The sequence below is a fragment of the Phragmites australis genome, chromosome 23 (genome assembly GCF_958298935.1).
Source record: "Phragmites australis chromosome 23, lpPhrAust1.1, whole genome shotgun sequence".
Lineage (NCBI taxonomy): Eukaryota > Viridiplantae > Streptophyta > Magnoliopsida > Poales > Poaceae > Phragmites > Phragmites australis.
Window position 1 is genome coordinate 5,065,622 of NC_084943.1, and position 144,179 is coordinate 5,209,800.

At 41.9% G+C, this 144,179-nt stretch overlaps 7 protein-coding genes and 1 non-coding gene across 10 annotated transcripts; 6 read left to right on the forward strand and 2 right to left on the reverse strand.

The window, feature by feature from the left end:
- Positions 1-27,061: 27,061 nt before the first annotated feature.
- On the forward strand, positions 27,062-31,494 carry LOC133906424 (disease resistance protein RGA5-like). The gene is made up of 2 exons (XM_062348320.1): positions 27,062-27,924; positions 29,028-31,494. The coding sequence occupies exons 1-2, from the start codon at positions 27,062-27,064 to the stop codon at positions 31,057-31,059; spliced, it is 2,895 nt and encodes a 964-aa protein (XP_062204304.1). The 3' UTR covers positions 31,060-31,494.
- A 4,276-nt stretch (positions 31,495-35,770) lies between these two features.
- On the forward strand, positions 35,771-36,811 carry LOC133905698 (uncharacterized). The gene is made up of 2 exons (XM_062347459.1): positions 35,771-36,349; positions 36,497-36,811. Exons 1-2 carry the CDS (start codon positions 35,771-35,773, stop codon positions 36,809-36,811), a joined length of 894 nt encoding a protein of 297 aa, XP_062203443.1.
- Positions 36,812-36,974: 163 nt separating this feature from the next.
- LOC133905699 (uncharacterized) lies at positions 36,975-38,497 on the forward strand. The gene is made up of 3 exons (XM_062347460.1): positions 36,975-37,311; positions 37,427-37,821; positions 37,919-38,497. The coding sequence occupies exons 1-3, from the start codon at positions 36,975-36,977 to the stop codon at positions 38,495-38,497; spliced, it is 1,311 nt and encodes a 436-aa protein (XP_062203444.1).
- A 21,218-nt stretch (positions 38,498-59,715) lies between these two features.
- On the forward strand, positions 59,716-66,637 carry LOC133906303 (uncharacterized). 3 transcript variants are annotated; one of them, XM_062348166.1, is made up of 9 exons: positions 59,716-60,050; positions 61,145-61,998; positions 62,509-63,275; positions 63,496-63,775; positions 63,860-64,081; positions 64,605-64,778; positions 64,893-65,081; positions 65,212-65,325; positions 65,836-66,637. In XM_062348166.1, exons 2-9 carry the CDS (start codon positions 61,297-61,299, stop codon positions 66,133-66,135), a joined length of 2,748 nt encoding a protein of 915 aa, XP_062204150.1. In that variant the 5' UTR covers positions 59,716-60,050; positions 61,145-61,296; the 3' UTR covers positions 66,136-66,637. The 3 variants fall into 3 exon arrangements, with proteins under 3 accessions (XP_062204150.1, XP_062204151.1, XP_062204152.1); XM_062348167.1 differs by having other exon boundaries at positions 59,716-59,942; XM_062348168.1 differs by lacking the exon at positions 59,716-60,050 and adding an exon at positions 60,062-60,137.
- Positions 66,638-68,062: 1,425 nt separating this feature from the next.
- Positions 68,063-68,143, forward strand: TRNAL-CAG (transfer RNA leucine (anticodon CAG)). Its single transcript has one exon. It is a non-coding gene; the product is annotated as a tRNA-Leu (tRNA).
- A 9,800-nt stretch (positions 68,144-77,943) lies between these two features.
- Positions 77,944-84,175, reverse strand: LOC133905760 (receptor protein kinase-like protein ZAR1). Its single transcript, XM_062347522.1, has 2 exons — positions 82,530-84,175; positions 77,944-79,006 (listed from the first exon to the last, which is right to left on the reverse strand). Exons 1-2 carry the CDS (start codon positions 84,085-84,087, stop codon positions 78,270-78,272), a joined length of 2,295 nt encoding a protein of 764 aa, XP_062203506.1. The 5' UTR covers positions 84,088-84,175; the 3' UTR covers positions 77,944-78,269.
- Positions 84,176-102,428: 18,253 nt separating this feature from the next.
- Positions 102,429-107,757, forward strand: LOC133906135 (bZIP transcription factor 1-B-like). The gene is made up of 13 exons (XM_062347928.1): positions 102,429-102,663; positions 103,877-104,003; positions 104,090-104,158; positions 104,580-104,666; positions 105,122-105,205; positions 105,295-105,354; positions 105,426-105,595; positions 105,683-105,737; positions 106,057-106,096; positions 106,184-106,410; positions 106,961-107,038; positions 107,123-107,248; positions 107,326-107,757. The coding sequence occupies exons 2-13, from the start codon at positions 103,947-103,949 to the stop codon at positions 107,407-107,409; spliced, it is 1,137 nt and encodes a 378-aa protein (XP_062203912.1). The 5' UTR covers positions 102,429-102,663; positions 103,877-103,946; the 3' UTR covers positions 107,410-107,757.
- A 776-nt stretch (positions 107,758-108,533) lies between these two features.
- Positions 108,534-109,250, reverse strand: LOC133906136 (FAS1 domain-containing protein SELMODRAFT_448915-like). Its single transcript, XM_062347929.1, has one exon. The coding sequence runs from the start codon at positions 109,248-109,250 to the stop codon at positions 108,534-108,536; it is 717 nt and encodes a 238-aa protein (XP_062203913.1).
- Between the last annotated feature and the right edge of the window lie 34,929 nt (positions 109,251-144,179).

A 144,179-nucleotide genomic window follows, 5' to 3' on the forward strand; every position in this document is an offset into this window, starting at 1 on the left:
CTTCCTACTTCTTGGTCTCTCTTCACTCGGATTCCCCCTCTCCTCCTTATATCCATCGTACTAGCAACATCAAAGGCACCATGGCCATCACCTCACCTCACCTGATTCATTAACAAGGCAACTGTAGTATCGAGGCTGATGAGGGAGAACGGTCACCGCATCAAAGGTAGAGAGAGTAAGGGAAGAGAGTGGACAAGCGCGTTCACTTATCGTGGCAACGATGGCCATGGTGACATAGCATCTAATTCAATAGAACATTCCAGCACATGAAAAGTGAATAGCCTAAAGAAAAAAAAAACAAAGTCTACCAGTTATTTAACAACAGTTCTTATTGCCCCTTTGAATTTTTGGCCTATTGTTGTAACCGATTTAACAATTGATACATATTTATTCTCCTCTTAAAAAAACTTGAGGCCAAAATTTTGCCTAGGCAAGATATGCCTTATTTGCAAGTTAGAACGCCTGTTGTCTTCAATCCCTTAGAAGTACCCTCATAATGAATGCGGGACAAATATTTGAAACCTCGCTCGGATTAACAGGGATTTGCTAAATAAACATTAGCGTTAGTTCTTTTTTCTTACCACAGATGACGGGGAAGATAAAAGCCAAAGGGCTTTTTACCATTGCAAACTTGTGGGCAACTATTTGTATGGGAACCAAACTCGGTGTGAATTGGTTATCTAATTGTGAAAAAAAATTCAATAGATTAGTTCATTATATGAAAAATAAACAAAAGAGACCACATAGTCACTTAAGAATCTTTAGTGATGGATTTTGCTACGACACATCACTTATGTAGCCTTAGATCAAAACCGAACCATGACCCATCACTTATAATAGGTTATCAGTGACGATGACATTAGTGATAGGTCAAGTTGTGATCCGTCACTAATGACCAACTCATCATTGATTGGTTATTTTAGGTCAGTCATCAGTGACGGATCTCCCTAGGCTGATCATAAGTGACGGCTCATGTTATGACCTGTCACTGATGACTCAGCTCTATCATTAGAGCTGGCCAACTACTGCTCAAAAGTGAGAACTACTCTTCTTACTTAATTTGCCCAAGTGAAATTCATATGGTTGGGAAGAAAAATTCAGAAATTCATATGTAAATTCTAACTTGTCATTGAGACATTCATAAAATTTTATATGTAAATTCTAGCTTGTCATTGAGATATTCATAAAATTTTATATGTACAACTTATCATTAATGACGGGTAATAATGACCTTCGGTAAAAAAGTTAAAAGATAAAATATCCAACTTCCTTCAGAATGCATGTGAAGGTGAGGTGGTAAGAGGGTTGCATGCGCGAGAGGAGGTCATGGATTCGATTCCCACGGAACTCAAAGTATAAAAATAATATAAAAAATAGCAAGTAACTCGTGATGAGTGGTGATGCCACCCTACGTTGGGTGACTCAGGTGAAAAAATATTGTTTAAATTTTTTTATTCAAAAATACGAAAAATGTTCATCAGTCATTAGTGAGAAATCAAGATTTTAACCCATCACTGATAACAAGTCATAAGTGACGGGTCACGGTTATAATCCATTACCGATGATCTTCATAAGTGACATGTTACTACTATGACCTGTCACCTCTGCAATCATCGGTGACAGATCGTAACACATCACTAATGACTAAGTTATCAATGACGTGTTCAAGATGACGAATACAAAACCCATCACCTATAACGATTATTACCTGTCACTGAAGATTTTTTTTCATCTAGTGGTTGGACTACAGGTACGTAAGGATGTGAATTTGGTTTTGCTAGTAGGTGGCCACCATATTGAACACGAATGACCCGGCTACCAACCGTGGCAGTGGCAATATTTCCTGGAGTCCATTAGAATTTGCGTTTAAGCTTCAATAGTAACAAGAGAAATTTTAAGACAACTCGTCCACGGATAGTTTGTGTGTCCAAACATGATATACTGCCATGTATTCCCAGACAAAGTGTGGTGAGAGCCTCACTTATCAGAGGAGGCTCAAGCTTAGAGATGATCAATGGCCTTGAGGAGAGAAAGAGAGAGTGAGTCTACATCGTATGAAGGGGAAAAATCTGCTCTCTTAGCCCTTGGATTTATTTTAGAAAGAGAGAGTAAGAAAAATTACCACCTATCTTTAAAATATTATGCTATAATCATGCATATAGGAAGATATTTAGGGTTTTTCATCCCAATACATATGACGTGGTAATTAAGATACTAAATTGCTACAGTGATACCACATGACATTATCTAAATATCTCAGGTTAGAACGTTTCCAACAATATCCTATTCTAACAAAATATTGTTTTATATTGTATTCTATTTGTAAACATGACATTGAAAAGTTGCTCTCAATATCTAACCAAATTCCACATATAAAGCTTACCAACCAAATAGCTGTTGTCACCAACCCTAGGTTTGGTGGCCACCTAATGGGCCTTCATTTTCCATGCATTTGCTGGCAAAGCCACCAACACCAAACATTTCGTCCGGTCTCCACAAGAAACAATTGTATGGCGCGCCTTGCACTCTTGCTCTTTCTGATTGTTGTGTCCTGCAGAAATCGTATTTCTCTCAAAGTGTCCGTTGACTCATTTAGAATTTTCTTCCTGTGATTTGTGACCCGTAGCATTACAGTAACACTGGGTGTTCTTGTAGGTACTAAACTACGCAAAGTAGGGATCTGATGCTTATTCATTACGGCACTTAAGAGACAAATGTACTCGAAGGTCTCAAATAGAAAAATCATCCCACCACTTGGGACGGGGTTTTTGTATGAAATAATATCCGGAATTACAGTATTTCTTGTAAAATCCTTGTGTTTAAAACATGCCCTTACGAATTGTTTGCAAATCAGATTCAATAATAATGTTTGGTTGGGCCATAAGGTGTTATTATCTTTTTCTCACAGTTCCTAGAGAATTTGAGCTATCATAAGCCGAATTGTTTGATTCAACACAAAATCCAATTGTCATTTAGCGTTTCGTGATTAGCCTCAAAATGTTCTTCTGTTAAAAATAATGTTCAAAATGTGTGATTGCCATTTATTTGGTAGAGAATAATGTCATATAGAATCTGGTCTCTGAAAAGTGTTACATGAACACCTATATCCATTTTTTTCATATCGGACACTTGAATCCGAATCAAGTTTTAATTTGACACGTGTTCGATTCCAAGTATTATTTTATATATCTATTTCTTTTTTTATTAAATTAGACATCCGAATCCATGTTCTATTATGACACAAAGTGTCCATATCCAGTACACACTAGTCTCTGGTTGCTTACTATGCTGGACTTTTTGCTGCGGGCACACAACGTGCCATCGGCACCCGGGAGCATGGTATGAGGCTTGCTTAGCATAGGAGAGGCAATCCCGGTGAGGCAGGCTTTTTGATAACTTTGTGTTGATAAATTTTTATTTGGTTCTTTCAAAGGATTAGAAGATGGGTAAATTCACGGTTCCTTCAGATCTGCACAAAACGTAGCAATTTGTTGGAGGCTCCAATCGACATGATCGCAATGTGAGATTTGTGGCCCTAGCTACCATTTTAGGAACATGTTTCTCACCAGCATGACTGCCAACTCCTCGGTGTTGGCACTATTACGTGCATATATAATTTATTAACTTAAAGTGCACAGGTCGGTGTAGCAATTTTCATAAGTATTCTAAAGTTTATCAATCTAAGGAACAAGTGGATCTCAGGCACAAATGAAACATAGATCAACTTACCAGCATCAATGATGTGGGGATGCTCAATCTTTCGTAGGTAATATGATAAGTTGATTTGGTGAAGCTTCGATGTTGATGATCCAAAGACTCTGATCAGAACAGATCAAGAATCCTCGCAACCACTACACCACTACTTCATGGTTATCAATCGTACCAAGACGCGGTTGATCTCGTTAAGAAGGCTTTTCCTGCCAGCGAATCGAGAACACAAGCAAGAACAGATAGATGCAATCTGAATATTACTGATTATCAATGAAGTACTCGAGTTAGGGTTCAACAAATTGATAAACGATGAAACTATCTAAAATAGAATAATCTAAGCTAAACTCGAGCCTAAACTACAGCAGCTATTGTATATTATAGGGGGATATGAGGGGATCGACCTAGGGTTGTACAGCCATGGAAAGAGACGTACACAAACTGGATTCTGAATTGGCACGATTACAAGACCCAACTAGGTCCAAAACGATGACACATCACCTTATTTCTTTAACTCTGACTAAACTATAAGTAATATTTGGTCGACCTCATATTCATTGAAAAGAGCTCATCGTGAGCTTTCCAGAATATACAAGATCGCCTAAAACGGATTTTGTATGAGAGAGTTATGCCCATTTTACTGATGTGTTATCCTGAGACTCGATCACGACCACGACTATAGCTCAACGTTGAGTCTGAGTAGACTTGGCCTTCGAGGGGTGACATTCGGGTAAGATTGTGGTGCTTCTCCCACATTTTTAAGCAATAAAACATCACAAGAATTTAGTAGTAATCCATCCAAAAAAGCATGAACAGTGATAAACGAGTTTACCTAGTGGTCTAATTGTTGTGCACGTGCTCTTGTAATTGGACTTTGTATGATTTGAGGATTATTGACGATATTGATCGTATCCGATGGAGTCATGAGCTCATCATACTCCTTCTCTTGAATTGGAGTCATCCTCGACTCAAGCTCTTCTTCGTCTTCTTCCAAGTAGACTTCAAATCTTTGCGGTGGAATGTACCGACCTCTGTTTGACCGTCGGGCTGGGGATGATATGTAGTAGAAAATAGCAGCTTTATCTATAATTTATTCTAAAGTGATATCTAAAAGTGACTAAAAAACTTTGCGTCATGATCCGAGACGATAGTATTAGGCACTCCATGTAGTAGAACGATTTCCTAAAAAATAAATCAGCTATGTTTGTAGCATCATCGCTCTTATGACAATGTATAAAATATGTCATTTTAGAAAATCTATCTACAACTACAAATATACTATCCCTCCCCCTCATTGTCCTAGGTAGTCATAAAATAAAATTCATAGAAATATCCTCTCATGGTGCACTAGGAACAGGAAGAGGCATTTAAAGATCATGTGGATTTAGATGAGACTTAACTTTGTTGCAAGTGGTACAATGTAATAGCGCTCGATGTCACGTCTCATGTTTGGCCAAAATAAGTGGGCGAACAACACATCTTCAATCTTCTTTGCTCCAAAATATGTCATCAATCCTCCTCCATACACCTCATGTAACAACAAAAGACAAATGAAGCTAGTTGGACTGCATAGCTTGTTAGCACGATAGATCAATCCTTCGTTTGGCACATATTTATTCCATATTTTTCCTTCTTTACAATGTTCAAGCACTTCTTTAAAGTCTAAATCAGCAACATATAAGTCCTTAATAGTCTCTAAACCAAAAATCTTATGATCAAGTTGAGATAACATAGTATAACGCCTAGAAAGCACATCAGCAATCATATTGTCCTTTTCTTTTTTATGCTTTATGATATATGAAAAAGACTCAATAAATTGGACCTATTTAGCATGTCTTTTACTCAATTTAGCTTGACTCCTAATATGTTTTAGCGATTCATGATCAGAATGTATAAAAATATCTTTGGACCATAGATAATGTTACCAAGTTTCAAACACACGAACTAAAGCATACAATTCTTTATCATAGGTAGAATAATTCAGACTTGGCCCACTTAATTTCTCGCTGAAATAAGCAATATATTTACTTTCTTGAATTAACACACCTCCAATTCCAATCCCGCTAGCATCACACTAGCTAAAAGGTCTTACCAAAATCAGAGAGTTGGGGTAAAAGAGTATGGGTAAGTTTCTCTTTTAATAACTTGAATGTTTTTTCTTATGTAGGTCCCCATTTTAAAATCATTCTTTTCTTCGTCAATTCATTTAATGGGGCAGCAATGGTGCTGAAATCCCGCACAAAGCGCTGATAGAAACCCGTAAGACCATGAAAGCTTCTCACTTGAGTAACAGTCTCAGGGGTTGGCCAACTTTTTATATCTTTAATTTTTTCTTCATCCATTTGTATTCTCTATGGGGTAACAACATAGCAAAAAAAGACTCGATCCGTGCAAAAGATGTACTTTTCAAGGTTACCAAACAAACATGTATCTCTCAAAGCATTAAAAACAGCATATAGATGATCAAAGTGTGACTCATGTGATTTGCTATAAATTAAGATATCATCAAAGTATACCACTATAAATCTTTCAATGAAAGCACGTAAAACTTCGTTCATCAATCACATGAAAGTACTAAGTGCATTAGTTAACTCAAAAGGCATTACTAACCTCACATACAAGCCAAACTTAGTTTTAAACGCAGTTTTCCATTCATCTCCAAGTTTTATTCTAATCTGGTGGTAACCACTTCGCAAGTCAATTTTAGTGAAAATTATAGAACCACTCAACTCATCAAGTATGTCATCTAGTCTAGGAATATGATAACAATGTCTTATAGTAATATTGTTGATGGTTCTATAATTAACACACATATGCCAACTGCCGTCTTTCTTAGAAAATAAAAAGAACAGGAACAACACAAGGACTAAGGCTTTCTCGTACATACCCGCGATCTAAAAGGTCTTGGACTTGTCATTGAATTTACTTAGTCTCTTTCGGGTTGGTCCTATATGCAGCACAGCTTGGCAAAGTTGCTCCTGGAATGAAATCAATTTGATATTATATTTATCGAATTGGTGATAATCCTAGGGGTACTTCAGCTAAAAGAACATCCACAAACTCCTGCAAAATGTTAGAAACAACAGGAGGCAAAGAGCTAGATATATCATCGAGTGAAACTAAAGCATCTTTGCATATCAAATCATAGCGTTGCAGTTCATTGTTATACATTTCAACAAGGTTAAATTTTGTAGCAAGCATAACACACACTTTCAATTTAATTGTATCAGACTTAGAAGTTGTTGTCACCTTCTCCTTTTTGGGTGGAACAATTTGTTTCGCTACTTGTTGATTTTCAGATTCATGCTTATGCTCTTTTATCTTATTTTCAGCTATCTCATTTTCACATTTCACAATTTCAAAAGGGGTTAAAGGTAGAAAGGTTATTTTCTTTCCTTTATACATAAGGGTGTACTTATTACTTCTATCATGATGTGTTGCATCTGTATCAAACTCCCACAGTTGACCTAGCAAAAGAGAGCATGCTTGCATGGGTACTACATCAAAATCAGCACAATCATGGTATGAACCAATAGAAAAATACACCATAACTGTTTGCATTACCTTCACCTTACCGCTGTTGTTGAACCATTGAATATGGTAAGGGTGAAGATGGGTTCTTGTCGGCAAGGCAAGTTTCGCGATCAAATTTGAACTTACAAAATTGTTGCAGCTCCCTCCATCAATAGTGACGCGAACACGGTAATCCTGGACTACGAGGAACATCTAAAATAGGTTGTGGCATTGTAGCTATTCTACTTGCTCCATTTGAGTGCTTAACACTCGTTGCACAATGAGGTTCCTATAATTCTCTGTGGCAGCAACACCAAATTCTTCCTCGTGGTCGATATCCGTCTCGTGATCGTCCTCTTCACCTGCAAGGTTAGCTGCCAGAGCATATTCATCCTCAACATCACTAGCACTTACATATCCACCATCCTCTATTTCAATGTACGCTCGCTAACTTGCGCAATCCTTCATGACATGTCCTATTCCCTTATATCGGTGGCAACTAATCCTAGTCATGTGACCAGTCAAAGCAACCAAAGAAGCATTCTTCGCTAGAGCCTACACACTAGCAGATTTGCTTACCTCGGGAGTGTGTAATGATGTTGAGGGTACTACTGAATATGCCCTACTCGAGAAGTGGGCAGCAGACCGTGAAGCTAAATGTGGGGCTATTTTGTCTTGACCCGACGTTGATTTTTTGAGCTTCTAAAATTGTTTCTTGGTCTATGTTGTTGTTCCTGCAATTCTTTTTTCTACCAAACATGCAAGTTGGAACAATCTAGGAATACTATTGTATTCTTTGTAATTGACTATGTCCTGAATTTCACGTCTTAACCCTCCATAAAGCATGCAATTACAGTCTCTTCATCCTCAATAATATCGCAGCGTAACATGCTAATTTGTAGCTCTTGATAATACTCTTCTATAGACCTATCACCTTAGTTTAAGCGCTACAGTTTCTTAAGCAAATCACATTTAAAAGAAGGTGGAACAAATCTGTTATGTATAGTAACTTTTAAAGCATTCCATGTAGTAGATGCTAATCTGTCAATGCATACCTTATTTCACTAGATGATTGCAAAATTTTTAAATTCACTAGTGGTTTGCCTAACTCTATGCACTTCAGGAACTAAATGAGCATTAAACTTCTGTTTTACTGTCATCTCCCAATCTAAATACCTTTCATCATCATAAGCACTCTTAAAAGATGGTATAGTAAACTTAACCTGAGCAAATGGATTATCGTTAATACTTGGGTTATGTTGCTAAAATTTATTACCTCTTATACCTTGACGGTTGAAGTTCAATCGGTTCCTTTGTCGTTCATCAAAGGTGTCACGTTCTTGCCTCAAAATTCATCATCCATGATGGACTTATCTTGTTCATGAGCTGCACCATGAGGATCCACTCGACCATTGTTCGGTAGCAGATTAACTAATTGATCAAAGCGTGTATTGAGCATTGCAGTGCTTTCGTTGAGTTGCTGCAATGTGGTATTGGTTCCCGCAAGCTTCTTGTCAATGTCGTTATTAATATTTTGTCGATGATCATCCAACAATATTTTAAGTTCTTCCCTCAAAACACACTCTTTTACATCCAATATTTCACCTGCCATGGTTAGTAGCAGACAGAAGATAACAAAAGATATTATCCATATTGACTATTAGGTGGTGGAAAGTGAAGTGGAGTCACACACTCTCAAGCGTCTTACCACGCTCTTGCAAGTGTTTTTACTAATCACTGCAGTTGGCACAATCGGTAGCTGGTTCATGATACCTTATCAGGTGCGAGTGAGGTAGTTACAAGGGAAGAAAACGTTATGATCAAGAGAAGGTGTAGCTTGGACATACAATATTTAGTAGTAAGAAATAGCAATAACTGAAATCAGAATAGCAAAGATGAATAAGAGTCCACAATACTCATCATAGTTGCTGGCCCTAACACGTTCCTAGAACTAGCTCAAGTAAGTCGGAAACTATAATAGACACAAGCACAATAGAATAATATTCGCAATGCGGACAAACTCTTTGCTTCTTGATTTTTTCTCTCCCTTTGCTTTGGCTACCTCTGTTTCGACTATGATGGTCGGATCTGAGAAGGTGGGTGACTCCAACTTAGTGGTCGCACCCTGAGTGGGTGGTCAAAGTGACTGGTCTGTAGCGAAAATGGCCCTATTAGGCCATGATTGTGATTTTGGTGATTAATAACAATATAGTCATTGGAACTAACATGTTTGTAAAGAATATAAGTTAGTAGGTCTCATAGATGCAATACATGAAGAAGCCACCGAAGCCGGGACAAAGTTTGGTTGAATTGGAAAAAGTCGTAGAAGAAATGACTACACTGGATGGTCCGGTGTTGAATGTGTTACACACACCGGACAATGCACAGTGCATACAAATAGAGGTAGATTTGCCTCACCATATACGGTCTATAAGCACTAATCACTCTCTAATGGTATGCTTAATCGCCTTGGATGATCACTTTAAGTACTTTGGTGGCTTGGATGTCTTCTCAGGTGTATATAAACTTCTCTAGACTCCAGCAAACGCAAAAGACTGAGTGAAGGGGTGTTTATAGTCTCAAACTCGCGCACTAGCTGTTAACCCAACGGCTCTAAAAAACTGTTAACACCGGATGATCCGGTGAGAACAGTAATACTAACACCGGATCATCCGTGAGTATACTCACAAACTAGCCGTTGGAACCCCACTCAAATCTCTGTGAACACCATATACTCTGGTGTATACTGCAACATCATCACCGAACATTCCAGTGAATATACCTTAACCATTTGAGCCAACTTCTTCTCTGTGTAAATTGCTCCGGTGTATTCCCGGTGCACATCACTTCATCACCGGACCATCCGGTGAGTTATTCTCAGCTAGCCGAGCCAATGCAACCATCTCTGAAACATATGCTCCGGTGTACACATCTTTAGAGCACCGAACCTTCCGGTGAGGTCACTGCATTCTCCCCTTTGTCAACAATGCTCCGGTGCTTTCCTCCGATGTGTTCAAATTAATCACCGGACTATCCGGTGGGGTCTTCTGTTTCTTCTTAATCTTTACACTGTTCATTGGTCGGTGTGTGCACTTCATTCACACCGGACTATCCGATGCCTTGAACTCTGGGCTTCCACGCCTGCAACCTCTCTGGTAGAATTACTCCGGTGTGCACAACACTGATCACTGGACTATCTGGTGAGGCAAACCTGTCTCTATCTGTATGCACTGTGCATTGTCCAGTGTGTGTAACACATTCAACACCGGACCATCCGGTGAGGCAAAACTCCCTAGGACTTGTCCAATTCAACCAAACTTTGTCCCGCCTTCAGTGACTTCTTCATGTATTGCATCCATTAGACCTACTAACATATATTCTTGATAAACATGTTAGTCCTATTGACTATGGTGTCATTAATCACTAAAATCACAATCATGGCCTAATATGGCTATTTTCGCTACAACGCTGTTCTGCTGAAATTTGCCTGATCGGATAATCCGGTGCTCACATCAAAATTAGTCCAGTGCTACACCGAATAATCCGGTGAGAACAATGAAAAACAGTCTGGTGTTCATAGAAAGTTTGAAGCGGAGTCCTTTGCCTCCAAAATAAACACACCGGACTATTATTTCCAGAGAGCTCCAAAATGAACATATACACATAGGATAATTTGGTGCATTTGTCCGATGTTCAATGAGTCATCACAGGATAATCTAGTGTTCACAAAGGTTTGAGTGGGGTTCCAATGGCTAGTTTGTGAGAGTGTAGTCACCGGATGATCCGGTGTTAGTACTACCGTTCTCACCGGATCATCCGGTGTTAACAACCTTTTAAAGCCATTGGGTTAACGGCCAGTGCACGAGTTTGAGGCCATAAATACCCCTCCACTCAGCCATTTAAGCGTGCTAGAGTCCAGAGAAGTTCATGTACACCTGAGAAGACATCCAAGCCACTAAAGTGCTTAAAGTGATCATCCAAGGTGGTTAAGCATAAGATTAGTGAGTGATTAGTTCTTATAGGCCTAGAGAGTGAGTTGCTAGGTGATTGCTGCCTAGAGAGTGAATCAAGGAGTAATTCAACAATGTACCTCTTGGTACACCGGCACCTTGGAGTCTTGGTGACTCGCCGGCAAGCTTGTTGACCTCCGACTTGGTATGGAGCGGCGGTAAGGCGATTGTGCGGGGACGCGGATACCCTTATCTTTGTGGCTCAAGCTGCGAAGTGATCATGACGACGAGGAACCAGAAGAGAGGCTAGTGGTGAGACCTTGACTTGGTGGCTCATCCGGGTGGAGGCCTTGTCTTTGTGACTTGGTGGCTCAAAGGTCGTGACCGGGTGGTATTAATGCTATCCATACCACGGGAAAAATCCTTATGCAGAGTTTTCTCTCTCTCTACTTTATTTACGTTTCCGCATTTATTTACTTGCAATTTACCTTCTTAGATAGGTTGCAAGCCCTTTGATTGGTAGAGTAGACACACTAGATAAATCTATAGCACATTTAGATAGAAATTGATATAGGTTTATCTTGTGTTGTTTTTGTAGCTGAAATAGTTCTAAGTGTCCTAATATCATGTACTTGTTACTAAGCTTAATGGCATCAAGCAACTACCCCATGAAAGTGCTAATGACATGTACTCACGTTTGAATATTCTTGTCAATGAGATCAATGGGTCAGGTTTGATGCCAATTGAAGATGATCAAGTGGTGGGAAGAATACTTCAAGCTCTTTTTCCAAAGTACAAGTTGATTGTATTCATCATCTACGATAACAATGACATCAAGAAGATGACTCTAAGTTAAGTGTTTGGCAAGATCATCGCCCATGAGATGACAATGAACAAGAGGGTGGAAGCTTCTTCCTCATCTGACACCAAAAACCTTGCTCTCATAAGCAAGCAAACTAAATGTCAATACATTAAGGCAAGGATGAGAAGACAAGAGCAAGAATCAAGCTCAAGTGAAGATGATGAAGATGAAGATGAAGAGAGCTATGAAGAAGATGAGCAAAACACCTCAAGCGATGAAGAGATAGATCCCGAAGTCGCCAAGCGCATCTCACAAGTGGAGAATAATATCAAGAAGATCAATAGCAAGATTGATCAACCAATCTCCATGAAGGACTTGGTCAAACAATTGATCATATTAAGGAGAAAAAAAAGACCAAGAAAAATAGAGAGATAAGGGGAAGGGCCAAAACATTCACAAGCATAGGAAGATGGTTAAGTGATGATGAAGATTCAAGCTCAAATGACGAGAGTATCACCATCCACTCCTCCAAGAGAAGCTCTTGCTTAAGATCATCATCACACAAGTCGTCTCGCAAGCTATCTCACAAGTGCCTTATGGACAAAGGTATGAATAGAGATGTAAGTGATGATAAATTCGATGAGGATTCTCCCTCCTATGATGAACTACTTCATTTGATCAATGAGCAACAAAGGGTCTTTAAGAAACAATCAAAAGAGCTTAAGAAATTCAATGCACTTAACGACATTCATGCTACCTTTGTTTCTAATTTTGAACAACTATTGTGCAAATTCAATTTGCTAAATAAGGAGCATGAAGAGCTTAAGGATACATCTAAGTGCATTGAATCTCAAACTAAGGTCCCTTTGAAGCAATCCACCTCTCATTTTAGTTACAATTCTAAGGTAGATGCTTCCACTTCTTGTGATGATTTATATGCTTTATCTAGCTCACCCCTTTACAATGAGATTTATGTTGAGAATGTTGTTGTAGAACAATCTAATGAACTCATTGCACAAGAGAATAATGAGCTCAAGCAAGAAGTGGAGAAGCTTAAGGAGGATTTGGCGAGATTGAAAGGCAAATGACATGTCCAACCTCCTCAAGATAATCGTGCTTTTATGGTGAAGAAGCTTGAGAAGGAGTCAATTGTGACATGCTACAAATGCCATCAAGAAGCCCACAAGTCCTTCCAATGCAAGCAAGTGAACAAAGCAAAAGAAAAAGATAACAAACCTCTACAACAAGACCTCCAACCTCTACACCAAGACCAACTACAAGAACATGATAAAGAGCAACAACTACAAGCTCAAGAAAAAGGAAAATAGCAAGGTGGTTGCACACATGGTTGGAAAGAATGATCGGAGGTGGAATCAACCCATTTGGGTGTCTAAGGAAGTCATCACCAAAATGAAGGGACCCCAATCGATTTGTGTTCTAAAGAAGACTTGAAGCCCGAGGCAACTATAGGGATTTAGAGGCTTGGCTTACAAGATGAAGTGAAGATTCAAGCAAAGGATCCAAGTGTACAAGATGTGCGTATTGATGAAGATTATGATCATCACATACCCAAATCCTCATCCAAAGGTAAAAGAGGTAAGTATAGCTAGATTCTTGTTCATGCATTTTGTTTTGCTTCTAGCTTATTTGCCTTGCTTAGGATTGCATATGCTTATTTCAATTTATTGCAATGCCTAGTGTAAGTCTCATATGGTAGGTTGCTTGTATTTCTCTATTATCCATGTGCAACATACATAGTTTATTAGTTGTAGGTCCCCTACATGGCACTAGTTTTTCAATTGATATCTTTTATGTGCCACGATCCAATCTATAAGATAAGTCCCCATTGTTATCAATAACAAGTGCATATATCTCATAAGTATCCAAGACTTGTATGCACATATTTAGGGGGAGTATATCCTATAGGTTGTGATTTTAAGACTAACATGTGTTTCAAGTTGCATCTTTTGTAGTCTCATAGAGCAATCAATATGTTCCGGAGGTTTGCAATGCTCATATGCTTCAATTGGTATCATTGCCAAATCTTTGTTCATTTAAGCTACCCCCATACAAAATATAGCTTAAACTTCCTATCTTGACATATTGTCTAGTTGTGCATATGTTTCCTTCTCATCATATGTATAGGGAGAGTTTAGACTATTATGTGAGTTTCATGAATTATGATCCATGTATTTTTATCCCTTTCAATTGGTATCATTCTTTTGTAGTGAGATTCATATAATTGGTATCATTACAATTGGTATCATTTTTAATTGGATCATGATGTGTGAAGCTCTCTTCCATGTACTCTAATATTTTTCCTTTAAGTTCAATATGTGTGTATAGTCCTTTTTAGGAGATTGTTAACAAAGGGGGAGAAGTTTGACAACCAAAACAAGAAATTCAAGATGAACAATGTGGGGGAGATCGTAGCAAGTGCATGATACATGAAGGTTAAAAAAGGGGAGAAGCTCTTGTTTAAGTCAAATCAAGGGAGATAGTGACAATAAAGAAAGAGGGAGCCAAAAAAAAAAAAGAACTAAGTGGTAAGAACATGTATACAAGCAATAATTAAAAGATTATTTAGTTCATCACTTCAAGTTGTTGCCGATGATTAATTCTGTTGACGTGGCAGCTCAATGAGCTGATTTTGCGCCGTTGGAATCCGCTCTAAATGGAATTATTTGGTTGGCTGCTTTTCCAAGGCAGGCTCTATGTAGCCGATGGTCTAGTCTAATATCTCACACGCAGGGGTTGGACTTGGACGTCTTTGCCCAACCCCCCTACCAAAAACTGGAAAAACCAGTGCAGTTTGGTGTCCAGTATCTGACTGGATGTGGCTTGGACCTAAACATCCGGTTCATGGTGGCTCAATTTTGCTGACAGGTTATAAGAAAGCTCAAGTTGATTGGCTAAGAGTATATAACTTTCTCCTTGTTCGCTGCTGGTGACTCTGCAAAGCGCCCAACTATCATGATTTGGAAGACAAGCAGGGTTCGGCCCAACAGGTAGTCGACTCAATGAATGATGACCTTTCGGAATTGCTCAAAGCAGGAATTTTCGATAATGGCGCAGGCGGCTAAACCAGGATTGTTTCTTTCTCTTTAGCACCAAGAACCATATCTACAAACTAACTCTGAGCTCAGGCCCATAGTTTTTGAGGATCTTTACTGTGCATTATAGCACTGGGAAGGGGAGAGTAGTATGGATCAAATCGGGCCATTGGGTGGTTAGGGTAGTTTTGTAATTGGTCAATTAGTTGCAAACACAGTGTGCCACCAAGGGGTAGTTTGGTCTTCTGGACCGCCACCACCACCCACGCCATCGACGACCTAGACCACATGCGTGGCCCTGACGCCTTGCGCCCCTCCCACTGACCTTGAGGAAGGCGAAGGCGCCCCTCCCTCCTGGCTCACGCAGCGCCCACTTCCATCACGTTACTGACGGGGGTGCGGTAGATGGCGTGCTCCAGGTCGTCGCAGAGGGATGCCTCAACCATCTACATCGTGGGGGGATCAGCAGCCATCTACACCGTGGGGGGGGGGGGCGACGACTATGGGAGGTGGCTTCGACGGGATGGACACCTGGGTGTGGTGGTGGTGGCCACGGCTTTGTCGTGTTAAATAGAAGAACACAGATGGAATGAAATGAATTAATCTCAAAATAAAAAAAACATATGTTAATATGTGAAACGAAATTACTTACATGCCATTACTTTTTCTACCGATAATACCCTTAAACTGCTAATACTAGTCATGAATACTAGTATACTGCTCGTGGGAGTTTTTACTAGTATTGTTGAATATCTAACTATAGGGTATATGCGCATAAGAAGTATATCACACACAGACAGGATATGTGCAACACATATTAGGAAGCTTCAGATACCACGGAACCGAATCAGCGGTACCTGATACACCCGGAATCAAGGAGGTACATATCAGAAAGGTTTAGATTGGTTACCCAATCAGATACGATCAGTATTCAAAAATGATTTATCTACTTGGACGTTAAGGAAGACAACTCCCTATCGACTACGGCTGGATAGGAGTCGATACCTCACCCCTATATAAGGCGAAAAGGCTGGGGGAGAGAAGGGAGAACTCGAGGCAAGCATCAAGACCTTAGCAGAGAAGATATTCGACAACTTTAGCTTAAGGTTAGATTAGATCCGATCTACTCTCTATAATAGTTTTAGCCACATTACTTGTACTCGAGATCATCAATATACGGCAGCAACACCCCCACAGGACGTACCGTATTACTCCAATCAGAGGCCCGGACCTGTATACATCGATTGTCTCGTCTCGTGATTAATCCCTGCACTCGAAGGTAACTAGTCAATTTACAGACATATTGTCAGGAATTAATCTTCGACAGTTGGCGCGCCAGGCAGGGGCCTTCTTCTATTTTGCAGGATTAATCATGTCTGGGGCTCACGTTTACGTTGGATTCTCCGACAACGGCTTCTATGACCATTTCGAGTCGACGGCAGACAGCTTCAAGTCACCTCTCGTCGACTCAGAAATTATCTTCGGAACTATGGTTTTCCATTGGGATGGTCAAGGTGGACTAATCCACACCGGTACCCTCGAATCCAAACCAGTGGATATGTACCGCGAGGTGCGACATCTCGAGTGGGATCCCACGGGGCCTAATGTTCTCCACTGCATGGACACCGACAACGATGAGGATGGCAACGGTGGTTCTAACGCTAGCCAGAGTAGCCGAACAGATCAATTCGTGTATATGGCTAGAAGCAATGACACCACATCGGCTGACCTAATGGCGATAGATCCAAATGCCATGGTTGACAACAGTGCGGAAATTCCCAAATATCCGGCGACAGCTATCTCTACCAACGGTACCGGTGCTGAGTTACCACTAGAAACATCCGCAGCTGGAGCCTTACATGCACCTGACACGACCCTCCACCAGCGAACCACGGGAAGGCAGATGCCTCCTGGCCTCTCCCGATGACTTCCGGTGTGTACGCCTCTGCCCATGACGACCCATGGCTCAAGGGAGAAGCTCCCTCCAAACAATCACCATGGAGCTTCATTGGCTCGACCGCCACCGAGCCTCCGTAGCAACGTATTCAGTACTCCAGACGCTAACGTACAAGGAGCTCATCTGATTCTCAGATCTCTTCCAGAGTTGGATCTAGCGAATCCACTAACTCCTATGGTCAATCAAGTGAAGATCCTACTCGATGCAGCCCAGATCCAAGTTGCTCGAGCAAACAATCCCAGTAATTCCAGCCCCCCCCCAGTCAGTACGGTTTGACTCGAGGAGCCACGAGCGGGAGCGCTCTCAAGTAGAGGAATCTTAGACGGGAAGCTCAGGAGGTCGAGCCAGAACACGATACTATGGGCCAAACTGTAGCTGCCCTATCCATAGGCGCAGAAATCAGGAAGACCTGAGGAATCTTATTCCTCACAATCGGCATGATCTACGGACGATGATCAAAAACCACCGTGAAGAACGTTGTAAAAATGATCGCCGCCACTATGACCGTAGATCTACAGGATGAGATGGTCGACTTGACTCCCCTGCTCGAAGAGCCAGGCGTGATAGTCCCGCACCACCTTTACGGCGCCAAAGATTCCAGGCTCGTAAGTCTTACTGGCACTTCTGAGTCCGACAACACCAAAGGCAAGAACAACGACGGCGTCAACAACAAGAAGACCGATGGTTGTGTCAAGACAGTGCCCCTCAACCCGTCTGAACCATCCAAGATGGTTAAGATTAGGGCCAATCTTGACCCCAAATAGGAACTGGAGCTCATCACCTTCCTCCAGGCAAACCAAGACGTGTTCGCATGGCAACCGTCCGATATGCCCTGGGGTCCCTAGGGAGGTGATCGAGCATCAACTAGCTGTTAAACCCGACGCCAAGCCTGTGGTGCAGAAGCAATGAAGATTTACGGAAGATAGGAAGTGGGCCATCCAGGAGGAGGTAGATAAGCTCCTAAAGGTGGGTTTCATCCGAGAAGTGCGTCATCCTACGTGGCTCGTGAATCCCGTCCTCGTTAAGAAGGCTAATGGTAGATGGAAAATGTGCGTCGACTTCACCGACCTCAACAAGGCTTGCCCCAAGGATCCATTTCCTCTCTCGCGCATCGACCAAATCGTTGACTCTATGGTAGGCTACGAATTGCTATGTTTTCTAGATGCCTACTTAGGGTATCACCAAATTAGCATGGAATTAGAGGATGAGGAGAAAACGGATGTTACTACTCCCTTCGGTGTATTTTGCTATGTAAAGATGACTTTTGGTTTAAAAAATATTGGTGCTATGTATCAAAGGTGTATTCAAAATTGTCTACAACCCTAAATTGGGCGCAATGTAGAAGCATACGTCAATGATGTTGTAGTCAAATCGGAAACCAAAAATGCATTGGTTGACGATCTCATGGAAATGTTCGACAACCTCAGGAAGTATCGCATGATGCTCAACCCCAAAAGGTGCAAGTTTGGTGTGTCGTCCGATAAGCTTCTCGACTTCCTGGTGTCAAGTCGCGGCATTGAGGCCAACCTGCGTAAAATTGAGGCTCTCGACCAGATGCAGTCACCTCAAACACTGAAGGAGGTTCAGAAACTGACAGGTTGCATTGCTGCTCTTAGTTGATTCATTTCCAGGATGGGTGAGCGAGGAATGCTTTTCTTCAAATTGTTGAAGAAACAAGACCGATTTGAGTGGATAGAAGAAGCGGAGCGCGCCTTCCAGGACTTAAAAATGTACTTATCTTGTCCATTAATTCTTACACTGCCTAACGAGAAAGAGGAGCTCTTTTTGTATAATGCAGCTACCCCACAAATTGTAAGCACGGTACTGGTGGTCAAACGAGAATGTCCCGAGAAAAAGGCCAATGTCCAGAAACCTGTTTATTACGTGAGCGAGGTTCTACATGATGTTAAGCTATGATACCCGCAAGTACAGAAGCTGATATATGCAGTATTGATGTCTTCTTGGAAATTAGGGCACTACTTTCAAGCGCACAGGATCACTGTCATAACGACGTATCCACTGAAGGATGTAATACACAATCGAGAAGCTACTAGAAGAATTGCGCTATAAGCGGTAGAACTAAATAAGTTCGACGTAAGCTACGCACCATGCACAAGCATGAAATCCGGAGTGTTAGCAGATTTCATCGCTGAATGGACAAGCGTTGAAGAAATAAGACCAAACATGGTCGAAGATCATTGGACGCTCTTCTTTGACGGATCGCTCACGCTTCAGAGCTCGGGGGGTGGCATTGTACTCAAATCTCCAACGGGCGACAAACTCAAGTACATTGTTCAGTTAGACTTTAAAGCTTCTAATAATGTTGCAGAATATGAAGGACTAGTAAACGGGCTCCGCATAACTATATCGCTTGGGATTAAACAACTTCTTGTGAAAGGGGACTCACAGTTAGTCATAAACCAAGTTCAAAAGAGTACTAGTGCTTGGATGACAATATGACAGCTTACTTACTCGAGGTACGAAAGCTCGAGCAAAAGTTTGAAGGGCTAAAAGTGACGCATATCAGAAGGAGTGATAACTCTAGTGCGGATGAACTTGCTAGACTCGCTTCTTCTCGGGCACCGATACCCATAGGGGTCTTCGTTGAGAAACTCCTTAAACCATCTGTTCCGATAGTTCGGCGGATGGATGCTGCCCAACGCGACCAACAGTCTGGCCAGGTCAGCAAGGCAGAACCCGCAGACATGGATGCTGCACTACTCGAACGCAACCCGACTTGAATGACTCTGTACCAAGCCTATATCGAGGGTTGAGACATCCCTGATGATGATGCGACTGCAGAGAAAATTGCTCGTAAATCCAAGCTCTACCTTTTGGTAAATGGAAAGCTCTACTGAAAAGAAAGTAATGGAATCTTGATGAAGTGCATCACTCAGGAAGAGGGCAATAAAATATTGCTTGATATCCATGGAGGCACTTGTGGTAATCATGCGTCTTCTCGCACCTTGGTCGGAAAAATTTTCCGCTAGGGATTCTATTGGCCGATTGCCCTTGAGGATGCTTCCGAGCTGGTAAAAAAGTGCGAGAGCTGCCAATTTTTTGGAAGGCAGACCACTCGACCAGCCTAAGCTCTGCAAACAATTCCTCTTTCTTGGCATTTCTCCATCTGGGGCTTGGATATCCTGGGACCGTTCCCAAGGGTCCAAGGTGGTTATAAGTTCCTATTCGTGGCAACACGTTCACCAAGTGGATAGAGGCTGAACCTGAAGGAAAAATAACCACAGAAGCGGCCAAGAAGTTCATGAGGTGCTTAATTACTTGATTCGGCATTCTAAATCGGATAATTACGTATAACAGTAGCTAGTTCAGAAGCAAAACCTTTATTGCGTTTTGCGAAGAATTCGACATCAAAACTTGTTTCGCCTCAGTAGCTCACCCACAGAGTAATGGTCAAGTTGAGCGTGCTAATGGTATACTCTTATCGGGTATCAAAACTCGAGGTCTTCGATAGGCTAAAAGCCTACTCGAAACGCTAGGTAGAAGAGCTTCGCTCGATACTATGGGCTATTTGTACATTGACTAATAGGGCCACCTATGGAACTCCATTCTTCTTGGTTTATGGAGCGGAAGCGGTGCTCCCGACAGAGTTGCAGTTCGGATTACCTCAAGTGGAAAGTTACTCGGAAGAAGGGAAGGAGCACTTATGAGTGGATGACATAAATTTACTCGAGGAGTATCGAGATCGAGCATCTATTCGAGCTACTAAGTATCAACAGGCGTTACGTAGATATCAAAGCCAGAGAATTCAGCCCAGGCAACTCGCTGCTGGGGACCTCGTCCTGCGAAAGGTACAGAAATAGGCCCAGTGTCACAAGTTATCACCTAAGTAGGAAGGACCTTACATAGTAGTCGAAGTCACTCGACCTGGGTCAGTACGGTTATCTACTCCGAATGGTGAGATACTCGAGAACTCATGGAACATCGAACAACTTCGGAAGTTTTATTCATAGAAAAGGTAGGTTAAAGAAAGGATCCGTCTAGCTCTTGCAAATAATGAAGATCCATAACCTCCAAAAGTTTGGAAGTGTATGGACCCTCATCCGCCCTTGGACGAGTCAAGGAGCCTTTTATACTCCTCCTTCGGGCGGCAGCTGATCACTTTAGGAATCGGCTGCCGACCAGCATAAGGGCCAGAAAAAGTAGCCAAGGCGAAGGCCCTGCTGGAGCTGCTGACCGGTGCTGGTGATGCCGAGTGGTCTTCTGCCTGGCGGAAAGGCGATCTGGCAGTTGTCGACGCCTTCACTGGTGATGACTCGGGGGCTCCACCACCAAAGACCTCGATGGCAGCTTGGTCGATGATCCGGTCGAGATCACCACCATCCTCCTTCCTCTTCGGTGTGGAATGTTGCGCTGTCTGGCTTGAAGCATAGGTCTTGATGTAACGGTGAACGTGCTGAATGAGGGGATGGAGATTATCTGCAGTGGGTGCTTCTTCCCTCTCCTTCTTTGGCCTGCCACTCGAGTCCTCTTCATCGAAGGAAATGATGATAATCTCAGGAGGGACCATGGCGAGAGGCCTAGGGGAGAGGACTTCTGGGATTAGCTCACGAGGTGGATATGGAGTGAAGGCCATGGCTTCAAGTTCTACAAGTCCTAGAAGGCGATGACCAAAGGAAACAATGGAGGCGATGTAAAGGACAGATAGCTTTGAGTCCCCTCTATTTATAGCGGGGGGAACAGGTTGTAATGTGTAAATGTAGCCATCAAGATCCAAAACGATGGCGTCACCTTGGCCGCGTAACACGTTCGGCAGAAGTCGAGACGTCATGATGGCATTATGGCTGTCTCATCTCTGCAAAGAGGGATGGGCGGGTCATTACGACGCGTCAAATCAAGATTGCGGTGAAAACAAGCACAAATGAGAGTGGGTTTTTAATGCCCCCTACCCGGCGGTTCGAGCTCACTCGATATCCACATTGCAGTTAAAACGATAATGCTCGGGGGCTTGCTCTCTCGAGTATTCAGTCGAGAATGGTGCATTGATGCTGATGCTCTACTACTTGTATTGAGTTGGGAGCTACATCATGCATTTTTTGATGCTTACGCTCTACTCTCCACTTGATTATTACATCGAGCATAGAGTCAGGGACTACATCATGTTTATCCGATGCTTTTGCTTCGCTCTTCGTTGGTTATAATATAGTTGAATAACCGAGATCTACGTCGTACGATGTTAGTGTTTATGTTCCACTTTGCACTCGAATTCAGTCATTGTGCGAAAAGACAGGGGCCATACCAAGTATATATTGATGCATATGCTCTACTCTCCGTCTTGATTATCACATCAAATAGAGAGTCGGGGGCTACATCGCATACTTTCGATGCTAGAGTTTTTCCTTGTTGCTACAGGAGGACTCAAGGCTTGGAAAAAGTAATCCGGAAAGTAATTTTTGTTAGTCACCTAATAATCGAATACGCTTGTGATACAAATGTATAACTCCCCAGGAATTCCAATTGCGCAACAGGGACAGACTTATATTCAATTTTCTCCCTCTTGGCTTCGAGCTTTTTGTGGTGGTTGGCCTCGATGGCAGCTACTGGGGCACCTGTGATTTGGAGAAGAACCTTTATCGCTGCCCATGGGTCATTGGTTGGAATCGATATTGAGGTTTCTTTTCCCTTGAGCTGCAGGTCTTCTTTGGGCGTGCTCGAGGCAGGATCTTTAATCTGAGGAGTTGGATCCGAGGCCAAGTCAACCGGAGGAGTTAACCCCGAATGACTGATTGAGACACTTGTAGCCTTGGTTTGCGCCTCGGTCGATAGTCTGCAATCAACAAAATAAGGGAAGAGAGAAAAAAAAGACTGCCAGTCGACCAATCGAGATCACAGTCCAGAACATACCTCTTTGAAATTGGAAAGTGCGAGATGATGCTTGACTTTGGCCTTTTTGTGGTCATCTTCTTCGTTCTTGGTTTGGCAAGCAGAGCCGGTGGAGGAGTTACACATGGACCAGGCAAAGCCAAGACATCAGTAACCTGCAAAGAACCAGAAGATAAAAATTTATTATTGAGTGAAAGTATGACCAACTAAAGAGTGATAATTTGACCAAAATTACCTCTCTAGTCAAGTCATCAGGCACGACGATCCCTCAAGTTGGCGATTGCGAGGATGCGCCAGACGTCCCCTAAAAAGCCACCCACGCAAATTCGTCATCAATAGAATGACTGAAAGAAAATCGATAACTCGAGAAAGAGTTACGTTTTCGGCCAGGTCATCTAGAGTGGCGGTTGCTCGAGGAGGCGATTGGGTGGATACGCTCGCCGTTCTCTAACAAAAGACCACTCATCACAATCGAATGCATTCAAGTATCCGCTTAGGAAATAAGAAGATAATAAGGACTTCTATTTCAATACCCCAGGACTCCTTTGCTTGCGCTTGAGAGGGATCAGATCAGGCAGCAGTTGAGAAGACGGGGACGATCTCTTCGATTGAAGAGACCCTTTGGCCTCCTCATTGGCTGATCCCTTCCCCTTATCGACAGCATCAGCGGAAGAAGTGCCGTCGAGATCAAAGACCTCGCTCAAAAGGATATGTTCTTGGCGGAAGATTGGAGCCTACGGTCATACAAACAAGTCATATCAAATGAACAATAACTGGTCCTACTTTTTCGTTAAGAAAATCCTTACATCTGGTTGAGGATTCTCAAGGGAGTAAGGCAAAATGCAACATTTTGGTGCACCGGAAGAGAAAAGCTTGTTCAACCGGGCAGTGACATCCTGAGTAGGCAAAGCTGAGAAAGAGAAGAAAGGTTTACTCGACAAAGCTCTAAGTTCATAGCAAAACGAAAAGGGCAAAGTGCTAACTAAGCCTTACAACTGGATGCATCCCTGGAAGCATCCTCATCCCCATTGTATTGCCAAGCCAGGCGTGTTCGCACCTTCAAGGGACTTAATATCTTATTAATAAAGTCTCTAGCCACATGCCACCCGGTTAGGCCAAATTGCCTCAGCATGCCAATCCTGTTGGCGAAATAGGTGGTGTGGTCGGACTCTCGGTGCTCTTGTGTCCAAGAAGGATTTTGGACGGGAAAAAGACCTCTATACGCTAAAGGAAAACTAATCGGGTTAGGATTGGAGACGTAAAACCAAAGTTTTTTCTAGCCTTTCAACCAAGAAGAGGTTAGGGGAACCAAGATGTAGGAGTTTTTCATTCCACTCCTCAATTGGAAACCACACCCCCAACACATTTATTCTCAGTAATCCTTTTCAGTTTATAAAAGTACTGAAAAAGATTCAAACTTGGCTCAATGCCAAGGAAAGCCTCACATAGATGGACAAAAACACTAAGCATGGTGACAGAGTTGGGATTTAGGTGGTGAAGCTCAATTTGATACCAATCAAGCACATTGAGAAAAAACTTAGAAGGAGGAATGTTAAAACCGCAACGGAAGAAGGACTCAAAAACTACAAACTCGTGCTCGATCTTGCAGGAAGGGAATCTCTCACCGGGTACCGTCCTCCATTCAACCAGGCTGCACGGCGGCACCACTCCTTCCACTTCAAGTTCCGCCAGCCGAGATTCTTACATTGTCGAGGGTGTCCAGGCCTCGATCATAAACCTCGCCTCATTGTACTGATCGGGCGAGGTGCCGATAGCTGTTGCATCTGACTGCTTCTCCGGCGAGGAGGAATTAGGATCTCTAAGGAAGAGTTGGGATCCATGGATCTAAAGTTCTTTCTAGTGGTGGTGAGTGCTGGAGCGGAGAAAGCTGAAAGGCTTGTGCAGAAAGACTGGTGGCAATGACGAGGAATGGCTACTACAAGTCCGGGTCATACGGGTAAATAATAAAAAATTTACCGTCTCTTCATCCACTTCCACCTTTACAACACTTCGACTGGCATGAAAAGAGGAACGATGACGACGTGCGAATCTTTGCACGCCCTTTTGCCCATATTAAATGCGCCTACACCCGTCGTTTCAAATTTTGAAAGGTTTTTTTTTTAACTCTACTCGGAATCGGGTATCGATCAGTTGAGTTCTTTAAATCTTTTTTCTACGAGTCTCGAGTGCGGTTAGTCAGAGGACGCTTGACCCAACTAAGCTTCCACTCGATACTCGAGAAAGGATTCGTCCATACTCGATTCTTTCGACCATGAGCCTGATCTACTTTACTCAACCAAGCTTAAACTTGGCAGTACTCGAGTAGGTGCTTATGGAAACCTCTCGTCCGGAGTAGAGTTAGGGGGCTACTATCGAATATCTAACTATGGGGTATATGGGTATAAGGAGTATATCACACACAGACAAAGTATGTGCAATACATATTAGAAAGCTTCAGATATCACGGAATCGAATCTGTGGTACTTGATACACCCGGAATCAAGGGGGTACATATCAGAAAGGTTTAGATTGGTTACCCAACCTGGTACGATCAATATTCAAAACGGATTTATCTACTTGGACATCAAGGAAGACAACTCACTATCGACTATGGCTGGATAGGAGTCAGTACCTCACCCCTATATAAGGCGAAAATGCTGAGGGAGAGAAGGGAGAACTCGAGGCAAGCATCAAGACTCTAGCAGAGAAGACATTCGACGACTTTAGCCTTAGATTAGATTAGATCCGATCTACTCCCTGTAATAATTTTAGCCACATTGCTTGTACTCGAGATCATCAATATATGGTAGCAACATCCCCATAGGACATAGGATATTACTCCAATCGGAGGCCCGTACCTGTATACATCGATTGTCTCGTCTCGTGATTAATCCCTACACTCGAAGATATCAAGTCAATTTACGAATATATTATCAGAAACTAATCTTTGATAAGTATAAAATATATGTCAACCATTGGAACGAAGGAAATGGACTGACTCACGTTCATTTGAGGCCACCATAAAGGTTCTCTTATGTTTCTCTATTTTATCGTCATATATTTTTTTTCTTAAGTATTCAATGAAAAAGCAGCTCTCATGCTCCGTCAGCAAGGAAAATATACACGCATGATTGTGATAGTTGTCCAGAGCGATAAGCAGCTACATGTGTTAGGGGGTGATCATATCCAACTAATATTATCACAAACGTTTATCTTAAGTAATCGCCTGTAATAATAGATTTTTATAAGCGATTTCTTTTACGTATGTGAAATCGTCTATTTTCGTAGGTCTTCTTTCGTCTTTTGCGTCTGTGAAAATTGACTAAACATCTGTAAAAATGGGTTATAATTCATCTCTAAAAATAATTTGTATAGTAGTGTGTACATAATCTATCTTTCTGACTCAGGTATCAATTAAATCCCAAAAGGACCGACTGGGCATGATAAGTAAAAATGTTACTCATTCATGCATGACTAACTTTCCACGGTCGGTGTATTGCTTTAGTTGCCAGGACTGGCTGTCTAATATCGGCAAATTGATATTTGGGTTGTAGTTCTCAAGGGGCTACTGATTTTAGCTTATTATGAATGTAACTTTGGCTGAGAATTAAGTTCATATACATGGCTAACATCATCCTTGAAAATTGATGCAACAAGTTGCCAAACTGTTTTCCATTGGACATCATGCACAAGACGCAGACAAATTTGATTGCTCAAGCCATCAAGGGAGGAAGATGCGATGGGTTCAAATTGGTGAGCATTTGATAATTAAAATACCCCTCACCAAACGTTGTTGGTGGCCGGCCTAGCTAGAGCGGGTGAAGCAGGTAAAAAATCCATCATTAAGTGGAAAAAATGTTCGGTTGTAAACTACCTACGCTCCAAAAAATATTTTTTTTGAAAAAAAGAGATTTATTAATTCATATTGTTACATCAAACTGATACAACTACACATAAATTTAACTCCGATCTCTACCTAGCTATGCTAAAAAAATATATGTGTTGGTTGGTAATCCCTTTGTAGCTGCGACCTGCGAGGAATGTGCTACCACCTTCCTACAATGTTCCTCTTCGGTGACTAGTTGTACTTTTTTATTTCTTGTTGAATGATGATTTCGATGTATGTCCTTATATAACTATATGAATAGGGAAGGTCAATCTATTCAGAAAAAAAACCGGGTCCAATTGTCCTTTCACATATCTCTTGTGCTTCAGAGAAAGAGAGAGAGAAAGAGAGATGGATCAGGCTAGAGTGATTGAAACCGCTGCTGGGGGAAGTTTGGGTGCTCTCATTAGAAAGCTTGCCTCCTTGACACTCGATCAGGTGTCCCAGTTGAGGGGGATCTCCGTCAATATCGAGTGGTTGAAAGAGGAGCTGCAGATTCTCCATGCCGTCCTCCTCGATCTGTCGAACGAGGAGGATCCTACTCACCAACAGAAGCTGTGGAAGAATAAGATCAGAGAGCTTGCCTACGACATTGAGGATGCCATCGACAAATTCGTTCTCACATCAAAAAATGAGCATGCACGCAGTCTCCAGGAAGCCCAGGACTCAAACTACGCTGATCGCATCATTGCAACCATTCGAAGCTGCACCGACCGCATCAAAAGCTTGCCATCTGATTACCAAATTGCAACAGAGATCCAGGGCCTAAAGTATCGCATTGCTGCAGCAGAAGACCGGCACAAGAGTTTGAAGACAGTAGATAATAGTGATGGCTCCAGCTATGATTCCATTGCTATCCGGGACATTGCTCCATACATGGATGCGACTGGCCTAGTGGGCATTGAAGCACCAAGTGGACACATTATCCACATGCTTACGGAAGGGGATAACTCCTCAGCACATCGACGCAAGGTGGTGTCTATTGTTGGATTTGGAGGCCTAGGAAAGACAACTCTTGCCAAACAGGTTTTTGACAGGATTCCTGGTGAATTTGATTGCAAGGCGTTCGTGCCTGTTTCACGAAAACCCGATATCAACAAGGTTCTAAGAGATATACTGTTAGACTTCGGATCAGGTGACAAGTTAGACGAGCTGAGACAATTTGATCGGCGACAACTCATGGACAAGCTCAGGGGATACATCAGAAAAAAGAGGTATCATCACGCGTTATGGTTTTCGGTATTTCAGTTATTTACATTGTGTTACTGCTTATTGGTCATTTTGTTAATTCATGAGCTTGGAGTCCAATGGATAGGTACTACCTGGGTGGGTTTTTAATTTCTTCTATCACATTCTATAGTGTGTTCTATTCTCCTCTCTACCATGCATTACATTTATACATTGGGTTTTCCGAAGGTAGTTTCTAACAAAGCACCGGGATATAATTAGTTATGCTCGAAAAGGAGTATTACCATACATCTAAGAAATGGGGATATGTACCTAAATATCCCTATATCCAAAATTTCTATGGACTTGACGAAAGAGCGGTCTTTTCACCCAATAGACATAGCCTAGAAATAGGGCTGCCGAACCAACCGGTTCTTGGATGCAGCTCTCGGGGGAGTGATCTGGGTTTGAGCCCCAGCGCTTCACCGGAGGCGCTCGTGTAGCTCCTGTGTAGCTGGGTGAGTGTGAGCCTCCTCTTGAAAAAAAATACAACAAACAACTTATATGTGGTAGCCAAGCAGTAGATGTTAGGGATGGAGTCTTCCAAACCCCACTGCGTCCCTAACACTGCAATTAACAATTAATATAGGATCCCTATGGGGCCTTGTTGTTCATAATATACAAATAACAAACATAGTGGGGATATGTCCACTGTAAAAAAAAGTATTCACTTTCAGGATGATTTTTATCATCTATTCTTAGAATATCTGTTTGGAGGAAAATTCACATGAAACAATCGTAGTAGAATGTGTATTTAATTGCTTGCATATAATTTTTCAGGATGATTTTTTATTCAAAATAAAAATGAAATATAAACAAAATTCCATATTTGCTACGTACGTTTATTTCAATTATTTTGGTTTTTCATATATGACTGTCAGTATTTGTAGTGTAATCCTTGCTATGAAATCAAACGTCATACAGAAGCTTATTTGACTTTTCGCATGTGGATTAAATATGTTGAAATTAGGATCCGTTTAAAAATCATTTCACCACTGGATAGTACGTTTTGTTTGCTTAGTTTTTCTGCTGTTGCATAATATCTGATTAATCTTTATTAATATAAGAATGTCGTAAAATTGCACTGCAGGTACTTGGTCGTTGTTGATGATATATGGGACAAAGATGCATGGAGAATTCTCAAAGGTGCATTATTTGATAATAATTTTGGCAGTAGAATAATTGTCACAACACGCAAGAATGATGTCGCTGAAGAATGTTGTTCTTGTACCAGCGACCATGTCTACAGAATAAAGCCTCTTAATAATGATAATTCTGAACGGTTATTTATAGATAAGGTCTTTGGCCGCAAAAGATGCCCACCTTATCTGAAAGATGCATGTGATAGAATCTTGAAAAAATGTGCTGGTTCTCCATTAGCAATCCTGACGATGTCTGGTTTGTTGGCTAATAAGGTGACCGTCTCGCAATGGGAAGAGGTGCTACGTTCTCTAAGTTATGCAGTTCCAGATAACTCTGATGTTGAAGCAATGAGAAGGATATTGTCTTTTAGCTACTTTGATCTTCCTCAGCATCTAAGAACATGCCTATTATACTTGAGCATATTTCCTGAAGATAGAGTGATCAAAAGGAAGCGCTTAGTAAATAGATGGATTGCTGAAGGGTTCATTCAAATTGAAGATGGGAAAAGTAAAACTAAAATTGGAGAGCGTTATTTTAATGAGCTCATCAGTAGAAGCTTGATCCAACCGTTGGACATCAAGTATGACGGCCAGGCACGGGCTTGTCGAGTTCATGACACCATTTTGGATTTTATTGTATCCAAATCCCTTGAAGAGAACTTCATTACATTTCTCGGTGCTCAAGAGGGGAGATCACACAACACGGTTCGTCGCATATCTATCCATAATATTCAAGATGTCACAGGAGAACTGGCAGAACATGATGTAACTCGTGTCCGATCACTTACTATCTTTGGAAACATTAATCAAATGCCACGTTCTCTTTTGAGATTTTCTAGTTTGCGAGTTTTAGATTTGAAAGACTATCTTCCACCCAAAATGCTTCAGGATAAGTGGATTTTCAAGGATCAAGAGCATGCTATTGCTATAGATGTAGCGGGGCTTTTTCACCTGAAGTACTTGGATCTAAGTGGACCTTTTAGAGGCATGATGTCAATAAAGATTCACACAGATAGGCTTCTAGCAGGGATTGGAAACCTGCAATATCTAGAAACACTTGATCTAAGAAACACCCCGCTAAGTGAATTACCGAATGATATTTACAAACTTCAACAGTTAGTGCGTCTATACATCGGTAAATCTTTAAGACTGCCTGCTCGAATTGGACAAATGAAGCAGTTGGAAGAGCTGAAAGTAATCAGTATTGATGGACGTTCTTCACTGGAATTCTTGCAGGAACTAGGTCAGCTATCAAATATGGGGTCAATTGTCATTCATATAAAGAAAAGTCAAACCAACCTTGAACAGGAATCAATCTTAATATCTTCGCTTTATAAAATAGGCATGTGCAGTCTTCATTCTCTTACTATTGATTTGAGTGATGACAACTTTGATGATCCTTTTTCTCTAGAGGACTCGGATGGTCATTCTTGGCAAGCAGCTCTACAAAGTCTGAGGAAATTCAACATTAAGTGGGGCTACATCACTAAGGTACCGGAATGGATGGGGTCACTAAGAAACCTTGAGAAATTACAGTTGGGGATTAATGAAATGGAACAGGAAGATCTGGATATCCTTGGAGACTTGCACAGCCTACTCTACCTCTTCCTGGAAGTAGTACACAAACCTAAAGAAAGGTTTACCTTCAGGGGCAGCAAAGGATTTCCTTGTCTAAAGTATTTGCACACAGAATGTACTAGTGGTATGATGCTGAGGTTTGAAGCTGGATCGATGCCGAGTCTTGAACACCTGCAATTTGACATACGTACATATAACAATACCACATCTGATGGTTATAATTTTGGCATTGAGCACCTCTACTCACTGACAACAGTTGATGTCACAATTCGCTACATGAAGCGACATGAGGATGGCCTGGCAAAGGCTGCTGAGACCACCATCAGGAATGCAGTCGATAAGCTTCCTAACAACCCTACACTCAGAATTGAGATTAAACCACTTCTGCTGCGACATCGATGATTAATAATTATGAGTGTAGGTCATGCTTTTCTCTAGGTAATAATACTTCCATTCCCAAAACAAAATGAACAAAATATGTGCATGTACCATGTTGTGATCGTGACCTCTGAGTTCCATTTCACAGCAATATCTCTATCTTATATACCAGCATAAATAATTTACCTTACACACTCGAAATTTACATATAGGGCATGTTTGGTTGCTCCCTTGGCCGGAGCTGCCTGGCCAGGCAGCAGCTCCAGATGTTCGATTTCAGACGCCTATGGCTGGATGCACTGCCTGGCGCTGGAGCTGCCTGCTAGGGCCCAACCAAACACGGCCATAGTGTGTGCAGTATCATTTTTATTGCCAAACTAGAATTGTCATATTTAGTTGTAATAATTCCCGCTAATGCAATCTTGACGTCTTTATGATGCATGCAAAATAAATTTTATTTGTCCATCGAAGAATTAAACATACCCAAATGATTGCCTTCAAGCTCCTCTTTCAAGTAATAGTAATGAATTTGCAATTTCGGAAGCGTAAAGTATTTAAGTAAGTCAAATCTTATATGGAGATGTCAGTGGATATTAATATTATTCTCTTTTGTGAAGTGTTATGAAACGTCAAAAGCACCTCTTAAATTAGAAATAACACGAGGGGGGATTGCACTTTTATACATATTTTGTTTTTCCTACGCTATACTGAAGAGATCGCGCGGTCTACCAGGCACGGATGTACTCCCTTTTTTTACACTACTCATTCGTTATTCAGGCACTGGAAGTCTAGATGTGTATGTGTGTAGATGTAATTGGACGTATAGAAGATACAATGTGGTGTAATTGTCCATCCAAGAGCTAAATTGAACGTATAGAAGATACAATGTGGTGTATCTTCTATACGTGCGTCGACATGAAGAGGTTCTCTGTTTGAGAATGAAGATATAGTGCAGAACTAGCGTACAGCTAAACAAGTTTGAAGACCCATTGTATCTTAGAATAGTTCTCGGAGGTAAAATAATTATTAAATAAAGTTACGGCCAGTCTGCAGCCAAGAATACAAATATACGTCCAAGAGTTACTTTATCTGTACGAATACTCTAACATTATTCTTTAAGCCAAATACTGCACATAATACCGCAAGTACCAAACACATCGTAGTTTCTTTGAAAGTTGTAAAAGACTATGGTTTCTAGCTACTGGATACTGTGATATCATTGAATAACAAGTCCAAAATTGAGTTCTTAAAAAGTGTTCTTCAAAAAATACAAGTCCAAAATTGTAGTTTCGGAATACCATGGTTTTTCAGAAACTCTGACATCGAAACAGGCATATTTTCTCATTGTTACTCTGTTGTATTTAAATCTGCAGTCACATTCTAGTGATACTTCACCCTAAATAATTGAATCCTTACACTACAAAATAGTGTGCTTAGTTATTCAACAGAGTGTGGCTGGACTCTGCGTTTGTAGCTGCTGGGAGACTCAATGTCTTGTTGCCTGCAATGCCTGACTCAATTCACAAGGGTGCAATTTTTTATTTCAGAATTAATCACTGGGTTACTACTTATTACTACTTAGAGATGTAACATGGATATCAGTTATGTACATGTGTCAATATATCCATACAAACATCATAACTGAATTACTTATTACTTTTCATTTGATGCAGTTCTTAGGGGCAGAAATGCACAGAAATGATTATCAAGCGTGTGTGAAGGGTATATTGTTGTCTTTTGAGTTTGGTGTGCTCCAGTCTATAAAGAGCATCCACTATTTCAAATTTGTTACTACAATGCGTGTTTGCATATGTAGCTGCTGTGGTAGCTGCAAGATCAGATGCTTGCAGGTTATTTGTCTTAAACTCTAAAACTGGTGGAAGCAAATTTTATAGGATTCTATCTAGAAAAACTCTAGTGAGACCTATCTATACTATCCATCATGCGATCTAATGGTTGGACTGAAAAGAATAAAAAATATACGGACACGTGCCATTACAGGAAAGAGAGTCTTTTATAAGATCGAGTCTTATAAAATTTGCTTCCATAGTTAGCGCCTATCTCTGAACCTGTACTTGAACAAGGTTTGTCTTTCCAACACAGCTTATCTTCAAGTTTGAAAAACTATTCTGCCAACGATTGAGTTTCAGTCCATTACACAGAGCTAAATTGTGTGCCTGTACCGAATTCTCTGACCAAACAGTCAATTTGCTGCCGACGATTGAGTTTATACACGCGCAGTTGCACGGTGTGAAATTCTTCAGTTGGGTGATTTTCTGGGAAGGCTATGCACTCGGGATGACCGAATAATAATTTTGTCCGTACTGTTACTGAAAGCTGGAAACATCGGTGCATTTATTTATTCTTCGAAAGTCTTCTCGTGGGCAGTTCAGAGTTCGTGGCTGACTTACACCTCTCCACCGGCTCATGGTGGTTCAGTGTTGATGATGGTTGACAATGACACTTAAGGCGGCCTGCTCGAAGATTATATATCTTTCTCCTAGTTTGCTGCCTGACTCCGAAAAGCAGGTAACTGTTGCATTTTTAGGCATGGTTCACTATTACATAAAGATCATCCTTGCCGATGCTGTTATAATCAGCAGCTATAATTTATCATGATCGATTCATAAGTTCAACCTGAATATGAAAAGATGAGCCATCAAAAACCAATAGTAATAATCACTATCACTATCGCTTTTTATTACGAACTAGCACTGATATATCACTATGAGTTCGTAACATGGACCGGTAGTGATAGTAAATTATCACTGCAGTGATAACCGACTGCCAGTACAGCTTCCAGTCTCCTCATGTTTGGCTTCTCCTGAAAGCCTTTAAATTTAACTCCCCAGCCGATTGCTCAGCTCTCTCTCTCTCTCTAACTCTCTCTCTCTCTCTCTCTCTCTCTCTCTCTCTCTCTCTCTCTCTCTCTCTCTCCACCCTCTCCTCTTCATCATTGCCGTCGTGATGGAAACTCCACTATCATCTCCGACTCTAGCACCCACTCCATGCTCCCCTTCAACACGACCACCATCTCCTACCACACCACCCACCTCCGTGCCTTCGTCCGACGATGAAGCTCTAGCGCCGCTAGAGAGCTCATATGAGGCGCATTTGTCGAACTTCAGATCGGTGGGGTCCCCGTCCGATGACAAAGTTTGGAACTTCTTCATGGATGAGCCGGAGCCGAAGAGGCGCTGACCGAGCTTGGATGAAGAGCAAGACGAGGAGGAGGGGGCTGAGGAGGAGGACGACAACGATGACTTCTCCGTCGTGGCCGATCCCAATTGGCCGTAGTAGGCGTAGGTGCGCAACGGGTGCAGTGGTTCTTTTGTTACAATGACGAATTGAAAGTTTTAGAGTTCCTTTTGCGCACGCAAAGCCACGTTGTTTGTTTTGGCGTACAATGATGACTGCTTATTTGTGTGATGAAAAACAATAATTCTGGTTTAGTAATATAAAGCTTAGTTAATTATGGCATGCCTGTTTCAATTTCGATTTTTTTTCTAGAATTGAATATCATTGCCGGTTCATAGCTTGAACTAACTGTGATAAATGATATCAATCGATAGATTAAAGCTAAGAACCGGCAGTGATACAAACTATCACTGCCGGTTGGAGCTACAAACCGGTAGTAATACTTAATATTAGTCCTGGTTATTTAGCGACCAGTGATAATCTAAAAACTGGTAATATTGTAGTTTTTTAGACCAGCAGTGATTGACCTTTCTGTAGTGTGGTTAATTCAACATGTATTTATTCAACTCCATCTAACAAGAATTCTAAGCGGAGGAAAAGCCACTGGTACAGACCGACAGACGACTGAACTAGGATTATTCCCTTGTGTACACCCCCAAGAATATTCGTTGTAAGTCTGTAACATAAGTGTTAGGTAACGGCCAGCAGTTTAGTCCCTCCTGTTTAGGGATGAAAACGGACGAAAACGGTCAGAAGAACCTTTAACTGTTTTTACTTTCACATTTTCTCAATCGGGTGGCAACGAAAACGGGAAAGCCAAAAATGAAAATAAATACGGGATTGCTGGTTATATGGAAACAAGCAAATCCAAACGGAAATATGTCGATATCGGACGAAAACCAGCGATTAAAATCGGAAAAACCGAACTTGAGAACCATGAGTCCCATGTCTGGCTGCAAGTGAAATTGTTTACCCCAAGCAGCTCACCCCCTCCGTGAAGCTCAAGATCATGTAATCTATATTGCAAACATCAGTAAACAGAGTATAATCATTTATAAAGTAGCAGTTATCCTTATAACTACTATCCAACCACTTTCAGTTCGACTGGGCGGCGACTTGCGACGACTAGGCGGCGACTGGGCGCTCGACTGTAGATCGATTGGGCTATCCTTGCCCCATTTTTCAGCCCACCAGTCCAATTTAGAAATTATAACCCTAATCAGCCCACCAGCCGCAGCTTCTTCACAGTTGCCACACACCATCCCCTTCAGAGCCGTAACTCTGCTAGCCCTTCCTGTAGCTGCCACCCCCTTCCTGGTGCTGCCGCCCCCTTCCTGTTGCCGCCGCCACCCCCTTCCATTCTCAGGTTTGCAGGTTCTCAACTTCTCATCCCTCTCGCTCCCTCACCCCCTCATGGCCTCACCCCCCCCCCCTCTGTTCTCATCCCCCTGTTCCCATTTGCTCTGTGCCTCTGTCTCTGACTCTGTTCTCATCCCTCCTCACCCCTTGTGTATTCACAGCAGCAGCTAGAGCTACCATGGTACAATCAGAAGAAGCTCCAGGCTCTCAGCGTGGCAATGAGGCGGCGTATGATCCAAAGAAGGACCTGAAACGGAAGGCCAAGTCAAAAGACCCAGGATGGAAATACAGGTTTTGGCCTAACATTAATCGAAAGGATGTTGTGCAATGCATGCTCTGTGATAAGCAAGTGCATGCTGGGATAGGGAGATTGAATCGTCATCTTGCAGGGGGCTTCACAAATGTTGAGAAATGTGCCAAGACAACCACAGCTATCATGAGGGAGATGAATGCCTACTTAAGTAGTACTACAAGGCGCAAAGTTGTTGAGATTGATTCCGAGGATGAAGCTGAAGCTAGACAAGGTGCTGCTGATGACAATGAGGTCATTGAGGTGGAAGAAGAAGAGGTTGGACAGGGTGTAGCACAAAAAAGAAAGCGTGCTATCTTTAAAGTGTCAGCACCACCCCAGAAGGTTTCTAAGTCAGTTGCTTCTATGCTTAGGAAGTCTCCTGAAGAGGTGATTGAGGAAAGGCATGCCAAGAGTTCTGCTCAAACTACCATTGATCATTGCATAAAAAAGAGCAAGGAAGACAAGGCAAGGGTTGACGATCATGTGGTTGATTTTTAGTATGAGGCTGGGTTGCCATTCAATGCTATCAATAGAAGAAGTTGGGAGATTTTATTGGTGTCTGTAGGGCAATATGGTCCTGGTTACATATCCCTTTCTTATCATGACATCCAGGAGCCACTGCTTGAGAGGGCAAAGAAGAAGACCGATGCATTGAGGGATAAGCATGAGTTGGCTTGGCAAGAATATGGTTGCACACTCATGTCAGATGGATGGACTGATAAAAGGAGTCGCCACTTGGTGAACTTCCTTGTCAATAGTCCAGCAAGGACATTCTTTTTGGACTCCCATGATGTATCAAGCAAGATAATTGATGCACGCTTCTTAGCAAAATTGTTGGAGGACAAAATTAATGAGATTGGCAGTCAATATGTGGTGCAGGTGGTGACAGATAATGGTGCAAATTACAAAGCAGCCAGAAAATTCTAATGGAGAGGTTCCCTAGTCCACTGTTTGGACCCCTTGTGCAGCCCACTGTTTGGACCTTATGTTGGAGGATATTGGGGGTAAGATCTCACAATTCAGCGCATGCATTGAAAAGGCTAAGAAGGTTTGTACATTCATCTATAGGCATGGAAGGTTACTTGATGCAATGAGGGAGAAGACAAATGTCATGGATCTTGTTAGGCATGTAACTACACGTTTTGCTACATCTTTTCTCACACTGTCGTGTTTGTACAAGCATAGGCAAGCTTTGAAAGGTCTCTTTGTGGATGAGGCTTGGACTAGGTCTCAATTGTCAAACACGGAGATAGGGAAAACAATAGCAGAAATTGTTCTTTCCATGGCATTTTGGGGTTCACTTGAAGATTGCATTAGAGCAGCACAACCACTTCTCATTGTCTTGAGGATTGCAGATGGTGATGAGAAGCTGGCAATGCCCGAGATTGCTGCAAGCATGGAACTTGCAAGGCACAAGATTGAGGAGGGTTTGCAGCACAAACCAAGGTTGCGAGATGAGGTCCTAAAATATGTTGACACCCGTTGGGACACACAAATGGACCAACAGTTATATGGGGCTGCATTGTTCTTGAACCCAAACAGATTCTTTGATATTCAAAAAGACCCTGCAAATAGGAAAAAAATGTGGTAGGCTAAGGCATATATTCAATGAGGTGTTGTGGAAGATGGAACTCGATGAAGAGAGGCAAAGCAAGATAAGTGCTTTGGCTGATGACTATGAGAGGACAGAAGGTTGCTTCACAATGAAATTAGCAATCAAGGACCGATCAGCAAAGAATCTTCGTAAGTTTCTTGCATTTAATCATTTAATGTTGAGTGTTGACACCAAGATAACTTCTTCTGTTTTTTCTTATATAGTTCTTTGGTGGGGTGCATATGGTGGTCTTGCTTATGGGCTCCAATCTTTAGCAAAACGCATCGTTAGTCTTTGTACCTCGGCCTCCGGATGTGAGAGGAATTGGAGTACATTTGAGTTCGTAAGTATCTAGCACCTAGCCACCTACAACAACATATCCAAGAAGACTGCATGGTTGCAAGCATTTTCTAATGTTCTATCCTATCTTAAATTTTCAGATTCACACCAAGAAACGGAACCGGTTAGAACACAAAAGATTGAACAAATTGGTGTACATTTCATATAACCGGAGGATAGCAAGTAGGTTCCAAATGTTGCGTCAGGAAGGATCTAAAGGAAAGAGGTCTAATCCATTACTCCTACAGGAGTTTGACTGGGAAAATGAGTGGGTTGATCAGAATGCAGAAAAGGTCCATGAAGGGGAAGATCTTACTTGGGCTGAAGTTGATGAAGCTGCCGGTGCATCAGTTGGTGCAATGCATAACCTTCGGAGTCGCAATTCAAATGCACCTATGATAGCTCAAGGAGCTGGTCCAAGCTGTGTGATAAAAACTTATTCTCGGAACCGGCAGCATAAAAAGAGGAATGAAGCCTTGGAGTTGGAGGAGCCCGAAGTTGACGAGAATGAGGAGGAATGGGAGGATGAAGAAGCACATGCGGAGTCCGAAAATGATGATGAAGATGTTGAGGATGATTTTGGAGAGAGTCCAACAATCAGTCCTCATGACAATGATGATGGATTAAGCGGTGACAACAATGGCCTGCATGACATGAACGATTTCGACTTGGATGATTAATTTGAGGCAAGTTGTCATTTGGTGTTGTCTGCTGTGGCTTTTGAGTTCTGAGTTGTGAGGTTGTGGCCTTATGGGGCCTACATTTGGTATTTCGGTGATTAGTCATTATTGTTAAGACTGTTTACTTATGTTAAATTGCTATTTGCTAGTACCTTGGTAACTTCCTATCCTAATTTATATTTGTTTGTTGGACAATGGAAATTAAGTCCAAGTAATGTTTATCGCTTTATCTGCAATGCTTGCATAGTTGCATTAACCATCCCACAATGTCTTCCAGACTAGTCGACAAAGTCGACAAGTCGACCCTATGGTGACTCGACTCGACTTTACGACTTGATAACTATGTGCATGGCATATGGGTTTCCAATCTACTTATTGTAAATGTCTGAATGTATATGTTCCCTTCCTTAGCGGAAACATAAGATTTAATCCATGTTAATTAGAAAATGGCCTAAAATAATCCAAGACTAATGTAGTAGACTAGTAGTGAAACGATGCATGAGCGCCTCGCTATAGCTCCCTCAAATGAATGAATGATTTTGTGTACTAATCGATCAGCACGACCTATGTGACTGACAAGGCAATGCAAAGATGCAAGGCAAATGTTTTACATGACACAATCGCACAAGGGAGATGTGCAACCAAGATGCTGGATCTCATGTGCGGCAAAACGTCGAACATGCCTTGTGCATGCAGTCGAGGTTGTCAGGCGCGCAGTATGGCATTGTCCCGGTGGTCGTGGTGAGCCCAAGCCCACACGGCAGCCACAGCGGCGTGGCACCCCTGTGCGCCACGCTTCCCAGCGGCCACGCGTACGCCAGGTCGCGCCGCAGCACTGGAGGACTGGAAAAGAACCGGCGGAGCCGAGGAGTGTGGTCGGGACGAGGGTTGGCGGGCGGCGCCGTGGCCCGTGGGGCAGGACGGGCGGTCGTTGGCGGGTCGGTGACGCCGTGGGGCAGGACTTGCGGATGGCGGCGGCGGCGGCGGGTGGACTGGACGAGGAGGGGGCGTCGGGTTCAGGCGTTCCGGAGTGCACGTTGCAGCGGCCGGTCAGAGACTCGTTGGCAACTTGGCATTGCGCTGTGCTTGTGGGCTGGGCTTGACGGCTTGTGTGCCTGTAGAGGTGGGAAACGGGCTGAAAACGGGGTTGTCCTGCTAAAAACGGGATTCCATTAAGAGCATGTTTGTTTTGAATTCTGGATTTTGAATTGTGTTATATAATCGGATTATACAAATAAATGGATGGATTTTGAAAGCAGATTACAGCAATCTAGATCTGTATTATGGTACAATCCATAATCCATCTCAAAGTAGTTTCTACAATTCACAATCTAGAATCTAGATTATCACAATCCACAGGAAAAACAAATAGACCCTAATACGGATGGGATGAAATCTCATCTGTTTTCAACCTGATTCTGGGCGTCACTGTCCTGTTCCTAAGTAAAATTCATGAAAATAAAAACAGTCAGAAAAAATAAGAAACAGTTATGGGATGGAATGAGACGGAATATTCTTGTACCGTTTTTATCCCTACTCCTGTTCTAGCCACTAGCTCTTATTTTTCTCTTTATCTGTTTCGTTGACCATGCCTGTATTTTCTTGTAGCAATGAATGAAAAAGCAGCCCTCGTGCTCGGTCAGCAAAGAAAATATACACAATCCGTATTTGCATGGTATTCTTTAGGGTCATCCGACTAATTTGTCAATAGTATAAGCTATCTATTCAACTCCAATCCGTATTATATCCCAAAAGGATCGTCTGGATGTGATAACTAAGAGAAGTTTTATGGTATTTGCATGGAATTCCTGGTATCTCAGACACAAAATATACTAGCCCTTAATTAACAGAGAGTATTACGGATATATAAAGTAGTTAATAATTCTTATAAATCACTCAATACACATTGATGCATGACTAATGTCCCTAAAGGCTCCATATATTGCTTTAGTAAGCAGCATTGGCTGCCCCAACTATAATATTGGGGAATAGGTATTTGGCATGAGGTTTTTTATGGTCCTTAAAAGGATAAAAGTACCAAAATTATAGCTCGAGGAAAGATGAATGGTTAATTTTAAAAAATTAATCAAAGAACTGCAATACTAATTTGTGAAAATTATTTTGCTCCGGTTTTGATAGACATGTTTACTACTGAGGGGGAGAAACGCGCCATTGCAAAATATTTGGCGGATAGAGGACAAGTTTTTTCTGGAACTAGGATAAGGGACAAAATTAAACTTCGAGAAGAGTTAAAGATCAAATATAAACTTTTATCCTTATATTTATATCATGGGTTAAATATTCAATCATCACCAAATGCTCTATCTTTAATGAAAATATATCCTCGTCATACAATGCTTTATCGTTATGATGAAAATTAAAATCGTCAAGTGTTCCATCTTTAATGATGAAAATATAATATTGTCACAGATGCTCTAATGTTAATGACGAGAATATGAAATCATCACAAAATATTCTAATAAATATTATATCTTTTTTATGAAAAATTATGGTTCATCACAAAAGTAGCTTCCCAATGTAGGATTATAGATACTGACTAGAGGGGTGTAATATTCCATAACCAAAATAATTATGTTGGCATTTAGATGGGCCTAATGGGCTAGGTGTAGGAGTAATCGAGACCTAGTTAAGAGTCCGGTTCATATCATAAGAGAAAAGGTGACCTAGTCCAACCCTAACCTTCCCCACTTCGCTCGCTGTCTTCCCTTGCTGCAGCTGGGCACCATCGGGGGGAGTTCCTGCCTTGCCCATCAAGGAGAGGTAACCTCATCCCCATCTGAATCCCTTTTGCCTTCCCATTGCCACTGCTGCCTGGCTGCTGATGGCAGCGCTGCTGTGCTGGGCAGAGAAGGGAGAAGGGAGGCAGAAGGGAAGGGAGAGGGGAGATCAAGAGGAGAGTGTCCGTGATTGATCCCATCTAGGTAATGAACTTAATCCCTTCTGCTTTTGACGTTTACTGCTGGTTTAGTCCTGGAAAATAGGGCTAAATCCCCCTAGAAATCTCATGCTCATCGTTGAGGTTAGCTGCTGTAATTTCAGTCTGTGCAGTTTTGATCTAATCGAAGTTTAGGGTTTCCTAAAGGCAGAATATTAGAAATGATGTACTAGGGGTTGAAGATAATTTTATTATATTTCCATCGAGTATTTGTTCATGAATTCGGATGAACAGGAGATACAAATTTTTGAAGTCAAACTATTGCAGTCGAGCAGGGAAACTGTATGTTTACATTGTAACTCCGATTAACCATAGTAAATGTTGGAATTAAATTTCACAATGAATACCAAAGTTGTAGTAAACTCTGATTAGATGTCTTTAATGTGTCCATTGTTGTTTTTGCTTTTGTATAATAATAGATATGAAAATGACAATGCTACACTACAGTGAACATATTAGTGTCGTGGGCTGTCTTGTAATTTGACTTAGTTTAATATTCAATTTACTGTCCAACTAGAAAAGGTGGGGTATTAAGCGTAGTTTTTTATTATAAGTTTTACCTGTGATTGCACTTCTTCCCGAGGTCTTCATTGAAGACCTTTTAACGGGGGTGCGAACGCCGGGGTTCGAACCCACGGCAGTTGGTGAAGGCGCCCATGCCTTACCACTGGGCTAAGAGCCCGTTTGCTGTGATTGCACTTCTTAGGTGCAAGTTTTATATCTTTAATGTTTGAGGTGGGGAAATTATGTGTTTGAGCATAGCAACATGTGTTACTCTTTTACTATGAGATTCCCATGGTATTGAAAGGGTTCAATTTTTTTTTAACAGGATGTACTAGTCCCTATTGTCCTTAAGCTTTGCCGTCAAGGTTTATCGGTAAAAGGAAAGTAACTTCGTGGTGTTGCTTATGTTATGAAGCCTTCATGTCTTGCATCTTTTTACAATTAAAACGTGTGACGTTACAGCTAGAAATCTCAACTTACATGTGTATACTCTTGGGTTATGGAATATCGTGTTTTCAATCTATACCATGAGGTATCATTGTTGTTGTGGTGTGATTTGTCATCTTGTCTTGCCTTATTGTGTTATGTGATGTCATTTTGGTTGCACTTTGAGTGGCTATCCATATGTCATTGCATCTCATTAATCATGGTGAAGATCACTACATGAAAAAAGTAAATCAGTGACAGGTAACATACTTGTCACTCCGAACGCGTCATTGATGAGATGTCATTCGTCACGAGTTATGACCCATTACCGATGAGATCATTAGTGATGGATCGTAACCATGATCCATCACTAAGGACTAAGGGTCGTAACTATGACCCATCACTAATGTTTAGTCCTTAGTGACATGTCATAATCTTAACCCATCACTAACGACTGATGAATGTTTTTCACATTTTTGCGATAAGAAAAAAGTCAAAAAAAATTCCATCCGAGCCATCCCAACGCAGGCCTATCGCCACTCGCCATGGGTCACTTGCTATTATTTACACTATTTTTATACCCCGTGTTTCATGAGGATCAAACTCATGACCCACCCTCGCACGTGTAACCTCCTTACCACCTCACCTATCGCGTAGTTGTGACAAAAACTGGATATTTTATCTTTTTAAACTTCTTTGCTGAAGGTCATTAGTGACGGGTCAGAACCGTGACCCGTCACTAATAACTAAATAGTGACGGGTCAAGATTACGACCAGTCACTAATGGCTGATGATTAATGACGGGTTATAATCTTGACTCGTCACTAATGACTAATTTTATCAAATTTCATCGAAGGTTATAATTTACATATAAAAATTTTCTTCATCCAAATTTGTACGAATATTTTATGAATTTCTAATTATCTCATGCAAACGATCGCAATTTGATAGGTGACCCAGAATGCATCTAAATTAATAGATGGATACCATTGCTAATTATGAAAACACCTTTATGGTGATGACTCAACTACCATATCCATAGCATATATGCATTTCTTACAAGTCCACGAAACCAATATAATATCAATTACTACGAAACCAATATATTACTAAAAGATATGTGAAGCATATGTTTATTGATAATATCTTTTATACACTAAGTAATCTGCTGAGGTGAGAAAAAAATAAGAAAAAATAAAAGAAAAATAATGCTAAAAGGTTATTAGTGACGAGTCACAAATTGACCCGTCACTAATGATTGACCTAGGACGATCCATCACTAATGAGTTGGTCATTAGTGATGGGTCAATACTTGACCTGTCACTAATGACTGGTCTAGGATGACCAGTCGTTGATGAGTCGTCATTAGTGACAGACCACAACTTGACCCATCACTAATGACTAGCCTAGAATGATCCATCATTGATGAGTTGTCATTAGTGACATATCACAACTATGACCTGTCACTATTATCATCAGTGATATATCATGTTACGACCCGTCACTAATTTTGTGTCTTCTTTGTTTGTTTTTCACGTAGTGGATCTATATGGCATAATGGTGTGGTTTATGATTGATGGTGTTCATATTTATGTTCATATCATTGCATATGCATGCATATGGAGAAAAGGTCAGGTTGTCACAATTAGCCACAACCTTGTATCGGTACAATGGAGTTTACATAAGAGTTTGGATCTATCCAGCCCTTGGTGTTCATGGCATGCATAAGTGCATTTTGCATCATTGCAATATATCAGATTTGGTGATAATGGAGTTAAAGGTGTGGTTCATTTGGCATTTGATTACTTGATGTTTTTTTAAAATTTAATTATCAACTTACACGTGTGAAATGATGGTTTCATAACGTTGCTTGCTGACATTTTATATCTTATCCCACTCTTATCACTTTTAGATGTTGTATTGATGAAAGAGTGATGTACATGATGGTCTATGGGAGTAAATGTCACTTGGTCAACACCAATATCACTTTTAGACATAGATTCTACATCTATCCTTTAATAATTTTGAACTTAGAACATGAGCCTAGTTGCTTCTAGTTTAATTCATTACTTCCTTCATAAAAGATCATTTTTTTGTATCCCTAGGTAATGATGTTATATCTCTTGATGTGTGTGTGTGTGTGTATATATATATATATGTGTGTGATTTGTTTTAAGGTGTGTTTAGTGGTCGTAGTAGCATCTTGGGTCCTATGGAGGGCTGGGGTGTTAGAGGGGATGAATAGGTGGTTTCAAAAATTAATCAAAGAACTATCAATACTAATTCATGAAAATTAAAACTAGGCAAGATATAAAATATAAAAGACTACACCTAGGATGATACAAGACAATGTTTTGCAATCCTAGGGTGGCATACGATAATTCAATTTCTAGGAAAGCAAATTGCACAAGATAAATTGAGCTTAAGAGATACCACAAAAGAGTCAATGATTTTTATACCGTGTATTGATGACTTGTCTATCACCCCTAATCCATATTGAGGTGGGTTCAAGCCTCAAATCATTGCTCTATTAAGTCATCGATTCGCACAAAGAGATAGACTTAACTGCTCTGATGAGGCATGCACAAAACCACTCAATACCTCAGTTTCATTAAAGTTGTACTTGACCTCTTTGCCAAGGCATGCACAAAACCACTCACAATCATCACCGGGGCTCCTTTACAATTTCTTGAAAGGCTCAATGGTACCACAACTTCCAAGTTGTCTAGGAGGTAGTAACCTTCGTGAGTATTAATAAGTTACATGGAGAGGGAGACTCAAGACACTCAAGTATTTAATTGAAAAGGCCAAAAGTCAATCCTTGTACCAGGTGAGCGGCTATTTATGTGCTACACGTTGAAAAGTAGCCGTTACAAAAAGTTTCTCGAGTCCTCTGTTTCTTGGCGTATGACTGCATTACAAATGGTGGTCAAATCATCACTATGCCCGACCGCTAGAATTAGCATTAGATGCTTTTGAATTTGAACGTTACATGTACTAGCGGTCAGACTACGAACTGTGGCAATCAAACTGTGAACCATTCCAGAGGCTCAACTGGCGATTTAACAGTCAAAAGGTAGCATATGTTTTGTATCTTCTTACTTTATTTATTCAGAGAGTTCCATGTTTTCTTTTTATGCTGACATCAATTGCCATCGACATGAGAAAGTTGATTTCAGGTGTTGGGGCCAACGATATGTTTTCGTCGAATATCCAACTATGGGGTATATACGCATAATGAATACATTGTACATGGAGATGGTACATTGCGTGCATACTTAAGAACTCCGGATATTGTTGAATCGAATCTGCGGTACTTAATACACCTAGAAATATAGAAGGTGTATATTAGAAAGGTCTCAATTGGTAACCCAACTCGTGTACGACTAGTATCTCGGTTGGATATATCTACATTGTCTTGGCAGACAAGATGAAGGACTCCCTATCAACTACAGTTGGATAGGAGACGGTATATTATCCCTATATAAGGCGGGGACTCAGACCCCCAAAAAGGACAACTCAAGCTAGATCAAGACATACACATCTCAACGCAAGCACCAAGATCCATAGAAGATACTCGACGACTTCAACCCTAGATTAGTTTACATCCGATCTAATCCTTGTAATAGGTCTAGCCACATTGCTTGTACTCGAGTTGATCAATATATTGCAACAACATCCAAATAGGACATAGGGTATTACTCCTTTCGGAGGCCCAAACCTGTCTATATTGCGTGTCTTGTTTCATTCTCAATCCCTAATCTCGAAGGTACTGTAACGCCATAATATTCAAATTTTCTCAATAGTTAAAAATTTGCTAAAATTAAATAGGAGTTCTTGATTTGCTTAAATTTAGAAGAAATTAATTTCTACATTTAATTTACCATAGGTTATATTTATGCTTGAAGCATTCATGCTGCAGTAGTTTGAAATAGGTTTTTATGAGTGAAAAATATTTGCAAAAATTCGCTAGAAGGCACTTTCCAAAATAGTTTAAGAAATTCTTTGCGAAAATAGTTCAAAGTGAATGGAAAAGCTTTTTCCTAATTCTCTAATCATCTCGGGCCGAGTTCCTTCTCAAATCCGGCCCAAACCCCTCTTTTCCCCCTCCTTCCCTTCCTCTCTTGGGCCCGGTTTCCCCTCCCTCTCCAGCATGGGCCTCGGACCAACCGTTTCCTCGGCCCAGCTTCCTCACGCACGTGCTGGGCTGGCCACTCAACCGAGCTGGCCTTCTCCCACAACCAAGCCGCCTCCTCGCTCTGGCCAGCGAGCCCATGCCGAGCCAAGCTGCCAGCCAAGCTGCCCCGCCTACCCAAGCTCGGCTCGCCTTCTTCCTCCCTCCGCCCAGCTCCTTCTCCTTCGTCGGACGCTGTTCAAATCCACACCTCCCCGTGTCTATTTCCCTCCTTGTAATGGTGGGAATCAATGCCTTAATTCCCCACCTCGCCTACTCACCCGTTTCCCCCTTCATTCCCCTCTCTAAATGCCCGATTTATTGTGAAAACCGTTGGCTTTAAGGCCATGGCCGCTGCCCATTCATCTCCAAATTCCAGCTGCTCTGCTTGCTCTCACTCTTTTTTGTCTTGACCATGTTATGAGTCCAGATTTATTATAAAGTCAGACTTTACAAAACACGCATGCTGCTTTTATGGTGAAATGGGTAGTATACCAAACACTAGTTTTATATACAGGCTTTACACTTGTAGATGCTTATTTCTCAGTAATATCATGTTTATGCTTAGCCATGCTTTTAGATGAACATGTAGTATGTAGGTGATGAATCTGGAGCTATGAAACTAAAAGTTAAGATAGAAAATATGTTATGATAATTGATGTTGTTAAGGGAATTAGCAATAATGAATCTAAGGGTTTGGGCAAGAAGGGTATGTTAGTGTGTGCCTGTTGATGTGTTCCAGGTATGGTTATCTTGGATGGATATATTTGGTGTTTACACTTGTTGGTTAGCTAGCGGTCTTGCTCAGACCATGTTAATGATCGGTTCATGGAGTGATCACCCATGATAACAGTATAACCACGAGACCTATATGGTATGGCTTGGCTAAGTAATTAGATGCTATCCCAGTGTTGTATGAGCGAGTTGGATGTGTAGAAAAGGAAGGGGTACTTCTCGAATCTACTTGGCATAAGAGGGGGCTTCCGGGGTGGAGGGTTACTCTACTTATGTACGGTGATCAAACCTCAGTGGGCAAGTGAATACTAGGAGACTCTTTAGAAAAGCCTCATAGTGATCTCTCAGCACACACCTCGGAAGTGTGTAAAGTACTGACAGGTACCGGCAAAAGAGTTGATCATGACTCGTGGGTAAAGTATACAACCTCTGTAGAGTGTCAAACTGAATGTTCAGTTGTGCTCACGGTTATGAGCGGTATGGACCCTCACGTGATTATTTGAGTGGATGTTTTCCATGGTTAACAAATGGTTGAGTTCTCAGAGGTTGAAGGATATCTTTTGCACTTCTTTCCTTTTTAAAATAAAACTGCTTTTTTGTAGCTTTAGGCTACATTGGCTTTTATTCAAAGAAAACCCTAAAGAATAGGAAGTCTTGGTTCAAGCCTCCATGTCATATTTCCCCCCACTTGTTGAGTATTAGAAATACTCACGTTCGCTTTTCAGAAGGTGAAGCTTATGAAGATTATCCTGAAGACGGTGCAGAGTTCTAGGTTTGTGAAGCTTCCGGTCGACTGCTTGAGGAGTGGGCACTGTGCTGTGTTTCTTTTCTGCTGCTATGTAATTTTCTTTAGACATGTGTGGTCATTTTGTAATAAATAACGTTGTAATAATGAGCACTGTGTCTGCTATCCACTAATGACATCGCTATATGTATGTGTAAACAGATCCTGTCATACATATAATTTACATTCGGTTTGGTCTTGAAACTGGGTGTGACAGGTACCCTAGTCAATTATGGATATATTATCAGGAATAAATCTTTAATAGTTGGTGCGCTAGGTAAGGGCCTTCATCTGCTTTTCAGTATCGATCATGCCTCGAGTGCATGTCCATACTGGATTTTTTTTACGATGGTTTCTGCGACCACTCCGAGTCAGCAGAGGTCGTCTACATATCGCCTCTAGCCGGATCGGAGATCACATTCAGAACTATGATTTTCAGCTAGGAAAATAGGGGTGAACTGATCCACACCGGTATTCTCGAGTCCAGCCCATTAGACGCATATCGCGAGGTGGGACACCTCGAGTGGGATCCCATGGAGCCTAACGTTTTATAATTCATGGACACCGACAATGATGGTGAAGGACACGAGAGTGGTGACAATGGTTCCATTGACAACTAGAGCAGCCAAACATATTGATTCATGTTCATGGCAGGAGGAGTCGCTGGCGCACCCCTAGACCCGACCACAGAAGATCTGAACACCATGGTAAATGATGGTGCCAGAATTCCTGAGGATCCAGCAGCAGTAGCCACCGCCCACGGTATTGGTGTTGCTGGAAATATACCACCAGAGACGTCTGCTATTGGAGCCTTGCGTGCCCCTGATACCACTCATCATCGATGAGCCGCAGAGATTCTAGTGAACTTTGATATTCGATGATGACTTATCGAGCAGACACCTCCAGGTTAAGGAGCTTTTTGAGATGGCTGACAAGTGCACAAAGCATGCCAAAGTATAGGTACACGCTAAGAATCCTCAATCTAGTAGGGACAAGCCTGAGTCCTCAAAGAATGAGTGTAAGAAGAATAGACATGGTGACAAGCGCAAAGGTCCAAACACGGCTGTAGCTACGGTCAATAGGAGCAAGTTACGCAACACCAGGGATAACAAAAACTTGAGCTGAGGTGGTGGAAAGTGGTGTCTCGTCCATCGGACCAACCAACACTACTTTGTCGAATGAGATGTCATTAAAAAGATGGTCGATGATAAGCTCAAGACCATCGTCGCTAAGTACCACAATAAATAGGAAAAACCAGATGCTAAAGGTGATGAGCCTGAATTCCACAAGGTTGGTCAAGGTTTGACGCACATCTTCGGAGGATCTGCCATGTATGAGTCCAAGAGACAGTACAAGGCAGTCGAACGAGAAGTCAACTTGGCTCTGACTAGGCATACTCGATACCTCAAATGGTCGAAAGTTCTGGTCACCTTTAATCAATTGACCACCTAGCCGCGGTTCCACACCCTGATCGATATCTAGTTGTGGTGCCGTTGACTATCCTCAACATCAAAGTTTCTTCAACCTTGGTCGACGTGGGTAGTTCACATAACCTAATCTTTGCCAAAACCTTAGACAAGATGGGGATCGAAATGTTAGTGCTCAAGAAAGGAGTTGAACCCTTCCATGACATAACTCCCAACTCATCGACCATGCCCCTTGGTCAGATCGAGTTACCGGTCATGTTCAGTGTGCTTGACAACTTCCACATGAAGAAGCTTACTTTTGACGTTGCAAAGTTCAAGATAGAGTATAATGTAATCCTAAACTGGCCAATGTTGGGCAAGTTCATGGCCATGGTGCATTATACATACCAGACACTCAAATCCCCCATCCTAAAGGGGTCATAACGGTAAAAGGGGATCAACGTGCATCAGTCAAATGCGACAAGTAGAGCCTAGATATGGTGCAGAGTCCAAGCACCAGAAGTATCAAACCATCGTTGAGGTTAAGACTCCAAGCTCGTAAGTCTTGCTGACACTTCCAAGTTTAATAAGGCCACCAAGGGAGATTCCAACGATGGTGCTAAGGACAAGAAGATTGATGGTGGTGTTAGGGTAATACCCCTCGTTCCATCTGAACCGACCAAGATGGTCAAGGTTGGGGTTGATCTTAATCCCAAGTATGAACTCGAGCTCATCACTTTCCTCTAGGCAAACCAAGATATGTTTGTATGGCAACTATCCGATATGCTCGGAGTCCCTAGGGAGGTGAATAAGCATTGACTAGCTGTAAAACCCAACGCCAGACCCATGGTGCAGAAGCAAAAGATTTGCAGAGGAGGTCGACAAACTCCTAAAGACGGGCTTTATTCGAGAGGTTCGCCATCCTACATGGCTCGTGAATCATGTCCTTGTCAAAAAGGCCAATGGTAGGTGGAGAATGTGTGTCAACTTTACCGACCTCAACAAAGCATGTCCCAAGGATCATTTTACTCTTCCTCGCATCGACCAAATCATCGATTCTACGGCAGGTTATGCCTTACTATGTTTTCTAGATGCCTATTTGAGGTATCACCAAATTAGCATGGGGATAGAAGATGAGGAGAAAACTATTTTTGTTACTCCGTTCAATGTATTTTGTTATAAAAAGATGCATTTCAGTTTAAATAATGTTGGTGCTACTTATCAATGGTGTGTTCAAAACTGCTTACAGCCCCAGATCGGGCGCAATGTTGAAGCTTACATCGACAATATTGTAGTCAAGTCTAAAACCGAAAGCGTATTGATTAATGACCTCAAGGAAACATTCAACAACTCCATGAATTATTGTAGGATGCTTAACCCTAAGAAGTGCACATTAGGTGTTCCGTCCGACAAGCTTCTCAGCTTCCTAGGGTCAAGTTGAGGGATTGAGGTCAATCTATGCAAAATCGAGGCTCTTGACCAAATGCGATCTCCTTGAACACTGAAGGAAGTTGAAAAATTAACAGGATGCATAGCCACCCTTATTCGATTCATCTCTAGGATGGGCGAGCGAGGGGCCTTTCTTCAAGCTGTTGAAGAAACACGACCGGTTTGAGTGGTCAGAAGAAACGGAGAACACCTTTCAGGGTTTAAAAAGGTATTTAGTGTCTTAGTTAATTCTAATACCGCCTAACGAAAAGGAGGAGCTATTTTTGTATATTGCAGCAACCCCACAAGTTGTAAGCACGGTATTGGTGGTCGATCGGGAATGTCTCGAGAAACAGGCCAAGGTCCATAAACCTATTTACGACGTGAGCGAAGTCCTACATGATGCTAAGCTATGGTACCCACAACTACAGAAGTTGCTATATGCAATCTTGATGTCTTCCCAGAAGCTACAACACTATTTTCAGGCGCACAAGGTCACTATTGTGATGACGTATCGGCTGAAGGATGTCATACACAACATGAAGGCTACTGAACAAATTGTGAAACGGGTGGTCGAGCTCAATGAGTTCGATATACACTATGCACTGCGGACAAGTGCTAAGTCAAGAGTTCTAGTGGAATTCATCACCGAATGGACAAGCATCGAAGAAACAAAGACAAGTGTGGTCGAGGACCACTGGACACTCTTCTCCAATGGACCGCTCCACTTCAGGGTTCGGGGGCCGGCATTGTACTCAAATCTCCAACGGGTGATGAACTCAGGTATGTTGTTCAATTAGATTTTAACTTCCAACAATGTTGTAAAATACGAAGAACTGGTAAACGGGCTCTGCATAGTTGCATCACTTGGAATCAAGTGACTACTCGTGAAAGTGGACTCACAGCTAGTCGTAAACTAAGTGCAAAAGGAGTACTAAAGCTAGGATGGCAACATAGCTACTTATCTGAATGAGGTACAAAAGCTCGATGAAAAGTTCGAAGGGCTAGAAGTAATGCAGATTAAAAGGAGTGATAACTCTAGTGCAGATGAACTTGCTAGACTCGTTTATTCTCGAGCACCGGTGCTAGTGGGAGTCTTCATTGAGAAACTCTTTAAACCATCTGTCCCGATAGTTCAGCGTACGAATGTTGCCCAACTCAACCAGCAGTCTGGTCAGGTCAGTGAGGTAGCAGACACGGATACTGCACTACTCGAACGCGTGCTGACTTGGATGACTCCATTTGGAGCCTAGCTCGAAGGTCGAGAATTCCTGGACGATGATGCATCTACAGAGAAAATTGCTTGTAAGTCCAAGCTATACGCTCTGGTAGATAACAAGCTCTTCTGAAAGGGAAGTAATGGAATCTTGATGAAATGCATCACTCATAAAGAGGGCAATAAATATTGCTCGATATCCATAGAGTCATGTGTGGTAATCATGTGTCATACCGCACCATGGTCAGAAAAGCATTCCACTAAGGATTCTATTGACCGACTGCCATCCAGGATACTTTCGAGCTGGTCAAAAAGTGAGAAAGCTGCCAATTTTTTGGAAGGCAGACCACTCGACAAGCCCAAGCTCCGTAAATAATTCCTCTTTCTTGGTATTTCTCCATCTGGAGCTTGGATATCCTGGGATCATTCCCAAATGTCTAAGGCGGTTATAAGTTTCTATTTGGGGCTATCAGCATGTTCACTAAGTGGATCAAGGTCGAACCAGTAGGAAAAATTACCACAGAAGTGACCAAGAAGTTTGTGAGGAGCATAATTACTCGATACGACATTCCGTATCGCCGAAGGGCCCTACATAGTAGTCGAAGTCACTCAGCCTAGTTCAGTGTGGCTATCTACTCCAAATGGTGAAATACTCGAGAATTCATGATATATTGATCAACTTTGTCGATTGCATTTGAGTCGATTATCTACTCAATTACATATTTTTTCTTTTCTTTCTGACCTGTGTGGCTAGGGTAAAGTTAATAGAAAGGATACGCCTAGTTCGTGCCAATAGGGAAGGGCCTACTTTCCCTTGAATGAGTTGATGAACCTCTTATGTTCCTCCCTAAGGCGACAACTGATTACCCCAGGCACCAGCCGCCATCCGACATAAGGGCTTTGGAGAGTGGCCGAGACGAAAACCCTGCCCGTGATGGAGCTACTTACCACTAAAATGACTCTTGTTGCTGTTTTTTTTTTGTTCTTCAAGGAGTGTTCAACTTCATACTAATTTGTTCTTTTCAACGAGAATGTAGGATAGTGCATGTACTGGTATGAACTTTAGTGTTACCCCAACCATGCTGATGATACGAGTATTCTACTCTGGATTTTCAGTCAACTGTATAGCCTTGCGGAAATGTGTATTCAGATCCTTCCAGTAAAAAAATGAATTACGAAATAAAAATCGAACTTGTTGTGTCAGGTCCTTGGTAATCTAAAACAGTCTATTATATCTTTTGAAATATCATCCGAGCACTTTTAACTATATGTGGTAGTATGCATGAAAGTATTTTTCCAAAAAAAGGCAAGTCTTACAAAGGACGATAGCAACATATGATAGGAATATTGCATGGTTGCAGCCTATACATTATATCTCAATTTTGTCAAATGTTCAGCTATCAAATGTTAAGTTGCTGCTAAGCATTTAAGCCACTGCTCTTTTTCGAAACTGTAACTGCATCTAGCACAGATGTTAAACAGTATCCATAAAAAGCACCTATAATTAAGGGATAGGTTCATCAAAAAATCCTCACAACTAACTCAGTTTATCAAATTCATTTAACTAAATAGAAAACTAGCTCATCATATTCACTCTAATCTTACTAACTAAATAAAAAATTAGATTATATTATTAAAAACAGTAATGATTTTATCTTATCCAATCTTACTCTTCAACCAAATACACCCTATGTGCCAGCATTAGGCCTCGAATGTTATGTTGGCCAAAAGTTAAGCATTATGTTGGCCGGCTATCATGTACATACACGCAGAGGGTATATATAAACCAAATAATTCTAATTCTTTTACTCTAGTCATCATCACACTGGAACGTTAATTATTAGAATTATCTTATAAGTTACATGGGCCCATTGAATATATAAAATATTCTTACAATGATGCCTACCAATGAGACATCTGATGCGTTCAAGGAAGATAGTGTTGTACAACACTGCATGCCAACCCGCAGCTTCTCCTTGTACACGCGGTCATTCATTCATTCCTTGCTTGGGGTAAGAGATGTACGTGAAGTACACTATATTTACAATGATGCCTACCAATGAGACATCTGATGCTCTGACCGTTTCAAAGATTAGTGTCCCGCTGAAAGGTTTTAGATTAGTACCTTACTCAATCGTGTTGTTAAAATGTTTCTTCATCTTGCGGTATCTGTGAGCTCTGAGTAAGAACCGTCGGTGTTACCTTCTGTGAGTACGGAAGGTACACAGACGCGATTTCATCCAAACACACAACACATCCTTGCTTCCCTTTAATCTGTCTCGATAGGGAAAAAAGGGCGGGATAATCACTGATGGTAATAAAAATTATGACTTTTAGCGTGAAGTAATGTCGTCGGAACTTATTCCACACCCGGACCCTATTGTTCTATAGTTTTGCCATATCTTCCATCAGTGGTTCCAGAAACACATCTATATCGTTGCCAGGTTATTTCGGTCCTTGGATAAGAATGGACAGCATAAGGTACTTACGCTTCATTCATAGCCATGGAGGAAGGTTGTAGATGGCCAGAACCACTGGCCAAGTACTATGTGAGGTGCTCATGTCACCGAAAGGATTCATTCCATCGGTACTCAACGCAAACCTTATATTCCTTAGTTCTTCAACGAAATCTGGATACATTGCATCGAACTTTCTGCATTGGCTAGCATCAGCGGGGTGTCGAAGCTTAGTTTCATCCTTCTTGCGCTTATCGAAATGCCAATGCATCAGTTCAGAGTCCCTAGTGTTTAAGTACAAACGTTGCAAGCGGAAGATCACTGGCAGCTACCACATCACCATGGCAGGACTTTTTCTCTTCTTCTCCATGTCGGAAGAAGTGTCTTCTTCGTCACGACTAGCAGTACTCTTCTTCTTCTCTTCGCATTGACAGAAGCATCTTTGTCCTCACAATCATCATTCCTCTTGTACCGACTCGCATTGCACACTGGGCATCTATCCAAAGCTTCGTACTCTTTACGGTAAAGGATATAGTGGTTTGGACACGCGTGTATTTTTTGCACATCCAATGACAACGGACATATAAGCTTTTTTGCTTGATAAGTGGTGGTGGGCAAGGAGTTAGGCTTCGGAAGCATGTTTGCCAAGAGGCTCAACAGATCCGAGAAACTCTTGTTGGACCATCCATTGCTGGCTTTCAACCTTAGAAGTTCAAGCATCGAATGCAACACCGTAAACTCCTTATCACAGCCCTTCGATTAATCATACAAAAGTTCCTTCGATGCTTTCTGTAACGCCTTGAAATTATATAAACCTCTCGTGTCCCTTAAAACATGCGGTTCTGCGTCGCTCAACATTTCCTCCAGATCAAAATCGGTATCATCATCCACCATAACATCAGTGTCGCCTTTGACTCCCTTATCATCACCATCCACTTGATCAGCAATGATGTCGTCGTTTGGTTCGCTTGTACGTTGTTCGCCGTGATTGTACCAGCATGTGTAATCCTCGACAAAACCTCTCAAGATCAAGTGTGATTTGATTATGCTTGATTTGACCCATAACTTCTAGTTCTTGCAGTCAGAACATATATTTCCTTTGTCTTCTTAGTTAAAGCGTCCTTCTCGGTGGCTTTAATAAAAGTAGAAAGTTCTTTGATGTATATTTCTCCATATCTTAGCTCATTGTACATCCATGCTCTGTCCATCTTTAACTTCAACCACAGAATTAGATACATAAATTAATTAATTAATAATAAGATCAATTTTAAGAAAGAATTTTAAAAAAAATATAGAAAAAATTGGGTATGTTATGATTATAATATGTCTATACAATTAAATCTATATTGGTGCAATTTATGGCTCAAAACAATATGGATTCATTACTCTCTCTACATCTAGATCTAGATCTAGATAAAAAAAAGGCCCATTCATGATGAAACCTCCTAAGGCTTAAAAAACATCAAATGGAAGCTACAATTTTGATATATAATGCTAGAATCATATGAATCTACATAATAGAATTAATATTTTCACAAATTTTAGTTAATTTAAGGATCTAAATGGCTAGAACCATGAGCACTCTATAACATTTTCAAATCCTAAATAAGCCATAAATCTAAATCTATACTTCAAAAACATGCTACCTAGGGATGCGATACTCTTACCTTAGATGTCTCCTCCAAGGTATTTAAAAACAAAACCTTTCCCTTTATTTTCAAAATTCGCGTCCACCACTTGAGCTGCACTGTTCGAACAACAGTGAGCTCGGTTTGAATCGAGCTTCCCATGGGCAACCAATATTTATGAAATATTTGTACAAGCGGTTCCTAATGTGAACCGCCTGTGAAAACTTCACAGGCGGTTACTTATGTGAATTACCTGTGAAAATAGCTATATTTCTACAGACGGTTCATATAAGGAACCGCATGTGAAAACGGATATTTTCACAGATGGTTCCTTATGTGAACTGCCTGTAGAAATAGCTATATTTCCACATGCTCATAAGTAACCGTCTGTGAAAACAAGAGGTCCATAATCTCATGAGGCCCAAGCTAAGCACTCAGACGGTTGTCCTATAAACCGTCTATAAAAATAAATAGTAGGTATCTCAATAAAATAGTTTTTTATAGTGTATCAAATGTTAAGTTGCTGCTAAGCATTTAAGCCACTGCTCTTTTTCTAAACTATAGCAGTCTTCATCTAGCACAGATCTTAAACAGTATCCACTAAAAAGCATCTATAATCAAGGGGTAAGTTCATCTTAAAGGTCATATTAATCAACTCAGCTCATCAAATTCATCTAACTAAATAAAAAATTAGTTCATTATATCCACTATAATCTTACCAACTAAATAGAAAAATAGATTATACCATAAAAAACAGTAATAATTTTATCTTATTCAATCTTACTCTTCAACCAAATACACCCTACCTGCCTTCGTTACGTGGCACACAAGCATTAGGCCTCGAACGTGATTAGCCAAAAGGTAAGCATTATGTTGGCCGGCTATCATGTACATACACGCAGAGGGTACATAAACCCAATAATTCTAATTCTTTTACTCTAGTCATCATCACACTGGAACGTGAATTATTAGAATTATCTTATAAGTTACATGGGCCCATTGAATATATAAAATATTCTTACAATGATGCCTACCAATGAGATATCTGATGCGTTCAAGGAAGATCGTGTTGTACAACACTGCATGGCAACCTGGAGTTTCTCCTTGTCATTCATTCATTCCTTGCTTGGGGTACGAGATGAACATAAAGTACACCGTTGTTAGATCTGCTGTTGTATTCGACCTCCCTGCTGTGCTGTGCTTTCAGATCACTCCAGATGGGCGTCGTCACGCGACCAAATGGCGTTGTGTGCAGACTTGTGTCTTTTGTCCCACCGGCCGGCCGGGCTCTCTGCAACGTTGCACCTTCTCTCAGCTCAGCAGCAAATGCTATTACCGTACGTATTCTTGAATGCACGGCTTCATCTAGACACCAAGGAGCTTTTTAGGACACAAGATCTACACGCAACAGGTGCCATGCTGGCTACACCAAGCGTGTTTTAAGATGGTTCACTGTGCTACACCTTCGTCGCAAAAGTCTTACCAGATGATATCGAAACTGGTCTCGTCGTAGTGGGAAAGTCTATCCTACCCCGCCGGAGACGAAGACGGTGAGCATGCTGGAGTTAGGGATCGCCGCCTCGCGGGTGGTCGCCTCCTGCGGCCGGCCTGCCCTTAGATAAACTTTTTCATAAGATAAATTTCATAAAACTATAATTATTTATATCACTATAATTCAGAAATACAATTTTAAAATTTATTTTACAAAACTACAACTATTTTGATCCTCAATAATAGGAAAACTTAATTTTTTCGCATATGTGTGGTTAACAGGTGGGATCAGATCATGCGACATATGTGTGACTCATGGGTAAGACTAGGCAAAAAGTTATAGTATTGTTACCAAGGGTCAAAATAGTTATAGTTTTGTGAAATATATTTCAAACATTATAGTTTTGTGTTACAATAGTATAAACAGTTGTAGTTTTGTGTAATTTATTTTTTCATAAATAAAAAGTATTCGTTCCATCTTAAATTAGACGTCATTTTTAAATTAAACATAAGTATTAAAGTAAAAGATAAAATTATTATTTTACTTTCTTCTAATATTATTTATTGCATGAGAAATGTGATTTATATTAGAAAAGAAGTTACTTAATAGAGAGGGTAATATTGAAAAAATTAAGCTAAAATTATCTCAAAGTTGTAGAACATTATATATTTTGATAGAGTATTATAAAAGAGATGAAAAATCATCTATTTTAAGATAGATGGAGTATTTTTATACGAAGAAGAGAAAGCGAAGACCTTTTCTTACGAGCAATAATTGGGCGAGTAATGAAGTACTGCTACCGTACTGAAGCTCCAAACCAAGGTTCCAAAATTTGTTTGGGACTCGAAAACCGCCGGTAGCGATTTTCCGATATTTGTAAAATTAAAAAAATGCTTAAAATTCGATGAGAATTTCAGACAAATTCACTCGATCAAATTTATAAATCGGAGATGAAATTCAAGCGAACCAACCATTTGGTAACAACTCAAATTTTATAAAAAACCGACCGTATTTTGTGCATTTCATTTGTGATCGAAAACAATTCGATTTTATCGAATTTCAGTGAAATTCAAGAAAAACTAAAAAAATAGCTCAACTTTATAGAATCGATAACTAATTTCTCTGAGTTTCAAATTAAGTGAAATAAATTTTGTTGATTTACCTCTAACATAATTTACATGATAAAAGTATTTATATTGATGAAAAAAATTATATATTTTCTGTGAGAAAATATATTTCTAAATAGAGTTCAATGCATAGTTAATTATTTGCTAATCCAAAAATGATGAAACTAATTTTGTTAGTCATCTTATATGATCTTATTTCTTTTAAAAATACATGAACTCATGAAATAGTTATTGTAACATGCAGAATTATGTAAATATATTGTAACTAGATTAATTCATAACTAACTCATCATACCTCCAAAATTAGTGAAACCACTTTTACTAGTTTACTTATACTATGATTTATATAGAAAAAATAACAATAGACATGAAAACCACTTTTACTAGTTTACTTATACTATGATTTATGTAGAAAAAATAACAATAGATATGAAAAATAAAATGCTATTTCTTAACATGTTCGCTTTAAGCTTGTGAATTTTGTAAAAATAATGGATAAATTAATAAAAATCTATATGAAGTGAAACAAATTTTAAAGATCCTGTTAAGATACGCTATAAAAAAATATGTGTTTGCATGTTAAACTTTTTGTTAATGTGATAGCCAATCATCATGATCATACAACCTATTTCAATATTTGTCTTTTTTTCAAACTTACACCATATAAAATTTGATGAAAACAACATTATTTTTAAAAAAAATTCACAGAAGGTAATAAAATTGTCTTTAATATTTTAAATTTTTTTGTAATTTTTTAATTTAAATTCAAAAATCGATCAAATTTAGAATTAGGTGTAAACCAAATTGACCGATTTTTACGAATATCAAACGTTTTTTTTAAGATTTTTGCAACCCTGCTCCAAACTCCAAAGTCCAGGTTTTTTAAGATTTTTCGAGCCCTGCTCCAAACTCTCCGGTTAGCTGCTAAATCTTACTCCCATCCCATGAGCTCTCCGCCCAGATTCTTTCCTCTGGAATAGTTTACTCCACTTTGCTTCGGGCCACGATCTCTTCTCCCTCTCCTCCACCTTCTCCAGCGTCTTGTTCTCCCCATCCACCGACAACCCCGACTGCGCGTCCACGAATGCACTCGCCAGCCCAATCATTCCCATCGTGAGCATCCTCGGACATCCTCTCCCATGCTTTCTTTCTCTTTCTTCCCATCAATCTTTCCCGGTTCGTTGCATTGCGTCTGGATTGGCCTGGCCCTGCTAGATTCAGGTAGCCGTTCCGTTCTTCCCATTTCTTCTCGCACTTGTCTGGTGGTTGCTGTTCTTGACGCGACGCGTTGACTTTGGTTTGCCCGAGGTCCCTTTCTCTTCTTCCCTGGGTTTTCGACTTGTTTCTTGTCCCCGCGTTTGGGCTCGATTTGATTTGTTCTTGCGTTTTCCTGCCTCATTTGCTTTCTTGGATGCAGCGATTTGAATGAATCTTCTTCTTATTTAACTCCATTCATATGATGAACTGGCTTGTGTTCTGTACCAAATCCTATCCCCTTTTCCCCCTTACTTTTGATTTTTGCTGCCACATTTGGTGCTTGATGTGTCTTAGCATTCAATCGGCGTTCATTGCTGTCCTGCTTAGTCTTCATGGGCTGCTCCTCCCAGAGCTCCCATTATCTCTCCATCGTCTTGGTTTCTTGATGCCTCGCTTTTTGGAAATTTTGCAGACCGGCTGCCGTGGACTTGATTTAATCCATGTCCCCTCTCTTTTTACTCCGGTATTGAGGGCGTGTTCTGTGTTGGCCAATGTTTTGGATGCTCCATTGGTACAGTCTGGTCAAAGTCATCTCTTTTCTCAGATCTCTTCATGCCCTTGTATTTTCCTTTTCATAGTTTTAATTCTAATATCGATGAATTTTGGAAGATGGTGTGCCTGTTTTTAGAATTTACATCAGCTTGCTTTCGTACTGAAAAATGCATTGCTAAGGATGCTTTACACATTCTGCAGCCCCTTCTGATCAGCTTGTGCTGTTTCACAAAGTTTTAGGAAAAAAATGTGCTTTCTCACTTATGACTCAAATCTTTGTCTTTTGTGGCGCTAATTCGGTGCCATGTGTTGTATTTATTTATGGGATTTGTTGATTTAATTCTTCACTCCTTCCCCATCATTGCAATAAATTTGCTTTTTGGTGATAGCTTTTAATGTCGATAGGTGCTTGTCTCCTTTCAGCTGACCTTTTTTAGGATTACTTCCTTTACTACTTCATTAGATATGAATCTTGTAGGACACGTCGCACATGATGTTAATTCACTGTTATGCTAGCTGTTTTTCTCCTTTAGTTAGTAACATAATCACTTCCATACTGAATGCAGGAACCTTGCTTCCAATGTATTTCATGTCATCACCTGATTTGTTGGATAATTCTGACTGAATCACAGAGAGAAAGAGAGAGGTTCGATCTTGGTCCAGTGTACAAACTGTGAAGAGCTAGCCATAATCTCAGTCTGTATCCAGTGTTGCAGCAATGGTGCTAGGCCTCCGAACAAAGACGAAGAAGGATCCCGCCTTCCATGTAGATTTCAATATCCTCATCCAAGAAATCAGCCCATGGCCCCCTTCTGAATCCCTGAAATCTTTGCGTTCCGTGGTCCTCTTTTGGGGAAATGGTGAGCACAATTCAGGGAAAACAAGCACTGTTGCACCTTCAATTGGGTCTGGTTCTGCAGCGGGGAAGATTAAATTCAATGAGTCCATAAACATGCAGGCTGTTTTTCAGAAGGAGGGGTCATCCAAGAGTGGAAAGTGGCAGAAGAACCTGCTTGAGTTGAATTTGTACGAGCCGAGGAGGGATAAGCTGAAGGGACAGCATTTGGGGACTGCAACACTAGACCTAGCAGAGCATGCGATGTTTCATGAGGACATCAGTGTTCCTGTGCCTCTCAAATCCAAGAGGAGCTTCAAAAACAATTCCCAGCCCATGGTTTACCTCCGAATCCAGCCTTTGGATGGGGATAACTCGAGTGTTTCCTCAAGAGATGCATTATCAAAAGAGGCATCAGTTGATAAAGATTCAAAGGAATTGATTTCAGCAACGATGAGTGAGGAGTACACGGAAGATACTGAGTTTGCTTCCTTTACTGATGATGATGATGAGGAAGCTCCATATCCATACCGCTCGGGTGGGAATGCGCTTACAGGTAGTGATAGATACCAGGAATCTCTCAAGGTAAAAGAAGAACTCCATCTTAGATGTGTAATGCACTCTTATTGTGTATGCTCAACTTACTTTTCATCTTGACACATTTCTTTTCCAAATCGTAGTGAAGAAACCTTTTCTTTTAAGAAAAAGTATGTAATGTAATAATGACATTTGGGCAGGGCATTTGTAGCTGTTACTACTGCCATGTTTCCATCACATTACGAAATTGCACTAATATATCATGTGTTCTATCTTTGAATTTCCACATTGTTCCTCTCAAGGCAAATCATAGCTGTTGTATGGCTGATAAGACAGTTCATATTTCATTTTCCTTTTATTACCCATGTTTTCTTACTTATCTTGATAAGTAAATAACATGTTATCTGTTGATAAAACAAGAGTTTCATGCTTGCTAGCTTCAATAGAAATAGTACTGGTGTAGTTCAGTTATTGTGTGTTTTTAATCCCATCACAATACATATGTTCTTGGCGTTGTCTTCTCATTTTTCTCATCTGAGTCTACTTTGAACTTTCAAGGGGAAGGATATCAGGATGATTGCTAATGAAGGCACCAGCTCATCATTGGATTCCCAGCGTGAAGTGGCATCATCCAGTACGAAAGTGAGGAATGAAGAAGTTGAAAAGTACCCAATTCTAGTCCAGAAAACAAATGGCCATCCAGGGAATTTGTCTCTGTTATCAAATTTTCCCAGAGAACAAATTCCATCGATTCCACCACATAACGCATTCAGAAGTGGTCGTAAAATGTCATTTGCATATGGTATGACTGATTCAAACCAAAGACACTTCGGGGAGAGAACTTATAGCACTTTAACTAATGATAGAGCAAATAATATGAGGTTCAGTATGAGAGTTCCAGATGTTAATGGAAGTGTCATAAATAAGAAAGTTGATCCCCAAAAGGAAGAAGTGAAGGAAGTTGATTCCCAGGATGTTGCAATTGCTCATGAGAATAATGCCACTGCTGATGATGGATTGCAAGCCCAGGAGCCAATACGCATTTCAAATAATCGAAGCGACAGCAAAGTTCGAGAACTAGAACTTAAGGTTGAGTTGCTTGAAGCAGAGCTACGAGAAGTCGCTGCTTCTGAGATAGGCCTTTATTCGGTAATTGCAGAACATGGTAGCTCAGTGAACAAGGTCCATACACCAGCACGAAGACTCTCCAGGCATTTTGTGCATGCACTAAAAAACTGTTCTAGAGACAAGATGGGAAGTGCAGGAAGGAGTGCTACCTCTGGGCTGGTTTTGGTTGCAAAATCTTGTGGATATGACATTGCAAGGTGCATGATATTTCCTTGTATATTCGAACCCTAGCGTTTTAAGGAATTCTAACTTTTTGGGGGTAGAAAAACTGGCAATAACTCAACAAATGTTTACAAGATTAACTTTAGTCCTTTTCCATTATCTAGAATGTAGTTCTACCTAACAGCAGTTGATGTAATTTAAACTTTATGAAGTATTGCTTTATCCTTAGGCTGACAAAGTTTTTTCTCTAAGCAGGTTGAGTTTCTGGTTGTCAAACTGTGTGGTATTGCGAGCAATTGTTACTGAAACTTCTAAGCAATCGGGCACTGCAAATGGCATCAATTCTGCTGATTATAATTCGAAAACAACATACAGGAAAAACTCTGCATCAATGTGGGAGTCACTTAATAGGAACAAAGGAAAATTACTTTCCCCTGAGTTTGATAATTGGGAAGATAATGACACATTTATAGCTGCACTAAAGAAGATCGAATCATGGATATTTTCACAAATTGTTGAAACCCTTTGGTGGCAGGTTTGTTTCATTTACCCTTTGTTGCATGTCCCTTTCTTTGTAGTAATTTGTTAAACTTGGTGCCATAAAAAATTTAATTTGCAGACATTCACACCACATATGCAATCTGCTCATATAACCAGTGACTTGAAAACTAGTTCGAATACAAAGAAAAGCTTTGGAAGGATTACTGTTGTGGGCAACCAGCAACAAGCAACCATATCGATGGACATATGGAAGAAGGCTTTCAAGGAAGCGTCAGAAAGGCTTTGCCCAGTAAGGGCAGCTGGACATGAGTGTGGATGTCTGCCTATGTTGGCAAAATTGGTGAGCTTAATATGATTAATCAATATCTTGAGAGTGCTCCTATATTCAGAAAGTAGGTATAGAAATATTTCGTTACATATTTGATATTTCTTGCTGTAAAAGATACCTATACTTTTTGTTCTTGGTTAGATATTTTTTGAAATAGGTTCTCAGTTAGATTTCACACTGGAAGGTCTATTGAAGTTATTTATTTATTTATTTTGAGAAAGTGGTCAGTTGAAGCTATTACTGACCTTTTTTCATTATTAATATTTTTAGTTGGAGCAAATGGTAGCTCGGCACTGCTATTAACTACAGTTCTTTTTTTAGTTTAATTTCACTATAAGCAATTGGGCATCATGAAACATTGGAGAAAATATATTTTGACCCTTAACTTTTGTTCTTGCTGCTCTTATTTCTTCATTTTAAATGTGTTCAGTGCAACTGCATCTTGATTCAAGCTTGAGGCACTTTGAACAAAAAATATGGACCATGTATAAAATTCTTGATTGTACTGATTCCCATCAGTATTTCCCTTAAACAGGTGATGGAGCAATGCATCGCTAGATTGGATGTAGCAATGTTCAATGCTATTTTGCGTGAATCAGATGACGAAATTCCAACAGATCCCATGTCTGACCCGATAACTGATCCCAAGGTTCTTCCGATCCCATCTGGCAAATTTAGCTTCGGTGCTGGGGTCCAACTGAAAAATGCTGTAAGTTAAATTACAGTTATGCTTGTTCTGAGATCACATAACTTACACCAATGGATCTCATTTCCCTTCATTTTCGCTTATTATCAAGATCACCAACCTGTCTCGTTCTTCTAGATTGGCAGTTGGTCCAGATGTCTTACTGACTTGTTTGGTATGGATATGGACGACTATCCAGAAGTTGAGAATGTGGATGGTAAAAATGGATTTGCTGAATCTCGAAAGCCATTCTATCTCCTAAATGCATTGAGTGATCTCCTAATGCTCCCCAAGGATGTGCTCATGGATACCAGTGCTAGGAAAGAGGCATGCACTCCTATCTTGTTCAAAACAGTGTTCATTATTTCAATGACACAGTACCGATATGAACTATTTTAATTTGTTAATTTGATTTTTTTAATAAAAAGTTCTAATACTGTCATCACTTCTTTCACAGCTTTGTCCTACCTTTAGCTCGTCAATCATCAAGAACATCATTAATGTCTTCGCAGCGGATGAATTTTGCCCAGATCCAATTCAAGATTCTTTACTTCAAGCACTAGAATTGGAGGTTAGTTTATTTCACTGTTGGATGCATTGAACATGCTCAAAAGGTTAAGAGCGCAATTTTTTTGTAATCTCACAAATCGTTAGACATCAAGTCAGTTCTGTGGCTATGGTGTATAAAACCCATCATTTTCCCTTTTTGCATGGAACACACAAACTAGGCAGTTACTGAGTGGTAATATATGTTGCACAGACCTAATTACTTTTAAAATTGCAAACTGTATATTTACTTTTTACATTTGCCTAACATGCTTGCCCTTTTGAATGTCGGTACAACTGAAACATATACCGTTCTAACATTCCACATTTGTAAACTTGTACTCATCACAATCCATTTCGTATAAACTTGGACTAGGTTGCTAGTTTCACAAGAAGGAAGCTACATTTACGGAAGAAAACAAACATTGGAATGATGTGTAGCAATCTTCAATTTAAGCAAAATTTAAGCTATTCAGTGCAATTTATGGGATGTTTCTGACCATCAGACGTACTCATCAATCTTCTCTGTTGTTAGGACCACCTGGAGGGCAACAATAAGGGCATACGATCGATCCCATGCAGCGCATCACCCATATTGTACAACTCCCCTGCATCTGGAGCAATATTAAGCATCATCGGCGATCCCAGGAAGAGCGGATCCGCCATCCTCCGCAAGTCCAACACGAGCGACGATGAGCTTGATGAGCTGAGCTCTCCACTGACCTTCATCTCTAACACGTCATCGAACCCGATTGCCAAGCTGAAGCGGATCAGCAACTCGAACACGGCGAGGTACAGACTCCTCCATGTGGTGTGGAAGCTGGATGACCAGTAGGGATTGCTCCTAACATCTCTGTCTCTTTTGTATATATATAAGCTTTCATTTCCTATATGATTCCTATGGGAAGGGCGCCCACTTAACAAACACACATCGTGTGGCTATAACCCTAAACCACCTTATTGCACTCCCTTACGCGTGGGGTTGAGTTGCAGGGGATTCGATTTATGGCTCTGAAAGGCTTGTTCTTCCGGTGCTTTGTATGCTTGATAATACAAGCACCGATGCCTTGCGTGGGTGCCCCTCTCAGGAATAGTGTTGGTGTGCTGCTGCTGCCCTCTTTTTGATGTTTTTCGAGAAATGAGATTGTGGTTTGTTAGTTGCCCTCTTTTTGATGTTTTTCGAGAAATGAGATTGTTGTTTATTGTAAAATGCAATTATGAGAAATGATGACAAAATATACCCCCTAGTAGCCCTCTTTTTTATGTTTTTTTGAGAAACGAGATTGTAGTTTGCTGTAAAATGCAATTATGAGAAATAAAGACAAAAAATTATGAAACTTGTAAATGACAATTGAAATGTAGTGAAACTCATAATGTGGCGCTGGCCAAAAGTTTTTATAGAAAACTTGACCAAAACTCGGATGGGCAAGTTTGCCGCCATCAACTTCAGCCGGCAAAACTTTGGCTTGTTTGAAAAAAAAAAGTTATTTTCGTTTTCTCCAATTAGGCATTGTCCAAGTTTCAGCGTGGTCAGAATCTGGCTTGGCTAGTTGGCAGCATAATCCAAATATGCCTTACGGTTCCATTTAGCATTGGAAGTGGATTTCATCATTTATCTTTTTTTCTACTTTTAGATGTTACTACTCTCTCCATTTCTTTTTATAGTGTGTATTAGGATTTGAGAAAGTCTTTCAAAATATATTATCAATTGCTACGAAACCAAATCGTACTAAAAGACTTGTGAAATATGAATCTACTGATACATCTTTTATTCACTAAATATGCACATAGTTTGACTAATTATTATTAAAAATTTACAAAATTTGACTTTGTCAAAATCTAATACGCCATATATTTTGAAATGGAGAGAGAACTACATTACTTAGCTGAAAGTATAGTTATTTTGCAGCTAACTAGATTTCACAATGTAGCACACCAACCACAAGTTGAACCAAAGCACAATGCTTCATATTATAATAAATAGAACATGAATTTGTGGATGTTTATATTTATAATCTTGAGGCACGGTAGATCAAGTTTGTGTCAATGTTACGATTTTCGCTCTCCATGTTCATTTGCTTGCCTTGCCGAGCGAGAGCCAATTTGGTTCGCTCAGGCTGGCAAAGAAAAAGCTAAAAAGCATGAGCACCGAGACAACCAACAAATAAACCAAACGCAAGCAACCGACCGATTCTTTATCTAACAAGGAGAGGCGAGCAGTCAACAGAGGATCCAAACGTTCCCGTTACATTACCCAATTCTTGATGGGGATGGCCATGGCAATGACATTTTCAAATATTGTGACCACATTTACTCCACAAATCACGCAAATTAATCTAATCAGCATAAATCTCACAGTTAATAAGAAACAATTGCCTCGAAATATTGTTGAAGTATGAGCATGGTTTTCGACATGAACAAAGTCCTAAATCCTAACACCGATCTTCTGGTGGGCTATGCTACTCACGAGATAACAAATCCCAACCTCATAGTTTGGCTTGATCGCCAGATGCCCAATTAAGCCATCGCATGAGGCCAAGCAAGTGACGATTTTTGGTCATTTGTGCTGACCGTTAATTCGTTATGTTGTAAAAATGTGATGACCACTATGCAATCATCTGATAGTTTTTTTCCTTCAAAACTCAGGATAAAAAACGAGGCTGTTCGCTCCATGTTGTGATGCACATCTACTGATGAAGTAGAACAGCCCTCGTGTATCATGTACCTTATTTTATTTTTAACTTTTCTGCATTGGACAGAACGTCAAGATGGCCGAGTTGGTCTAAGGCGCCAGTTTCAGGTACTGGTCCGAAAGGGCATGGGTTCGAATCCCATTCTTGACAGTATAATGTTTTTATTTTTTCTAGTATTTTCTTCTAAGAAAGTATGAATTTCCGTGAGAAAACTTTTCCTTCCACGGTTTTACTTTTTCATCTTCCATCGTTGCTATTTGCCTATTTGTATTGGTACGTCAAGACTGACGGGATTTGTTTTTTTACAGTGGTGGGTGGGATTTAATAGTCGGTTAGGTTATTTCGTGAGAAAACTTTTCCTTCCGCGGATTTCTTTTTCATCTTCCATCGTTGCTATTTGCCTATTTGCATTGGTACGTGGAATTTAATAGTCGATTAGGTTTACATTTGTGTGCCTGATCAGATACTCAGATCTTAAGGGGCTCCAGCCCCTCCCCTTCCTCCTGGTGGTTTAAACTCCGTTGAAGATTAGAGGAGGAGAAAGAAAGAGAAGAAAAAGAGGTAGAGAAGAAGCAGAAATAAGAGAGAGGTCGCTACCCATGGGGTCTGCGTTGCGTCCGCCACTGCTGTTGTGTTGTTGGTTTTTACGGTGACTTGGTGATATTGGAAGAAAGAGAACAAAAGTACGTGGACATGAAAGGTGGAAGAGAAAGGATGGGTACTCTGCTTGCACGGGTGGGTAGCTAGCTATCTCCCACATGGTGGCAAGATATTTTTGTTCCCAATAATATAGCAACTTTACTGGAATAAGTGCGCATAATTGTAAGACAAGTCTGGGCAGAACTTAGGAGAATTTTTATTATAAGACAAGTCAGGGTCGAACTTAGGAGAATTTTTCTTGTACCAAGAAACGCACGGATCATGTAGCTCCTCTGAGCGAAAGCCTTGGTTCTGACGAGAATATATAAGAGTGGCGCTCAAGAGAACTGGCCGGGCTAATCATCTTAAAAACTGGTGTTGTCTGGCCTAGAAATCTCAGATACAATGTGGAGTTGATGCTTTGCATTGGAATGTTGTGCTGTTGCACCTGACTCAGCGCCACTTTTAAGCACTATTTGGACCGTGGAGTTACAATGTGGAATGCTTTGTGCCTTTGTATTGGAATGTCATGGTCAGCAAGCACTACACCAGGAGGTGCTGACCTCGCAAGGTGAATAACCAGTTTAGTCCTTGAAGTATCACCAGTTTACCCTCCTGTGAGTGTGACATTTTTTGTTGTGGACCTGGATTTTTTTTCCTTCCCATGTGAGGCCACATGGTTATCTGCACCGTTGAGTGGAACATGGAGATTCGTGCAATAAAAATTATTAATGTGGGAAATTGAACATATTATGCACTTTTCATGTGTACTTCTATCCGCTAAATGAGCAAAATTAATCAATTAATCAGATGTACATTATTCATGTAAATGGATGAGCAATATGCACACTTTTCATGTACACTCATCTGAGAAGAGTCAAATGAACGAAATTATCAATTAATCAGATGTACATTGCAAATGAATGAACAATCAGTGCAATTCATGTTCACTTCTCTCAGCTGAAAATCTATGAACACATTGCAAATGAGTTAACATGATGTATGAACAAATTTTCAGTATTTTTCCATGTACTGTCCAAATACCGGAAAAAAATATCCTGAAAAATTATATACAAGCATTCCACATGAACTTGGTCTGTACATTTACAGTTTCACATGAACAAGGATTGGATCTGCACATTGGACAGGCATTACACATGAACATGTATACAAATTGTGTCGATCTGTACTCACAATATTTCAAATTTGTGCACACAAATCTGCAAATATAAGTGAGGAGAGTGCGGAGTGGCGCGCTCGGCAACCCAGCGAGCTGCTTGATCAGCGCTGCGACCACGGCCTTGTACGTTGGGGTGGCGAGGATCGTCAGGCTCGTCCCCGAGTCCAGGATTGCACCGCCGCCATTTTCCTCGACGTCCCACACGTCCGCGGGGATGTCGAACGCCTCGCCCACGACGTGGATGGCATCGACCATTACGGCATAGAACAGGCTCATCCGGTGATCGAGCGGCGGAGAGCTGGAGGCCGCATCCTCGGGCCCGGGTCCAAAGGTGAGGTAGCTGGTGTCGTTGCGCCGGCGAGGTCGTGAGGCAGTAGGAGAATCGGCCCCCGAAGCGCGCGGCGTACAAGGTCGTGGTCGTGGTGCTGTGCAAGCAGCTCCTCGGCTCCGGCGATCCACAGCCGATGCGGCTCGGATCAGTAGGGCAGTTGGAGAGAAGGGGAGCGTGATATGGAAGAGTAGTTTGGTGCGTGGGAGGAGATAGAGTTTTTTTAATAATATTAATTTAATAGAAATTGCAAAAATATTATGCAGTTTCAAAAAGTGGAAAAAATAGTACCTATTGACAATTGGCGTGCTGACAGGTGGTGGGGAGCATGTCGGGCATAAAAGCATGTGTCGACAAATCATTTGCCGATATATAAGCATGTAATTGATTTGTGAGATGATACTATTTTTATAATTTTCCATTAAATGGATATTATTTTTAAAAAATTGGAGGAGGGAGAAGTAGTGAGAAGAGGACAAATGAAACAGATTCCCCTTCCACTTGAATTTCAGAAAATAAATAAATCCAATTCACCTTTTTAATAATATTAATTTAACAAAAAATTGCAAAAATATTATGTATTTTCAAAAAGTGGCAAAAATAGTACCTACCGGCAATTGGCGTGCCGACAGGTGGTGGGGAGCATGTCGAGCATAAAAGCATGTGTACTATTTTTGTAATTTTTCAAAAATACATAACATTTTTTTAGTTTTCCATAAATGAATATTATTTTAAAAAATCGGAGGAGGGAGAAGCAATGAGAAAAGGACAGACGAAACATATTCCCCTTCCCATGTGCTTCACACCCTAGACCTCAGTCTCTCCACTCGAATTTTAGAAAATAAATAAAACCAATTCACCAGGCTTCGCAGAAGATAGTTAGGGCACTATGCGGTTCGAAAAGAGAATCTACATGCCTTATCAGAAGGTCATTAAAGAGTTAATTTTGAGAAAAACTCATGATTCAGTATATTCTATTCACCCCAGAAGCACGAATATGTATCAAGATCTCAATGATCTTTATTAGAGGCATAGAAAGAAGAGAGATGTAGCAAAATATGTGACCCTATGTGATACATGCCAGAGAAGTTAAAATGGTGACAATACCGAAAATAGAATATTTGGGAAAAAATTTACATATTCATGGAAATCAATCAAGATTGATCGAGATAGTTGAGAAAACCATCAAATGCAAACTGAAATGGTTATGTCAGTACAATGAGGTTGCCACCAAGACGAAAAAGCAAGAAGAAAATTTAAAGACCAAATTCCCTTAACTCTTTTCTGACCCGTCCGAATCTCGAGGGCGAGATTCCTTTAAAGGGTAGGTTTGTCACATCCCAATTTTTTATTTTCACAAATTTCTAAAAAAAATTAAGATTAAATTATAGATTAAATAATAAAAATAGGAAAAAACCTATTTTCTAAATTCAAATTCAATAGGTCTTTAGACATCTATTAGAACATGTGGTAACTCATAGACTAAATTAGGTTTGCTTAAAAGTTCTTAGTTTTTCGAATTTTTCTGATCAAGCTGGAGTATCCGGATTCACTCGGAGTATCCGGATCTGTATAACCCGAAGTCTCCGAATTTACCCGGAGTATCCGGACGTTTTAATCCACTGCAAAGTTTTTAAATTTTAGGAAACGCCTATTCAACCCCCCCCCCTCTAGGCAACATCTCATACATTCATCTCCCTACCTATATATTCCTCCGTCGCCCCTCTGTTTTTCCATCGAGCCAATCAGCCAAAACCCTAACAACTCTGTTTCCATAGTCGTCGCCTCGTCCAAGCTCACCGCCACACCACCCTAGAACCGCATTTCCCCACCCAAGCCACCCAAAAGCTTCGTCATCGCCCACTACAGCTTCTCCTGTCGACGCCTTCCCTTTTCGGCCGCTGGAGCAGCCTCTCTGTCGAGTTACCGTGCGCCTCCGCCGCCTCCATCGTTGTCGACCGTCTTCCCATGCCGCACCGCCCTCACTCTCCTCTCCATTTTCCATCGCTCGTCGTCGCATTCTGAGGCTGGCGATGAGGTTTGCGTCGATCTCCAACATGGTCACCGCCATGTCAACTTCAGCTCTGTCGTGCCCAATCCCCTCCGTCCACCCCTATCCTCCCTGGCTGTCCGATCCAAAATCAAAGGCCACAGTTAGATCTACCGCATACCCCTTCAGTACCTAATCTTGAGATGCCACATGTCCTTAACCCACTAAGCACCCTTGCCACATCATCCTGTCACCTCAGCGCCACAACAGCAATCCCACTAACGTGTCAATCCCTATCATCTGCCACATCATCGAATTTAGCCCAGTCAACACCCAATCAGTAAATCAATATTTTCCAGTATAAAAATAATTTCAGAAAATAGCCTTTTCCAAAAAAAAAAAAGATGTGGATATTCCCTTATAATTTTTCTAGCTCAATAAGAAGCATGAAGAGCTTAAGGCTAAAAAGGTTCGAGTGTATTGAATCTCAAACTAAGGTCCCTTTAAAACAATTTGTCTCACTCTTTAATTTCAAGTTTAAGGTAGATACTTTCACTTCTTGTGAGGATTTAATTGATTTTTCTAGCTCATCCCTTTACAATGAGACATGCATTGAGAATGTTATTGTAGAAACATCTAATGAACTCATTGCACAAGAGAATGATGAGCTCAGGCAAGAAGTGGAGAAGCTCAAGAAAGAGTTGAAAAGATTAAAGGGCAAATAACATGTCCTATATCCTCAAGATAACCGTGATAGCAAGGTGAAAAAACTTATGGAGGGGTCCACCGTGACATGCTTCAAGTGTTATCAAGAAGACCACAAGTACATTCAATGCAAGCAAGTCAAGAAAGAGACTAATGAGAAGAAAAAAATCATAAACCTCTCCAAAAAGACCTTCAATATCTACGTTAATCCTAACTACAAGATCAAGATCAAGAGCAACCACTACAAGCTCAAGAAGAAGGACAATGACAATATGTTGTACATTTGGTTGGGAGAAAGAACCGGGGGTGGAACCAACCCATTTAGGTGTTTAAGGAAGTCATCACCAACATGAAGAGACCCCAATCGGTTTGGGTTCTATAGAAGATTTGAAGTCCACAAGTCGGCTCGGGGATTTGGAGACTTAGCTCACAAGATAAAATGAAGGTTCAAGCAAAGAAGCCAAGTGTATAATATTTGGTATATTGCCCCAAATTCCCATCCAAAGGTAAATAAGGCAAATTTACTAGATGCTAAATCTTCCAAATTGATGAATTTACTTACCTTGTTTAGGATTGCATACTCTCAATTCAATTTATTACAATGCCTAGTATAGATTTTTTATATGGTAGGTTGCTTATGTTTCTCTCTTCCTTATGAGCAATCTACATGATTTATTATTTGTAGTTTTCTTACATGACACTAGTCTTTCAATTTGTATATTTTATGCCATGGATTAATCTATAAGATACCCTCCCTATTATTATCAATAACAAGTATATATTTTTCACAAGTATTCAACACTTGTATGCACACATTTAGGGGGAGTATATCCTATGGGTTAATATTTTGAAATTAATATATGTTTCAATTAATATCTTTTATAGTCTTATAAAGTGATCAACAAGTCCCCAGAGGTATGCAATGCTTAAAAGCCTAAATTAGTATCATTGTCAATCCATTTATTCATTTAAGCTACCTCCATGCATGATATAGCTTAAACTTCCTTCCTCTACTTATTATCTAATCGTGCATATATTGCTACATTCGTATAAGTAGTATTCACAAATGGGTCTCATTATATGTATGCACACATATAGGGGAGTTCAGATTATATCATGTGAGTTTCATGAATTATGATCCTTGCTTGTCCTTTTCAATTGATATCAATGTCTTTTTATCCTTACAATTGATATATCTATTAAATTGGTATCATTGTATATGGATCATGATTTATGAAGCTCCCCCCCTTGTACTCTAACACTCTTTCTCAAGTTCAACATGTGTTTGTAGTCCTTTTTGAGATTGTTAACAAAGAGGGAGAAGTTTGATGACCAAAGTAAGAGGCATGCGTAGTGGAGAATAAGTAAGATACCAAGATTGACAAAGGGAGACTTATCTACATTTGGTATCAAAAACATGCAATGGAGAAGCTCTTGCATTAATCGATCAAAAGAGATAGTGGCAATGGAGAAAGGAAGAGTCATAACAAAAGGGGGACTAAGTGGTAAGAACATACATCCAAGTAATGTTATAAGCCTTTGCACTCTCTATAATTTGTATCATTTATTATTTACCACTTTATTTGGTTATGTTGTCATCAATCACTAAAAAGGGGGAGATTGTAGTGAAAATGATCCTATTATGTTATGATTGTGATTTTGGTGATTAATGACAATATAGTCATTTGGACTAACATGTTTATCAAGAATATATGTTAGTAGGCCTTATGGATGTAATACATCAAGAAGCCAATGAAGCTGGGATGAAGTTTGATTGAATGGAAAATAACTACATCAGATTATCCGATGATACCACAATTGTACACACCGAAGTATTCCTCCCATGTGTGTTATACTGACCAGATGATCTGGTGCTCTGAGGGCTATACACACCGGAGCATTGTTATCAGAAGAAGCTAGAGAAGTTTTCATACATTGGAAGTTCTGGCACTCGGAGTTGAAGACACCGGAGGCATACACCAGAGTACTTCTTGCAAAGGCATAATTGAAGAGTGAAGATCAAGGCATCAGATGGTCCGGTGATCGATGATGTGTGCACCAGAGGCTCACATTGGAGCATTTAACAGAATATGTGAAAAATCCTGAGAAGATGAAGCTGTACACACCGAAAGGTTCGGTGATCAGAAGATCAATACACTAGATAGTTGAACAGTGAAGAAGTTGACTCGATCAAGCTCAAGTATACACACCGGATAGTCCGGTGATGGAGATGAAGTATATACCGAACAATCCGGTGTTTAGAAGTGGTTTTGAGTGGGTTCTAACGGCTAATTTCTAAGATTGTACACACCAGATGGTCCGGTGCTTGTAGCAATGTCTACACCGGATCATCCAGTATTCACAGTAAAGTTAAGTCATTTGAGAAATGGCTAGTTGGCGGGTGTGAGGCTATAAATACTCACCCACTCGGCCATTTGAAGGTATTGGGGTCCAGAGAAGTCTATATATACTTGAGAAAATATCCAAGTCATCAAAGTGCTTAAAGTGTTCAACCAAGGCGACTGGGCACACCATTAGGGAGTGATTAGTACTTATAGGTCTAGAGAGAAGTGTTGCTAGGTGCTGTAACCTGGAGAGTGGATTAGGGAGTGATCCAACCATGTACCGAGATGTACGCCGACGCCTTAGAGTCTTTGTGACTCGCCGATAACTTGTTGACCATCTGATTTGGTGTGGAACGGTAGCAAGAAGATTGTACGGGGACGTGAAAGCCCTTGTCTTTGTGACTAAAGCTCTGAAGTGAATACGTCGCATAAGTGACCGAAAGAGGGGTTAGTGGTGAGACCTCATCTTGGTGGCTTGGTGGCTCATCATGCTTGAGGTCTTGTCTTGGTGACTTGGTAGCTCATGAGTCGTGACCGAAAGAGACTTGACGATCAGGAGCATATCCTTTATGGAGCTTCAACGTGGACTAGGGGTGGCTTGTGTGTCACCAATACCACAAGATAAAAATACATTATACCGAGTTGGTCTCTCTACCTTATTTACGTTTTCGCATTTACATACTTGCAATTTACCCTTGCTAGAGTAGGTTGTAATCCTCTTGAGCGGTAGAATAGATATACTAGATACACCTAAAGCATATTTAGATAGAAATTGAGATATGTTTATCTTGTGAAGTTTTTAAAGCCATTGGTTTCTAAGTGTCTTAATTCACCCCCTCTTAAGAGACATCACTGATTCCTCATAGTCGGGCACAGGGAGAGAAGGCACGATGGACTAACCGACGATGTCGATGACATTAGCCTGGCCTCAGTCCCCTTCATCATTGGACAGCGGGGGCGAACGACGACAGGAGGGCCTTGGTGAACTGCGATCTACCGCGGGGCACGAAGACCGCCGCCACCAAAGAAACGCGGCAACACAGCGAATCCGACCCTAGCAAGATCCTTGGTCAGATCCATCAGATCCCACCTTGGATCTTGTAAGGGGTGGAGTTACTAGTGAGGGGATGAGGGAGAGAGAGGTTGGTGGACGACGAGGAGGACAACGAAGGCGGGGAAGAGATAAGGTCGAGTCGTGATAGAGTTGCTGGTGAGGGTCAGAGAGAGAGAGAGAGAGAGAGAGAGAGAGAGAGAGAGAGAGAGAGAGAGAGAGAGAGAGAGAGAGAGGAGGTGAGGGTCTGAGGGAGAGAGGGGATCGATGGTGCAGGAAAGAGATAAGGTCGAGTCGTGACGGACGCAAGTTGAGCCAGAAGCGGATTCAAATAAAATTTCAGGTCTACTCCCACTGATAGTATCAGTGCTGGTTTTTAATTCGAACCGATACTGATAATAACTTATTAGTGCCGGTTGATTTTTAAAACTAGCATTGATACTGGTTTTCTTACAAGCCGGCAGTGATAATCGCATCGGTGCCAGTTTTAATCTAGCCGGCATTGATGACCCAGCACAGATAATCAGTTCTATGGTAGTGAGATCATATTAGCATAACTTGATTTAACCGAATAAAGTAGTTTTATATTTGCATTGCACAACTTAAACGATCATATGCTACACCGCATAAATCTACCCGTTTGCATAATAGCTTCTTGCATCTTAGAATTATTTCTTTTCTCTCTCACACGCCATCTACTTTTCTTGTTCTCTTAATCACATGAGAACTACTCTCATGTGTTCTTTGGTTTCTCTTACCTCTGTCATGCTCTCTTGCAAATGACCACAACAGTACCCATATATACTGCAACGTGGATGGAATGCTTTGTCAAGCCGAACAGTCACGCGTCGGTTCGGGTAAATAAACTGACTTGCAGCTAGCAATCATTTCGGCAGCGGTAATCAGAGCACTTCGTCATTATCCATCCATGCATGCGTAGTACCTGACCCATTTGCATGGTCATTAAGCAAAAGCATTGTGGCATACGACAAACCATGCAGTACATGCTAACACTAATGCATGCTTATTTAGCTTGTACGAAATAATCACTTGCACGCACAACATTTTTTCGGTGCATGAGCTAACAATAGACCTTTGGTCTATTCTTAATGCACATACAAATTACATTTGGAAGGGAGAATAGAAGGTGTTTTAACCCATGATTCTTATTCTTTTAGTCTTTCAACCATGACCTTTTAGTATAAAATATTTTTTTAATACCAATATGCCTCCTGTTGACATATACTTTATTTTATTTCCAACTGTTCAGCTTCTCGTGAGAACGTTCTTCATTTTCTTCCAATCTAAATTTCGTAATTTGCGATGATATATAGGGATGCCAAGGTATAAGGGATAGGAACCCATTTCACACATGATAATTGTGTGTATTGTTCCTCAAATTCATTTGCTTCCTCATAGCATAATGTCTAATTTTTGTGAAAATTGATTTTAAGACCAGAGAGTTGTTCAGAGACACATAAAAGGAGCTTCATGGTTTTTTGCTTGCTCCAAGTTATGTTTCATAACCATGATAATGCCACTGCATATTGCAATATGGACAAATCATCATCCACCAGAGCTAACTACTAACATATTTCACGTCACTAATTTGTCCCGGACTGCAAGTAAACATGTTACAAACGCAGATAAATTGTTGAATTAAAAAATTCGTGATCATTTATCACGCAAACAGAGCTCCGATTTCCATCCCTCTACACCCCCCTGCACGTAATTAGTGAACACAGCACAGCACCACAAGATGCACATTCTCATAATCTACTGAAAATAGAGCCGGAAATACCCTTCTCCTACATATCTCTATCTATACCATTACGAAAATCATTAATCGCACCCAAAAGAATAGACAATAAATACAAAAGGCCCAATTACAAAAGAGCTAAGCAAAGAAAATTGAAGAACTGAATTACAAGGAAAAGGGGAAAAAAGGGAAATTAGAGGAAATCTGATGAGCTTGTGTGAGCATCCACCACTTGTGCAGTCGTGTGCAATAAAGAAGATTCATGCATGCATGGGTTTATCAGGAGCCGATCTTGTCGAGGCTGTCGGCGACGACCTTCATCCTGGGCCGCAGCTCGGAATCAACCTCCGTGCACGCCAGCGCGACGTGGAACGCCGCCACCACCTCCTTCTTGGGCAGCGGCTGCGCCCCGGGTCCTCGCAGCAGAGCCGGGTCCACCATCTCCGCCACCGGCCTCGCTTCCTCCTCGAACCCGCGCCGCACCCACCGCACCACCTCCGGCACCGCCCCATGCTCGCTGCTCCCGGATCGGTCAGTCGCCGTCGAGCCCGACACCGGCGCCGAGAACGACGCCGACGTCGACGGCGACGCGTGGTCGGCACCGACCCCCCGCCCCGTCAGCAGCTCCAGCAGCACCACCCCAAAGGAGAACACGTCCCACTTCTGCGTCGGCCGAGCACCCGGCGTCCGAGACTCCGGCGCACTGTACCCGCCACTGCCTCGGTCCTGAGCTGGCCCTGTCGACGCTGACTTGGTGTAGGGGATGGTGCCACCGAGGAGGCCGCCCGAGGACGGTGGTCCGTCGGAGGAGCAGCCGGTGATGGCGAGCAGGCGGGCAAGGCCGAAGTCGGCGACGCGCGGGGTGAAGTTGGTGTCGAGGAGGATGTTGGAGGGCTTGACCTCGCCGTGGACGAACCGCCGCGGGCTGTACTCATGGAGGTACGCCAGCCCGTGCGCCGCACCCTTGGCGATCTTCAGCCGCGCTGACCACGAAAGGACTTGTTGACCCGGCCGACCTGGGAAGAAAAGTCAAGGGTCAACACAGTCAGTCGACTTTACTTAGATTTTTTTTGTGGATTCATATGTAAAGACTTCAAAATTCTGTATCATCAAGCAAATTAGATTGTACCGTCACAAATCGTTGGTTCATTTCAAGGCCATAAGTTTGCACACGAAGGTAGGGATGCAAGAGAAGCTCATTATCTCGCTAAGTACCCTTGTAGTCTTGGGGCTGGTCGACATGTGTGAATTCTTGGAGGTAAATATTCCAAATGAGAATAAAGTCCCTATCTTCCTCTTAAAAAAATGTTTAAAAGTTGTGACAAAACTAACTAGAATCATAAGAAGAATTAAAATGTAAATGAAGATCATTTTGAGGCCACATGGCTGCCCGAACGTATTGTGCCTGCAATCCAAGCGAGTGCAGTGCACATTGCTTGATGCTGTTGCTGTCAATCACAAGCAAGCAGCCTACAACCCTGCCTGACATGGCTGTCTGATCACTGTTCATGAGCACTGCATGCATCTTGCCTTGTGAATTCCTCAAAGGGACTAGAACATTGACCAATAATTCCCCTCCATTCCATGCTGTGGTTCATTTGTTGAAGCAAAAATAGTTTTTCTACATGAAAATTTGGTTGGGACCAACTGATGATGGGGAAAATGGCTTAAAGTTGGAGCTGCAGAAAGAATTCCCAAATCAACAATCTTTCTCTAACCTAAACTCCCATTTGCACTAGGTATCTCTCTCTAGCCTAAACTCCCACTCATGGGCTCACAGCATGCATGCAAAGTTGCCGATCTTTTGTCCCGTTAGCCCCTAAAGCCCCAAAACCAGCCATTACCAGCCTTACCGACCACTACTAACACTTATCATTAGCGTTCTGATCCTGCATCACCCAGTCAGGCGTGCCTCTGCTGCCCATGCCCTATCATCACCATCTTTTCACCTCTCTCTCTCTCTCTCTCTCTCTCTCTCTCTCTCTCTCTCTCTCTCTCTCTCTCATGCTCATGCTGTTAGGCCATGAGAGTGAAAAAGGTTTCAGGCTTAGAAAGGTTTCTGCTTTTTATTGGCTCCTCTGTTCCAGGCTCTGCTCTGCAGGAGGGTGGAAAGGAGGGAGGAAAGGGACCTTCCATTCCTTCAGCAGCCCTTCTCTCTCACACACACTCTTTGGGGTCAGTGTTGTGCCCAAGTGAGAGAGGCAGCTTTGGAGCTTGTCGGCTTGGTATGATCTGGTGTAAAGCTTTTGTCAAACATTAATCTTTATGCAGCATGGCACTCTGTTGAGTCTGTTCCCTCCTCGTTTCTTGTACCGTGAAGCTATATGAATTATCAGTAACATATCTTGGTGCAATTGTTTAGAGCAACTACCTTATGGCTTAAGCAACAATCTTTTCCTTGTCATTTATTAAGCTCTTAAGCAAATACTGATGTAAAAAAGGATCTTCATTCGTGATACGCAACTCCTACGTATTACCATTACCGAGAAAGAGAGGAAAAAAAACAAGATATTTGTTCTTGCATGTAGTCATGGCTGCCTGTGCGCACAAGCTGCAATTTCCATTGCCTGTTTGATGGGTGAGGACCCCGGATTATTGAAGGTCATGCGCTGACCAGCAGTACTTTGAGGAATTACTCCTGGGCGAGTCGAGGACAATGGCAACGAGAACACCGGAATGATCAGAAGGGGAGATTCAATTCAAGGACCATGCATGCATCCAGCTGCGAAGATGCCAAGCATGCATGCATTGCATTGCAATGTGGTCCAGCCGCCAGGGGGACCTGCCGGTGTGCCTTCTTCAGCCCCATATTCGGAAGCTCTCGTTACACCCTATTCTCTCTTGTTTATCCCTCTGAGCATTGCATTCCCGTGGGATAATTCCTTATTTTTCTTATTAAGGCGGAAAGGGCATGAAGACTTATTACTACGCCACCCGGATGTGACAGTATACCGGATGGCGGAGCCGCACAAGGTGCAGCTCTATCGCTATGTTGTCGGGAGGCCTCATCATTCCTTCCTTCTTAAGTTGTTATAATTGGTGATTGGAATTTGCTCGCAACAATGAGTCGTGGAAGAAGAGCACGATGTTTTAATGTTTTTAGATTTGTTCGAAACATGTTACTACATAGCCTAACACTTTTCTTAAAAAATAGTGCATTTTACCGGCCATCAGTGCTCCAGACAAGATGCGTTTAATTTCACGGAAAACAGTATATAACCCCTACACGGTTCCTACAGAATTTCAACGTTTCAAAATATAAACCGGTTCGACCTAAATATTCAATTGTTCCGCAGAGATAGTGCATAAGAATTATCCAGCTATAGTCGCCACTATAGTAACAGGAGTTAAGATCAACACCATGATCCCCGACCCCAGGTCGACAACCCATATCACAGGTCCAGTTCACCGCTGAGATGAAGCCGCAGAACTCCGCTGCTGTATAGAGAGAGAGGGGTGGGGAAAGCTTACTGGCAAGTCCGGATAGATCTCCACCCGACATCGTTGCAGGAGGCCACGGGAGGAGGACGTCGACAGCTTCGAGTGGAGAGCAAGGCAGAGGCAGGTGAAGATGTGGAGAGAGAGGCAGCAGTTGTGAGGACTTGAGGTGTGGAGTGTAGAGTGTGGAGATGATAAGGTTATTGTGACTCCAGTGGGCTGGTGGACTAGTGAGCTTTAGTTTGATAATGGGCTAAGTAGTAGATGTGGTATGTGTCAAATATATGTTTTCAGTATTTATAATGAGGCATCGGTCCGAATGAATCGAGGTTGCGTTCCATGTCACAAATTTATTGTCCCGAAGAGGTACACCTTTTCGTACCATATACTTTGTTAGATGTCAATCCGTAATCCCATTCCTTAACTTGATCAACTCGAATTTCTGATGACTAAGATCCTACCACCAATGATGAGAAACAACCAAAGAAAGCAAGTACGGATCTACGTATATACTACACTGTATAATGTTTCAGTAGTGTTACCGAGGGTCACCATTGTGGCTACTAGTACAATCTCACTGTGCTAGTGTGCTGTGCCATGGCTTTTACGCATAGTATGTTCCGCATAGGATCTTGTCTCTTTTTTCATCCTTATATCATTATATGAATGCAAAGTTTATATTTCGGAGAAAATGCAAATTTGAGCCCTTTTTTTCTATTTTGGGTACAAATATCACGTGAAAACTAAAAAAAACATTTATTGAGAACTCACGAAAGCCAGCAGGTTAAACTCTCAGTCTCGGTTGCATTTGTAAGATACGGAAAGTAAAACTGAACGATGATGAACGAACGTATTGCAAATCTGCAATCACGATTGAATTTGATCGTGACATTTTGTGTGGCGCGTCCTACATTTCCAGGAGTTTTTCAGTAGGTCCATTCTTGAATGTGGCATGTGCTTGGGGTAAAATTCGCCAAATCACGGCATCTACCACGTTTCCGAGATAAGAAAATTCGGAACGAACCAACTCTAATCAACAATTAACTAAAACAAATCGCATCTAAGCCTACCAAACGCCAAGGAGTGATCAGTGGAGCTTACCGCGCAGCGCGGTGGCAAGGTTGCCGTGGCCGACGAAGTCGGTGACGACGAGCTTCTCGTCGGGGGACCAGTAGTACGCGCGCAGCCGCACCACGTTGGGGTGCCGCGCCCGCCCCACCGCGCGCGCCTCCGCCGCGAACTCCTTGCACCGGTCCGCGCCACCGCCGCCGCCGCCAAGACGCCGCACCGCCACCGGCGTCGTCCCGTTGGCCACCACCACCTTGTACACGATCCCCTTCCCGCCCTTCCCCAGCACGTACGCCGAGGAACGCAGCAGCTCGTCCAGCTCCACGCGGAACCCGCGGTCGATCGCCACCAGCTCCCCCTCGCTGGCGCCGCCGCTGTTGTACTTGCCGTCGCCGGCGGCGGCTTCCTCGTCGTTGTCCGATGACGCGCCCGAGTCGTCCGTGCCGCCGCGGCCCCACAGCATACAGCGGCAGAGTCCGTCCTTGGAGCTGTCCCCGTCGGAATCGTCATGGCCGCGGCGGCAGCCTTCCCTCCGGTCCTTAACCTTCCAGTATATGTACACCACGATGACGCCGACGAGGGCGACGCCGGCGGCGTCGGCGACGGAGATGAGCGCGATCAGGCCTGTTCTGATGCGCTGGTGCCGGTCCGACGACGTACCGGAGGCTGATGATTGACTGGTCGTCGTGGGCGACTCCGGCGACTGCGTCGGCGGCGGGACGGCGCGGCAGGGGACCTGGAGCGGGAAGCCGCAGAGGCTGGGGTTGTTGAGGAACGCTGTGGGGCCCTGGCTGGCGAGGGAGCCTGTCTGCGGTATGGCGCCGGACAGATTGTTGAAGCGGAGGTCGAGCGTGACGGTGGCAGGGAGGCGGCCGAGCTCCGGCGGCACGACGCCGGAGAACCGGTTGTGCGAGAGGTTGAGCGTTCCGGCGAGCCTCGGGAGCTCGCCGAGATCGGGCGGGATGGAGCCGTTGAACGCGTTGGAGGAGAGATCGAGCTGCTGCAGGATGGCCATCTCGGGCCAGATGCCCGCGGGCACCTCGCCGGAGAAGGCGTTCCTGGCGAGCACGAGGCGCTGCAGGCTCCGGCAGTTGCGGAGGTCGAGGGGCAGCTCCCCGGAGAGCGCGTTCCCGGACACGTCGAGGTTCTGCAGCCGCGGGAGGTCGCAGAGCGCGACGGGGAGCCCGCCGGTGAGCCGGTTCCCGTAGAGGTACAGGGAGTGGAGCGAGGACGCGTTGGAGAGCGCGGCGGGGATGGCCCCAGCGAGGCGGTTCCCGTGGAGGTTGAGCCGGCGGAGGAAGAGCAGGGACCCCAGCTCCGAGGGGATGTACCCGGAGATGTTCTTGCCCGCCACGGCCACGCCGACCACGCGCGGCGCCGCGCCGGGAGACGACGTGGCGTTCGCGCAGGAGACCCCCGGCCACCGGCACGGGTCGGCCTCGGACTCGGACCACCTCGAGAGCGCCGAGTAGGGGTCGTCGGTCACCGCAGCCTTGAACGCCAGCAGCGCCAGGCCCTCGGCGGTGAGCGCCACGGCCGCCGGCGGAGGCAACGCGAGGAGCAGGAGAATTGTGGCTGGAAATGTGGCCATCAGCTTGCTGGCACTCTTCTTGCTAGTGTGTTGTGACTTGTGAAGCTGCCATAGTGTTTGGGTCAGTGTATAGTATTTATGTGCAAGAGAGACCAACGTTGGAAAATCGTCAGCATGCGAGGATGACTAAGGCTCCATTTATTTGAGCTTTTGTTTTTAGATTTTTTTAAAAAAAGTTGTGATTTTGATTTATCTGCAAAGCTGTTTTTAGAAATAGATTGTTGGTTTATACAATAAATTTTTAGTTTTTTAGCATATAGTTTCTCAGAAAAATATTTTCCAACGAGATTTTTAGCTTTAGTTCATTTTCTTCGGAAACAACTAAAAATTATTTATCCAAAACCCTATTTATTTTGACTTCTAACTTTTAATAGCAGCAGAAGCGGAAACGGAAATAGAAAATAAACAAGCCTAAGACAGAGAGGTGAGGCTGGGAAGGTCAGTTATAGATACAGATCTGCTGCAGGGCAGGGCAAGGCAGGGGTATGTTGGCACCTTGTCATGTGGGAAAACTGCCAGTCCAGATTGGATTTCAGAGTTCAGAAGAAGATGAGGCCTAGGTGGCGTCTAAACTGTTTTTATTCTTTTTTCAGAGAAATACCGGGACTTTATTTACGTTTGCAGACATTTCACGTGTTACAATACCAGCTAAATAAAATATTTGGAGGAAATCAAGCTTATAGTGTCTTGCCCGGGGAGGGTATTGTGAAGAATGTCATAATCGCTCAGACCGTTGTTTTCTCGGGATCTGTCTGCCTACCGTTCGACTACATCCAACCTCTTTAATAAATCGCATGCTGTTTCTTTCAGGCCGCCGCTATGTGACGGCGCGGAATTCCTTTTAGCGAGTGAGAAAGTGCGGCATATGTTTGATCGGTTGCAAGAGCAACCCTAACACAACATCTATAATATATTATCTATATTCTCTTATGGATTGTTATCTATAAATATTCTTCTTCATATTATTCTATCACTCTAACAGCATATTGATATTTTATCTTTCATATTCTCTCTTCTATTTTTTTAATAGTATTCTATAATTAACAATATTTCAGAGGTTAGTTCTTGATTGAAGTTCCAAATTAACTAAAAAAAGTTAACTCAAAACATCCTCCATGAAAAATGAGAAGTAAAAGGGATGCTTAATCCCCATCCCAGTATTTCAAAAGCTGTCATTATATGAAGCGTGTATACTATGAGCGAGTATGACATTGAACTTAACATTTCACGGAACAAGTTTAGAAGTCATCAACTTTGAGCAACTATTGAAAAGAGAGAATTTCCCAACAAATTATGAACAATTTAAATCTTAATGTGAAATTGATGAGATGTTAAGGAACAAAAAAACACTATGCAACTTAGGGTTGACAATAATTTTAGAAATTAGTACATTAGTTTATATGAATATTAATGAATTTTACCTAATTTTTGGGCATTAAATTTGTGCCTAAAAATTCAGGCAAAGTACAAAAATAGTCAAATTTGGAGAATTTTCATTTGAAATTTGTAAGATATTTTTAGTGGGAACTAGTTAAAATGGATTCTTTGTTATTTATTCTATTAGTACAAAAATTGTTGTGATTTTAGGAGCTCTATTAAATCACTTTTTGAATTTATGAAAGAGGAGAGAAGAAATAACTTTTTGAAGCAAAAGCTGGCTGTTGGCCTCTCTCGTCTCTCTACAGGAGGATGGCGTGGGGGGAGATGCACGCCACATCTGGCGTGTTCGACGATGTGAATGGTGTGCTCTGCAAAGTAGCTAGTTGGATGAAGGGTCTGTTGGAGGTTGTTTTTTGGAGAAAATGGATAGAGAATGGGATAAAGGGTGGGATAGAAAGGCTCTTGGAGATGCTCTAAGTAGCTAGTTTAGATGTTGAAAGTCTAGTATGGAGGCAGTGGAGCGCATGCAAGCAGACTAGGTGATGGATGGATATATTTCTTTGCCAAGGTAGTGAGCAAGTGGTTATGTGTGGATGAGACGGTGGTGGGGCTAGCTCTTCGCCAGGGCGGATCCACTATGAGGGCAGAGGGCTGCACCATTATTTCTGCGTCATCCCCTAATCGGATGAGGTGGTTCTGGAGGAGGCCAGGCTCTCGCTCGTCCTGACGGCGCTTGCGGTGGGCATGGGGCCTTCGGTGAGCATAGAGCAAATCCTATCACTTCTGATTGGTACCTTTGGTGTGGACACTGGCGCCTTCTCCGTTCACCGCGGCTGTCTGGAGGATTCCTACTCATTTTCATCGATGCAGCCGCACGTGACCTGGTGCTCCGCGCTCCAATGTCGGTAGGGTCACCGTTCCTTATGAGGTTTAAACCGTGGCATCGTCAGTCCATGGCGGACTCGGGTGCTTTGCTGTTCCGTGTCTTGGTCGAACTCAGGGGAATTCCGGCCAATGCATGGAGCTTGTCCACGGTGGAGCAAATCCTAGGTACCTCTTGCTCCATCTTGCAGCCGATGCCAGACTCTGTTTTGAAGGCAGACTTATGCTATTTTCAGGTGGTCACTTGGTGTCTGGACCCTAACCTCATCCCGGCAGAGGAAACTATCCTTGTGTTGAAGCCCGTGGAGGAATACGTGGACCGGGAGTTGTTCACATCCAAAAGAAATCATCCACTCCAAGCAATCGTGCCTCCGTTACAAAATCGGTATTGCCATCTTTGAGATCCACGATTGGTGCCTCCCATCGGACTCCTCCTTAGATGGCGCCTCGCCAGATAACTGGGAAAGTGAGGAAGATGAATACCCCAATGTTGAGCAGGGCGGTCGTTCCAGGCCATGGCCAAAGAGAACGAAGTTTCAGGGGTCGTCTGGTCGCGAGGTTGTCAGCGGCGATCATGTTCTTCCTCTTGGCGGGTATTCGCAGGGGATGCAGGGCGCTTCCTTGCCACCGGTGCTACCACTAGCAATGCTGGTGTCGTGCGGCCGGGCTCTGATGAGATGTCTGTCTAGCTCCTTAGTGGGCCCACTTCGTTTTGGCTGTTTGTCCATGGCGTGGTCTACATCCCAAATGGTCGCGCCTCTGCCATCTGCAAAAGGTGATGGTGAAAGCTTTTTGACCGTGCCGCAGGGGACGTCCGTCTGTGATCCTAACACTCTCTACTTCCCTGCCACTGTTCACATGGTGCCATCCCAGGTTGCTTTGGACCCAATGCTTCTGGAGTCCATGGCATGTCCTGTCCGTGAGCGGCGTGTTACCTCGGGGGATGCGGACAACCTTCTTTGCCATGTGCTTTCGCCACTGCCTCGTGTCTGGGACCCTATGGTCGACGAGTCCCTAGGGCTCTGCCCTGGACCCGTTTTGTCGATACACACTGTTGATGCACCCCTATTCCCCATCATGACAACGGCTCCTCCCCTCCCCTCATCTGTCACGTCCCAAATTCAGTAATCGCGTGATTAACTTAATCATATGTCATTAGCATTGTAATTAAATTCGAGGGAAATTAATTGGCACATTAGAACAATTTGTTTAAAATTATTTAGATAAGAGAAAGAAAATTGGAGGATAAAAGAACAGAAATTGCATTGGAAATACCTATTTTCTCTAACATGTGGGCCCCACTAGTGGCCCCACCATCCCACCCACCAAATGGGGCAGCCCCACCTGCTCCCTCTCTCTCCTCCCTCACTCTCCACATCCCCACCAAGCTGTTGCAGCAGCAGCTCCCCCTCTCACTCTCTCACTCAAGCTCACTCTCTCTTTTCTCCCAAAATCCGAGCTCAAGTGGAGGATTCTAGGTATGCATATGGTACCATTGCATTCCCTAGCTCATGAGCTACTCATCTATCCAATTCATTTTCGTTTTCGTGGAAGAATCGAGTAGTTCTTGAAGTTCTTGAGCTTTTTGGAGCAAAAATGGGGTGTTGGTCGAAAATGAGCTCTAGAGTCGTGTTGATAGTTGATGAGTAAGTTCCAGGACCTTTGGACCATCCCTAACATGTTCCCTTTAGGCTTGAAAAAGATCGCAACTCGAATCCACCAAAAATCCACTCGAGAACAATTTTTTTGGGCTGGCCCGGATATTCCACACTCACCCGGAGACTTCGAGTTCAGCAGAAATAGTCCGTTGAATTGTGTTCAAAATTGGTTAAGGTTTAGGGTGCGAGATTGATTTAGAACCTTTTGGATAGGACATATGCACATTTAGGTAGCACATATTTGTAAAGTGAGTCAAATCACATGAGAGAAAAATCGTGAAGAATCCAAATCTGTATCACTCGGATAATCCGGTCAAACGCGATCGTGTAGCCGAGAGCTTCGTTCGGAACCTCACTCGAAGTGTCCGGCACATCCCGGGTAGTCCAGACCAACCCGAAGGTTTCGGGTTAAGTTAGAATAGCGGCTAACCGAGAGCCTTCACCGGAGGATGGATCGGATACTCCAGAACCCTGATATTCCGGATTCATCGGGATACTTTGGGCCAGGCAAATAAAAAGGCAGCAACCGAGCGCCTCTTCCGGAGGTTCACCCGGAGGGTCCAAGCCTGGATACTCCGAACCAATCCGGATATTCCGGATGACTGTTATTTTTTGGTTTTTGTTTAGATCATTTAGTATTGCATTGATTCACATATCTTATAATTCTAGCATGTTGTTAAGCATTGTGGCATACCTTGTTGCATTCATTCATGCTTATCATTGCAAGCGTTCTTGTTTAGCTAACAAGGAGCCGGAGCGGGAGGCGATCGTGGTCAAAGACAACTTCGATCTTCCGGATTTCTGCGAGTGTTGCGTGGGTAACTATAGGTAGCTACCTGAGCAACAAGGCAAGCATATATCATATTGCACCTTTGTCGAATTGAATGAAATCTAAATATTGATAAACTATGCTTATGTATAGGTTTGCATGTACAGGGAGTCGATGTCGAGTTTTTATGGGTAGAACCTATCTTGATTGCATAATCCCTACATTGAACTGTTCATCTATATCCTTGTAGCCTTGGTAACGTGGTAAATATCTAAGATTCAATCGAAATACTTAGCAATGCATAGGTCCTCAGTAGAAGACGAGCAATGGTTCGACCGTTGTTCGCGAGCTTAGGACTTACTACTTGTTCACATATATGGTTATGTGGATGTTGGTTGGATGAGTGGTGAGTACGAGGCGAGATGTGGGTGGTGTTAGGGGTGACGTTTGCCTCAAAGAAAAGTCCTGGGGGCAGTTTGAGAGAGGAACCTGGGCACCGTAGGCCGTTTCGTTTAAGGCCGATCGTCAGGGTAGTTAGCTTTAGCACTTACCTTACTCACCACATCCCGATCTAATAGTAAGGCGAGCCGAATATCTTCGCAGTTGTGGCTTTGTGGGCCTGAATATCGACGGTGTGAACGGGTAGGCTTGTAAGTGGTACTAGTTTGCTCCGGGAGTAGTTCTAGTACCGCCGCGCCGAGCGATGCACGATCCACATGGTCGGGGCTGGTTGGGAAAGGTTGTCACGAGTACCCCCTTGTGTGCACTTTAGCAGGTGGCACAAGCTGTATAGTCCTCGTGTCATGTGGGTCCAGGAGTATCCCCTGCAGAGTGTATAAACAGTTTGAACTGTCGCGCTCTTGGTCATGAGCATGCTATTGTTTCATTTTCACCCGGTCGTAGAGTTCTCATATGTGGTTGATGGTTCGGATATGTGGTTGATGGTTTGGTTATTATGGTGATGGATGAGTTGGTTCAGTTTATTTGTATGTTCAAGTAATTATGTTGCATTTATGTCACAGTTTCATTTATGTTCAGTTGGTTATTGCAGGGTAGAATGTTATGTTTGGTTAAGTATAGGTGCCCACACATATATATCTAGGTTGCTTACCGCATATGTTTTACTTAACCTTATGGCCTGTCCTTGCTAACAGGTCAATGCATAATCCTTGGAGTCAGAATATTATATATCCACATTGTGTAAGTCTTGCGAGCACCTTCGTACTCAGGGTGCTGCCCTTAAGTTGTTGCAAATTTTGCTGCTACCGAGGAAGAGGTTGTCTTTGGCTACTTCGTACCTGCCTATCAGGGTGGCGGGTAAGAGTAGTGCATCCTACTCTGAATGTGGCGTGTTGAGACGGTGCCTAAGGGCATGCGGCGCCGTCCTCTTTTGTTGTTTATAAATTTAACTTTTCGCTGCGTAGTTCTTTTGTGGTTAGGAGTTGAGGGGTTGTCTCCTCCTAGCTTGTTTTTGTTGTAAATTGTTAAAATCAGTTGCATGCTTAATACTTATAATATAAATATTTATTACTCACTATTTATTAAGCTATGTTGTGATATACATGTTGGAAGGCATGTGTTCCGATCCTTGGGCATAAAACACATGTTGGGACTACCGGAATGATATTCTGGTTAATCATCGAGGTTGTGATTATGGATAATGATCCTCCTAGTGATTAATTAGAATATTATTTGGATGGTTCCTCACATCATCCCAAGTGATGGGCCAGCGTGTTGTTGAACCGACCTAGGTCGTGGGCCCTGAGGTTGTTCAGTCCTTATCGAAGCCCGAGTTGCTTCAGGACTTGGACGACCCCCCAGTTGTTCTGGCGCCCACATATTCTCCTTCACTGGATGGCTCGGAGCCTATGGATGGCCTCCCTCCAGTTGTGCAGACGTTTGGACAGGTACCTTCTCTGGTTGGTGTGCTGTCTCACGACCAGGACCTGTCGTTCCATTCCCTTGGCTCCACCTCAACAGCCTCTTTGTGGTTGCCACTACCGTTCCAGGTCGTCGCTGGGGATTCGGTGATCGGTGAGATAGTCTTTCAGTTTATTGATTCGATCCGGGCTCCTATCCAACAGCCAATTCTAGACATTACACTGCATAGGAGATGTCTGCGTACACCACCTACGCACGTGGACGTAGCTGCTACACTGCCTCGTCGCAGCAAATGTGTGGCAACTTAGAGGTCTCAGGTCTCTAATCCGATCACCTAGGCGCAAAATGTTCTTATGTGGAGCCTTGGCATCACATCTGATTCTAGACCTCTCGATGTGGTGACGTTTGTGGAGTACGAGCACACATTTGAAACCCCCTTGTCTGCTTCACACCGAGCGGCAATCAGGGAGCTTTTCCCCAAGACAGTGCCTGGGGATGCGTCGGGGCCGCTGTTTCCTGTGGTGACCTGAGTTCTCTGTGCTCGCCAGTCATTGGTCGTCACTTGTCACATGGATATGGAAAACATCCTAGTTCGGAACGTCTGTGGACTTAATGCTAGGGCGCGGCATGATGCGATTCATGAAACCATCGAGCAAGAGCGTGTCTCATTGCTTTGCCTTCAGGAGATTAAACTCAATATTGTTGATAACGCTACTATCTTAATCATGCTAGGTTCCTCCTACTCGTTTTGTTCCTTGCCTGCCATGAACACTCGTGGTGGTATCCTCATCGCTTGGCGCTTCGATATATGGATGGTACAAATATCACGCATAGGGACTGCTCCTTAACTGATAAAGTCTCTTTGATGGGAGGGTCGCCGTGGTGGTTGACTTCGGTGTACGGAGCACAAGGGGACCTCGAAAAGGTCGCTTTCCTTCACGAGCTTCGTGACTTGAGGCAGGGGTGTGTTGGGCCTTGGTTGCTTTGCGGTGACTTCAACATGATTTACAAGGCCAAGGATAAGAACAACGGTGCCTTACACTGATGCTCAATGGGTCGGTTCCGGCGGTTCCTTGAGGACCTAGAGCTCAAGGAACTTCACTTGCATGGTCGTATTTTTACGTGGAGTAACGAGCGCCAACACCTGACCCTTGAGCGCATTGATCGCACTTTCGTCACTCTGGACTGGGAGGATTTTTTTCCTGGATCACCGGTTGTGTAGCCTTTCCTCCGACTGCTCAAACCATGCCATGATCCTTCTTCACACCAACATGAACTCCTCCTTCAAGAAGTGTTTTTGTTTTGAATCAATTTGGCTGCGTTTCTCGAGATATATGGAGGGAATTCGGGATGGTTGGCTTTGCCCGATTGATGATGATGATGCTTTCCACACCATTGATCAAAAATTCCGCAACACCGCAAAGGCATTCAAGTGATGGAGCCAAAAGTTCATGGGGAGCATGCAGTTGCAGCTGGCCACTACAAGAGAGGTGGTATACCAACTTGAGTTGGCCATGGACAGACAGCAGCTCTCGCCAAATGAGCATGACCTATGGAAGGAGCTCAAATGCAAGTGCTTGGGCCTTGCTTCCCTGACACGTACCATTGCCCGACAGCGATCTCGCATCTTATTGCTGTCTGAAGGAGATGCCAACACAAAGTACTTCCAGCTCCTAGCATGCCACCGTAGACACAAAATCTATATCGAGTCTTTGCAGGTTCATGGCCTAACAATGGTGAACGAAGATGATAAGGCAGCTGCCATTTTTAATTACTTCAATGAGGTCCTTGGCTCCAATGAGGGGAGGTCACTGTCTCTTGCTTTGCAATCTCTGGACCTTCCATCCCTAAGTCTCTCTGATCTGGACGTTTGCTTCTTTGAGGATGAGATTTGGAAGACCATCCTTGAAATACCTATGGAAAAGGCTCCAGGTCCTGACGGATTTTCAGGTCTTCTCTACAAAATAGCTTGGGAGATCATTAAGCCGGATATCATCACAGCTTTCAACACAATTTGGTCGCTGGACAGCAGAAGCTTTAGCCTCGTCAACCAATCCCTCATGATCCTGCTCAAAAAGAAAGCGAAGCCTCAAGATATCAAAGATTTCCGTCCAATCAATTTAATTCACAGTTTCACCAAGTTGCTTACCATGGTGCTTGCTAGACGCCTGGCGCAGCGGCTCTAACATTTGGTGCTCCCGAATCAATCCGCTTCCATTAAGGGTCGTCATATCCATGACAATTTTAGAGCAGTTCAGCTAGGGTCGCAGCTGCTTCACCGTAATAAGAGGCCGAGCTTGCTCTTGAAAATCAACATCGCGAAAGCCTTCGACACTGTTTCTTAGGTGTTCCTATTTGACATGTTTCGTCACTTCAGCTTCTCACGTCGTTGGATCAATTGGATCACTATACTTCTTTCCACCTCGAGTACTAGAGTCCTTCTCAATGGTCGGCCCGACCGGCGGATATGTCATGCACGGGGACTCCAGCAGGGTGACCCTCTGTCACCGATGCTCTTCGTTCTAGTGATGGAAGCACTGAATGCCCTGATTTTGAAAGCAGATAGGCTCGGGTTGTTCATTGATCTGGGGGTTCCAGGACTCAAGAACAGAGCTTCGTTGTATGCTGATGACGTCATGATCTTCCTCTCGCCATGTGTCCAGGATATGGTGCTCATCAAAGCCATTCTTGATGCTTTTGCGGCTGCATCTGGTCTTCACACCAATTTGAAAAAAAGTTAGTTACCACCGATTCGATGCCGGGGCGAGGATGTCATGACTGCTAACAGCTTCTTCCCATGTCAGGTCGCCGAGTTCCCACTTAAGTATCTTGGAATCCCTCTGGGATTGTCCAAGCTACGGAAATGTGACATTCAACTGCTTGTGGACTCAGTAGCCGACAGGCTCCCCACTTGGAAGTCGGGCATTATTACAACAGCTGGTCGTCTTGTGCTCACCAAGGTGACCCTTACAGCGATCCATATTTACATATCCATTGTGACTTGCCTTCCGCCATGGGCGCTCCAAGCTATAGACAAACTCCTACGAGCATTCCTTTGGCGCGGCACCGATATGGTGTCTGGAGGTCAATGCTTGGTATCTTGGCCACGTGTCTGCCGTCTGATGTCCCTCTTTGGGCTAGGGATTCTCAATCTCTCATACTTATGCTTTGCTCTCCACCTGCATTGGGATTGTTTGCTTCGAGTGGATGACTTTAGGACATGGGTTTCTCCGCCTTCCAAAACTGAGCACGTTGTGCGTGCTACGTTTGATGCTCCAAGGCCTTGTTTTGGACCGACAGATGGTTCTCTGGTTCTTCTATCCAACATATGGCACCTAATTTGTTCAAGGCTGCGGGTAAACGCACTGCACGCACACGCTTGGTGGCCGACGCCCTGAGCAATCGGCGGTGGGTGAGGGACATCAAAGGATCCATCACGGTGGTTGTTCTCATGGAATATATTCGTGTCTGGGACGCCGTGGATCATGTCCATTTGTCCGACACTCCGGACCGATTTATTTGGAAATGGTCGTCTGATCAGTGGTACTCTTCCTCCTCAACTTACAGTGCTTTCTTCCAGGGACAAACGGTACTCCCAGGGGCCAAACAGCTTTGGAAGACAAATACACATGCTAAATGCAAGTTTTTCTTTTGGCTCCCGCTCTTTGATCGTTGTTGGACAAATGACCATCTTCAGAGGCACAGCATGAGAAATGGGGTCCCTTGCTCCCTTTGTCACCAGGCGCCGGAAACAATTCAACATCTCATTCCCGGTTGTGTGTACAGTCCGGAAGTCTGGTTTCATCTTCTGAGGCCGGCAAACCTCCATCGTTTCACTTTGCAGGCCGACACGGAGCTTGTGGATTGGTGGCTCCTGAATCGCAAGCTCCTCCCTAAGGAAATTAGGCACGGATTTGACTCACTCGTCGTTCTTGGCAGTTGGTGCATCTGGAAGGGGCGAAATCGACGAGTCTTCAACCAAACAATAACCTTGCCGGGTGCCTTATGCAGGTCGATCATGAACGAGGGCCATTGCTCGGTGTGTGCCGGCAACAGACGTCAGTTGGAGCTCCTAAGGTCTTTGTCTGGTTTTCTGTTGGCCGTACTTCTTGCTTCATATAATTGCTAAGTGTTTCCATCGGCCATGCCGGATGGCTTGTCCACGGCTCTGCTATACCTTATACTCATTCTTGTTCCAGCTTTCCTCTTAATGAAATAACGCGCTAAGGCATGTTCTAAAAAAAATTGTGTACATATAAAAGAAAAAAGAAGAGAAAAAAAAGAGACAAAGAGGAAAAAGATAGAAAACCGTTACTTGATAGTCCTAGATCCGTCATTGCTCTTCACGACTATAGGATCAGCAAACGTGTTGGAATGTAGAGATAGGTGTATGCATGAATGAGGGGAGTAGAAGGGAAGAAAAGGAACGTGAATTGAGCCGTGATCACAAGTACCACAAGAAATAGGAGAATGATGAAAGTACGTTGCGGAGAGCCAAAGCCTCGATGCCGGCTGGCTGGCCTTTCCTTGGGTGTCTCGGTTGGTGAGCTCGAGCTCGCTTTGGTCCTGCACTCGCCGTTGCCGGTCGACGCGTGCATGCATCGATCGAGTTGTGTTCTGTAGATATCCTGACGGGCATACATGGAGAGCATGATCAGTCGATGCATGCTTGCTGGTCTTAATCATGGTCTTACAGATCGTGTCGTCGATCGACTAGCGGCTAAGTATGATTCTCAGGGTGTCCCGAGTGAGTCATAGATTCATAGGAGGAGTACAGCTTGTTAGTAAGATGATACTAACGATTTTTTAATACTGTTGAAAATTAGATAGCAGTACCAAATACTACTGTACTAGCGAAGAGTTCTTATCTCTCACAATGCGGATCTTTCAGGTAGCTGTTGGCTCTGTCTACCTGTACACTCTCGAGTTGGAGTAGCAGGAAAGAGTAAAAAAATAATTGCGCAATTACCGTATGCAGAGTTTTCACCCTTTTTGTATACTCTCATCCAGAACTGTGAAACTGGTTATAACCTGCAAAGTGTTGCCCCCTGCTAACAGTGTTTTCCCCCTATTGAGACGTTAATTTCGCTTTGATCAGGAAATCTCTGTTATAAACAAGGATTTCATTCAACACACGATGCAAGGTCTCAAACGTGCGCTAAGTTATTATGGATGCATATAAAGAGTGATGTGCAGGGGTGGATCGGCCCTACTGCTTCACGGCCAATAGAATCCTCCTGACACCCTGGATGGACCCTTAAGTAATTATAAATACATATGAAGAGTGATGTTTAGCGGCAGATTGGCTCCTACTGCTTCGCTGCCAATAGAACCCTCCTGACACTTTGGATGAACCCTTAATTAATTTCTCATCGCCACTGATTGTGATGATGTTGTTTAGCCCTTGACAGTATCTGACCGTAGTGCCCTGACGAGCCTGCAGTTTTCTTTGGGACAGGAATTTCCCGTGCCCTGACCGGCAAGATTCATTTGCCGGGCCAGGACTACGAATAATATCAATAATAGGGTAAATTTTACAAAGATGCGTGCTTATCGGCAAAACTATTAGGTGATTATTACTATTTCGCAAAATCACGCATTTAAACCTAAATCTCATCAAAAAACTCCAGTCATCATATTTGATGAAAAATCAAAAGGTGGCCGTGCGTCTAGGCTTGCTCTTGCGATCTTCTCCTGGTGTGTCACGCCATATGAGCAAAGAACAAAAAAAAAAGAATTGCAAAATAAACTTATTTTCAAAAAATAACACATTTTATTTGCATGCCATAGAACTACAAATTTTGCACGAAATTTGATCAAAAACCTTCCCCTATGTTAGACGGGAACTAGCTTGGTAGGCCATATGGGGGATGGGCTACACGATGGCGTAAACCAGCAGCCATGCTACTCAACTAGCGGCCCATCTCACATTGTGACATGTTCAGCCCACATGCCAAAGGTTGCGTAGTGTTTGACCAATGGGGTCCCTCAATCAAATTTGTTTTAAAATATGCAGTTTTGGTTTCTTCATGCAGTGAGAGTAGCTATATCCCTAGGGATGATAAGAGTTGTCTTTGAGACTGACTGTCAAGTTCTACAACATTTAGTTACACGCAATGAGTAACATTCGGATTCGAATGGTGCTTAAGGGAAATCAAGAGCTTACTTCATATGTTGTTTGTCTCTTATCGAGTTTGTTTTCGCCCTAGATTATGTAACAATGCAATGCATGTGTTAGCTACTGCTGGTATGCATGGTGAGCGAGATGTTGATGTGTGGCCTGATCCTTCCCCAACTTTTGTAACTAATGCAGTTGCGGGTGATCTTACCATGCATTGTGGTTAATGGAATTCATGAGTTCCAGCGAAAAAAAAATGCAGTTTAGCGAAATGTATGAGTGAGAATGGGTTGAATTCAAATAGAGCAGTGGCCTGATGACCTTTGTGTTCATTTTTTCAAAACAAATAGAAATTCAGACATCCTCATGACTTGTGAATGGCAAGATATTAAGGTTATTTTATCCTAATCAGAGCAAATACATGTATTTAATCTTTTCCATAAATGAACACACGTTCGATTTAAATTAAGAAAACAAGAGCAACTAATTAGACATGGAGAAAGAACATGTATATTGCTTTGCTGAATACAATGCAAAAAAAAGAAGAAGGAATAGTTTGGATGAAATATAGCATTCGAATGGAAAAGTAGGTATATTGCTTCGTTAAATTCAAATACAAATACAAACACACATGATTAGTCCGGTGGGAATATTAAAACTATGTTGTTTATTCCATAGAATATAATACTAGAATAGTATGGACCTTGTTTTATATCCGTGGCTAAACTAAAGCTCAAACATGAAGTTTCTATTTCTACGCCAATAAATGTTATAGTTTCATGAAATTTACTCATATAATTAAGAAAAGTTATCAAATAATTAGAGAATTTGATTTTGGCTTTAGCATTTAATATGGGAGGTGGCACTACAAGTCTACATATGGGAGTTGTCACTACAGGTCTCTACATCCTAAAAAAGGTTGATCTAGAGTTGGGATAGCCGTTAGTGCTCAAACCTTCATCTACATCCTAAAAAAGGTTGATCTAGAGTTGGGATAGCTGTTAGTGCTCAAACCTCAAAGCTTCAACTTTAGCAACACAAATAATGAAACAATTAAAATGGGTTAGTTGTTGGAATATACATTTTGGTTTGTGGTTTAATTTTTTTTAGATTTTCCAAGCATAGAGCATGGAAACACATTTTTAAAAGTATTTTATATGTTGAATTTACTAAAAAAATGAACCAGTGCATCGATTAATATTTGCAGTAAGACCTAAGTGCCCGAAACATGGGTGTTATTGAGCTACATCATCACTTGAATGTCAATGAGCTCCATCATGGTTCTAAAAACCAAGCCACGTCATGACATGAGTTAGCCGTTGTTGATGATTTGTGAACTGTCGATCTAATGAATTTATTGAAGAAATAGGGGATGCTTTGAGCAGATGAATCATGAGGGGATACACATGGATTTTTATACAGGTTCGGGCCTCTGAGAGGATAATAATCCTACATCATGTTTATCTTGTATTGATTGAGCCTGTTACAAGAGAATATGTAGCTAGCCTAGATGGATCTAAACCTAGTTGTCGACTTCCTTGCTTGACTTCTGTTGGCTTGTGTTGCTTGTCCTCCACAGGGTCCCCTAGCTCCGTATATATATAGGGGTGTCGTATGTCCTCTGGAGTCATTCTTATTGTTCTTGGAGATAAAAATTTCCGGTTATGAGATGCTTTTGGTACCGATGGGTAGTTTTTTTTCATCTAGGGATCTCCTTCCTAGAGATAGAGATATGTTCCAGGAATTACAGAAAACCCTGGGTGCCCGGATATGGTGACTATCTAATATTCATCGTTAAGTCCCCCATTAGTACATGAAATGAGGCTTCGACGGATCAAATATATTCGACCAAGTATATGGCCAGCATCATCAAGTATATCCGATCACATCATTGAGTAAGACTCAGGTCCCTGTTTATGATGAAGTATCTAACCGGGTTCTCTGGCACTCTCAGATCACCTACTCGGGATTCTGAACACTTTTGAGTTCTCAAATGAGTCCTCGAGAAGGTGTTCCATCTGGATAGATTGTCTAATTAGTTCGTAAAAATCATCCCGTCCTTATAAAGGTACGAGAGAGATAAGACTCATTGTTGGACATGCTTGAAAGTTGAATTTTTATAGCGAAAAATTTATGTAGTGGTGAAAAGATTCTCTGTCACGAGAATGTAAGAGTTGTTATACCGTCTTTTTGATTGTACCCCGTGCACAAAAAAAATCCAGCGGATAAACGGGTGCATCGGCAACCGCCTCTTTGTCTGTGAGCCAGCTGAAAAGAAGTAGCCTTGATGACCGCATGTCGCTTGGGCGTCCGTGGCTCATAATGTGGCTGTGCCTGAAATTAATGTTTGGGAAATAAAGTGATGCGTCTTTTGACCTGTTGGCCTATATAAACCCCTGGGTGCTGGAGCTTGGCTGCATCAAACCTGAACTCGATCACATAACCTTCTCCTTCGCTTTCATACACTCCTTCATCTCTTGACTATTCTGCATCCTCCCCCCGAGTACTTAGGCCTTACCCAGCCATCATCTCCAACTGAATCTGGTTCAGTGGTTGAGGTTTTTGACGTCTCCTCCGATGAGGAGACCAAAGAGAGGGCGGCGACTCGCGGCATCCCTGTTAAAGATGGCAAGCCCCCGGCATCTCTAGTCCAAGATGAGGTGGACTGGGACCTTTTGGAGGCAGAAATAGAGGAGGAAGAAGCAGCTGCTAAGGCAGAGAGGAGGGAGGCGTCCGTTAGCATCTCCGTTAAAGATAGCGAGACACTGGTCGCTTCATCCTCTCCATTCTCATGTTATTCTGGTGAGTACGACCAGAGGGAGTAGCTGGAGCAGCGATACCGATGATGAGGGTGGAGAGCCAATGCCTCTACCAAACCCTATGTCATTGTAGATGTCGATAATCAGATGGTGACACTAGTGAGTTTGGCATGGGGCTAGAGCGTTGACAACCCTATACTCTCTGTTGGCACCGGTGGTCAGAGAGAAACAAGGAAGACTCTCATTCCTCTTCATCAAGTAGATATTTTAGCACTTCTTGTAATCATCTTTTTCTTAGCTTATCTATAAAAGAGCTCAAATCTTGTTAAATAAAAAGTTCCTATTTCTACTGCAACACATGTGTATGATTGTGAATCTTATCGTGAATACAAGGAAATTTCAAACAAGTGTTCGGCTTTTGTTTCTTCCGAGTAGATTAGAGAGCTTTCGGGGTTTCTTATCGAAATGTTCATTGCGATCACCTTAGGTCAGATTCCGAGTGGAAAACATCTTAACTCTTAGGCATCTCGGGAACTCAATAAGATTTTCTGCGGTTCCCAAAGATATTTTTCCCTTCTTATTAGAAATATAGTGCGCACGACAAGCTTTGTGGTCCTAGTGCACGTGAAGCCCCCGATTGCACCTATGGGTGTAAGTGCACGAGTAGCAGCTTATCTCAGTTTTTTTGGCATTGTCTTGAAATAGGTAAAAGAGATATATTTAAACGGTAACTAATATTTACAAAAGGATGAAGTCATTTTACTCCCCCAAAGAATTAGCATAGTCCGGATAACCCCCTAAGTATAAAATCGTTTAGTTTACTTTCCTGAAGTTTCAATACCGGATCACTTTACCCTCTCAACCGGTTTCAACAACAGTTATCTGATTTTTAATTAGGTCCCTAAACTTTTTTATTTTAAAAAGCTCTTTTTTAATTTACCCCCTTGTAGTTTTATTTATTTACATATAAGTCCCTAAAATTTTACAAATAAGCCCCTTGATCTTTTCTATTTTTACTAAATAGCCCCTGCCTTTTACAAAAGACACTTGTAACTTCAAACATTTATAATTTTTTCATACGAGCTCTGTTTTAGGTGATTGTTGCGCTCACACGATCGTAGCAATGAGTACTTTCTGTTAGTATGCTTTTTATAGCACTTTGCTACTATTTGGTGTATTGTTTTTAGTTATTTATGTTTTTTCTTTTGTCAATTAGTCTTGTGAGTAGACGATTACGTTTAGAAGCAGTACAAAAATCTCTAGGAGTAGGAGTTCGACATAACCGAGTAGCATCCAGGTAAGTGTCCTTGATCCCATTGTAGGAAAGTGTGTCTTTTATTTCTACTGCATTCTTGTCAATATAAATCTCATATTTAGGGTTATGGGTAAGCTTGGTCAATTAAATAGATGTCCTTCTTATTCTGTACGCATCAGTTGACTATTGAGTAGCATAAGAGGGGGCCTCGCAGGACCAACCGATAAAAGAAAACATAAATAACTAAGTTTGCCGAGTTACTGTCTAAATTTGCCAAGTTACTGTAGCAACCACACACTGTAGCAGTACTGCTCACAGAGCTGACAGTGGGTCCAGAGGGAGGAGAAGAGTGGTAAAAGGTAGGAATAGGGTAGCTGTTGAAAATAAAAAAAATAAGGGATGCTGTAATAGTGTTAGGGGATGCTGTAATAGTATTATAAGAGATGAATTTTTAGAGTATCTGCTAGAGATGACCTTAGAGAAGCTTCATAGTCTTCCATACGCATTAACAAGGGTGGATTCAACTGAGGGGTTGAGCCTCCTATCTCTCGGAAATACTTAAGAGCCTCTCTACAATTTTTAGGTATAAAAGAGGAAGAAAAAGAGAAAAAGAGGAGATGGAGGAAGGAGAGGAGAAAAAAGAGGAGAGGAAGGAGGAAGAACTCCTAAAATTTGACTATGGATCCGTTAATGTGCATAAACCCAATTTAAAAGGAGTGTATAGTGTGACATGATCTTCATTCGCTTTGTAAAAAATTAGCAGAGCGAAAAGAACTTTTGGCGGAATATGTAGCACATTTCTAAAACAACGTGACCACTCGCTCAAACTGAACCCAACATGACTCTGTGGATACGGAGTTTGAAACGCAAACTTTCAACTATAAGCGGAACTGTATACTAATACGAAAACTCACCTTTAATTCTTACAATATTTTTTTTAAGGAAAAAAATTCTTAGGTTGGACGCCCAACATCTCTAATTATCGCAATAAACTACCATACTAGAACTTGTGTTCGAACTGATTGGACGGATGTCCATAAGCTGAATGATATAGGTTTTATTCGATTTTACAGCTCAATATACTACTGCAGTGAAACACCGCCACTGGTGATGGAAATTTCGTAGGTACTGTATCAATATAGGAGCAACATTTTATGAAAATCTAGAGAAAATGCAACCAACAACCGCATGGATATAGCAGGCGAGCTGTCGAGGCAACAGAATACGATTTTTTTTTATAAAAAAGGTAGAGAGTGGATTTTTCAAAACTTCAAAAATATCGTGGTATTTAGCATACTACGGTTTCTAAAACTATGAGATTTGTTGTATCCAAACAACACCTCCAAGTTTTTAATATCTAGGTATCTTTTAGAACCATGGTTTCTCCTATCAACCCTAAAAATAATTTTTATCCAAACATGCCTTTGAGTTTTTATGAAAATCTAGAGGAAATGCAATAAAAACTTCTCACCATTTCAGTGGAAGCAATCAAAACAACTCGAGGAAACGAGCCAAGGGCTACTGGGCTGGGCTCAAAGTGTGCAACCTACTCGGCCCAACTACTAGCCCACTTTCGGGAGCCAATGAGAAAGCGACGCGGAGGCCGAACCCAACGAACGCGCCTAGCCTGACCTGACGTGACCCTGCATAGCTAGCAGGCCAGGCCAGCACTCCACTCTTGTCATTCTCTCTCCTCGTCGTCTTCCTGTGCTCCCCCTGTGCGCTCCCAAGCACAGGTGATCCCGCGCGCCTTCCCTCCTCAACTTTACCCTTCTTCCTCCCCTCTCCCGTTCCGCGCCCAGATCCCGAGGCCCCGCGCCCCTCCCCCCAGTCGCCGCAGCCGCCGCCGCCGCGGATTCGCGGCCCCCTGTCAGGTAACCCCTGCACCGCCGGATCTGGCCGCCGTTGGCTTCCTTTTTTTCGGTGTCTCCGGAGATCTCGCGGGGGTTGAGCCTATGTCTTCGGTTGGATCGAGGATGACGCGTGCTAGGGTTTAGGTGCGATTCGTGGCGAGGGAACTGAGCGGCATAGTGCAGGGCTTGGTGCGTCTTTGCTACGCTAGGGTTCGGGTTTCGTTGGGCTTGGCACGGGGGTGATCCTTGTTATTTATCTTGGAGTGTGAAGTTCTGAGGTTTTAAGTTCATGGTTCGAATTGGAATGAAGGGGATGGGGTTTGCTAGGTGTAATTCTCAGCGAAGAACTGGTCAAATTAGTACGGAAGGGTTCTGTTAGGTAATTGTGCCCTCTTGACGCTGGAGGGACTTTCCGCGGTCGAATGGAAATGATATGGCATTTACTGCGGTTCCTATCGATGGCAAGTATTGATGTTGCGAGTTCATTCATATGTAGTTTGGGTCAAGGTTGTCGTTCCCGTACGTGTTTCTTGTCTCTATGCTAGGCTTCGCTCGTTAGGAAGCTAGTGTTTCCACGACACAATCTCATATTTGCTAGTCTAGGGTTTCGTGCAACTCTGATCCATCATTTAGTTAGTTTCCATATAGGATATGTGGAATTAGCTGAAGACCAGTCACCAAGTTAGGGTTTAGGGTTGGGTAATGATGTACTGTAGCAAATAGCAATATTGATGGAAGTGAGCAATAGAGAAGTCCTCTGTTTCTGACACAGAAATTGATCAATGAGTTTACCAGTGATTTAGTGTTTGATGGCTTGTAGAGCTGTGAGTGATAGTAACCATTGATGTCACGCGGTTTGAAGCTGATTTGAGCGACACTTGTGATAAGAGTCTAGTTTAAGTTCCATATCATGAAATGATTGTCTGGTTACTGCTAGGATTAATTGTATTTGCTCTTTATTGGTCTACTTGATGAAGATTTTAAGATAATGTTTATTAAACTAAATGTTAATTTGTTTCAAGATGTTAAATTGACCTTCATATATTTGTATTAGTTTACATGAGTTAATTTAAGCTATTGGGAACTACTGTTATCTCAGAGAAGGTATTTTGTTCCTTCTCAGGTGTGTGAAGCATCGGGGTCCTGGGATAGATGTGTCATTGGGAGGGTGCTCCTAGCAATAAATTTCCTGTTATATTTTAACTTACCGTTGCTCTTTGTTTTGCCAATTCAGGTTTTGCTTTATGCCAGTTCATGTGTCCGTGGATAATGGACTAATCACTGCCCTGTTTCTGTGAGTCACCATGGGAAGCAGTGGAGCTGATACACCAGCTAAGACAAGCAAGGCATCTGCAGCTCAGGTTTTCAATGCTGGCTGTGTGACATTATCTCTTTTAACAAAAGCTAATGCCTACTTTTGCTAAAAGTTTGCCCTTTTCTACAATAGGAGCAACAGACACCTGCCACTTCAGGCACTGCAACACCGGCTGTTTACCCAGACTGGTCCAGCTTTCAGGTGAGCAATCTCCCCACCCCTCCTGCATTTAGGAGGCACATTTATCCCACTCAGGTAGGAGGTTGAGGAAAGAGGGAAATAAACATGTAGCTATCAAGTAGCAACCTTCCGTTTACATAATTAGTAAAAGATAATAGTTCCTACCCCCAAGGGATAAAGATAATACAATGTAAGACAGTTGAAAGCAATGCAATACTGATTTTGGATTGCAATATTGTGTGAGAGAGAATTAAAATGGGCATATATACTTTCCTGCCCTTTCATTATGAGTTCAAAAAATGGAAAAAAATGTTTGTCTTGCGTCATATTTGTTTTCTTGCTGCATGTGGTCATCTTCTTTATCCATCTATATCATCAATAGAGAGATCGTGCCAGCTATGGGGTTTTTGTTAGTAATTATGTTTGATATTCGTTTTTGCAGGGGTATCCTGCTATCCCGCCACATGGGTTCTTCCCCTCACCGGTGGCATCAAGTCCACAGGGCCATCCTTATATGTGGGGAGCTCAGGTAAGCATTTGACCCTTTTATAAATATGTAATGGTGGTTGACTACTTTCAATTTTTTTTTTGCTTTCCTTGTTTTATATGTTAGAATGTTATCTAAGTTTAGGTAAAACTTGTAGTTACTGGCTATGTGCTTTAAATGGTGAACCCTAGCTGTCTGATAGAAATATTCCTTACACTGTGAAACTACTCCTTAGCCTACCCCAACTTGCTTGGGACTAACGGCTTTTTTGTTGTTGTTGTTGTTGTACTGTGAAACCACTCCTTATTTCCTCATGGTGACATTTCACTATTTGAAAAATGTATGTGAACCGAAAATACTGCTGATATCAGGCCATATATGCGATATTTTGTGAGGTGAATTGGTTCAAACAAATTGTTGTTTTGCTAGAAGGAGTAGTTGATGTAATAACAAATGAATGTTTCTGGTTAATGCTTATTCTCATTACTTTCTTTCAGCCTATGATACCACCATATGGGACCCCACCGCCGCCATATGTCATGTACCCTCCTGGAGTATATGCTCACCCATCTATGCCCCCGGTATGCTTCAACACATTGCTGTAGTTTTCTGTATATGCTTGCCCAAATGGCAATGCTGACATTGATTTTGTCATTGCACTATTTTGTAGGGTATGCATCCATTTACTCCTTATGCTATGACTTCTCCAAATGGAAATGCTGATGCTACTGTAAGACATGGCAATCTTATCTTCATCTTTCTTGCGCTTATCATGGATTCTAATGTATCTAGGTTTTCTAGGGAACTGCTGCTGCTGGTGAAACAGATGGCAAGCCCTCTGAAGGCAAAGATAAAAGTCCCACAAAAAGATCCAAAGGAAGTTTAGGTAGCTTGAACATGCTTACTGGAAAGAATCCCACTGAACATGGTAAGACCTCAGGAGCATCAGCTAATGGAGCAGTGTCTCAAAGGTTAGTTTGTGGTCAACTTAAACTTCATTTATTCTTCGGAACAACCTTGCATTTGCGTTAGTAAAAGAAGTGCTCCTGCTTTTGCAGCGGTGAAAGTGGGAGTGAAAGTTCAAGCGAAGGAAGTGAAGCAAATTCTCAGAATGTAAGCTTTGTTCCTTCAGTTTTGTTGAGTATGCATTATGTACACAAGAATAGTTGCAAAAATTTGTCCTGTGTATTTGGACCAGGGGATATCGACCTCCTGGTGTTGTCCTTTTGAACATATTTTTGCATGATGACCAAATATCTGTGACTGCACTACCATACTTGCTTTTTCTTTTTGAGTATTTGTACACACTTTTTATAGTTGAGTTTAAAACTTAAACACATGTGGTATACAATTTTTGACATACAACTTAATGTAGTGGCTATTAGCTTGGTAGAATTCGTAATATCTTTGCATCATTGAGTAATCTTTGCAGGATTCACATCACAAGGAAAGTGGACACGAACAAGATGGAGGTATGTCTGCGAACATATCTGCGGCTGCCATTCCTTTTGCATTTTCTGAAGCTTCTTAATTCTGCTATGCGATGTCCATGCTATCAGATATTCAAAGTTCCCAGAATGGTGTATCACGCTCGCCATCTGAGGGAAAGTTGAACCAAACTATGGCAATCATGCCAATGCCATCTAGTGGCCCAGTACCTGGTCCAACTACAAACTTGAATATAGGGATGGACTATTGGGCTAACATGGCAAGCTCCACTCCAATTCATGGTAAAGCGACCCCAACAGTTCCAGGCACTGTAGTTCCAGGAGAGCAGTGGATACAGGTTTGTTCTTTTGTCTAACCTTAAAACTAGAACTGCACCCATGATTGCACTTCCTGTTATAGGTCTGCTTTGTGAGTACTGTATTGCCTGCCTTATCCTTTCTTTATTTGTGTTATCTCTGTTTGTATTTGTATATACCATATAATTAGTCCAAAAGGTTGATCCTTTCAATGCGGGTGTTCAGTAGAAAATCTACATGTATAGAATGAACTCTGTAGATGAAATTGAAATCGAACTGTTTTACGGATATATTTGCTACTCCATCTGGTCTAATGTACTTCTCATTTCAGCTCTGTGCACTCAGAGCAAGAAAAGAATACATATTGTGTTTTGACTATGAAATCGTTTACTTGATCTTTTTTCCATTGTTCATGTCGAAATCTCGCCATCATGATTTGTTTCATAGAAGTTGCACACCTTATGTCTATTCTATCAAAATATTGAAGAGGCGCATCAATAAAGAAGTTTTGTGGATGCAATTGTGAATCTTTAGTTGTTTAGTAATTCTGGTAATTGAAGAAATTTGATGTGTTGACATCTCATGATTCAGGATGAACGCGAACTCAAAAGGCAAAGAAGAAAGCAGTCCAACAGGGAGTCTGCTCGCAGATCTAGGTTGCGTAAGCAGGTAGTTGTCAGTTCAACTTGAGCTATATTGGACAGCATTTTCTTACCTTCTAATTGATGGAGGACAACTTTTGAGTATTTGCAGGCTGAATGCGAGGAGTTGGCTCAACGTGCTGAAGTTTTAAAGCAGGAAAATGCTTCACTTAGAGATGAAGTGAACCGTATCAGAAAAGAGTATGAGGAACTCCTATCAAAAAATAACTTACTAAAGGTTGGCCTGCCACTTTTTTGTCCTTGTGCTGCTGGAGTATATATGTTAACACTTCTGTTCTGTTTTCTTCTCGGTAGGGAAAACTTGGAGACAAGCAACACAAAACTGATGAGGCAGGACTTGACAAGAAGCTGCAACATTCTGGCAATGACAGCCAGTAAAAAGGAAACTAATTGAGCTATCATGCACTGCTCTCTGAGCATAGCCCTAACTAGAATATTGGGAGGCGCAATTGTAGTATGCGTATTAACTCCTTACTTTATTGCAGCTAATTGTTACCAGGTTGTGATAATGTTAATGCTTGTGTGTGGGTCGTTCCTGTTTCAGATATGTCTTGGCTTATCTTTTAGAAGTCAAGATGCGACTGGAAATGTAGGTTGTGACCCAGTTCACTGTATCTGTTAGAAATAGTGGATAAACTCAAATTTACAGATCTGTATTGCTGACTAGTATTGTTATGTATACCTGGCAAAAGACCGGTTTCTTTTAATTCAGCCATGTTGAACATTTGTCTGGGCTTGCCCTGGTGCCTAGGTTATCTAAAATGTTTTCTTACATCAGTTTTTTTCCCATTTATTTGATATAATATGACTAACAAATGGTTGAGGAACTTTTGCCTTCTGAATGTGTCAACCCTTACACTATTGAATATGTTGTGTATTCTATCTATTTGCAATTTTTTCTATTTCTCTTTGAAGTTGGCAGAGGTTGTTTCAGCTAACTGTGTGCAGCGGCAGGATAAGATTTTTTTTAATTGTTTGGATAAACTGCCTGCCATAGGTATTGTTGTTTAAAAGAGACACTGCTATTTCCTGCTCGGTGATACTGATAGGAGACTTTTTATTATCCATATTGTGTTTCTAGAGTGTGCAGCAGAGTATTTTGTTGAACTTGTTATTTTGGGCTGCTAAAATATGCTCTTGATTCTGATTAAATGCTCTTGGCACATGCAATTAATGATCTTGTTTGATTTGTGTACAGGAAGATGGTTCTCGAGGAACAATGTGATTGAAATTTCTCCTATGAGACGAGCTGAATATTATCATTTATTATATATGCTGTACAGGGAGTAATTGATATTTCTTGGATTTCTGTTATTTGGAAAATTATCTCTTGACATAATACTTTATTATGGTACATACTATGCATGATATAATGTGCACAGACGTCTAGAAAAAAGATGTTAAAATATAACAAAGAGTCAAAGACAGTCCTACTTTGTTGCACTAGTTTTCCTTGAACAGTAATGCATTCATTGAGCAAGAATTTGGCCACAGATCCAGATTTAGAAAATGGAGAACATCAATACTATAAAAAAGGTAGTACAAGTCAATCCAATTTGTGGTATAGAAGTGTCTGAACTTTGTGGGCTTTCTGCTGCAGGTTCCTGGGCAGCGACCGTGGCAGAACCTGTGTTGGGAGATGGTAGAGAAGATGTGTCTAAGGATTGGTTTGCAGCAGAAGTTGGAGCAGCATAGTGAGTGCAAGTCGCCCCTTTTCCTCTCCTCACAGCTGCTGTTGGCCTTATTACTCCATTTATTCCGTGGCACCTGAACGAATCACCTGAGTGGCAGAGGTCAGGCGTGGTGAGCTCAACATTGTTGAGGTAGAGCTTCTGATGCCCACTGCTGGTTACTGTGATCATGTCGCTTGAGTGGTGGGTGGGAACCACTGTTCCATTGGGAAGCCTGATGAGGTCATTGAACATCAGTGGCGCCGAGATGGAATGCCTCAACAGGAACTCCAGCACTTGGTTCTCCGGGATTGATGCAGTAGACAGCAGCCTGTCGTTGGGCATCAGGAAGGTGGTGTTGCGTGGTATCTTCTCCTGCACCATCCTGATGAGCATGACGAAGGTGAAGTAGCGCGCTAGCTGCATCTCCTGTGCTGTGGTGGCAATGTTGCTGCTGGCTGCCGGTGGGGAAGATGCCGCAGCGTTGGCATTGGAGGTTGACATTATGAGAGTGACGAGCAGGCTAGTGGCTGTAAGGAGGGAAGCCATGGGGTAACTGGGTAAGTAGTGGCAACTGGTGAGATCTCTTTGCTACCTGATTCTCTAGCAGGCTGCTTTATTACCAGATTGTGGGGTTGCCGGGTTGGGATGGCTGTATCGCTCCTGCACACTTATTTCCTGTGTGAACTACTGCGTTTCCAGGCTTTGCGCATGTTTAAACTACTCGGGAACTGCTTTTATAGTTACTCAGCGTTGGGCAATGACAGCCTTTTTTGTTCTCTTTTCACAACGGTCAACCCATAATACTCGTCTATCTGCTCCAATCAGGTGGGATCTGGAGACTCTAAACATCTTTTTAAATAAAAAGAACATGATAGTCGGCATCCCTGCTGCATTCCTGTGCATCTACTGTTACAGTGTGGAGATACGCATTTCACTGATACAGTGATGCGGTGAGGGATTTACTCCAGATTTAGAGTATCTCTTAGAGAGTAATAGAATCTAAAAAATAGAGTAGTTATTAAAGATAAAAAATCTAATAGTATTAGAAGATGTCATAATATTATGGGGGATGAATTTTTAAATATTTGAAGATGGTCTAATAATTTGAATATTAAAAGTGCAAATTGTCCTTACATGCACTTGGAGTATCTATAACGTAGGTTCTTGTACGGTACATCATATGCTAGGTTTTATATATGGAATTGGATCCTTGAGGTCCGAATCCTTGATGTGACATCATCGGTGAGCTAGCACGGATGAAGGGAATTGAGGATGTTTAAGAGGAGAGTGAATTAGGATATTTAAAATTATTGGTTCTAAATTTTTCACAAGATATTATTTTAAATTTTTATTTAAATGTGTTTTAGATTTATTTTGTGTGGCTACTCTATCGCTTAAAAGAATTGTAACTTAAATTGGTAATAAGTAAATACGAAAATATAAATGAGGTAGAGAGATAAACTTGGTAAGAGAAATTTTATTCCGTGGTATCGGTGGTATACAAGTCATCTATAGTTTATGTTGGAGCTTCACAAAGAATATGCTTTCGATCGCTAAGTTTTTTTTGGTTACAGCTATTGAGATACTAAGTCACTAAGATAAGGTCTCAAGCACGATTAGTCATCAAGATAAGGTCTTATCATTAATTTTTTTCCAGTCACTTGAACGTCTTCACTTTGAAGCTTTAGTCACAAAGACAAGGGCATCCGTGTCCCTGAACAGTCCTTTTGTCGCTGTTTCACACTAAGTCGGAGGGTCAACAAGTTACTGGCGAGTCATAAAGATTCCAAGGTGCCGATGTATTAAGAGGTACAAGCTTGGATCACTTCTTGATTCACACTTTAAGTTGCAGTACTTAGCAACTTTTCTCTCTAGGCCTATAAGCACTAATTACTTCTTAATAGTGTGCTTAATTGTCTTGATAAACACTTTATGCTCTTGGATGGCTTGGATGTTTTCTTAGGTGTACAAGGGTTTCTCTGATCTCCCGCTGTATCAAATAAATGAGTGGAGGGGTATATATAGCCTCTGTTGAGAGTGCTTTGAGAGAGTTTGAGAGTGAGTGGTTCTATTGATTGATGAGATTACACATATATATACATGTTCAAGGGACAAGTACATGTCTATTCGGGTGGCAGTTTCAACTGAATAGATGTCCTTTTATTATAACTACTAATAACTAATTGATCACATGTTAATCTGTTCTTAACACTCCCTCTTGATCAATTATCTTGTATGTAAACCTCTTGTTGAAAACTCCTCTAAAAATCCTGTGGGAAAAATATGAGGAGAAATAATATGTTATATGTTGATTACCATTAAAACTCCTTTAAATCCAATAGAAAAATATAAGGAGAAAATGATATGGTATATATCAGTTATTGCTTCATTGTAAGTTCAAATAAGAAAACTCATTGATGAACTTAGAGAGTAATGATTATGATCTTTAGACCATATTTAAAACCTCCGAAAACCATTTTAGGAAAATAGGAGGAACAAAGTAGATATTGTCTCATTAAAAACTTTATATGAGAAACCGTAAAGGGAAAAACTCATAAAAGAAAAGAGTGCAATAGAACAGGTTATCTATTCAGGGATCAATCTCCCCCTGAACCTTGCAAATTCCGTAGTCGTCGCAAACCAATTCCATTAACATATTTTTGGAATGTAGAAGTTGGTAAGGACTTGGTGAACAAATCAGCGAGGTTATCACATGACTTGACTTGCAAGATTTCTATTTCCCCATTATTTTGTAATTCATGAGGATAGAACATTTTTAGGAGCAATATGTTTAGTTATATTACTTTTTATGTAACCTGTTTGTATTTGAGTAATGCATGCAGAATTATCTTCATAGATAATTGTTGATGATTGAATAGATCCAATACCACATGATTGTTGTATGTGATTAATCATTCTGCGAAGCCATACACATTCACGTGATGTTTCATATAATGTGATTATTTCAGAATGATTAGTGGATGTATCCAATAGAGTTTGTTTTGAAGACTTCCATGAAATAGCTGTTCCACCATTTAAGAACACAAAACCTATTTGTGACCTGGCATTATGGGGATCTGATAAGTAACCAGCGTCAGTGTATCCAATCATATCCATATCTTGATTTCTTTTAAAGAGAAGATCAAGATCTATAGTGCCTTGGAGATATCGTAAGATATTCTTGACTCCTGTCCAATGACGTTTAGTTGGAGTAGCGCTATACCTAGCTATTAAGTTTACTGCAAATGCGATATCAGGTCTGGTGCAATTTGCAAGATACATAAGCGCTCCAATGCTACTGAGATAAGGAACTTCGGGTCCCTGTATCTCTTCTCCTTCCACCCTTGGTCTAAATGGATCTTTTTCCATATCAAGAGATCGAACAACCATAGGAGTCTTTGAAGGATATGATTTTTTCATATTGAATTTCTCCAATATTTTCTGGGTATATACGGCTTGGTGTAGTAAAATACCTAAAGGATAATGCTCGAGTTGTATTCCCAAGCAAAATTTGGTTTTACCCAAATCCTTCATTTCAAATTCCGTCTTTAGATGATTGCGTGCTTCATCTATATCCTCTGTATTTCCAATGATATTTAGATCATCAACATATACAGAGATAATATAAAATCCTGTTGAGGATTTCTTTATGAAGACACATGGGCAATCATCATTGTTGGAATACCCCTTTTGTAAAAGGAATTCTTTTAGTCGGTTGTACCACATTCTTACCGACTGTTTTAAACCATATAATGATTTTTTTAAGTTTTACACAGTACATGTTGTGGTTTGCGTTTGGATTCGGAATGTTAAGTCCTTCTGGGACTTTCATGTATATGTCTGAATCAAGTGACCCATAAAGGTATGCGGTCACTACATCCATCAATTGCATAGATAGATTATTTTGAACTGCCAATGAAATTAAATATCAGAATGTGATTCCATTCATTACTGGAGAATAAGTCTCATTGAAATCAATGCCGGGTTTCTGCGTGAACCCTTGTGCTACAAGCCTCGCTTTATATCTCACCATCTCGTTTTTTTTTCATTCTGTTTGCAGACGAAAACCCACTTGTATCCCACAGGAAAAATGTTACGAGGAGTAGGTATCACTGATGTGAATACCTCTCTTTTGGAGAGCGAGTGTAATTCTTCCTGGATTGCATTCTTCCATTGTATCCAGTCCGGGCGCTTGCGGCATTCTGCCATGGTCTTTGGATCTGGATCATTGTGAAGATCGTTTGCAATCTTTAAGGAGAAGTATGTGTCGACAATTGTAGTCTTTCTGTCAAATGATTCTCCAGAATCAATATAGTTGATGGAAATTTCATCTACTCTTTTCGACTCATTATTTTCCATTGTGATTGAGTCTGGGTGTTCTGATTTCCCAGCATCAATATTTGTGTGCACCGTTGAGCTGGGATGTGGATGTTGAGCATCCACTGGATGTTTAGTATCCTTGGGTTTTGGGTGTCTTTCAACTTGACGTTGATTTGCATTTACTGATTTGGAGGAAGGATTCCTCTGTTTCCGCGGTAGCTTGCAAGAAGCTTTATCTTTTGTGTCCGTACTTCTCCTCCTTTTATTTTGATTTGGGAGTTGAGTGGTTTTATTTGGTACCTCCACTCTTTTCGGCACATTCCTAGCAGGAATATAGGATTTAGTGACACATTTATTGTCAGTAAATGCATCTGGTAGGGTATTTGCAATATTTTGCAAATTTATAATTCTCTGAACTTGGAGTTCAGATTCTTGAGTTCGTGGATCTGAGGAGGAAATGTCTGTGGCATTCCAGTTGATTTCCTGGCATTCTTTCTGGTACTTGAAATCTTCCCCTAATACCGAGAAATGTTCCTCATCAAATATACAGTCAGCGTAATGGGCTGTAAGAAGGTCCCCTGTTAGGGGCTCTAGGTATTTTATGATCGACGGAGAGTTATACCCTACATAGATCTCCAATTTTCTGTGTGGGCCCATTGATGTACGCTGTGGTGGTGAGATCGGTACGTATACAGCGTAATCGAACTTTCGCAGATGGGAAATGCCTGGAGGATTTCCACGTACTAACTGCAGTGGGGAAGCAGTATGATATGCAGTTGGTCGCAATTGAATTAAGTCAGTAGCGTGTAAGACTGCGTGGCCCCAACATGAAGATGGTAGGTTGCAATTATGTAATAGTGGTCTTGCAATGAGCTTGATTCTCTTGATAAGAGATTCGGCCAAACTATTTTGAGTATAGACGTAAGGTACTGAATGCTGGACTTGAATTTCTAGGGCCATACAATAATCATTGAAGGCATGTGAGGTAAATTCAGCCGCATTGTCCATTCGAATGGATTGTATCCTATGTTCAGGATAATATGCTCGTAATTTAATAATTTGAGCAATAATTTTGGAAAAAACATGGTTTCGTATGGACAATAGACACACATGTGACCATCGTGTAGATGCATCAATGAGAACCATGAAGTACCTGAATGGTCCAGTTAATGGTTGGATAGGGTCACATATAGCACCTTGAATGCGTTCAAAGAATTTGAGTGGTTCAGCTCTAATTTTAAGATAAGAGGGTCTTAAAATTAATTTTCCTGTGGCACATGCGGTGCACACAAAATCCGATGGTTGTGGAAATTTGGCAGTATTTATGCTATGACCAATTGATTTGTAGATAATTTTTCGCATCATTCCAACACCGGGATGACCTAGGCGATCATGCCATATTTGGAATGTGTCAACATTCTAAAAAGTTACCTTATACGCAACATGTGGTAGGGCTTGATGTATGTATAGTACAATCCTGAGGGTAAAGAGGGAATTTTTCTAGTATTTGTTTTGCATATCCGTTATTTTTGGTAATGAGGAGATATTTCTCTTTGTTGTCATCATGGGTTTCAATATGGAAACCATTTTGAAGGATGTCTCTATAACTTAGTAGGGTACGTGTTGAATCGGGATACAAGAGTGCATCTTCGATACAGAGCCAACAATCATAGCATCGCACCCTGCGATCGTCAAAACATTTCCTTGACTCTTTTTCAGAGTTTGGAAATATTTAGTTTCCCTTAGTATAGAGTTAGTGGTACAACTATCCACTAAGCACATCTCCACTTCATTTGGATTGTCTCCCGTAATCATCTATATATATAAAAATAGAGAATGTGAAATTCTTCATAGATATATATAGAATACATACAACTTTATTGAGTATCAATGTGTTGATACAATTGTATGACAACAACCTATTACAACACTACATAGGACATAGATATTAATAATTTCTAATTAATTAAGAGCCTAATCGAAGTCTCCAAATAAGTCATTGGAAGCAAATTCCACTAGCATATTTTCCATGCTCTCAAGGTCCTCTTGCTCTTGAAGAGTGATGTCGTTGTTCAGTTCTGGATGAACATTTTGGGAACAACTTGTCATCCTGATGGTGTCAGGTTGAAGATTGAAATGAGCTTCAAATCTTTTGCCTTGAGTTGGTCGGCTTTGTCCAACGGACTTTAGGTAAAGATCAATCAAGTGTTTTGGGGTGTGGTATTTCTTAGTTGTGTGGCTGTAGCAACCACATTTACGAAAAATATCAGATTTGTCTTTGTTATTGAAAATGCTCTTCCCCTTGTTATTTCTACGGAATTTCTGCTTCTTTATGTGGTTGTGCCTGCCTTTGGAGTTCTTTGGACGGTGTTTGTTGCTGTCAAACCTCTTTGTATTCTGAACATTTGAATTTACTTCAGGTAAAGGTGCAGTGCCAGTAGGGCACTGGTGATGATTCTTTAAAAGATGTTCATCATGCTTTTCAGCCTGAAGTAAAGTATGAATTAATTCAGAATAGTGCTGATAGTTTCTAGCACGGTATTGTTGTTGTAATACTCTATGGGCAGGAAGCATTGTAGACAAAGTTTTTTCTATTTTCTCTGCATCGGTGGGAGCTTTGTCACAAAAAAGCAATCTTGAGCAGATTTTGTGAACAACATGATTGTATTCTCCAATGGACTTAAAGTCCTGGAGACGAATGTTAGTCCATTCGCGTCGTGCATCAGATAGTATTACTGCCTTTTGCTGTTCATATCGCTCTTTGAGTGAATTCCATAGATCATGTGGATTTTCATCCATCAAGTATTCAGATTTTAAATCTGGATGTAAATAGTGCCTTATGTAGTATAAAGCCCCATACTTGATTTGATCTTGAAGTGGCGGGTCTCCCTCTTGAGGAGGATTTATTGCTGTCATAAGTCCGCGTGATGATAGACTTATCTTCATGTCCATTGCCCATGTTAGATAGTTTTTGCCATCTAACTCGAGTTTTTCGAACTCAATATTAGACATTTTGTCCTACAAGTTGACCAATGATTGAATTAATTTACATAGCAGGTAAATTAAATAATCATGGTGATGTTGTAATAGTGTAAAATTGTAAAGTTAAGGTAATACTTGAGTTAGATAGTGTAGATCTCAAATTATATTGATAACACTTTGAAGGTAGTCATCAAGATTATGAAAACCTTTGAGTAGTGGGGGCATAATCTGTAATTATTCAGTAGATGCCATAAATTCCACTAATTTGTGTTATTCAAATCTTGTGTTAACACTATATAGGTAATCACCAAAATTGGTGTAGACCTTCTTTAATTCATATATACATTGGGTACGCACGTTGAGGATAGTTACTATATGTAAATATAGTGTTGATCCCTCAGTAGTATATAGATACTACCTTGTGTATGGCCAATATGAAGTATGAATTAGGGTAATCACCTTAAAAGGTGTATAGTGTTATATCAAGTGAAGAGGTAATTACATATTTTGCAATAATATGAATTTTGTATGAAAAATAATTGCTATTGCAAAAACTAAGTTATATATATATATATATATATATATATATATATATATATATATATATATATATATATATATGAATGCATTATGGTAAAATGCATGTAACATATAAGATTTTCAGAGAATACAAGGACTGGAACGTATATATTTACAACATAAATAGAACGAAATACAATTATAGTTAAAAGACAGGGGCTATAACGTGATTTTACAGAACTATAAAATTAAATACTGAAATTAGCTATAAAATGCTGAAAACCCGGGGGGGGGGGGGGTTGTGAAAAAGCCAATTTTTCAATATTTTTAACTGATGGGCTGAGAAAACTTGGGCTGAGGCCTTTTTGGCCTTTCGGCCCAGCTCGTAGCGCCCCCTCCCACCTTCCTATTGCGTAGTATATATAGTGGCCGGTTAGGGTTTTCCAAACCCTAACCGGCCTTCGGAGTCGCCGCCGTCGCCAGGTGTCTTGGGAGTCGTGCTGGCCGAGTTACGGCGCCGCCGGTGTTTGGAGAGAGCGGCGTCCTCGGCGGAGCGTGCAATGTGTGGGGGCGCGCCGAGCACAGGGAGGCCGAGGTGGCGTTGGCGGTGATAGAGGCTATGCCGCCGGATCTTGGGGTGCTCCGGTCCGAGCCGTCATGCAGAGGGGCCGCGCGGGTTGCCGGCCAATAAACCGGGTCACCGGCTCAGCGCGGGAGTGCAGAGGGTGGCGCGCCATTCGAGCAGCTAGGCGGAGTGGGTGGCCGAGCCGCTGTGCTTGGGAGCTGGTCAGACCGAGCAGCCGGGAGGGTCGGCCGAGATCACCGGACTCGGGCCGTCGTCCGAGGGGTCGGGAGTTGGCCGTCGACAGATGTGCCGAGCCACCGGATGGTCGGCCAAGAGCGTCGGGGTGCTGGTCGGCCGGGCCGTCGGGATTAGGGCCGCTAGCCGAGGGCCAGTCAGACCGAGCCTCCGGGGGGGGGGGGGGGGGTCGCCGAGCCGAGGGCTAGTCGGACCGAGCCACCGGGAGGGTCGCCTAGCCGCTGGAGTTCGGGGGGTCGCCGAGCCGAGGGCTAGTCGGACCGAGCCACCAGGAGGGTCGTCGAGCCGCTGGAGTTCGGGCCGCCGGCCGAGGAGTCGGCTCGGCGGGGTGTCGCCGTGCAGAGGGGCCGGACTGCCGGTTCGCCGACCGTTCATCGTGCAGAGGGGGGTTACCGGCCGAGGGGTGCTCCACCCCTTTCCCCCCTGCACGCGCACGCGCCAGGGCGCGTTTAGAACCCCCCTGGAGGGGAGGTCGGAGGCCGCAAGGGCCTATGACCCCGGGCGGAGGCCCGGACGGCAGTTAGCCGCTGCAGTGGCGAAGCGACGAAGGGTGCGGCCGAGCGGCACAGTGGGTGTAGCCACTGTGGAGCCAGCAGTTGATGAAGAGGAGTCGGTTATTTGTATGAACGGCGTAGCGGCCATCGAGACCGTGGTGGATGGGTCCTCCGAGAGGACTTCCACAACTTCAATGCTGGAGTCGATGAAGGAAGGTGTGTTCAGATTGATGCCTTGGGAATGAGAGGCTGGACTGTAGTCCGCCATTGTTCCCGGGAGGCTTCTGCCGCGCCGAACACGGAAAATCCAGTTGCGGCGGTTGCTGTCCGTGGTTTGTTCTGCCACCGTAGTGGGAGGAACCACCCCGGCCATGTCCGTGGAAGTGCCAGTGGGTGGCACTGGAATGGAGGAAGACAGCGGAGTGTACTCTGGAGAGTACAACACGCGCTCCTCCAGATCTTCCTCCTCCTCGGATGCCATCTCCAGTGTGGTGTTGAAGAGAGGTGCAGCACTGCTGCATGCTGCCATGGTCGGTGGAGGGCCGGCGGGGGCAGGGGCTGCTTGAGCCCTTAGAAGGTCGTGGTGGTGTCCATGACGGCGAGGACGACGTGTGCGGTGATGGCGACGGGCATGCCGTTGGCCAAACGGCGAGATGTGCCATAGAACTACCGCCTCCAAGTCCATGAAACAGCGAAGAACGTCTCCAGTGGTGGATGAAGGTGAAGCCATCTCCTATCTTGTACCTTGTTCTGGGAGAGGCCTTCGTGCCTTCTCTGTTGGTGAGGCCGGTTGGCCCTTTTTCTTCTTTTTCTTGCTGCTGTGCAATGGCCAAATGCTCTTGTGGATGATTCTATGTGCTGATGACATGTTGAGAGTGATTTGAGGGAGTTTGAGAGTGAGTGGTTCTATTGATTGATGAGATTACACATATATATACATATTCAAGGGACAAGTACATGTCTATTCGGGCGGCAGTTCCAACTGAATAGATGTCCCTTTATTATAACTGCTAATAACTAATTGATCACATGTTAAGCTGTTCTTAACAGCCTCAACCCCACGGACTAGCCGATACTCCAACGGCTCACATATTTTTTGAACACCGGATGATCCGGTGTTAACATAGGTACAAGTACCGAATCATCTGGTGTGTACAATCAGAAACTAGCCGTTGGAACTCCACTCAGAGTTCTTCTGAACACTGGATACTCCGGTGTATATATCCTCTTCATCACCGGACTATCCAGCGAGTTATCCAGAGCCAGACCACGCCAAACTTCTTCTTTGCACAAAATACTTCGGTGTGCACTGTCTTCGTCACTGGACCTTCCGGTGAGTAGAACTTTTTCTTTCTAGATTTTCCACACCTTCTGTTAAATGCTCTGGTGAAGCCTCTGGTGTGCATCACTTCATCACCGGACTATCCGGGAAGTTATAGTCTTCTGCACCGGGACACAAGTCACAAAATGCTCCGGTGTGATATCCATCTCATCACCAGATGATCCGGTGCCTTATAACCCATTTCCTTCAAAAATACCAAAATTTTGTTAAATAGTCTGGTGTACATCTCTTCTAATTGTCGGACCTTTTGGTGAGTGCAATTCACTCTGACTTCTTCTGACAGAATTGCTCCAGCGTGTACATTCTTTATCACCGGATCATCCGGTAAGGTAAACTGCATCTGGTCATAATGCTTCGGTGAGTGCAATTCTTCCAGCGCCGGACCTTTCGGTGAGAATAATTTCTCTAGGACTTTCTTCAATTCAATCGAACTTTATTCTGGTTGCGGTGACTTCTTCATATATTGCATCTATGAGACCTACTAACATATATTCTTGACAAACATGTTAGTCTCATTGACTATATTGTTATTAATCACCAAAATCATAATCATAGTATAATAGTGTCATTTTCGCTACAATCTTACCCTTTTGGTGATTGATGACAACACAACCAAAGCAAGAGGCAAAAGATATCAATTTAGACCAATTAAGAAAATACAAGATTTCAAAAGTTCATAAGGGCATACCTCTTTACTTGGATGCATGATAAGAACAAATTATGATACTAATTGTAAGACAATCATGTTCTTACCAATTTATATCTCTTGTTTTTTCTACAATCTCCCCTCTTTTTATACCTCCCTCGATCGACTCATGCAAGAGCTTACTCATCTCCTTTGTCAACTCAAGATACATCCCCCTTTGTCAACAATCTACTCGAGATAGTTCTTGCATCGTACTTTCTTTTGCTTCTTGCTTTGATCTCAAAATTTCCTCCTTTGTCAACAATTTCAAAAAGGCTACAAACTCATGTTGAGCTCAAGGAAAAAACATTAGAGCATTTTGGGAGAGAGCTTCATAAACTATGACCCATGAGGTATCGATACCAATGGAAAGAATATAAGGCATTGATACTAATTACAAAAGACAAATAAAGATTACAAATCATGAAACTCACATGATATCATCTAAATCTCCCTATATGTGTGCATTTATAGGATGAGAAAAACATATGCACAACTAGACAATATAACAAGATAGGAAGTTTAGGACATATCATGCATGGATGTAGCTTAAATGTAAAAAGTGAATTGATAATGATACCAATTGAATCTTTTAAGTATTGCATACCACCAGGGACTTATTGATCACTTCATAAGATTACAAAAGATATCACTTAAAACATATGTTAGTCTTAAAATCACAACCTATAAGATATACTCCTCTTAAAAGTGTATACAAGTGTTGAATACTTGTAAGAGATATACACTTTTTTTTGATAACAATGGGGAATTTCTCGTATGGATTGGTTCATAGCACATAAGGAATACTAATTGAAGAGCTAGTGATTACCAATTGCAGGACTAGTGTCATGAAAGAAACCTACAACTAATAAACTATGTAGGTTTCTCATAAGAAAGAGAGGAATACAAGTAGCCTACCATATGAAAACCACACTAGGCATTGTAATAAATTGAAATAAGCACATACAATCCTAGACAAGGCAAATACACTAATTGAAAATATTTTATATCTAGTACCTTTCACCTTTGTATGGAGATTTGGTATATGATGATCATGATCTTCATCAATACGTCTAATCTTATATACTTGGCTTTTTGCTTGAATTTTCACTTAATCTTGTGTGCCAAGTCTCCAAATCTCTGAAGACCTGTGGACTTTAAGTTTTCTTTGGAACTCAAACAGATTGAGTCCCTTATATGTTGGTGATGACTTCCTTGGCACCCAAATAGGTTGGTTCCACCCCCTATTCTCTCTCCCAACTATGTGTGCAACCACTTTGCCATTATTCTTCTTTTTGAGCTTGTAGTGGTTGCTCTTGATCTTGTTCTTGTAGTTGGGCTTGGTGTAGATGTTGGAGATCTTTTTGGAGAGGTTTATCATCTTCTTATACTTGGTCTCCTTCTTGACTTGCTTGCATTGGAAGGACTTGTGGCCTTCTTGATGGCACTTGAAGCATGTCACGGTGGACTCCTCCGCTAGCTTCTTCACTATGGTGGTATGGTTATCTTGAGGAGGTTGAACATGGTTCTTGCTATTTAGTCTTGCTAAGTCCTTCTTGAGCTTCTCCACTTCTTGCTTGAGCTCATCATTCTCTTGTGCAATGTGTTCATTAGATTTTTCTACAATAGCATTCTCAGCATAAATCTCATTGCAAAAGGGTGAGCTAGATAAAACATATAAATCATCATAAGAAGTAGAAGTATCTACCTTAGGATTGTAATTAAAAAGAGAGGTAGATTGCTTCAAACGGACCTTAGATTGAGATTCAATGCACTCAAATTTGGCTTTAAGCTCTTCATGCTCCTTGTTTAGCAAATTGAATTTGCACAATAATTGTTCATAAGTAGAAACAAAGGTAGCATGAATATCATTAAGGGCATTGAATTTTTTAAGCTCTTTTGATTGTTTCTGAAGTGCCATTTGTTGCTCATTTATCAAATCAATGAGTTCTTTTTGAGAGGGTGAATCCTCATCGGATTTATTATCACTTATATCGCTTTCCATACTTTTGGTCATAAGGCACTTGTGATATGACTTGTGTGATGATGACTTTAAGGAAGAGCTTGTTTTGGAGGAGTGGATAGTGAAGCTTTTATCACTTGAGCTTGACTCTTCATCTTCACTCACCTATCTTCCCATGCTTGCAAATGCTTTGCTTCTTTCTCTTGTTTCCCTCTTGTACTTGATCTTCTCATTTTTCTTGATATGATCAATTGTTTTGACCAAGTCTTTCAAGGATATTAGATGATCAATCTTGGTATTGATCCTCTTGATGTTCTTCTCTACTTGTAGCATGAGCTTTGTCATCTTGGGATCAATCTCTTCATCACTTGAGGTGCTTTGATCATCTTCTTCTTTGCTCTCTTCATCTTGATCTTCATCATCTTCACTTGAGCTTGACTCTTGTTCTTGTCTTATCATCTTCACCTTCATGTGTGAACATGATGCTTGCTTGTTTGCGAGGACAAGTTTCTTGGCGTCGGATGAGGTAGAAGCTTCAACCCCTATGTTCATGGTCATCTCATGGGCGGTGATCTTTCCTAAAACTTGGCTTGAAGTCATCTTGCTCATGTCGTGATTGTCGTCGATGATGGAGACAATTAACTTGTACTTTGAAGGAAGAGCTTGGAGTATTCTTCTCACCACTTGAGCATCTTCAATATTTGTCAAATCTAGCCTATTGATCTCATTGATAAGAATATTCATACGTGACTACATGTCATTAGCATTTTCATAGGCAAGTTGTTTGATGCTATTAAGTTTAGTCACATGAACATGATATTTATCTTTGCGCACACCTTTTGTGCCTTCATGTATTTCAATGAGACTAGTCCAAATATCATGTGTATTGGTGAGAAAATATACTCTATTGAATGCATCAACACATAAAGATGATAAAAAGATACTCTTCGCTAAAGCATCAAATTATTTTTCCGCTTTGGTGATGTGTTCTTTCATCCCCTCTTCGGTGACCCTCCAAACATCTAGATCTTTTGCTTGCAAATAACATGTCATTAGAATTTTCCATCTGGAAAAATTAGTGCCGTCAAAGTGTGGAGCATTACTAATATTCATCCCTAACCTCGGATGTCACAACTCTAGGCGGTTAAGCCCAATTGAAGAGCACGAGGCTCTTATACCAATTGAAGGGGATCAAGGACGTCCTAAGAGGGGGGGGGGGGTTAATTAGGACACTTAAAACTATTGGCTCCAAAACTTTCACAAGATAAGCCTATCTCAAATTTCTATCTAAATATGCTCTATGCTTATCTAGTGTGTCTACTCTATCGCTTAAGAGAATTGCAAGGTAAATTCTAAGTAAGTAAATGCGGAAACGTAAATGAGGTAGAGAGACAAACTTGCCATGAGGGATTTTTATCCCGTAGTATCGGTGGCACACAAGCCACCCCTAGTTCACGTTGGAGCTGCACAAAGGATATGCTTCCGGTCGCCAAGTCTCTTCCGGTCATGGCTCTTGAGATACCAAGTCACCTAGACAAGGCCTCAAACACGATGAACCACCAAGCTACTAAGGCGAGGTCTCACCACTAACTTCTCTTCCGGTCACTTGAACACTGTCTTCACTTCAGAGCTTTAGTCACAAAGGCAAGGGCCTTCGCGTCCCCAAACAATTCTCTTATCGCCGCTCTACACCAAGTCAGAGGGTCAACAAATTACCAGCATACCAAGAGGTACAAGCTTGGATCACTTCTTGATCCACAGTCTAAGTTGCAGCACTTAGCAACTCTTCTCTCTAAGCCTATAAGCATTAATCGCTTCCTAATAGTATGCTTAATTGCCTTGGATAAACACTTTATGCTCTTGGATGGCTTGGATGTCTTCTTAGGTGTACAAGGGTTTGTCTGAACTCATTCTGCTTCAAATGAGTGAGTGGAGGGGGTATATATAGCCTCAACCCCGTGGACTAGCTATTATCCCAACGACTCACATATTCTGTGAACACCGGATGATCCGACGTTAACAGAGGTACAAGCACCAGACCATCCGGTGTGTATAATCAGAAACTGGCCGTTGGAACTCCACTCAAAGTTCTTCTGAACACCGAATACTCCGGTGTACACATCATCTTCATCACCGGACTATCTGGTGAGTTATCCTGAGCCAGACCACGCCAAACTTCTTCTTTGCACAAAATACTCCGGTGTGCACTGTCTTCATCACCGGATCTTCTGGTGTGTAGAACTTCTTCTTTTCTGAATTTTTCACACCTTCTGTTAAATGCTCCAGTGTGCATCACTTCATCATCGGACTATCCGGTAAGTTATAGTCTTATGCACCGTGACACAAGTCACAAAATACTCCGGTGTGATATCCATCTCATCACCGGATCATCCGGTGCCCTATAATCCATTTCCTCCGAAAATACCAAGCTTCTGGTAAATAGTCTGGTGTATATCTCTTCTGATCGCCGGACCTTCCGGTGAGTATAATCCACTCTGACTTCTTCTAACAGAATTGCTTTGGCGTGTACATTCTTTATCACCGGATTGTCCGGTAAGGCAAATTGCCTCTGGTCATAATGCTCTGGTGAGTGCAATTCTTCCAGCGTCGGACCTTACGGTGAGAACAATTTCTTTGGGAGCGTCGGACCTTACGGTGAGAACAATTTCTTTGGGACCTTTTCCAATTCAATCAAACTTTGTCCCAAATATGGTGGCTTCTTCATATATTACATCCATGAGACCTACTAACATATATTCTTGACAAACATGTTAGTTCCATTGACTATATTGTCATTAATCACCAATATCACAATCACAGCCTAATAGAGCCATTTTCGCTACAATGGGGATCACTTTCTTTGTGGCCTTCATGTGTCAGCGGTGATGTCATTGGTGATGTTACATGAGAGGATCCTTTCGCTTTCTTTGCTGTGTATCAGGATAGATAAGGTTGCTTATTTTGTAGTGTTGGTGCTTGATTAGGCGTTTGTAGGGTTGAAAATGGCTCAGAATCAGTCGGAACAAGACTCAATTGCATTTAAAATCATATTTTATTGTTGGAAACGGATTTGAATATGGATATTAGGTACGGATATGATCACAAAGAATTTCGAAAACAAATGCAAAACGAATATGGATTAAAAATAAATAGACTGGTGAATATTTACTGGAATATGAAAGATGACTCAAATTGTATGTAAAAGCATAACTAAAATAAAGAATATATTCATACTAGAAAGTTACTACGTAATAGTTGAGATAATATACTTTATATACTTGGTCACTTGGATAAAAAAATAACATAATTTAGTCTATCATAACTTTACAAGTTCACATGTTATGCTTGATTTAAGTTTATATAGACACACAATATTTAAATTTAGTACATATTTAAACTTAATTTATCACAAACTCACAAGGCTAGTAAAAAACCAAAGATAATATGTACACAAATGGATGGGAGGGTCTTCCTCGGACGAGCCTACAGTTGTAGGGGAAGAAAACGACGAGGGCACCCACCCTGCGCCGCATGTGGCGCGTAGTCAGCGCTGCAACGCCACCATTGGATAGGACGGGAATTGGCAAACAATCATGTCAATACCCTTGATCAGCATCCTGTATAGTGGCTAACAATCAAGATAGAAGCATCGTATTTAAAAAAGTAAACATGTTGCTCTTCCAACGGGAGACATATTTAAAAATAAAAATACTTTGTCTTCTTGCTCTCAAAATTCAAAACACCATCAAAATTATCATAAATTTTTTTGAACAATTTTGGTGATGTAGATGATACTATGATCTAGCTCTAAAAAAATTTTAGATAAAAATATAATCTATACAATGAGAAACAAAAAAAGATAAATTTCATTGTATATAATCAGACTGTGTACAATGCAATTTATCTTTTTTGGATTGTGTACAATGAAATTTGTCTTTTTTAGATTGTGTACAAGGAAATTTGTCTCTTTGTTTCTCATTGTACATATAATATTTGGAGTTGAATTTATTTTAAGAGCTAGATTATGGATCCTCTACAGCATATATATTTTGTTTAGAATTTTTCATGATTATTTCTATAATATTTTTGAATTTTGAGAGCATTAGAATGATGTTTTAGCCCTGGGTTTCGAATAATATCTGAACTCAGGTAATCTGGATATCCGATGCCAATTTTGTCAGAAATTGCTACGCCAATTCTGATGCCAATTCAAAAAAAAAAAAATTATATCTGAGATCAATTCCAAACTGAAAATATCTGATGCTGATTCTAAAAAACTATCCAGTTCTGATTTGAATCGGTCGGAAACTATCCTAGCCATTTTCACCCCTAGGGCTTGGTAGGTGGCTACATGGGATAAGTTTGCGAAACCATCTAGGGGGAATATCAGGTGTTGAATGAAATCGTTCAAACCATGTTACGAATCATGTGTAGGAGTTTTAAAGAAAATTGTAAAAAAAAAATTATACATAGTCGGAAACATGAGAATGTCGTCGAGTTGTGTTCTGAACCGTGCTCTCACCAGTCCAATCCATCTAAGGATTCTCGCGTTGAATCGTAGTGCTTTATCTGTTTTTATATGTACTATTTTATATGTTGAACTGGTTTTGAACTGCACACAAGGAGCGATTCTGGTCGATTGGGATGGGATACTCGCGCTCCACTCTGCTGCACCATGCACGATCTCTTATTTTTATATATTTTTTAATATTTGTAAAATTACATAGCCGTTTTAAAATTTTGGAATAATAGACTATTGTCTTTTGTTTATCAGGCGAGAGTAAGATCTTGTCCCATAATCGAACGACACCTTATAGGCCCCTCTAGTTAGAATAAATAAATAACGGTGACGTAGGATCTCGCCTGTTCAGGGAGCGAGAGCAAGAGGCCAAAATGTGTTGTGCACTGTTCAAGCGAGACTTTTTAGTATAAAAAGCGGTCGCGCCAACCCTAATGACGTCAATGCTTTATTTGCTTCCAAACGAGTCGAGAGAGAGAGAGGAGAACCCGAGTGAGGGAGGAGAGGGGAGGGGAGGGAGAATAAATTAGAGGCGAAGCTCTGTTGGAGGAAGGAGTATGCTTTTTTATCCCTTTTTTTACAAATATAATAGGATAGACACTAGTACTAGCTTTTGACATATGTTGTAGGTTAGATATATGATTTTTTTACAAATCCGGTAGGATAGCTACTATATGTAGGTTAGAATGTAGATCTAGGCTTAAAATTAGGGTTAGATATAGTTTAACAATTAGATCCTATTTATACGTATATTTTTGCAATTATATATAATATTTAAATATATGTTAGGTCTTAGATATAGGATTTAGATATAGTGTAGACATAACTGAAGTAGTAGATGTATGACTTAGATGTGTTTGATGTAGCGATTTGGAGATATTTTGCAATACAGATTACCTGTTGGATCATATTTTTAATGAATGTTGCATTATTATAGATGTAGTTTTATGTAATTTTTTTATGTTCTGTCGCAATAATGTTAGGGTTTTTTGTCCATTGTTGGTAGATATGTCGGATAAGTGACAGTTTAAGATTTTTTATAGGGAAGTGAAATATTATATAGTTCAAAAAGGGTAATATTGTCCGTATTTGAGTCAATAGATAAGGGTATCTCCAGACATATACAGAAGAGTGTTGGACACTCGTAAGCCTAGGATGAAAGAATAAGGAGACAATTGGGGAGATGCAGGGTGGGGATACACAGAGGAGGAGGGTGATGAGGAAGAGTATGATGAGGATGATGGTAATGAGGATGTAGATCTGGATGTTGCACATTTATCAGATTATCTGACTAAATCGACTGGTGAGGCAAACAAGGGGAAATGAATCCCTTCTCTAATTGAACAGATGGAGTGGGATGATCTTAAGGCTGATGAAGGTCGTGAGTATGACATGTACGATGACAAGGATGATGCTTCTATTTCTGTGGACTAAAACAATCCTAACTGTTGGAGGACGAAGGTGAAGGTGATATGCCCCAAAGGCAATCATAAAGATGATTGTATCACATGTCTATATTAATGTACTTTTGAATAATATGTTATTTCAAGAATGACTACCTTTTATATTGATTGGCAGTATGCGACTTGTTCATGAAACTCTTTGTTTATATCTTGATGTTATTCTTAGTCGATCCCTGGTCGCATATCATTGTGATGATACATAAGACCAGCACATGTATTGATTGATGATCATATTTCATGGATCATAGGTATTGAGATACCAAGTCAATAATATCGACATTTATGTTATAGAACATAATGTTGGATAGACCCACCTTGAGATATTGTTGGGATTGTTATTTATAGTGTGCCATCAGTTGTTATCTCAAATGATGTACCTGCAGGATCCTTAGACCTGAGATTGTCATTGATTTCCAGAATATGTAGTGGCATACTTTGAGGCTACCAAACGCTATTCTATAACTGGGTAGTCATAAAGGTAGTTTTCGGTCTTGTCATGAAACATGTTGTGGGGTGTGAGCGATCAAGATGAAATTTGCCCCTCCTTGATAACAGGAGAGATATCTCTGGGCCCCTCGAGGTAGTTTAATCGAGAAAGTGCATGGCGATGCCAATATGATTAAAGAGTTAGTCATGATGAATTCACTACTTGATCGAGTGAAGGTCGAGCTATCACAAGGGTGGCACGTATCTCGCCTTGAGCTTGACTGGTATCGTGAGGCGAAGGGATCGGTGCATGTGTATATCAAGGTTCAGCTGTTATGATCTTTTGTGTATACTCGGGAGTTAACATGTCCTGCTAGGGACCGGTATTGATTTTGATTTGGAAAGGGTTTCCGAGTCGTAGCCATTTGTACATAAACCTGATGGGTCACACACTTAGGGTGTGTTTGGATGGCCTGATGCGCTCATGCAGGCTCCGCTCGTCTGTATACGCGTGAGGAGTTGAGCGTTTGGTTGTCTGAACGGGAGTCGTGCGCTGCATCCGCCCGTGCAGCTTGCATCCACCCGTGCTGCATCTAGAGTACGCGGGAACCGACCGTATGTCGCATGCTGGCTCGCCGAGTGCAGCGTTGTGTAGCTGGGCCCACTCGTCAGTGACAACGAGTTTCCTCGTGCAGTCTCAGATTCAGCCTACCAAACACAAACTCAAATTCAATCTGCATCCGTCCATCCAACCAACCAAACACTCTTCTTTTCTAAAATACAGCTCCCCTCAGCCTGCTTCCTCTCATCCAAGATATACGATGCAGCTCTACGAGACACGTGCAGGCAACCAAACACACCCTTAATGGGTTGGAAAAAACATGCGAATTGGATTCGTATATGGGTTTTGATTGGATTGTGATCCATAAGAAGTTAGAGTCCTAAAGGGCTTCTAACGTGGGACCCATTGGCAAGCTCTATATAAGGAGAGGTGTGGGTAGGGCGTGCTGAGGTTGAGCCGCTCTAAAACCCTAGCCACAGCCTTCTACATGATCTCCCAAAACCATATCCGCACGTGCGGTGCTAGCACATCGGCGCTTGGTGTTTCTGCCCATTACGTGTGGATACCGTAGAGGGGCTGCTGCTATTGCGGCACTGATCTTCTCAGCGAGTTGAACACGAAGTGTTCGGGACTGGTCGCTGGCCGTGATGAAATGGTCACCGTACCTGCTCATCTAATCTCGGAGTACAACCCGACCACTCTGATCTGGTTGAACAGCACAACACGACCACTCAAAACTGGTCGAGGAACATGACCACCTGTGCGGGGCTAGTCGCAGATCTGATCGAGAAGCTGCTCGAGGAGTTTGACACGCACTGCGTTGGATTGGTCTACTCCAACTCTTGTTCCGCTGCACCGCGTGTCGAGCAACAAAGATCTATGATCTCCTACTAGCATGGTTTCCTAGATGAATGCGGTAGAAATTTTTTTATTTTAGGCTAGCGTAGCCTGCCCGTTACCCTATAGAAGAGAGCCCCGAATAGATACGGCAAGAGCCCCGCTCGTAAGAAGAGGCTCAAGGTTGGAGACAGAGCCTGTGAGTGGAAATGAGAGAGCGAGAGAAATATCATTTGTGTAATGGGAAAAAACCACCGAGGTCCTCTCTCTCCTGCCCTTGGAAGGTATATTTATAGAGAGAAGGGGTAGGGGAAATTATCGACCTGCCCCTATGATATTATGTTACAATTATATACCTAGAGGGGTGCTTTTGGTATTTCACCCCTTCACATACCGTGTGGTGACTAAGATACTATGACAGCTATAGTAATACCACAGTGCACCGTCTAAATATCTCCAGGCCATGACGTACCCCGAACAATACCCCCTCATCTGCGGCTCTGAGGTTACGAGGGAGTGAATGATCAGAGAACTAACTCCAGTCCTACCTAGGCGTTAGGATACCACAAATAGCTTCCTGTCCTTGTGAAATCTCTCCGTGATAGCCGTAAGCGGCGATGATGAGGTTTGATAGTGGTGACATGGTCTAGAGCTTGTGACAACGCTCAACAGAGGTTAGATCGGTCGGACCGTCGTGGTGAAGCTAGGGCAGAGTTGTCAACGGATGTAGGATCGAGGAGGCTAACTAGAGAGGGGTGAATAGACGGTTCTAAAAACTATCTATCAATTTAACCGATAAAGATGCAGAATTAAAATAATCGGTTACAGCACATATAAACCCCCAAACTCTATGTCACAACAAAGTGACCAATTCTATGTCAAGGTTTGCAGCCTAGGGTGACATGTAAGCAATTGTGATTATAGGAATATAAATTGCATAAGGTAAATTGCATGAAAGTAAATATCACAACATAGAAGTAAATAGCATGAGATATAACACCCGAAGTTTATCCTGTGGTACCGGTGATTTGGCGGTCACCCCTAATCCACGTTGAGGTGGGTTCAAGCCTTTAACCGCTCCTCTATCAAATATGTAATTCTCACCATGAGAAGAGGATCTCCACGAGCGATCTTGAGCCGGTTAATCCAATGAACCACTCACTACCTCGATTCCACTAGAGTTGCATTTTACCACTCCAGCAAGGCGTGCACAAAGCCTCTCACAATCATCATCGTGGCTCCTTCACAAGCTTCTTTGAAGGGCTCAACCACCTTCAAGCCATCTAGGAGGTGGCAATCTCCAAGAGTAACAAGCCAAGATGAACTCGACTCTCACAAGTGCCTAAAGCTCAATCACTAATGCAAATGCACTTAATTCTTGCCTCATAACCGTCTCTATGTGCAACACATGCACAAATGTGTGGGGAGGACTTTTCTTAGCTCAAGTATGCTCAATGGGGGCAGAAGCAGCCCTACAAGCCCTTGGACATGGGGTATATATAGGCCACAACCTGAAATGTAGCCGTTGTCCAAAGGCTGACTTCTCTACGCATCTGGCGGTTATACCGCAGTTCAACTGGCGGTCGGACCGCCACTAGACCAATGACTCTAAAAGTAGCCATTACAACATTTTCATCTTTCCAGTGGTCAGACTGACCCTTTTGGCAGTTAGATCGTCACCTTGGCGGTCAGACCGCCATCCTCTTTAAGAAAATGGAGGTTCTCTGCAAGCTCCGGCAGTCAGACCGGCCTCCTTGGTGGTTGGACCACCACCCGATGCAGAGAGATGAGAGTTCTCTGTTAGTTCTAGGAGTCAGACCATCCATCTTGGCAGTCAGACCACCACCCTAGCGGTCAGACCAGAATTCTTGGTGGTCGGACCGCCACTCCCAGAACAACACTATCAACATTGAGAGAAACGACAATAAATTTTGAACCCGATGTTTGATTTAGGTGATCTTGGACTCTACAAAAAGCTTATTCAGAGGGCTACACATTCCAATGGATTTTTTAACCTCAAACCCATTGGATCAAACCTAAAATATAGTCTAAAGATCTACCACAATAAAAACTATATGAACCTTAAACTTTTGCAAAACAAATTTTGAACCTAAAGGTTCCATGCAACCAAGGGTTAATGAATTCACTATGTAAACTTGCAAACCACCTTTGAAAACTTAGTGACATGCCATACGGAGTAGAAACATGGACTTGAGCTATTTGCAAAACCCATTTGCAAACAATAGCATCCTACCAAAGAGAGTATGCACATGCAAGATTGAGCTTATCAACACATGGTTAAACTCAAGCACTCGTCAAGCCCCTCTTAATAGTATGACACTTATCCTATCAATCTAATTATTCCTCTTCGCTAATCACCATTGACCAGTAAAAGAAAATGCCCTACGTGCGTACGGTACCTACAAGTTGGCGAGAGCTTTGCAAAGGCCTTGCAGTTAGATCCCGACTCCACACCCCGAAAGTGTGAAACAACACGAAAATCATAACTCGTGGGGAAAGTTGTGCAAACTCTGCAGAGTATCAATATGGTTGATCAGCCGTGCTCACGGGCAAGAGTGGATTTGAACTTCTTCAGGATTAGATGGGATCAGGGTTTGGTATGGTTTGTTGGGTAGCCAGGTAATGGAATTACCTGGTGAGTCTTGGTAGTCGAATGCAATCCGATGAGTCAATCTTTTTGTTACAGTGGTGTCTTCACACTTAGCAAATAGGATGCCTGTTGTTGGAGTCATTAGGTTAAAGTTTGCTTAGTGCAGTTAGCCGTGTCTAACCTTTCCTTGACTTAAGCCCCATAGTATGTTTTTCCATTCACTTGCTGAGTACATTTTTGTACTCATATCCGTTGTCCCTTCTCTTGCATTCTACCGTTGTTCAGAAGCCGTCAATGAAGCTGCAACCTTTGATGAAGATGACTTTGACTCAGAGTTGCTGTTCTAGGCTGGAGTGCACTCGGTTGACACCTGTGGAAGATGGAAGCCCCACTGGTGCTGAAGATCTTTAGTTCCGCTGTGTTCTCTTTTAGACCCTCAGGTCCTTTTGTAATAAGTTAAATACATTATTGTAATAGTGGCACTGTGATGATACACTGATGATGTAAACGCATCTATGAAACTTGATCCTAGCATACATGTGTTGTGCCCGGTTTTGATCCTTTAAAACTGGGTGTTACAGAGGAGGAAAGAAATGACTTTACTGGATAGTTCGGTGATCTGTGTGCTCTACATACTGGAGCATTTGTTCTAGAGAAGACTGCAACTGTCGGAGGATGAAGACCAATACACCGAAGGTCCGGTGACTAGATGATAGTGAACACCAGAGTGTTTTCCAGAGAGTTGCGAAGAGACGGCAATCAACACACCGGAAGGTTAGGTGATCAGAAGATGTACACACCGTACAGTTGAACATTGAAGAAGTTGGCTCGATCATACTAAAGTATACACACCGGATAGTCCGATGATTGAGATAAAGTATGCACCGGAAAATCCGATGTTTAGAAGAAGTTTGAGTGTTCCAGTGGCTAGTATCCATTGATATACACACCAAGTGGTCTGGTGCTTGTACTATTGTTATCATCGGATCATCTGGTGTTCACAGTAAAGTTGAGCCATTGGAGCAACAGCTAGTCCATGGGGTTGAGGCTATATATATCCCTCTACTCATCCATTTGAAGGTCCTGGAGTCCAAAGAATCTCATATACACTTAAGAAGACATCCAAGACATCAAAGTGCTAAAAGTGTTCATCCAAGACAATTAGCACACCATTAGAGAGTGATTAGTGCTTATAGGCCTAGAGAGAAGTGTTGCTAGGTGTTGCAACCTAGATAGTGGATCAAGGAGTGATCCAACCATATACGGAGAGGTACGCCAGTGCCTTGGAGTCTTTGTGACTCACCGGTAAATTGGTGACCCTCTGACTTGGTGTGGAGTGGTGGCAAGAAGATTGTGCGGGGACGCGAAGACCCTTGTCTTTGTTACTAAAGCTCCAAAGTGAAGACAACGCATAAGTGATTGGAAGAGAGGTTAGTGGTGAGACCTTGCCTTGGTGGCTCATTGTGCTTGAGGCGTTATCTTGGTGACTTGGTAGCTCAAGAGCCGTGACCGGAAGAGACTTGGCGATTGGGAGCATATCCTTTATGGAGCTCCAACATGGACTAGGGGTGTCTTGTGTGCCACCGATACCACGGGATAAAAATCCCTTGTGCTAAGTTTGTCCCTCTACCTTATTTATGTTTCCACATTTACATACTTGCAATTTACCTTGCTAGAGTAGGTTGCAATTCTATTGAGCGGTAGAGTAGACACATTAGATAAACCTAGAGCACATTTAGAGAAATTGAGATAGGTTGTCTTGTAAAGTTTTTGGAGCCATTAGTTTTTAAGTGTCCTAATTCACTCTCCTCTTAGGACGTCACCGTTCCTCATAGAAGGTTTCTCCCATCAGTAGGGTTGTGATCTTCGCGGAGTCATCATAGTAGTCAATCCCTATGAGGTAGCTCCCCTCAAAAGCCATGACCCTCATTCTGCACCCTGCAAACGCCAAGACGTGCATGGTGAGAAGTCGTTCCTCTGCCAGCAAGTGGATGGAGACCTTGCCCGACTCATGGACTTTGTCGCTCTGAAGCACCCATAGGGAAAAATGCGAATGATCTTCGTGATGGATGTTGGAGTAATATCGGATGCAGACTGTCCTAATGGACATGAAGTCCCTTGGCACATCGAAATAGTCAACGATGGCTCAAAGGGCGGGCCATGGGAGCTCCACCTAGTCCATGACTACCTTCGGTGAGACTTGGCTAGTTTGAACACAGGTGGCTAAGGGGCGGAAGAGGAGAGTCGAGCGAGCCCTAGTTCACGCTAATGTTTTGAGGGAGTTACAGCGGTGATTTCTATATTTGTAGGTGCGGATTAGGCCAGTTTGAGGAGGCAAACACTCGCATGTTGTTTGGAGACGCTTGTGATTCCTGTAGTTAGGCATCGCAGTACCTCCGCCATGCGTAGTTATGGTGCCCTACGGATGTGTGGGAGGTTCTTAGGCACCACGTGGGCCCCCAATTTTTTTCTATCAATGTGTCACTATTGCGCTCCACAATTTTTTAACGTGCAAATGTGACTTGGACATTCTGAGCCACATGCATCAGGACATGTGTCCCTATAGCATTCGCCCTACGTGCGGTGACGTGCTCCTAGTTTTTCGGTGGTACAATTTGGGTGCCGGTGTATTGAAAGTGCATCTAGGCCCCCTAAGTGGGTTTTGGCTTATTGATGACAAAATGATTAAGGAACTAATATGTTTATCTAAGTTATGAACATGTTTAAGTATTAGTTGAGAAGACATATGACGTTTGATGCCCGTCGAAACGAAAGGAGAAACAATTAAGAGTACTCAATAGGATTTAAATTCTTTTATTTTTGAAATTGAGTCTAGGATAGCCGCTCTATTAAGAGGGTTGCATTTGATTGCTTGGTTAGTGTCTCAATGCTCAAGATATCCTTTAGAACCAACAAGTTGAGAGACACACTCACCCACGGACACTGAGTTAGTTTTGCAAAAGTTCACTGAGTCCGGATACTCCGGTGTTCATCGGATACTCCGGTACTCAGTTTTTAGTCCGGAGTCTCCGAGGTAGACTCCGACAGAGAGTCTCGGTTCTGATTTATTTTTATTGGAAAAAGACCGGAGTCTCCGGTGTTCACCGGATACTCCGGCAGTTTATGGGTTTTGAGGCCGGAGTCTCCGAGGGAGACTCCGCCAGAGAGTCTTGGTTAAGTCTTTATTTTAATTGAAAAAGACCGGAGTCTCCGGTGTTCACCGGATACTCCGGTAGGAGAATAAGTTTTAACCGGAGTTTCCGAGAGAGACTCTGGCAGGGTTGTCTTAGTTAGCATTTAATCTTTTTGATAAAAAGACCGGTACCTGGAGAGGCCGGAGGGTCCGGCAAGTCTTCGGACTTAGTCTTTTTGAAAGCCCTGTCAGGACCGGAGACTTCGGAAACTTAACAGAATTGTAACGGCTAGTTCTGACACGTTCTGTGACCGTTCTGACGCCGTTTTGGATTTGGGGCCGGATACTCCGGTGTTCACCGGATACTCCGGTCAGGTCTGATAGAACAGTAACGGCTAGTTTTTGAGATAGGGCTATAAATACTCCCACACCCCATGGCATTTAAGGCTTGCTGTTGCTGGTGAACTCTAGACTCTTTGAGCACTTTAAGAGCATTCAAAGACCCTCCAACCACCTCTAGTGCAAAGTTTGCAAAATTTAGTGAGTTTGGGTTTGACGAGGGTTTAAGCCACTTGAGCATTGAGTTCCTCCTCGAGCATTCGCTGTGATCATTACTCTTGAAGCTTCGTGCTTCTAGACGGCAAGGAGTCGCCCGTAGAGGACCCAAATTTTGTGGAGTGCCCCGGGAAGTTTGTAATCATCTTCGAATTGAGTAAGAAATTCTAGCTTGACCTTTGTGGTCACTAGAAAAGGATAGGGTTGGAAAAGACCCGGCTCTTTGTGAGCTCCTCAACGGAGACGTAGGCACTTCTTTATGAGGTGGACGAACTCCGGGATAATCTCTCGTGTTCTTATTTGTGCAATTTGCTTAATCGTGCTAATTTGTGATTGTTCATATAAATTGCCCTAGTGATCATCTTGCCAGTAGTAATTGTTATTTTAGCTCTGTGATATCTAGTAGACCTAGCTTCAACTATAGATTCTAGCTACTTGCATTAATTCGTAGCTGTTCTAGATTTCTTGTATAAACCGGAGACTCCGGACTAGACCGGATACTCCGAACCAGACCGGAGTATCCGACCTTCACCGGAGTATCCGGCAGATTTAATCCACTGTTTTAGTTTTAATTTTCAGAAAAGTCTATTCACCCCCGTCTAGGCACTTTCAATTGGTATCAGAGCCTAACCTCCTACAAGACTTCACCGCTTGGAGGAAATTATAATGTCGACATCCGGAAGTCCGAGGGGTTTTAAAGATGATCCATCAAAGAGTGATGACGGTAATGGTAAAGGAAAGGGAAGTGAAATTCCTTTCAATTATGATCGTTTAAATTCTTCAAGCAACTATATCTCCGTGCCTTCCGGGCGTGCACCATTCTTCGATGGTACACATTATGCCGCTTTGTGGCATAAAATGAAAATGCATTTAATCTCTCTTCATCCTAGTATTTGGAAGATTGTTTGCACAGGATTTGAGTTGCCGGAGGAAGATCAAGAGCTCATCTCAAGTGAAGAACAAAATATGCATTGCAATGCTTAAGCCACAAGTGTGTTGCTTAGTGCTTTGAGTCCGGAAGAATTCAATAAAGTGGATGGACTTGAAGAAGCCAAGCAAATTTGGGATACTCTTCAAGTTGCTCATGAAGGGAAAACAAGTGTAAGAGAATCCAAGATAAAGCTGCTTGAGGGCAAGCTAGGAAGATTTGTGATGGAAGATCATGAAACTCCTCAAGCCATGTATGATCAGATGATGATGCTTGTGAACAAGCTAAGAGGGCTCGGGAGTGAGGACATTGATGATCACAAAGTGGTGAAGAGATTGCTTAGAGCATTTGCTCCTAGAAACCCCACTTTGGTGACACTCCTCCGAGAGAGAAGGGACTACAAGAGGCTTACACCAAGCGATGTGCTTGGATGAATCCTTGCTCATGAGCTCATGGAAGAAGAAGCAAATGAAGTGAAGATTCATGCAAAACAAAGCTCAACCTCAAAGAACAAGGAGGTTGCATTCAAGGCAAGCAAAAGCAAGCAAGCTCAAGAATCAAGTACAAGTGAAGACGAAAGCTCCGAAGATGAAGAAATGGCCTTCTTTGTGAAAAGATTCAAAAAATTCATGAGAAAGGGAGGCTATTCAAAATACAAGAGAGACATGCCCAAGAAGAGAACATCAAGAAGGGCATGCTATGAATGTGGCGAAGTTGGTCACTTCATAGCCGATTGTCTAAACAAGAAGAAAGGAAAGGACAAAGAAGACAACAAAATCAAGCCATACAAGAAGGACAAGAACAAGATATACAAAAAGAAGTATTCGGGCCAAGCACACATTGGAGAAGAGTGGGATTCAAACCCCGACTCTGACTCCGATGATGAAGGAGTCGCCACCATTGCCATTCATGAGCCAACAACAAGAAAATCACTCGTAATGAGTGATAATGATGACGACTCCCCAAAGTGCTTCATGGCTAAAAGCCGCAAGGTAAAATCTCAATCAAAGCTTTTAGATAGTGATAGTGAATATGATAGTGATTGTGATGATTTGTTTAAAGGTTTGAATAAAAATGTCATGGCTATAATAAAGGAGCTTATGGATACAATAGATAGTCATGAAGAGACCCTCGAGAGACAAGAGGACTTGCTCATCCTTGAAAAGGAGAGAAACCTTGAACTCGAGGAGCTCTTTGCTAAAGAGAAGGAAAAAGTTGAGAAATTGTCAAATGATTATGATTTGGCCAATTCCTCAATTGCCGACCTTAAGAGTAACAATTTCTTTCTTCAAGAGAAATTATCTTGTTTAGATGAAAATTATAAAACTCTTGAACCACAAATTGATATCCTTAAGAAAGGCTCATCCAACTCTAGTGAAGCAAATTTACTATCTAGTGCATCTACTAGCAATGGATGCTCTCGTTGTTTCAACTTTGATATAAATGCTTGTATAACTAATGTTGAATCCTTGCAAGCGTTACAAAAGGAGAATGAGAGGCTAAATGCCTTGGTCAAATATGGGTGCATCAAAACCTATAAATCAAAAGATACACTTTACAAGACCATCCAAGCCAAGGACAACAAGCAAAAGATAGGTCTTGGATTTGACCAATACACGAGCAAGCCTAATGGTCGTGTGCTATTGAATGGAGTGGAATGCCTCAAGTTTGTCAAAGGAGGCAAGCAAGTTGATCACACGGCTCAAACAAGGCAACCAAAGGCTCATGCTCCTCAATGTTCATTCTATGCCTCATATATGCTCAAGAGAGACCACCGTGGTAAAGTGGTTGCTCTCTATGTTGGTCCCCGCACAAGAGATAGAATTGTTAAAAGGAATGTGTGGTTGCCAAAAGTGCTTGTGACTAACGCTAAAGGACCCACAAATTTGGGTACCTAAAATAAAGGCATAACTTTGTTTTGTAGGCATACTCCTCCGGTGGATCAAGTTGGGTCATTGATAGTGGATGTACAAATCACATGACTCGAGAAAAGAGTATGTTTTCCTCTTTTGAAGAAAATGGAGGACCTCATGAAAATATCATCTTTGGCGATAATGGAAAAGGAGAGGTAATAGGCCTAGGTAAAATCGCCATCTCAAATGATCATTCTATTTCAAATGTCTTGTTAGTCAAATCTCTTAACTACAATTTATTATCCGTATCCCAATTATATGAGATAGGTTATAATTGTCTTTTTACAAATGAGGGTGTGATTGTCTCTAGAAGGGAAGACACCTCAATAGCTTTCACCGGTAAGTTGAAGGGTAAACTTTATCTTGTTTATTTTTCAACGGATGAAGTAAAGCCTAAAACTTGCTTGATGGCTAAGTCTAGCATGGGTTGGCTTTGGCATCGCCGACTTGCTCATGTTGGCATGAGGAATTTGTCTAAACTTAAAAAGGGCGAACACATCCTAGGACTAACAAATGTTTCTTTTGAGAAAAATAGAATTTGTAGTGCTTGTCAAGCGGGAAAGCAAGTTGGAGCATCTTATCCCGTGAAAAATATGATGACAACTACAAGACCATTGGAACTCCTCCACATGGACTTATTTGGGCCGATTGCCTACATAAGAATTGGAGGTAACAAATATGGTTTAGTTATTGTTGATGACTTTTCACGTTTCACTTGGGTATTCTTCTTGCATGATAAAAGCGAAACACAAGCTATTTTTCAAGAAGTTTGTAAGAAGAGCCCAAAATGAGTTCGAAGTGAAGATCAAGAGAGTGATAAGCGACAACGGAAGTGAGTTCAAGAATACGAGCTTCTAACCGGTAACAAACCAAACGTTTCCTACTTTAAGGTTTTTGGTAGCAAATACTTTATTTTAAACAAGAAAGCTAGAAGTTCAAAATTTGCTCCAAAAGTAGATGAAGGTTTTATGCTTGGTTATGGATCAAATGCCTACGTCTACCGTTTTTTCAACAAAACCACCGGTTACGTTGAAATTGCAAGAGACGTAACATTTGATGAATCTAATGGCTCCCAAGTGGAGCAAGTTGATCCTAATGTGCTAGGTGACGAAGAAATACCAAGCGAAGCAATCAAGAAGATGGCAATTGGTGAAATCAAGCCTTTAGAGCAACAAAAGGTTCAAGAGTCTCAAAATGATCAAGATCAACCATCTTCATCAATGCAAGTGGAACCATCAACATCAACTCAAGATCAAGACGACAAACGACCACAAGACCAAAATCAAGACTATGAAGACCCAAATAACTTTTTGGATGATGAAGTGGAAGACATTCAACATCAATCTCAAGTGCCACACCCACACGTTCATCAAAGCATCCAAAGAGATCACCCCGTGGACAACATACTTGGTGATATACAAAAGGAGGTAACTACTTGTTCAAGAATTGCAAATTTTTGTGAATTTTACTCTTTCGTTTCCTCTTTGGAGCCTTTGAAGGTAGAAGAAGCTCTTGATGATCCGGATTGGGTGATGGCTATGCAAGAAGAATTGAACAACTTCAAAAGAAATGAAGTTTGGTCTTTGGTGGAAAGGCCAAAGCAAAATGTGATTAGGATGAAATTGGTCTTCTGCAACAAACAAGATGAAAATGGGATAGTAACAAGGAACAAAGCTCGATTGGTCGCTCAAGGGTTCACTCAAATCGAAGGTTTGGATTTTGGTGAGACTTATGCTCCCATAGCTAGGCTTGAGTCAATTCGTATATTATTAGCCTATGCTACTCACCATGATTTCAAGCTATATCAAATGGATGTGAAGGAGCAACCGCTCGGCTTTGAAGATCCCAAGCATCCCGAACATGTTTACAAACTTCACAAGGCGCTCTATGGGCTAAAGAAAGCTCCTAGAGCATGGTATGAATGCCTTAGGATTTTTCTTGTCAAAAAGGGCTTTGAAATAGGCAAAGCCGACTCTACTCTTTTTACCAAAAATGTTGATAATGATTTATTTGTTTGCCAAATATATGTCGATGGCATTATATTTAGTTCTACTAATCAACAATTTTGTGAAGATTTTAGTAGGATCATGACAAAGAGATTTGAGATGTCTATGATGGGGGAATTGAAGTTCTTTTTTGGATTTCAAATCAAACAACTCAAGGAAGGAACCTCCATTTGCCAAACAAGGTATATCAAAGACATGCTCAAGAAGTTTGACATGGAGAATGCCAAACCAATCAAGACACCCATGCAAACCAATGGACATCTTGATCTCAATGGAGAAGGCAAAAGCGTGAATCAAAAGGTATATCGCTCCATGATATGTTCTTTGCTTTATCTATGTGCATCTAGGTCCGATATCATGCTTAGTGTGTGCATGTGTGCAAGATTTCAAGCCGCTCCTAAAGAGTGTCATTTAATGGCCGTTAAGAGGATTCTTTGATATTTAGTTCATACACCTTACCTTGGCTTATGGTATCCTAAAGGGTCATCCTTCGACCTTATCGGCTATTCGGACTCCGACTATGTCGGTTGCAAAGTAGATAGAAAAAGCACTTCGGGGACTTGGCAATTCTTGGGTAGGTCCTTAGTGTCATGGTTATCCAAGAAACAAAACTCCGTAGCCCTATCTACCGCCGAAGCCGAATATGTTGCCGTGGGAGCTTGTTGTGCTCAACTCCTATGGATGAGGCAAACTCTAAGAGACTATGGCCATATGGATGAGGCAAACTCTAAGAGACTATGGCCACAAAACATCCAAAATTCCACTTTTGTGTGATAATGAGAGTGCCATCAAAATAGCCAACAATCCTGTACAACACTCAAGAACCAAGCACATAGACATTATACATCATTTCTTGAGAGATCATGCAACAAAAGGGGATATCGATATTCGCCATGTGAGAACCGAAAGACAACTAGCCGATATCCTCACTAAGCCACTAGACGAGCAAAGGTTTTGCGAGTTGAGAAGTGAATTAAATATCCTAGATTCTTGAAACATGGCTTGAACTGTTGCATACATTTGCTTGTTATAGATTTGTAGCTTTCTTAGCTTGGAGTTTGCAAAAACTGCATTTTTGAGTGATTTTCTCAAAATTATTTGGTTCTTTGATCTCTCAATCATGATTTGCAATTTGTGATCATAGTTATGTAATGATGCTTGTTGGCTGATCACATTTAGCAAATTAGTCCTTATGTCCAACGATTTTCTCCCGGAAAAACTCCTCCCCAAATCTCAGCTTTCAATCTATTTTGTCACAGTTCCAGGTGCCGGAATGTCCGGTGTTCACCGGAGTATCCGGACCTGACACTTTCACTGCTCAAGCTGATTCCTGTCCTAGTTCCAGTTATCGGATAGTCCGGTCCTCATCGAAGTCTCCGGTATAAGTATTAGGACCGGATCTCCGGTATAGTATCAGGACCGGAGTCTCTGGTCTTCACCGGAGTCTCCGGTGTCTCCAGATTTCTTACATAACCCCCTGCCCGAACAGTTCCTCTTATTTAACTATTCTCAACTCCTCTCTCCCAAAAGCTCTCTCTCCGGTGATTTTTGAGGAACAACCAAGGAGCTTCAAGATTTGCATAGTTTCTCACTTGGATTCAAGGCCGGAATCTCCGGAAATCCCTATTCATCAAAATCCCCAGAGGATTTTTGCTCAAAAAAGGTACTTTTTCCCCAAATCTCCCCGCCTTGTCTAGGATCGTTTTCCCTTGGTAGAATAGCTCCATGTACTTCCTAGAACTCATCCCTAAACCAGTTTCAACTCTTGTCGGTCGAATCTTCCAAAACCCTAGGTTTTGAGGGATTTCTCGGGCTGACCGCACCGGATACTCTGGTGTCTGCCTGATTTTCAGCAACACTCTTTTAATTAGTGTCCCTCATGTCCACAAATTCATTCTATCTCTCTCAGGTTATTTGCAATGGCCGGAGATCGCTTTGTGAAGGGTCACACTTTCGAGAGGAAGAAGAAGCAAAAGAGTGATCCTTGCGTTCAAGAGGCAAGAGCACCGGCACATTCCGAGGATAGTGGAAGTGGGCACGGAAGCGGTGAAAGAGTCCGCAAAGTGGCCTTAGGCAGAGGTATTCGCATCGAATAAGGGGGATCCACTGAACACTATGAAAGAGATGTTGTTACTTTATGTCGGACCAAAAGTCAAGCTATGAGAGGCCACGAAAGTGGTAGAGGAAAGGGCTTAGCTAAGGTCACAGCAGGAAGGGGAAGAGGTGGGATGCCTTCTCGAGAAGAGAGAGGCAAAGGCATTGCTACAGAAGATAGTTCTGAGTCCGAGGATAATGAGGAAGAAGAGCGAGCTGATGAAGTAATTGGACCACTAAAGCTCCATAGACCTCTGAGAACTACTAGCATCTTTGACACTCCAAAACAAATGATGAACTACATGAAGCATGTATCCAAGGTTGTTAGTGAGAGGTGAACAACCCATATGACTATGAGAAAAATGTCGCAGATCATCGGTTTTGGAATGACTTCCAGGCAGATTTCTATGAAACAGTGATCTTGGCCAAGAAGAAGCCAATTACTCCTATGCAGTGGATTGACTGGAACTATATGGCTCAGAAAGATGATCCCGTGTTCAGTGAGGTCATTGCCGCTTGTGAGAGCAAGAAAGTCAAAAACATAATGGCTTTCAAGTATGATTGGTGCGAGGAAGTTATCGCACAGTTTTATGCTACCGTGTGGTTCGAGGGATCTGAGAATCCCGTTATGCATTCGATGACAGAAGGAGTCAAGTACAGAATCAGCTTCAGAGGATTTGCTCATCACTTTCATCTTGATACTCGAGATACATCCAAAGATCAAATCCACAATGAGAATCAGCTGACTTTGGAAGAGCTTGGGTTCATGTATCTAAATCATGGACGAGTCGAGTTTGGAAAGCTTACATGGATGAGACCATTCTATCATTGCTTAAACTCCATGTTTTGACTCACCTTGACACCTAAGAGTGGGGATGCAACAACTGTGCAGAGTATTTCCAGAAATCTCCTAGCCGCCATGTCCAATGGTCATGCTCCCTTCAGTGTGGCGTACTTCCTTTGGGAAGAAATTGTGTTTACATCCAAATCGTCCATCAAAAGCTGTGGATACGCCCCCTACATCATGTCTATCATTAAGAGAGTGTCCAGGAAAACTTTTGTGAAGGAAGTAAAGAATGAACCCTATCGGATGAGACCCCTGAACATCCGAGCCTCGCCATCACCTCCTCGTGCTCTGCCAAGCTCAAGAAAGTTTTCCTCGAGATGTGCTCCTCCTCGAGGGTCATCGTTTATCAAAAGTGCTCTCAAAGCCATTTTCAGAGTGTGCACTCATAATGCTACTCAAATCAAGGAGCAAGGTGTTCGTTTAAAGAAAATGGAGAAGCGTCAGAAAGAGATGTAC

Coding starts and splice junctions, on each gene's coding strand:
- LOC133905699 (XM_062347460.1), top strand. CDS start 36,975: ATGAGGGAGAAGACAAATGTCATGGATCTTGTTAGGCATGTAACTACA. Junction 37,312..37,426: donor AAGGCACAAGATTGAGGAGG/GTTTGCAGCACA, acceptor GAACCCAAACAG/ATTCTTTGATATTCAAAAAG. Junction 37,822..37,918: donor ATTGGAGTACATTTGAGTTC/GTAAGTATCTAG, acceptor TTAAATTTTCAG/ATTCACACCAAGAAACGGAA.
- LOC133905760 (XM_062347522.1), bottom strand. CDS start 84,087: ATGGCCACATTTCCAGCCACAATTCTCCTGCTCCTCGCGTTGCCTCCG. Junction 79,007..82,529: donor CCTTGCCACCGCGCTGCGCG/GTAAGCTCCACT, acceptor TTTTCTTCCCAG/GTCGGCCGGGTCAACAAGTC.
- LOC133906303 (XM_062348166.1), top strand. CDS start 61,297: ATGGTGCTAGGCCTCCGAACAAAGACGAAGAAGGATCCCGCCTTCCAT. Junction 63,276..63,495: donor TGTGGATATGACATTGCAAG/GTGCATGATATT, acceptor TTCTCTAAGCAG/GTTGAGTTTCTGGTTGTCAA. Junction 64,082..64,604: donor TGCCTATGTTGGCAAAATTG/GTGAGCTTAATA, acceptor TCCCTTAAACAG/GTGATGGAGCAATGCATCGC.
- LOC133905698 (XM_062347459.1), top strand. CDS start 35,771: ATGGTACAATCAGAAGAAGCTCCAGGCTCTCAGCGTGGCAATGAGGCG. Junction 36,350..36,496: donor AAAAGAGCAAGGAAGACAAG/GCAAGGGTTGAC, acceptor CATGACATCCAG/GAGCCACTGCTTGAGAGGGC.
- LOC133906424 (XM_062348320.1), top strand. CDS start 27,062: ATGGATCAGGCTAGAGTGATTGAAACCGCTGCTGGGGGAAGTTTGGGT. Junction 27,925..29,027: donor GGATACATCAGAAAAAAGAG/GTATCATCACGC, acceptor ATTGCACTGCAG/GTACTTGGTCGTTGTTGATG.
- LOC133906136 (XM_062347929.1), bottom strand. CDS start 109,250: ATGGCTTCCCTCCTTACAGCCACTAGCCTGCTCGTCACTCTCATAATG.
- LOC133906135 (XM_062347928.1), top strand. CDS start 103,947: ATGGGAAGCAGTGGAGCTGATACACCAGCTAAGACAAGCAAGGCATCT. Junction 105,596..105,682: donor AATGGAGCAGTGTCTCAAAG/GTTAGTTTGTGG, acceptor CTGCTTTTGCAG/CGGTGAAAGTGGGAGTGAAA. Junction 106,411..106,960: donor CAGGAGAGCAGTGGATACAG/GTTTGTTCTTTT, acceptor CTCATGATTCAG/GATGAACGCGAACTCAAAAG.